The sequence below is a fragment of the Salmo salar genome, chromosome 01, assembly GCF_965601325.2.
Source record: "Salmo salar chromosome 01, fSalSal1, whole genome shotgun sequence".
Classification (NCBI taxonomy): domain Eukaryota; kingdom Metazoa; phylum Chordata; class Actinopteri; order Salmoniformes; family Salmonidae; genus Salmo; species Salmo salar.
The window spans coordinates 73,741,421-73,885,599 of NC_138291.1; the positions used below are offsets into that span (position 1 = coordinate 73,741,421).

Genomic DNA, 144,179 nt, shown 5'->3' on the forward strand with positions numbered 1-144,179 from the left:
CCTGCCTATCGGACTGTTTCTCCCTCCCTGGCTGTACCATCAACGCTACTCCTTCACTGAACTGAATCATCCAGCTGTAGAAGACCTTACTTTTCAGATAAGCTTACACATCGAATGTAATTTTTTTTATTGGAAATTACTGGTATTATAACCTGGAATCATTAAATCACCATTATGTGTATGTAAATATTGGCTGTTTTCAGCTATGTAGTCTTCTAAATTCCTTAAGCTTTCCAGATAGTGAGCCATGAGGTTTTTAGAGCTACATTATGGCACCATCTAATGGATGAATGGCTTAGTTTCACTAGTTGTTTTAGCTTTCCAAGCAAGTCGCAAACAAGCTACGACAGTGATGTCATTTTCCAGGAAGTAGCTTTCCAACTTTTGTCGGCTTTTTGAAGTCTTCAACAGACAAATACACAGCACAATGGTCTTCAGCGCAATAACTTAAAGTATCTGGCAGAAGTAAACTAATACACAAATATATTATATACATTCTTTTTTTCTTTTTTAAAACGGCTACATTTTCACAAATTAAGATATTGTCAAGTCCCATGAAAAAAATATATCTGGGAACGGACCCTGGAAGTATGACGTAACTTTCATACCCTTATTGGCATTGTAACGTGTTCTGCTTGTTAAATTCTGAAAGAAAGTTGGTGCATGCTGCGTGGTTTCTGGTAGTGTGTGGCTTGAAAAATTGGAGAAAAACAAAAGATCAGTTCTTCGAAATCCCAAGAGACATTTATTTAAACAATATAAATATTTACATAGCTCACATTTAAAATACTTACAAATATCCAACGAGGACAAGGACATTTCATTAAGAAAAATAAAAGTCCAGGAAAGATTCCCCTGCATCCAGTGGGATGTTCTTTTTTTGGGCTTCCAGTATGATTGTCGCTTTCCGACGACATTGTCAGACAACTGGAATCACTTGATTGACCCAGAATACAGTGTACTCTAATGCAGAGTATTCCAATAGCCGAGATACCTTTGGTCTTCGGCGGAGGCGGCAGAAAGGGCTATGAATAAAACAAATATTCCATAGAAATTTTAATTTTAAAAGGTGAGCGATTGGGTCTTATCCCAGGCTGCGTTCATCTCACAGGCGCCTGACGTTCCTCTTGCTGCGAGCGCTGCCAATGAGGATGGGGGTGGCTGTGGAGTTGCTAGGCCGCCATGTCAGCCGGGTGCAGCAGGCTGAGGAGCCGTGGAAGGGGCCCTGGCACTGGGTGCAGAAGTCAAAGGCACAACTAAAGCGGGTACAGGTGGCCCTCATTGCGTCTGCGTTGTGCTTGGCTGGAGAGCCGCAGCGCTTACAGGGCTTCAGCGACTCGTGCTGCTTCAGCGAACTGGCAGCCTAGAGAACACAACCAAACAATGTATAAGGCTACAGAGTATAACTCACAATATGTATCATTGGTAACATGAACATAATGTCATTACTTTTTTGGAACTGATTGGAAGGTGACCAACCCAATAAGTACACACACACACACTGAGCACCATCATGTCCTCTGAACCGTCACATGCAAAGTGAATAGAGGAACCCTCACCTCGTGGTATTCTCTGAAGCGAGATTGCTGGGAGCAGTATGGCGCCTGCGTGCATGCTCTCTGGGAGAGCATCCTCTTGGTAGACCTCTGGATAGGGGTTGAAGCTACTCTCTGCATACAGGACATTACAACCCTGGACAGGGTGGTGTCTCGCGTCAAAGAACCCACATTCTCCAGTCCTACAGGGATTCTTGAGTCCTATAACAAAAAAGGACATTGCTATTTAGCATACAATACTCTTGCAGTGGATTACACTATGGTTAGGCAATTAAGATTGAAGTACTGCAAAGGGCCTCTAAATAAATGTAAATATCGAACATATCAGCAAATTTGGGAGCCTCTGCAAGCTTAAACTAAACCGTCAATGTGAACTTACATTACATTTACATTTAAGTCATTTAGCAGACGCTCTTATCCAGAGCGACTTACAAATTGGTGCATTCACCTTATGATATCCAGTGGAACAACCACTTTACAATAGTGCATCTAAATCTTTTAAGGGGGGGGGGTTTAGAAGGATTACTTTATCCTATCCTAGGTATTCCTTAGAGGTGGGGTTTCAGGTGTCTCCGGAAGGTGGTGATTGACTCCGCCGTCCTGGCGTCGTGAGGGAGCTTGTTCCACCATTGGGGTGCCAGAGCAGCGAACAGTTTTGACTGGGCTGAGAATTGAAACCATTGATACCTGATATACATGACTAAAGGAAATCCATTTAAAATGTTAGCACTTACCTGTAGTCTCTGTTCAGCCTGGTCGCATTTACGTAGTGCAGACTTGTCTTGGCAGATTATTTTTCTCTAGCTCTTGCTCACTTTTCTACAGCTGTGAAGAAAACAAGAAAAACAACCATGAATATATGATAAGAGTACAAAACAATTTTCATGTTGAAAAACCTCTACAAAATCATAAGAGCAGTAAAGGTCAAATGTTTACCGTATCAAGTCAACATCAAGAAGACGCAGGATCCTGGTAAGGATGTGCTTCATGTCCCTCTCCAGCAGCGCTTTTAAAACATCCATACACTCAAGGCCCATGTTCCCACCAATAACCCTTTCAAGGCCAGAGTCCTCTGCTAGCCAGCTAATGACAGTCCAGTCATAGCTCTGGGTCCTCTTGAAGCCATTGGTGAGTTCTTGGCATATGGCATGTTGAAACTTCAGTATGGGGAGTTGAGGCAGAGTGCTTAGCCTTGTGATAATCAGCAACTGGGGTACATGGGGAGAATATCTCCAGTCCTAGAGACTCCCCTTGTTCCTTAACATCATAAAAGTCCTCCATCTGGCTGTTCTGTAAAGACAGGTAACCGCTGTCCTCGAATGCTTCACAGCCTAGGTTCACCTCGTCAAGGATACAGTCATATTGGTTGTTCTCCTTATTGTCAACACATTTCACATCATTGTTGAGTTGTTTGACTACTACATGGATGCATCCCATGAGTGGAGAGGTTGAGGCCTGACTCCTTGTAGGCGACATGTTTCTTCATGTTGCATGGAAACCGGAGTTAGTTGTTGGACTGACACTTCATTTTTCATAGACTCCCTGAGCCAGAAGATAAGATACAGTGCATTAGCCAGTTCCATCTCACAATCAAAACGCGCCAAACTGGCTAGCTATAGTACATAAGTTGTGTTTCAAACCAGAGTGGATCGCCCCACTCAGTTACTCGAGTTAATAATGTTATGTTTTAGAATTTAGTTAACGTTAAACCAATATAACACACACACGTAGTTATCAAAAAGTTGCTAACTAGCTGCAATATCTCCATAGTGCGCCTTCCTTGTTCCCCCCAAAATGTACTTTGTAGCATGGCTAGGTAGCCAACTAATTTGGCATTAAGGTCTTTGATATCACAATAGCTAACTAACGTTACATGCATAGTAATTTAGTACAAAATAAGCATTTAACGTACCATAACGTATTAAGTTATTTTAATAGTTATAACTTCAGTCGTTTCCACCATCACGTTAGCTATATTCATAGGATAGCCATTGGCAATGCTAAAATGTCTAATTTTGAGCAGCTAACTTAAGTGGATTTAAAACAAAAATCTATAACGACATTGAAAATATACATTTAGTTAGCCAACTATTGCAAAGTGTACAACTACCTAGTTAAGTTACCGACACAGTTAACTAACTACAGTGACATACCTAGGCCAGGTATGGCTAACTACCACTAGTTAGTCAAGTAGCTAACTAGCTATGTAGTCAAGTTGGTAAGCGAGTAGCGTTAGCTAGCTAACAATTGTAACAAAACTAGGGTCATCATGGCTAGAAGGATGTGCTTTCTCAAATTAATGTCAAAAGTTTTGCGTAACTAGCCTGAATCAAATGAAGTGAGATAGCTATTAGCCTAGCAAACAATATAACAACACGCTTTCTGATTGAGGTAAGAAAAATATTGCATACCTTTAAGGTAACTTCACCTATTTCTGGTCTGCCACACACATTAGCAGCTAGACTGGGTTCGGCAACTTTCTTGATACTCGAATGAGGAAAATATGGAAAAAGCGCCAGTTCGCTGCACCTTTGAAATCCGTATCCAAAATGTCACAAACCAATGAGGGAAGTTACCTTTAAACCGGGGAACCAATGGGAGAACAGAAAAGCGCAAACTAACGTCTAACGTCAGAGCTGAAACCGCATCAGGCCCACTACATTTCTGTACCAGTTATCTTTCTTTGCAAATACAATAGAAATACACCGATGTAGAGGTGATTCGTTCAAATATTGGGGCAATGTTTTTTCTTTTTTGTTAGAAATACACTATCGGTCAAAGGTTTTAGAACACCTACTCATGCTACATTGTAGAATAACAGTGAAGACATCAAAACAATTGAAAAACACATATGGAATCATGAAGTAACCAAAAAAGTATACAGAAGATATCCCTATTTGGTAAAAGACCAAGTCCAAGAACAGCTCAAATTAACAAAGATGAACGACAGTCCATCATTACTTTAAGACATGAAGGTCAGTCAATCTGGAAAATTTCAGGAACTTTTAAAGTTTCTTCAAGTGCAGTTGCAAAAACCATCAAACGCTATGATGAAACTGGCTCTCATGAGGACCACCACATGAATGGAAGACTCAGAGTTACCTCTCATTCTGCAAATGAACCTCTTCACAACATTATTCAAATCAAATCAAATTTATTTATATAGCCCTTCGTAAATCAGCTGATATCTCAAAGTGCTGTACAGAAACCCAGCCTAAAACCCCAAACAGCAAGCAAAGCATGTGAAAGAAGCACGGTGGCTAGGAAAAACTCCCTAGGAAAAACTCCCTAGAAAGGCCAAAAACCTAGGAAGAAACCTAGAGAGGAACCAGGCTATGAGGGGTGGCCAGTCCTCTTCTGGCTGTGCAGGGTGGATATTATAACAGAACATGGTCAAGATGTTAAAATGTTCATAAATGACCAGCATGGTCAAATAATAATAATCATAGTAGTTGTCGAGGGTGCGACAAGCACGTCCGGTGAACAGGTCAGGGTTCCATAGCCGCAGGCAGAACAGTTGAAACTGGAGCAGCAGCACGGCCAGGTGGACTGGGGACAGCAAGGAGTCATCATACCAGGTAGTCCTGAGACATGGTCCTAGGGCTCAGGTCCTCCGAGAGAAAGACAGAAAGAGAGAATTAGAGAGAGCATATTTAAATTCACACAGGACACCGGATAAGACAAGAGAAATACTCCAGATGTAACAGACTGACCCTAGCCCCCCGACACATAAACTACTGCAGCATAAATACTGGAGGCTGAGACAGGAGGGATCAGAAGACACTGTGGCCCCATCCGATGATACCCCCGGACAGGGCCAAACAGGCAGGATATAACCCCACCCACTTTGCCAAAGCACAGCCCCCACACCACTAGAGGGATGTCTCCAACCACCAACTTACCGTCCTAAGACAAGGCCGAGTATAGCCCACAACGATCTCCGCCATGGCACAACCCAAGGGGGGGGGCGCCAACCCAGACAGGAAGACCACGTCAGTGACTCAACCCACTCAAGTGACGCACCCCTCCCATGGACGGCATGGAAGAACACCAGTAAGCCAGTGACTCAGCCCCTGTAAAAGGGTTAGAGGCAGAGAATCCCAGTGGAAAGAGGGGAACCGGCAAGGCAGAGACAGCAAGGGCGGTTCGTTGCTCCAGCCTTTCCATTCACCTTCACACTCCTGGGCCAGACTATACTTAATCATAGGACCTATTGAAGAGATAAGTCTTCAGTAAAGACTTAAAGGTTGAGACTGAGTCTGCGTCTCTCACATTGGTAGGCAGACCATTCAATAAAAATGGAGCTCTATAGGAGAAAGCCCTACCTCCAGCCGTTTGCTTAGAAATTCTAGGGACAATTAGGAGGCCTGCGTCTTGTGACCGTAGCGTACGTGTAGGTATGTACGGCAGGACCAAATCGGAAAGATAGGTAGGAGCAAGCCCATGTAATGCTTTGTAGGTTAACAGTAAAACCTTGAAATCAGCCCTTACCTTAACAGGAAGCCAGTGTAGGGAGGCTAGCACTGGAGTAATATGATCAATTTTTTTGGTTCTAGTCAGGATTCTAGCAGTCGTATTTAGCACTAACTGAAGTTTGTTTAGTGCTTTATCCGGGTAGCCGGAAAGTAGAGCATTGCAGTAGTCCAGCCTAGAAGTAACAAAAGCATGGATTCATTTTTCTGCGTCATTTTTGGACAGAAAGTTTCTGATTTTTGCAATGTTACGTAGATGGAAAAAAGCTGTCCTTGAAACAGTCTTGATATGTTCTTCAAAAGAGAGATCAGGGTCCAGAGTAACGCCGAGGTCCTTCACAGTTTTATTTGAGACGACTGTACAACCATCCAGATTAATTGTCAGATTCAACAGAAGATCTCTTTGTTTCTTGGGACCTAGAACAAGCATCTCTGTTTTGTCCGAGTTTAAAAGTAGAAAGTTTGCAGCCATCCACTTCTTTATGTCTGAAACACAGACTTCTAGCGAGGGCAATTTTTGGGCTTCACCATGTTTCATTGAAATGTACAGCTGTGTGTCGTCCGCATAGCAGTGAAATTTAACATTATGTTTTCGAATGACATCCCCAAGAGGTAAAATATATAGTGAAAACAATAGTGGTCCTAAAACGGAACCTTGAGGAACACCGAAATGTACAATTGATTTGTCAGAGGACAAACCATTCAGAGACAAACTGATATCTTTCCAACAGATAAGATCTAAACCAGGCCAGAACTTGTCCATGTAGACCAATTTGGGTTTCCAATCTCTCCAAAAGAATGTGGTGATCGATGGTATCAAAAGCGGCACTAAGATCTAGGAGCACGAGGACAGATGCAGAGCCTCGGTCTGACGTCATTAAAAGGTAATTTACCACCTTCACAAGTGCAGTCTCAGTGCTATGATGGGGTCTAAAACCAGACTGAAGCGTTTCGTATACATTGTTTGTCTTCAGGAAGGCAGTGAGTTGCTGTGCAACAGCTTTTTCTAAAATTTTAGAGAGGAATGGAAGAGTCGATATAGGCTGATAGTTTTTTATAATTTCTGGATCAAGATTCGGCTTTTTCACGAGAGGCTTTATTACTGCCACTTTTAGTGAGCTTGGTACACATCCGGTGGATAGAGAGCCGTTTATTATGTTCAACATAGGGGGGCCAAGCACAGGAAGCAGCTCTTTCAGTAGTTTAGTTGGAATAGGGTCCAGTATGCAGCTTGAGGGTTTGGAGGCCATGATTATTTTCATCATTGTGTCAAGAGATATAGTACTAAAACACTTTAGTATCTCCCTTGATCCTAGGTCCTGGCAGAGTTGTGTAGACTCAGGACAATGGAGCTTTGGAGGAATACCCAGATTTAAAGAGGAGTCTGTAATTTGCTTTCTAATGATCATGATCTTTTCCTCAAAGAAGTTCATAAATTTATTACTGCTGAAGTGAAAGCCATCCTCCATTTGCGAAGGCTGCTTTTTAGTTAGCTTTGCGACAGTATCAAAAAGAAATTTAGGATTGTTCTTATTTTCCTCAATTAAGTTGGAAAAATAGGATGATCGAGCAGCAGTGAGGGCTCTTCGATACTGCACGGTACTGTCTTTCCAAGCTAGTCGGAAGACTTCCAGTTTGGTGTGGCGCCATTTCCGTTCCAATTTTCTGGAAGCTTGCTTCAGAGCTCGTGTATTTTCTGTATACCAGGGAGCTAGTTTCTTATGACAAATGTTTTTAGTTTTTAGGGGTGCAACTGCATCTAGGGTATTGCGCAAGGTTAAATTGAGTTCCTCGGTTAGGTGGTTAACTAATTTTTGTCCTCTGACGTCCTTGGGTAGGCAGAGGCAGTCTGGAAGGGCATCAAGGAATCTTTGGGTTGTCTGAGAATTTATAGCACGACTTTTAATGCTCCTTGGTTGGGGTCTGAGCAGATTATTTGTTGCGATTGCAAACGTAATAAAATGGTGGTCCGATAGTCCAGGATTATGAGGAAAAACATTAAGATCCACAACATTTATTCCATGGGACAAAACTAGGTCCAGAGTATGACTGTGGCAGTGAGTAGGTCCAGAGACATGTTGGACAAAACCCACTGAGTCGATGATGGCTCCGAAAGCCTTTTGGAGTGGGTCTGTGGACTTTTCCATGTGAATGTTAAAGTCACCAAAAATTAGAATATTATCTGCTATGACTACAAGATCCGATAGGAATTCAGGGAACTCAGTGAGGAACACTGCATATGGCCAAGGAGGCCTGTAAACAGTAGCTATAAAAAGTGAGTGAGTAGGCTGCATAGATTTCATGACTAGAAGCTCAAAAGACGAAAACGTTATTGAGATAAAACATGTTTTTTTTTATATATACAGTACAAGTCAAACCATTGGACACACCTACTCATTCAAGGGCCCAGCAGAAGACCCAGAGTTACTTCTGCTGCAGAGGATAAGTTCATTAGAGTTACCAGCCTCAGAAATTGCAGCCCAAATAAATGCTTCACAGAGTTCAAGTAACAGAAGAGAGTGTTTGAATCAGGCCTTTATGGTCGAATTACTGCAAAATAAACCACTACTAAGGGACACCAATAAGAAGAAGAGACTTGCTTTGGGCCAAGAAACATGGGAGCATTTGCGCAAAACTGAAAGCGCGAACCACCGCATTTAACCAGGGCAAGAAGACTGGGAATATGGAAGAATACAAACAGTGTAGTTATTCTCTCCGCAAAGCAATCAAGCATGCTAAATGTCAATATAGGAACAAAGTTGAGTCCCAGTTCAAAGGCTCAGACACAAGATGTATGTGGCAGGGTCTACAGACAATCACGGATTATAAAGGGAAAACCAGCCACGTCGAGGACACCAACATCTTGCTTCCGGACAGGCTAAACACCTTCTTCGCTCGCTTTGAGGATAATACAGTGCCACCACTATCAAGGACTGTGGGCTCCCCTTCTCCGTGGCCGATGTAAGTAAGACATTTAAGCGTGTTAACCCTCGCAAGGCTGCCAGCCCAGATGGTACACCTAGCCGTGTCCTCAGAGCATGCGCAGACCAGCTGGCTGGTGTGTTCACAGATATATTCAATCTCTCCCTATCCCAGTCTGTTGTCCCCACATTCTTCAAGATGGCCACCATTGTCCCTGTACCTAAGAAGGAAAATGTAACTGAACTAAATGACTATCGCCTCGTAGCATTCACCTCTGTCATCATGAAGTGCTTTGAGAGACTAGTCAAGGATCATATCAGCTCCACCTTACCTGCCACCCTACACCCTCTTCAATTTGCTTACGGCCCACTAGATCCAAAGACGATGCAATTACCACCACACTGCACACTGCCCTGTCCCATCTGAACAAGAGGCATAACTATGTAAGAATGCTGTTCATTTTTATTTATTTTTTGGTATTTTTCTCCCCTTTTTTCGCCCCAATTTCGTGGTATCCAATTGGTAGTAGTTACAGTCTTGTCTCATCACTGCAACTCCCGTGCGGACTCGGGAGAGGTGAAGGTCGAGAGCCATGCGTCCTCCGAAACACAACCCAAACAAGCCTCACTGCTTCTTGACACAATGCCCATCCAACCCGGAAGCCAGCCGCACCAATGTGTCGGAGGAAACACCGTGCACCTGGCGACTGTGTCAGCGTGCACTGCTCCCGGCCCGCCACAGGAGTTGCTAGTGTGCGATGAGACAAGGATGTCCCTGCCGGCCAAACCATCCCTAACCCGGACAACGCTGGGCCAATTGTGCGCCGCCCCATGGGCCTCCCGGTCGTGGCCGGCTGCGACAGAGCCTGGACTCAAACCCAAAATCTCTAGGGCACAGCTAGCACTGCAATGCAGTGCCTTAGACCACTGTGCCACACGGGAGGCCCGAATGCTGTTCATTGACTATAGCTAAGCATTCAACACCATAGTACCCTCCAAGCTCATCATCAAGCTCGAGGCCCTGGGCCTGAACCCCGTCCTGTGCAACTGGGTCCTGGACTTCCTGATGAGTTACCCCCAGGTGGGGAAGGTAGGAAACAATGCCTCCTATTCACTGATCCTCAACACTGGGGCTCCACAAGGGTGTGTGCTCAGCCCCCTCCTGTACTCCCTGTTCACCCATGACTGCGTGGCCAAGCACGCCTCCAACTCAATCATCAAGTTTGCAGACAACACAACAGAAGTAGGCTTGATTACCAACGATGAGACAGCCTACAGGGAGGAGGTGAGGGCTCTAGGAGTGTGGTCCCAGGAAAATAACTTCTCACTCAACATCAACAAACTAAGGAGATGATCGTGGACTTCAGGAAACAGCAGAGGGAGCACCCCCCCTATCCATATCGATGGGACCGCAGTGGAGAAGGTGGAAAGCTTCAAGTTCCTTGGCGTACACATCACTGACAAACTGAGATGGTCCACCCACACAGACAGTGTGGTGAAGAAGACGCAACAGAGCCTTTTCAACCTCAGGAGGCTAAAGAAATTTGACTTAAAACCTAAAACCCTCACAAACATTTACAGATGCACGATTGAGTGCATCCTGTCAGGCTGTATCGCCACCTGGTATGGCAACTGCACCGCCCACAACCGCAAAGCTCTCCAGAGGCTGGTGCGGTCTGCCCAACGCATTACCGGGGGCAATTTCCCGCCCTCCTGGACACCTACAGCCCCCAATGCCAAAGGAAGGCCAAAATGATCATCAAGGACATCAACCACCCGAGCCACTGCATGTTCCCCCCGCTATCATCGAGAAGGCGAGATCAGTACAGTTGCATAAAAGCTGGGACCGATAGAATTAAAAACAGCTTCTATCTCAAGACCATCAGACTGCTAAACAGCCATCACCAGCACATCAGGGGCAGCTGCCTATAGACATAGATTAGGAATCACTGGCCACTTTTAGAAATCACTAGCCACTGTAATAATGTTCCGTATCTAACATTACTCATCTCCTATGTATAAACTGCACTCCACACTATTCTATGGTATCTTAGTCAGTTTTAAATTGTGTTTACATATTGCATCACCCATTTCATATGTATATACTGTATTGTATTCTATAATACACCAATGACTGTTAAGCAGCCATCTCCAGCAAATCAGAGGCTGCTGCCTATGGACATATAGTTGAAGTGGGAAGTTTACATACACTTAGGTTGGAGTCATTAAAACTTGTTTTTCAACCACTCCACAAATTTGTTGTTAACAAACTATTGTTTTGGCAAGTCGGTTAGGACATCTACTTTGTGCATGACACAAGTCATTTTTCCAACAATTGTTTACAGACAGATTATTTCACTTATATTTCACTGTATCACAATTCCAGTGAGTCAGAAGTTTACATACACTGAGTTGACTGTGACTTTAAAAAGCTTGGAAAATTCCAGAAAATTATGTCATGGCTTTAGAAGCTTCTGATCAAATCAAATCAAATCAAAGTTTATTTGTCACGTGCACTGAATACAACAGGTATTACAGTGAAATTCTTACTTACAGGCTCTAACCAATAGTGCGAAAAAGGTATTAGGTGAACAATAGGTAGGTAAAGAAATAAAACAGTAAAAAGGCTATATACAGTAGCGAGGCTATATACAGACACCGGTTAGTCAGGCTAGTTGAGGTAGTATGTACATGTAGATATGGTTAAAGTGACTATGCATATATGAAGTACAGAGATTAGCAGTAGCGTAAAAGAGGGGTTGGCGGGTGGTGGGTGGGACACAATGCAGATAGCCCTGTTAGCCAATGTGCGGTAGCACTGGTTGGTCGGCCCAATTGAGCTAGTATGTACATGAATGTATAGTTAAAGTGACTATGCATATATGATAAACAGAGAGTAGCAGCAGTGTAAAAAAGAGGGGTTGGGGGGGGCACACAATGCAGATAGTCCGGATAGCCATTTGATAACCTGTTCAGGAGTCTTATGGCTTGGGGGTAAAAACTGTTTGTCCTAGACTTGGCACTCCGGTACTGCTTGCCATGCGGTAGTAGAGAGAGCAGTCTGTGGCTGGGGTCTTTGACAATTTTTAGGGCCTTCCTCTGACACCGCCTGGTGTAGAGGTCCTGGATGGCAGGCAGCTTAGCCCCAGTGATGTACTGGGCCGTACACACTACCCTCTGTAGTGCCTTGCGGTCAGAAGCCGAGCAGTTAACATACCAGGCAGTGATGCAACCAGTCAGGATGCTCTCGATGGTGCAGCTGTAGAACCTTTTGAGGATCTGAGGACCCATGCCAAATCTTTTCAGTCTCCTGAGGGGGAATAGGCTTTGTCGTACCCTCTTCATGACTGTCTTAGTGTGTTTGGACCATGATAGTTTCTTGGTAATGTGGACACCAAGGAACTTGAAGCTCTCAACCTGCTCCACTACAGCCCCGTCGATGAGAATGGGGGGGCGTGCTCGGGTCCTCCTTTTCCTTTTCCTGTATTCCACAATCATCTCCTTTGTCTTGATCACGTGGAGGGAGAGGTTGTTGTCCTGACACCACACGACCAGGTCTCCGACCTCATACATATAGGCTGTCTCATTGTTGTCGGTGATCAGGCCTACCACTGTTGTGTCATTAGCAAACTTGATGATGGTGTTGAGTCGTGCCTGGCCATGCAGTCATGAGTGAACAAGGAGTACAGGAGGGGACTGAACACACACCCCTGAGGGGTCCCCGTGTTGAGGATCAGCGTGGCGGATGTGTTGTTCCCTACCCTTACCATCTGGGGCGGCCCGTCAGGAAGTCCAGGATCTAGTTGCAGAGGGAGGTGTTTAGTCCCAGGGTCCTGAGCTTAGTGATGAGCTTTGAGGGCACTATGGTGTTGAACGCTGAGCTGAAATCACTGAATAGCATTCTCACATAGGTGTTCCTTTTGTCCAGGTAGGAAAGGGCAGTGTTCAGTGCAATAGAGATTGCATCATCTGTGGATCTGTTGGGGCGGTATGCAATTTGGAGTGCGTCTGGGGTTTCTTGGATAATGGTGTTGATGTGAGCCATGACCAGCCTTTCAAAGCACTTCATGACTACAGACGTGAGTGCTATGGGTCGGTAGTCACTTAGGCAGGTTACCTTAGTGTTCTTGGGCACAGGGACTATGGTGGTCTGCTTGAAACATGTTGAAATTACAGACTCAGTCAGGGACAGGTTGAAAATGTCAGTGAAGACACTTGCCAGTTGGTTAGCGCATGCTTAGAGTACGTCACCATCATGTCACCAGAATAAGACCCTTGATATTAAATAAGTTATTTATATCTCATATAATTTTATTCGTCACATGCTTAGTAAACAGGTGTGGAATAACAGTGAGATGCATACTTACGGGCCCTTCCCAACAATACAGAGAAAGAAAAAAAATAGACATTAATAAAAGTAATAATGGATAAACAATGAGTAACGACAACTTGGCTATATACAAAGGGGCACCAGTACCGTGCCAACGTGCAGGAGAACGAGGTAATTGTGGTAGATTCAGTGCATTCGGAAAGTATTCAGACCCCTGGACTTTTTCCACATTACAGCCTTACTCTAAAATGGATTACAATGTTTTTTTCCCTCATCAATCTACACACCATACCCCATAATGACAAAGAAAAAACAGGTTTTTAGAAATGTTTGCAAATGAAAAAATAAAACTGAAATATCACATTTACATAAGTATTCTGACCCTTTGCGCACAGCTATTTTCAGATCTCTCCAGAGATGTTCGATCAGGTTCAAGTCCGGGCTCTGGCTGGGCCACTCAAGGACATTCAGAGACTTGTCCAGAAGCCACTCCTGTGTTGTCTTGGCTGTGTGCTTAGGGTCATTGTCCTGTTGGAAGGTGAACCTTCGCCCCAGTCTGAGGTCCTGAGCGCTCTGGAGTGAGTCTTCATCAAGGATCTCTCTGTACTTTGCTCCGTTCTTCCTTCCCTCGATCCTCTCTAGTCTCCCAGTGCCACCACCATGCTACACCGTAGGGATGGTGCCAGGTTTCCTCCAGAAGTGCCGCTTGGCATTCAGGCCAAAAAGTTCAATCTTGGTTTCATCACACCAGAGAATCTTGTTTCTCATGGTCTGAGAGTCTTTTAGGCGCCTTTTGTCAAGGTCCAAACAGGCTGTAATGTGCCTTTTACTGAGGAGTAGCTTCCGTCTGGCTTCCGTCTGGCCTGATTGGTAGAGTGCGGCAGAAATGGTTGTCCTTCTGGAAAGTTCTCCCATCTCCACAGAGGAACTCTGGAGCTCTGTCTGAGTGTCCATCAAGTTCTTGGTCACCTACCTGCCAAGGCCCTTCTTCCCCGATTGCTCAGTTCGGCCAGGCTGCCAGATCTAGGAAGAGTCTTGGTGGTTCCAAACTTCTTCCATTAAGAATGATGGAGACCACTGTGTTCTTGGGGACCTTTTTTGGTACCCTGAAGACATTTTTTGGTACCCTTCCCCAGATCTGTCCCTCGACACAATCCTGCTTTGGAGCTCTACGGACATTTACTTCGACCTCATGGCTTGGTTTTTGCTCTGACATGCACTTTCAACTGTGGGACGTTATATAGACAGGTGTGTGCCTTTCCAAATTATGTCCAATCAATTGATTTTACCACGGGTGGACTCCAATCAAGTTGTAGAAAAAGCTCAAGGATGGTCAATGGAAACAGGATGCACCTGAACTCAATTTCGAGTCTAATAGCAAGGGGTCTGAATGCTTATGTAGATAAGGTATTTGTTTTTTATTTTTAATAAAGTTGCAAAAATGTCTAAAAACCTGTTTTCGCTTGGGGTTTTGTGGTTAGATTAATGAGGGGGAAAAATTATTTCATCCATTTTATTTTAAGGCTGTTAGGTAACAAAATGTGGAAAAAGTCAAGGGGTCTGAATTCTTTCCGAATCTACTGTACCTGTCATGTCACACACAAATGTAATTTCTTGGGCAAGACTTTCGGTTCTCAAATGAAAGGATTTGAGAAAAGTTCTATACTGACATATTTTGAAGTTTTACTGCAAAATGAGCAACAAAAGCAGTTTGTGGACTGGAATTTCACACTCGTGAGCGGAATGTGTTAAGTGGGCTCTAAGTATGTGAGTTGGGCAAACAAATACACTGGGCTATTATTGATCAGAGTCATTTTCTCCAAGAATGTCAATGACTCTCCTGCTTAGGGAGCTCCTGTAGTGCCAGATTAATTTCCTCAAGGAGCTCTCGGACATCATGCACCGTTTTTCCAATCCAATGATCTGTGATTCGGTTCCTGGGGAAAGTTGTCGTTCCTGATTTTCTCAGATCTACCTTTGGATAGATTAAAAAGGATAGATAAAAAAAGTCAATATACAAAATGTGCTACAGTATAGACCAACACTTAATATACAACTTTTGTATCCAACAGACAGCTGGCAACTATTTGGGTTCCCTCTTCCCCAACACACCCAAGCCCGTCTCACCTTCCACTTTCAAAGCAGTAAATAGCCCTCCAAGAGACAACCTTCTTACCTCTGTCAGTCATGCCTATTCTATTCTTTCAGTGCAAACCATATTAATTGTTGCCCATGGTTTAGGCCGTAATTGTAAATACGAATTTGTTCTTTACTGACTTGCCTAGTTAAATAAAGGTTAAATAAAAAAAAACATGTTTTTAAATTGCTGTCCATTGTCTTTATTCAACACTTTTTTTGGCACGCTCCATCCTAGGTTTTATATATGACTATGTAGGAAACATATGTTAAACTTTGAACTGGATTTTGATATCCATTCCTGACATAACAATTTTGAACAGCAACATTCTTGTATGTGTGTAGTTTTGATCCGTACCTGGACTTTCCGTGCAGTATATCACTTACTGGTCTCTTCTTCCAGCCTCATACTATAGAGTTTGGTATGTAGAACCTTCATGGCCTTTTTTTATTTTTCAGTTGGGACCTTTCCTCCTGGCATTCTGAGATCACACCTATGACCCACAACCAAGATAAGACACCAGTAAAGGTTATTACAAGCTTCACTCCGTTGAGCTACGTGCATGCACGTGGGTGGAGTGGGATTTTTAGAGTGGAGGACATCTTTGAGTAACATGATATCCTCACCGGTCCCACTCCCATTCACAAGAAGGCAATAGCAAAGTTTTTTATTTTTGTATTTTCATTTTGTAAAAGCAAGGGAGAGTCGCCATCCCTTTCTAATAGTAGCTATCTGGCTTTAGCTTGGCTAAAAACATAGCAAGCTAGCTAGCCTTTTTAGCTTCCCACATCTCCATGTGAAATAATCAGATTTATAATTTAAAAAAATATGCCCTGGCAAATAATATTATACTTGCCGGTGTAACCTAAAACATTATCCCAGTTTGATATGCTGCTTGTGTATCAATTCCCATTTTAGCTGAAAATGGAATGTCATCATGTTTTGTCACAGAGAAAAAAGCACATGGCTAGCTAGTTGGCTACAGCAGACTACCAATAGCATGTAATCACTACTTAGTACTTCTAAACAAAATACCTTTTTGGGTGGATTCTTGACGATGGTATGCTTGAACAGTCGCTGAGATTATTTGGTTATCAATGCAAAATAGGCTACTTTGATGAATAGCCTATATAGCCTATAGATATGATTAAGGAACAAAGTGACAAACAATGATTTATAAATACACTAGATGACTATAACAGACACCTTTATTCATACCTTTAAATTATATTATGTGAGCTAAACATTCAAATTAAAAATAAAAAAATATATAAAAAATGTTCCTTAAAGCTGCAATATTAAACTTTTTGGGCAACACGACCAAATCCACATTTGAATGTGAGTTATAGATCTGTCATTCTTAATTGAAGACAGGTCTAAGAAGCAGTAGATCTGCTCTATGTGCGCTATTTCTATTCTTTCCGGTCTTAAGTTAAGTTTTTGTGTGTATGGAAAAGATATTTCACAATGATTCTCTACAGTATCAGTTCTCTATGCCTGACATTTTTTTATGTAATCCATTTTAGAATGAGGCAGTAATGTAACAAAATGTGGAAAAAGGGAAGGGGTCTGAATTCTTTCCGAATCTACTGTACCTGTCATGTCACACACAAATGTAATTTCTTGGGCAAGACTTTCGGTTCTCAAATGAAAGGATTTGAGAAAAGTTCTATACTGACATATTTTGAAGTTTTACTGCAAAATGAGCAACAAAAGCAGTTTGTGGACTGGAATTTCACACTCGTGAGCGGAATGTGTTAAGTGGGCTCTAAGTATGTGAGTTGGGCAAACAAATACACTGGGCTATTATTGATCAGAGTCATTTTCTCCAAGAATGTCAATGACTCTCCTGCTTAGGGAGCTCCTGTAGTGCCAGATTAATTTCCTCAAGGAGCTCTCGGACATCATGCACCGTTTTTCCAATCCAATGATCTGTGATTCGGTTCCTGGGGAAAGTTGTCGTTCCTGATTTTCTCAGATCTACCTTTGGATAGATTAAAAAGGATAGATAAAAAAAGTCAATATACAAAATGTGCTACAGTATAGACCAACACTTAATATACAACTTTTGTATCCAACAGACAGCTGGCAACTATTTGGGTTCCCTCTTCCCCAACACACCCAAGCCCGTCTCACCTTCCACTTTCAAAGCAGTAAATAGCCCTCCAAGAGACAACCTTCTTACCTCTGTCAGTCATGCCTATTCTATTCTTTCAGTGCAAACCATATTAATTGTTGCCCATGGTTTAGGCCGTAATTGTAAATACGAATTTGTTCTTTACTGACTTGCCTAGTTAAATAAAGGTTAAATAAAAAAAAACATGTTTTTAAATTGCTGTCCATTGTCTTTATTCAACACTTTTTTTGGCACGCTCCATCCTAGGTTTTATATATGACTATGTAGGAAACATATGTTAAACTTTGAACTGGATTTTGATATCCATTCCTGACATAACAATTTTGAACAGCAACATTCTTGTATGTGTGTAGTTTTGATCCGTACCTGGACTTTCCGTGCAGTATATCACTTACTGGTCTCTTCTTCCAGCCTCATACTATAGAGTTTGGTATGTAGAACCTTCATGGCCTTTTTTTATTTTTCAGTTGGGACCTTTCCTCCTGGCATTCTGAGATCACACCTATGACCCACAACCAAGATAAGACACCAGTAAAGGTTATTACAAGCTTCACTCCGTTGAGCTACGTGCATGCACGTGGGTGGAGTGGGATTTTTAGAGTGGAGGACATCTTTGAGTAACATGATATCCTCACCGGTCCCACTCCCATTCACAAGAAGGCAATAGCAAAGTTTTTTATTTTTGTATTTTCATTTTGTAAAAGCAAGGGAGAGTCGCCATCCCTTTCTAATAGTAGCTATCTGGCTTTAGCTTGGCTAAAAACATAGCAAGCTAGCTAGCCTTTTTAGCTTCCCACATCTCCATGTGAAATAATCAGATTTATAATTTAAAAAAATATGCCCTGGCAAATAATATTATACTTGCCGGTGTAACCTAAAACATTATCCCAGTTTGATATGCTGCTTGTGTATCAATTCCCATTTTAGCTGAAAATGGAATGTCATCATGTTTTGTCACAGAGAAAAAAGCACATGGCTAGCTAGTTGGCTACAGCAGACTACCAATAGCATGTAATCACTACTTAGTACTTCTAAACAAAATACCTTTTTGGGTGGATTCTTGACGATGGTATGCTTGAACAGTCGCTGAGATTATTTGGTTATCAATGCAAAATAGGCTACTTTGATGAATAGCCTATATAGCCTATAGATATGATTAAGGAACAAAGTGACAAACAATGATTTATAAATACACTAGATGACTATAACAGACACCTTTATTCATACCTTTAAATTATATTATGTGAGCTAAACATTCAAATTAAAAATAAAAAAATATATAAAAAATGTTCCTTAAAGCTGCAATATTAAACTTTTTGGGCAACACGACCAAATCCACATTTGAATGTGAGTTATAGATCTGTCATTCTTAATTGAAGACAGGTCTAAGAAGCAGTAGATCTGCTCTATGTGCGCTATTTCTATTCTTTCCGGTCTTAAGTTAAGTTTTTGTGTGTATGGAAAAGATATTTCACAATGATTCTCTACAGTATCAGTTCTCTATGCCTGACATTTTTTTATGTAATCCATTTTAGAATGAGGCAGTAATGTAACAAAATGTGGAAAAAGGGAAGGGGTCTGAATTCTTTCCGAATCTACTGTACCTGTCATGTCACACACAAATGTAATTTCTTGGGCAAGACTTTCGGTTCTCAAATGAAAGGATTTGAGAAAAGTTCTATACTGACATATTTTGAAGTTTTACTGCAAAATGAGCAACAAAAGCAGTTTGTGGACTGGAATTTCACACTCGTGAGCGGAATGTGTTAAGTGGGCTCTAAGTATGTGAGTTGGGCAAACAAATACACTGGGCTATTATTGATCAGAGTCATTTTCTCCAAGAATGTCAATGACTCTCCTGCTTAGGGAGCTCCTGTAGTGCCAGATTAATTTCCTCAAGGAGCTCTCGGACATCATGCACCGTTTTTCCAATCCAATGATCTGTGATTCGGTTCCTGGGGAAAGTTGTCGTTCCTGATTTTCTCAGATCTACCTTTGGATAGATTAAAAAGGATAGATAAAAAAAGTCAATATACAAAATGTGCTACAGTATAGACCAACACTTAATATACAACTTTTGTATCCAACAGACAGCTGGCAACTATTTGGGTTCCCTCTTCCCCAACACACCCAAGCCCGTCTCACCTTCCACTTTCAAAGCAGTAAATAGCCCTCCAAGAGACAACCTTCTTACCTCTGTCAGTCATGCCTATTCTATTCTTTCAGTGCAAACCATATTAATTGTTGCCCATGGTTTAGGCCGTAATTGTAAATACGAATTTGTTCTTTACTGACTTGCCTAGTTAAATAAAGGTTAAATAAAAAAAAAACATGTTTTTAAATTGCTGTCCATTGTCTTTATTCAACACTTTTTTTGGCACGCTCCATCCTAGGTTTTATATATGACTATGTAGGAAACATATGTTAAACTTTGAACTGGATTTTGATATCCATTCCTGACATAACAATTTTGAACAGCAACATTCTTGTATGTGTGTAGTTTTGATCCGTACCTGGACTTTCCGTGCAGTATATCGCTTACTGGTCTCTTCTTCCAGCCTCATACTATAGAGTTTGGTATGTAGAACCTTCATGGCCTTTTTTTATTTTTCAGTTGGGACCTTTCCTCCTGGCATTCTGAGATCACACCTATGACCCACAACCAAGATAAGACACCAGTAAAGGTTATTACAAGCTTCACTCCGTTGAGCTACGTGCCTGCACGTGGGTGGAGTGGGATTTTTAGAGTGGAGGACATCTTTGAGTAACATGATATCCTCACCGGTCCCACTCCCATTCACAAGAAGGCAATAGCAAAGTTTTTTATTTTTGTATTTTCATTTTGTAAAAGCAAGGGAGAGTCGCCATCCCTTTCTAATAGTAGCTATCTGGCTTTAGCTTGGCTAAAAACATAGCAAGCTAGCTAGCCTTTTTAGCTTCCCACATCTCCATGTGAAATAATCAGATTTATAATTTAAAAAAATATGCCCTGGCAAATAATATTATACTTGCCGGAGTAACCTAAAACATTATCCCAGTTTGATATGCTGCTTGTGTATCAATTCCCATTTTAGCTGAAAATGGAATGTCATCATGTTTTGTCACAGAGAAAAAAGCACATGGCTAGCTAGTTGGCTACAGCAGACTACCAATAGCATGTAATCACTACTTAGTACTTCTAAACAAAATACCTTTTTGGGTGGATTCTTGACGATGGTATGCTTGAACAGTCGCTGAGATTATTTGGTTATCAATGCAAAATAGGCTACTTTGATGAATAGCCTATATAGCCTATAGATATGATTAAGGAACAAAGTGACAAACAATGATTTATAAATACACTAGATGACTATAACAGACACCTTTATTCATACCTTTAAATTATATTATGTGAGCTAAACATTCAAATTAAAAATAAAAAAATATATAAAACATTTTCCTTAAAGCTGCAATATTAAACTTTTTGGGCAACACGACCAAATCCACATTTGAATGTGAGTTATAGATCTGTCATTCTTAATTGAAGACAGGTCTAAGAAGCAGTAGATCTGCTCTATGTGCGCTATTTCTATTCTTTCCGGTCTTAAGTTAAGTTTTTGTGTGTATGGAAAAGATATTTCACAATGATTCTCTACAGTATCAGTTCTCTATGCCTGACATTTTTTTATTTAATCCATTTTAGAATGAGGCAGTAATGTAACAAAATGTGGAAAAAGGGAAGGGGTCTGAATACTTTCCGAATGGATTGTACAAGATGGGTAGTCACAAGATGCATTTCAGACAGTCACCGAATTAAGGAATGAGTTGTTTATGACATAAGCAAACTCTCAAGCTGCTAAGAACTAATGGCCATGAGATGCCCAATGTCCTTCTGCATCTGTTGATAAAATATCACACATTAGGTGTGGCCTCACCTTTCAGTAATGTTTCAGTTTCACCAAATTTCTGCTGTTTTGTCTGAAGCTCTCTGAAGTATTGGATCACTAGGGCTAGTACAGAAGGAGATGTTCTCTTCACTCTCAATTCCTCTTCACCATCCTGCTGTCTCTTTGTCTGTCAGACTATCACAGTACTCTGTCTACATCTTCTTCAAGTAGTCCTGTAGTGATCTTCTAGCAAAGATGTCGTCCACAGACAGTAACTTCGTAATCATCAACGGCTGAGTTGCATGCATAACTCTACTATTTGGGCAAAGCTTTGGGGACGGATTTCGGCATCTACTGCTCGGTAATCTCTTTGAAACATGACAGTAGACTACCTCTGGTAAGAGGACATCAAGGATCGGCCATACACGTTCTCTATGTGCATTTTGACAGCTTGTGTAAAAGCCACACTAAACAATGGTTTGCATTAAAGGCTCAATTCAACATTGGAAACATATTGCTATCATTTGTTGATTTGTTTTGCATTTTATCATGCTAGCTGTTAACGCTACACAACGACAGCTAATTGAAGTGGTATGACGTTCTGAAGCTTTTTGGATAGTACGTAGCTGCAGTTGTGTCGACCATAACGACTATTTTCCATTCACATTTATATCTGGATGTTCTAGCAAGATAAACATCACCAAAGACAGAGCGTTGTTTTTATTATAATATTTTGATGCTCAAGGGCACTGACATGTTGCTTTTCGCACGCACATGCGTAGTTTGTTTATGTGTAACTGTGTTGTTTGTGTTGCACTGCTTTGCTTTATCTTGGCCAGGTCGCAGTTGTAAATGAGAACTTGTTCTCAACTGGCCTACCCGGTTAAATAAAGGTTAAAACAAAAAAGTTGCAGACTATTTACATTCTCAAAACGTAGATTACCATAAGTAAACAAATACATGTAGCCAAAACATAAACATTTATCAGTAGTATAGTATTGCATTGTGTTAAAAAACATAATCTGTATAAAACTTCACCAAAGCATTAAAATATCAAAACATTAATGTGTCGCTGCACGGGACTGTCTTACTGACCACTTTGACTGTTGTGTTTACTGTTTATGTGTCAAACTCATTCAAAGGAGGGCTGAGTGTCTGCGGGTTTTCACTCCATTGTACCTAATTAATGAATTAAGGTCACTGATTAGTTAGGTACTCCCCTCACCTGGTTGTATAGGTCTTAATTGGACACAAATTGAAAGGTGAAATCAACACTCGGCCCTCCATGGAAACCCCTGGTTTATAGAAAGAAACCTGGGACCAATCCCCTGTTTGACCAGAAGATGGGAGGAAACATCCATTTAACTTTGCAGTTAATTGAATACACCTACTTACAGATTGAGTAATGTGCTACTAGTAACAGTTTCATACGGCATACAGTGCCTTCGGAATGTATTCAGATCCCTTGACTTTTTACACATTTTGTTTACTTTACAGCCTTATTCTAAAATGGATTAAATAAAAAAATATCCTCAGCAATCAAGACACAATACCCCATAATGACAAAGCAAAAACAGTTTTTTATACCTTATTTACATAAGTATTGAGACCCTTTGCTATGTGAGACTCACATTGAGCTCTTGTGCATCCTGTTTCCATTGATCATCCTTGAGATGATTCTACAACTTGATTGGAGTCCACCTGTGGTAAATTTAATTGATTGGACATGATTTGGAAAGGCACACCCCTGTCTATATATTGTCCCACAATTGACATTGCATGTCAGAGCAAACACTAAGCCATGAGGTCGAAGGAATTGTCTGTAGAGTGCCGAGACAGGATTGTGTCGAGGCACAGATCTAGGAAAGGGTACCAAAAAATGTCTGCAGCATTGAAGGTCCCCAAAAACACATTGGCCACCATCATTCTTAAATGGAAGAAGTTTGGAACCACCAAGGCTCTTCCTAGAGCTGACCCCCCGGCCAAACTGAGCAACCAGGAGATAAGGGCCTTGGTCAGGGAGGTGACCAAGAACCCGATGGTCACTCTGACAGAGCTCTAGAGTTTCTCTGTGGAGATGGGAGAAACTTCCAGAAAGACAACCATCTCTGCAGCACTCCACCAATCAGGTCTTTATGGTAGAGTGCCCAGATGGAAGCCATTGCTCAGTAAAAGGCACATGACAGCCCGCTTGGAGTTGCCAAAAGGCGCCAAAAGACTCAGACCATGAGAAACAAGATTCTCTGGTCTGATGAAACCAAGATTGAACTTCTTGGCCTGAATGCCAAGCGTCACGTCTGGAGGAAACCTGGCACCTTCCCTACAGTGAAGCATGGTGTTGGCAGCATCATGCTGTGGGGATGTTTTTCAGTGGCAGGGACTGGGAGCAGCATGAAACATATTATATTTCACCAGATTTGGCTGTTGCGCAAAGCTTTTGGTTCTTTGGACAATGAGGATTGGAATGCAAGGAACATAAGCAGTAGTAGTTTTCTTACAGAGGGATGATTCAAAGAATACAAAGTGCCAACTATAGGGCTTAACCTTGGTGCCCCTGCCAAAATAGGGAAACAACTATCTACCTTAGCTACAAAAATCACCCCAACGGCACAATTTACCACCCCTGTACACATGGAAATTAACTTGATTTAACAACACAGATCAGACACACTGGTTTAAAATCATATTTCACTGTCTGCCCCCCAGGTTGCTAAACTTCTTAACAAGACTAGGGTATTCCAGTGGATTAAATAACTTCTGGCTGCAGGACTTCCATCAGGCTTCCTGGGGTGGGCCGCCACACGTTTCAGAAAAAAAGTTAATCTCCTGCAAAGTTAAATTATGTGCTAATTATTCAAGAGAATTTGAAGGATTGTCTTTATATGGGTCAGGCCAGCGACTGTAATGTCACCATAGATTACCAGGATTTGGGGGGCTTTCAGAGAGGAGTTTGTCGCCTACACAAGTAGAGCCAAAAAACATTGGCCGTTTGGGCGTTCATGACACACCCGTGTTGTGGTATTTTTAGCGGTGAGAGAGGGAGACAGAGAAAGTAGACAGCTGCAAAACTTATCTGGAAACAGGACACAGAAGTACTGTTTCAAAAAAGTATTTAATTGAAACTTCCCAACCTCCCATACACAACAGAATGACTTGTTGAATGAGGCAGACATGAGGTCTGGATTATAGAATACATATTATAAATGTTGTCATTCCTCCCAGTCAGACTTCACCCCTCCCCTAGTCAAGTCTCAAACCTGCACTGGTCAAGTGTCACCCCTCCTCCTCAACCCTCACCCCTGCATTGGTCAGGTATCACCCATTTGCCTCACCTCGCTCACCTGTGCATCAGTCAATCTCACCAATAGGGTGAGGATTAAGGAGGAAGGTTGACGATTGACTAATGCAGGGTTGAGACATGACTAGGGAGTGGTGTTCTGAGGAGGAAGGTCTGACAAGGAGAAATGACCAAGTTCCTCATATGTGTTCTGGACTCGATTGACTCACTATCCAATTCTTATGTGAATTAAAAAAATATTTTTCAAAACCATAAAGTTATCAAAGAAATGGGATTTACTTGCAATCCACAATAAAACATTTATTTAAAGAGGATTTCACAAGTGCTTCTACATTCTTGTCATAATGTACAGTAGGGTAAGGTAGTTCAAAAACTTCAGTCCACATAGGTCTACTCAAACAAAACAACTAATGTTGCCTTGATGGAGAAGTTCATGTGGTATTTACACATCAGCTCAGTAGCAAGACAAAACTCATTATCTCCTCTGGAATTCCTTGCCTTTGACTGCATGAGCCTGCATTCATTTATAATGCATAAACACTACCATTAGAGGTCACACCTGCTACTCTAGATGTCACTACTGTTAGGGTTGGCTGAGTGACTGCTATTAAAAGCAGGACAACGTGACGCTGTTGCAGTGGCTTTGATATTCTTGGTGGACTAGCACAGTTGTATAGGAGAGGGAAATAAATAAGGCCCACCAAAATAGCCCCTCAAATGGATCTTTATGTCAGACTTTTGTGAGTCTCCCCCAGTGTCAGTGTGTTATGTGGCTTCCTATTTGGGAGGTGCTGAGTCATGTCAGTAATGGAGAGTGAAATGAACAAGGAGGAAAATTGAAACAATGAGTCCATTATGCTAAATAAAATGCAGTACCAGTCAAAAGTTTGGACACACCTACTCATTCATGGGTTTTTCTTTATTGTTACTATTTTATACATTGTAAAATAATAGTGAAGACATCAAAACTATGAAATAACACATATGGAATCATGTAGAAACCAAAAAGTGTTAAACAAATCAAAATAAATTGTATATTTGCAAACCTTCAAAGCAGCCACCCTTTGCCTTGATGGCAGCTTTGCACACACTTGGCATTCTCTCAACCAGCTTCACCTGGAATACTTTTCCAACAGTCTTGAAGGAGTTCCGACATATGCTTAGCACTTGTTGGCTGCTTTTCCTTCCCTCTGCGGTCCAACTCAACCCAAACCATCTCAATTTGGTTGAGGTCGGGTGATTGTGGAGGCCAGGTTATCTGATGAAACACTCCATCAGCCTGTTGTTCATGTAACCGATGTGAAATGGCTAGTTAGTTAGCGGTGGTGCGCGCTAATAGCGTTTCAATCGGGTGATGTCACTCGCTCTGAGACCTGAAGTAGTTTTTCCCCTTGCTCTGCATGGGCCATGGCTTTTGTGGCACGATGGGTAACGATGCTTCATGGGTGTCAGTTGTTGATGTGTGCAGAGGGTCCCTGGTTCAAGACCAGGTTGGGGCAAGGAGAGGGACGGAAGCTAAACTGTTACATACGCACTGCCAAATTCTCCAAAACGATGTTGGAGGCGGCTTATTGTAGAGAAATTAACATTCAATTCTCTGGCAACAGCTCTGGTGTACATTCCTGCAGTCAGCATGCCAATTGCATGCTCCCTCAAAACTTGAGACATGGCATTGTGTTGTGTGACAAAACTGCACATTTTAGAGTGGCCTTTTATTGTCCCCAGCACAAGGTGCACCTGTGTAATGATGATGCTGTTTAATCAACTTCTTGATATGCCACACCTGTCAGGTGGATGGATTATCTTGGCAAAGGAGAAATGCTCACTAACGGGGATATAAACAAATTTGTGCATTTTTTGGGGGAGAGAAATAAGCTTGTGCATATGGAACATTTCTGGGATATTTTATTTCAGCTCATCAAACATTGGACCAACACTTTACATGTTGCGTTTATATTTTTGTTCAGTATATATATTTATTCCATGGAATTACCGATATACCTTTTACATGGAAATGCCCTATTCACTTCTATACATTTTTCGGCCAGGTACCAGATTACGAGTCCCTTGACACTTGTGGGTTTTTTAGAGCAAAACAGAGAACATCATCGTGTTCGTGAGAGTGCTAATATGTGGGGAAAACAAAGCCAGAGCAAACTCAATGTTTGAAGCAAACGTCCCTGTGGACACTGGCGGATTTAGCATTAGACAGAATATGCAATTTCCTTAGGCCTCATCATCAAGGGGCGTCATGAGCTGGGCATAAAAAAAAACATTTAAATCATCACTTTTGTGTTTGTTTTACTAATTTCCCCGTTTGAGCCCCCCCCCTCCCATGCTCTGTTTAAGGCATATATATATATTTAAATCACAATCAAAATCGGTGTCTTTAAGATTGAGATCATTTCTGGGCTTTGTCTCAGTCCACTGCATCCGCCTTCGCATAGTTACAGCGGCGTTTCAGACCAGGAGACATCCCGAAAGTCCGGTATTCTCATGAAAACTTCTGTAGCATCCGAACGGTTTTGGCTACACACATGACCCCTTTCTGGAAAGATGACACTCTCAGGATGCTTATCATCAGAGTGGATAGTGTTCAATACCACATCTGTGTAGGCTAACGTTCCATTATAAGCCAATAAACTTCCGTACATGTTATGATGCCAATTCTTATAGTAGGTAGGCAAAATTATTTAAATCCTGGATTTGTAAAAATCCCTGTTTCTGGTGGAATTTGGAACAGCCGGGTCCGCTGCTTATTTGCATGTGCCCGCGCCGCCACCACCATACCGCTTTAGGAATGAATGCAGCCCCAGTTTGCAATTGTTTTGGACAAATGACTCGAGTCTACAACTGGAGCAAATCTGTTGGGTCAAAAGAATAACACCCACCAACTTTATGTGGCGAAAATTGAGCGCGTTTGAATGTGATAGCATCCCACCACATTCCATGTAAGTAAATCGTTTTACTCATATAACGAACTCTGAAACTGCACATGCCAAAAGCTCTTAAGAGTCTTATTGGGGAGAGGATATGAGTAGAATGCGAATGATGTAGCCAAGCGTTTGTCAGAGAACCGTCTAATAATTTGGATGCACAGTTTTTGGGATTAAATTATTTTAACAAACGAATTTACCAAACACCGTGCATGTAAACTGCGCGGAGTAGCCTAGGTCACAAATAGCAAATGTTTATAGCTGAAGTTCTAATGGTAACAATAATGCAATGCGCTACCTCGAAATGACATTCGAATGCACCGTTACCTTAGTAAGCATTAGTAAACCTATAATTTATGATTTCACATTTTGTGTGTGTACGTGAGAGATAGATGTTTGGTTAGCTGTAGGATATTGTATTATTTTAAACAAAACTTTGCATAGAGGCCAGTAGGCTACACAACCCAATGACCCATTCCCATACTCTGTGTGTGTGTGTGTGTGTGTGTGGGGGGGGGGGGGGGGGGGGGGGGGGTCTTTACAGGGGCAGCACGAGAGTTAACAAAATATCCCCTATAGAATACATGACATAGTAGCACGACCATAGAATGAGTATTATGTCTCTACTGCCATTAATTCCAATTAGACTGGTGCGGATTTCTCCCTGGCCAACATGGCTGCCATTTCCACCCCATTCTGGAACTTTGAGGGTTTATGACATGGCCTCTCTAGTAATTTAATAGGATCTCCATGAGCATGACTGTAGACACTTTCTATTGACTCAAACCTCTCCCTCTTTTATAATGTGCTTCTCTCTGATAAGCATTTGCTCAAAGTAATCTGTAGTGAGACAGCATTCTCAGCTGTATGCTATATCAGCAGTCCTGAGGATCAGGATGCTGCCATTTCAAAATGTTCAGTTGCAACATCCTAAATAACATGAAGTACCTCACTGCCTTTAATTTAATGTAACTATATGTAATCTAAAATGTAATCTACGTAATCCCAGAAAGAAACTATTTATTATGAGAGGACCATAAACAATAGCTAGTAATGCTGCATACTCTAGTTATAAACTGCTGAGGTGTAGTCACTTTTGAGGACACAAGCTCAAGTACACAGTAGAAAAATGATACAAATATTATATATTTTATATGACGTCCAGGGCTTTTGGAAAGTATTCTGACCCCCTGACTTTTTTCACATTTTGTTACGTTACAGCCTTATTCTGAAATTGATTAAATAAATACAAATATTCAGCAATCTACATACAATACCCCATAGTGACAAAGCGAAAAGAGTTTTTGTTGAAATTTTAGCAAATGTCTTCAAAATAATACACAGAAATGCCTTATTTACATAAGTATTCAGACCCTTTGCTATGAGACTCAGAATTGAGCTCAGATACATCCTGTTTCCAGTGATCATCCTTGAGATGTTTCTTCAACTTGATTGGAGTCCACCTGTGGTAAATTAATTGATTGGACATGATTTGGAAAGGCACACACCTGTTTATATAAGGTTGCAAAGTTGACAGTGCATGTCAGAGCAAAAACCAAGCCATGAGGTTGAAGGAATTTTCCATTGAGCTCTGAAACAGGATTGTGTCGAGGCACAGATCTGGGGAATGGTACCAAAATATTTCTGCAGCATTGAAAGTCCCCAAGAACATAATGGCTACAGGTTCACCTTCCAATAGGACAACAACCCTAAGCACAGATCCCAGACGTGAACCCGATCTAACATCTCTGGAGAGACCTGAAAATAGCTGCGCATCAATGCTCCCCATCCAACCTGACAGAGCTTGAGAGGATCTGCAGAGAAGAATGGGAGAAACTCCCCAAATACAGGTGAGCCAAGCTTGTAGCGTCATACCCAAGAAGACTCAATGTTCTAATCACTGCCAAAGGTGCTTCAACAAAGTACTGAGTAAAGGGTCTGAATACTTATGTAAATGTGATATACGTTTTCTATTTGTAATACACTTGCAAAAATGTAAAAAAAACTATTTTTACTTTGTAATTATGGGGTATTGTATGTAGATTGATGAAGGAAAAAAACTATAACGGCTGTAACGTAACAAAATGTGGAAAAAGTCAAGTGGTCTGAATACTTTCTGAAGGGACTGCATTTCCTATTCAACAAAACTGTATGAATAAGGCTTGAAATGACTTATATGCTTTCTAAATATAGTATGATCAAATTATAAAACCACTAACTATAATATTTCATATTCCTTATAACTGTAAAATACAGCCCAGCTTCAAAGGGACATCCCAGCTTCAAGTGGGCTATTACTCAATGCAAGCCATTTCGATCTACGGTGTCCACAGGTTGATTTATAAGCAAAAATGTCGGTCGGAACCGGTACCAGGACCACAGTACCCTAAACAGGGGACTTTACATTTAAGAGGTTTTAAGGTTGCTAGCTCTGTACCAATGGGAAGATAACTTTTCAGACCTCTCATGTGTAATAATATAATAACCTTGTTATTACATAATCATAACTCAGTTGTAATTCTAACATCATAGCATTACCATTTGATATTACATTATACAGTGTCATAACACACATTACATTTACATTTAACCATATTGTTTTGCAACCTCAGGTGGTTTTTTACTCAAATTAGATAATTGTGGCCAAAGGGCTATTACAGGTCCTAAAATGTCTAAGCTCCACTGCCAAAATCCCTGCCACAGACAGAATACTTATTGCTGGGAAACATCACATGTTTTGGGTTTGAAACTCTGCACGTATAAGGACTTCCCAAAAAGCCAATAGATATCCCTGAAACTCATGGCACATCAGCATCAGGGCACATTAAGCTAGAGTCCTACTAACTAACCCTTTTTATGTGCACCACAGCACAGCAGCAGACTAATGGCAAGGGTCTTAACAGTCAACATTGTGCCGGCTCTCATCCCCAGAGTCCATCCCAAACCCCCACAGCTCACAAACAAACAATAACCCACCAGCTCTGATCTGAGTGCTTTGAGCCAAGAGCTCTTTTTATAGAGGGCGTAACTTCCAAACAGAACAGCCAACAGGATATAACTTGCACAGTAATGTGATGCTGCACTAATGTTGGCTCATCGCTGTGTGGAGCCGTCTGAGTTTTTGGAGGGGAGCGCTCCAAGAATCAGCAGACACTTTCTGATGGATCAAGGATATGAAAATAAGCTTGAGGTTGTTTTTCATATAGAAAATGCACAGACTGCACTGGCTCAGCCTGGTTTTAATGTATGCCGATTATTACTATCTGATATTTATTGTCTTTGTAGGTTAGATTTTGTGATATTTAGATATTGAAAAATTGTAACCAATTGCAGTTATTTGTCATATTCCTTGAAAACGGAAAGAGATAGAATTGACTGAAAAACAATTGGTTCAATAAGCCCTCAGACGAGGGTAGGGGTGTCATAGGTTTTAATTAAGTGTGATATTTTCAGGTTTGAATTACAGTCTTGACCTCTCGCCTGCCAGATGCCTTTGGTATCAGCTTGTTATGGAGGCACATTCCATGGTCTAGCTGTGCAGTAGTCAGCTAAGGGACTACCCTACTGAGCAAGCTGCCAACTTCTGACTGCTTCACAAAATCATCCCTTTATTACAGCCACACTGCCAGGGAGGGTCTGCTGAGGTATTTGAGTGTTTGCCTAAGGGTGGTTAAAACTCACTATCCTCTTACGTATGCTGCAGTGGACAGCCAAGATATTCACGGTTGAGAGACAATGTTCTTTCAAAATTCCTGAGTAATGGCATTTTTTTCACCCTGCGTCCCACCAGGCACTGCACACCCTCTTACTCAGATAGTGGATGGAGAGCAAAGTCAGGAAATACAATGCATTTGGAAAGTATTCAGACCGCTTGACTTTTCCACATTTTGTAACGTTACAGCCTTATTATAAAATGTATTAAATTGTTTTTCCCATCAATCTACACACAATACCCCATAATGACAAAGCAAAAGCGGGTTTGTAATTTTTGTACATTTTAAAGTCATATTTATATAAGCATTCAGACTCTTTACTCAGTACTTTGTTGAAGCATCTTTGGCAGCAATTACAGCCTTGAGTGCTCTTGGGTATGACGCTACAAGCTTGGTACACCTGTATTTGGGGAGTTTATCCCATTCTTCTCTGCATATCTTCTCAAGCTCTGGTGGCCATTTGATTAATTGTTCAGCAGTCTTATGGCTTGAGGGTAGACGCTGTTAAGGAGCCTTTTGGGCGCTCCGGGTACCGCTTGCTGTGCGGTAGCAGAGAAAACAGTCTATGACTTGGGTGACTGGAGTCTGACAATATGATGGTCTTTCCTCTGACACCACCTATTATATAGGTCCTGGATGGCAGGAAGCTTGGCCTCAGTGATGTACTGGGCCGTACGCACTACCCTCTGTAGTGCCTTGCGGTTGGATGCTGAGCAGTTGCCATACCAGCCGGTGATGCAACCGGTCAGGATGTTCCCGAAGAATATTTTGGAGAACATTTTGAGGATCTGGGGACCCATGCCAAATCTTTTCAGTCTCCTGAGGGGGAAAAGGTTTTGTCGTGCCCTCTTCACGACTGTCTTGGTGTGTTTGGACCATGTTAGTTTGTTGGTGATGTGGACACCAAGGAACTTGAAGCTCTCAACCTGCTCCACTGCAGCCGCGTCGATGAGAATGGGGGCGTGCTCGCTCCTCTTTTTCCTGTAGTCCACAATCCTCTCCTTTGTTAGATATTGTTCAGATATTACTTGTTATGAATTTGCTGCACTGTCGGAACTGGAAGCGCAAGCATTTTGCTACACACGCAATAACATCTGCTAACCATGTGTATGTGACAAATAAAATTTGATTGGATTTGATGCTTACAAGACGAAGAACAGTTTCTAAAATGACATATCTAAGGCTCGGGTCTGTCCAAGAAGTGAGGGTAAACGGTAGTCATGTTCTCTGCTATCCACTTTATGTTAGAAATTATTATTTTGGGTTTAGGGGAGGGTCACTTGCTTTTTTTCAAGCGTTCAGGGAAGGTTTAGTTAAAAAGTATTTTGCTGAAGGGAGGGCCATCTGTGATGCAACATTTTATGTTGGTGCTTTTCTATTTACCAATTTCTGTGTTCATGCAAGTGACTGATTGAACGAATCCTCACTATCAGTGTCTGCAATGTGGCAGTACGCCCAGAAACTTGTTTAGAGAAAGTCATATCTCAGTTTCAAGGTCTCAGCTTAGAGAAGAACTCTCGTGAGGTATTGGTCTGTCACATGCATGATCCAGTATTGGTCAGTCACATGAATTAAGCAAATGTTAATGATTGATTAATTATGAATAAGCTAAATGATGTAATTATGACTTGTCTGCAGTATATAAGAGAACTGACAGATCTTCACTATGGTGCATCAAGTTTGTTGGAACCTCTCCAGCGTGCTGACAATAAACAATGATTCATTTAAGATTGACTTCGAGTGGCCCTGTGTAAAAATTTCCACAACACATCCATTTTAATTTCAGTGAAAAATCAGAAGGAAGAGAAACATTTTGGCAATGTAACATAATGTCACTCAAACACACCTGGTATCAATACAGAAAGCATCTGCTGAGTTTATATGACCATGCCAAGAATTTATTGCACAAACTCAAAACTTCTACATTCACTTGTTTTCCTGAAACTGGGTGAAACCACAAGGGTGGGGTCCAAATTAAGCAAAACATTGTGCTCAACTACATTGTGCTCAACTACACCACCCAAATGGAAACACAATAACTCTCCCTCAATGTGAGCAAGACACAGGAGCTGACCGTGGACTACAGGAAAAGCCGGGCCGAATAGACCCCCATTAACATTGACAAGGCTGTAGTGGAGCGGGTCGAGAGTTTCAAGTTCCTTGGTGTCCACATCACCAACGAACTATCATGATCCAAACACACCAAGACAGTTGTGAAGAAGGCACGACAAAACCTTTTCCCCCTCAGGAGACTGAAAAGATTTGGCATGGGTCCTCAGATCCTCAAAAGGTTCTACAGCTGTACCATCGAGAGCATCCTGACTGGTTGCATCACTGCCTAGTATGGCAACTGCTCAGCCTCCGACCGCAAGGTACTACAGAGGGTACAGAAATTGATTTGGGGTATAGTAGATTGACATAGGCTAGTGCTTTTTCTGTTTGTTAGGCCGACTCATCTTGTTGGCTGACGAAAAGTAAATGTGGACAGTTCTTCCAACATCTTCAATATGCACCTCGGAATTGGATAAGGAGGTGCGCAGTTGCATCCCTGATATGTCTGTCTTCACTTGTGGCTTCGTAGTGTGCAGCATTCAGGTAGAAGGGCACAAGGCAGCACTCCGTGCCAAGGGCACAACAGCCACTGGCCGCAAAAGGCATGGATTTTTTTAGGGTGCATTACGGCCACACAAGGGGATGCCACCGTGTAATTTGAGGCATTATCAAGTACTTGTAATATTGTGAATGAAAGACTGAAGTGTGTACAGCCTGCGCAAAAAAACTAATCAGAGCTCATGCCTTTCAAGCAACTTTTTTCAATTAATCATTAGAGTCGCATCATGTAGCCTTACAATGTATTAAACATCAAAACATATAGCCCAACGTTTGTAGAACAACTAAAGTTACATTAATAACTCTCAATTAAGCATGTAGGAGTACCTATTTCTTTGTTAACCGCTCAACACAGAATAGCCGCATGTGTGCACTCCCTCAAATCGTTTGGAGAAAATATCATTTTTATTTTATTCAGCTTAATTCAATTGTATTGGTCAGACTATAAAATAATGCCATGGAATTCTAAGCAAATCTTGTCTGCTAAATTAACTAGTGTAGCCCATAGCCATTTGGCATAGCTTTATTATTTGTAATTGTAAATAAGATTTTGTTCTTAACTGACTTGCCTAGTTAAATAAAGGCTAAATTAAAAATAAATAGCCAGATCAGGACCTAACATAAGGACAACTCAGAGGATGCTATTCTGTTCTTCTGAAACAGACTATATTTTCTTCATATCATGCTTCTTTAGACCTGTCTAAAATAAATAGATTTATATTATATGTATTTATTAGACTTTTTAAAATGTAGATGTTCCAAAGGTAACTGTTGGTGTGGAAGCCAGGAGATGCTAAATGTGTTTATGTTAATTCCGGTCAATTACTGTAAGACCAACAGTTATTTGCTTGACAATCACCTGCTGACAACATTTCATGACCACCACAGCCCTAGGCGTGGCAGCGACTAGAACAAAAAAATAACACAAAAATATAAATACATATTTAGATTCCAGTCAATGTCTCTATACCAGAGTCTCATCTTTCAGATGCATTTGGAAATGAGTTTATAGCCCATAGGTTTCCAATGTTAGAGCTAAAACTCTGATGGCACCTGCACAGTGTTAATTCCGCCAACAAAAACTGTGACAAAAATATTGGTCAAACACCTATTTTTCAGTGGCAATTGACGAGACTATAACTGACTAAATAAACTCAGAGGAATTATAACTAAACAAAAATTATTTTTCATTTCAGTTGACTAAAATGAGATTATCTCTGACTACTAAAGGGGCTGGACAAGAGTTTTTGGAGAGACTGAGGGCTTTTCAGTGATCAGCACAATTAATAGCCGTCTTTGCGGACGTAGTTTACATTCATATAGCGTTCTAAAACTAGGCTACTTGCGGACCGGACCGTTAACCATTTGTTTAGGCTACATCTTGTTCAGTCATGTTACCTCATTAGCTAGCTATAGTTAACAATCTGGGGGCGTGTTCATCAGGATGCAACATTTTGGAATGTTCAAATAGAAATATGCTATGTAGAACAAACATGCCTCTTTGACATGTTGAATAAGGAATAACGTTGGCTCTATTCATGCAATTTCTATCTGAATGTGTCCCTATTAACATTACCAGTAGCCAATATGCAAACATATGGCACAAAAATAAAGGAAAAGGGTTTTATTGACTAAGTTCCTCTTGCCTTCAGAAAGTATTCATACCCCTTGACTTATTTTGTTGTGTTACAGCCTGAATTCAAAATGGATTAAATATGTTTTTTTCTCTCACCCTCCTACACACAATATCCCATAATGACAAAGTGAAAACATGTTTAGACATTTCTTGAAAATTAAATACAGAAGTCTCTAAGAGCTTTGCACACCTGGATTGTACAATATTAGCAAATTATTATTTTTACAATTCTTCAAGCTCTGTCAAGGTGGTTGTTGATCATTGCTAGACAGCCATTTTCAAGTCTTGCCGTAGATGTTCAAGCCAATTTACAGTTGAAGTCGGAAGTTTACACACACCCTAGCCAAATACATTTAAACTCAGTTTTTCACAATTCCTGACATTTAATCCTAGTAAAAATTCCCTGTCTTAGGTCAGTTAAGATCACCACTTTATTTTAAGAATGTGAAATGTCAGAATAATAGTAGAGAGAATGATTTACTTCAGCTTTTATTGCTTTCATCACATTCCCAGTGGGTCAGAAGTTTACATACACTCAATTAGTATTTGGTAGCATTGCCTTTACATTGTTTAACTTGGGTCAAATGTTTTGGGTAGCCTTCCACAAGCTTCCCCAAATCAATTTGTGTAGAACTGAATAATCAGAAAAGGCTGGGGTTCTAGCGGATTCAAGTGGTCTGCGATGTTCAGAATGAGACTGATATGAGGTAATGATTAATAAGTGTCTGTTATCGATATATATATATATATATATATATATATATATATATATATATATACATACATATAAATATACATACACACATATATATATATATATATATATATATATATATATATATATATATCACACACATACATACATACATACATACATACATACATACATACATACATACATACATACATACATACATACATACATACACACACACATCTTTTAGAGTTGAATTCAGGAGATGGTAACTCTATAAACAACTTCTACCGTGGTGCCCTAAATCCTAATGACTTAATTGTTACATGATTAATTTAAATTGGGTAAACAATTAAACATAGTTAGTTGATTCGATAAATAACAGTCATCAGATTAATGTAAATCACATTAACAGTGATGAAACGACAGGTGGAAGTGCAGCAGGTAAGGAGTGAGCGTAACATCTTGTATGCAGAGGCAGTGAAGGTATTTAACGCAGAAACAAATCGGGGCACCTAGAAGAGCAGGTATTCCAGGGCAGATTGAGATGCAGGTTGGGTGTGATGGAGGGAGCAGATAGGTGGAGAACACAAGACTGGTAGAAGACATGAGGAAGGTTGTTACATTTGTGACAGCAGTAATCAATTGCACAGAAAAATTACAACCGAGGACTAAGAAGATAAAGACCATAGTGGAGCAGGCAGTGAGTTATCTTGGGCTCACAGGACTGACATGGAAAAATGTACAGGATGACCTCAATAAGACTGAGAATCAGTCCAGCCAGGAATCATGTATTGGTTCATTTGCATTTTTATGGTGTTAATCATTCAACGGAATGCCAGAAGTTTGATGGCTAATGGGCAAGAGTTCAAACAGTTTATTGAGGAGTTACCAGCCAAACCTGGTGTGATATGTCTCCAGGAGACATGGCTAAAACCTACTCTAGATTTTGTATTACAAGGTTATGTTGCAGTCCATAGACATAGGGTGGCAGGGGGAGGAGGAGGTGGTGCTACCTTTATAAAGTGGGGGATCCCATATAGGTGTGTGGGAGAGGGAGTTGAACAGGAGTATGTAGTGGTAGATGTGTGGTTGGGAGGGGGGAATATGGTAATAGTGAATTTTTACAACCCGTGTAAGAGAATGGAGTTGCTGCCCCTTGGGAATGTAGAAGGTCAAAATAGGAGACGGGTAATGTGGTGTGGGGATTTTAATCCTCATAGTACGCTCTGGGGAGGGTCATGGACTGATGTAAATGGAACTGTGTTGGAGGAACTACTGGATGAGAAAGGGCTTGTGAGTCTTAATGACGGCGGGGGGACCAGGATTGACCCAGTAACTGGAAAGGAATCTGCTCTGGATCTTATTTTGATCTCAATATCTCAAGTGCAAGGCAGGTGATTCATATGGGTACAGGGGGAAGAAAGAGTAATGCAGTCCACTGGTGGAGTGGAGAGTAGCAGTGAAGAATAAGAACAGCACTTTCAGAATGTTGAAAAGGTCCCATAATTACCAGCACCTTATTCAGAATAAACAAGCACAAGCAGTAGTAAGGAGGATCACAAGGACAGCTGAGTATTGGAGCCGGTTCTGTGGAAACATCGGCAGGACCACTGCTGTGGGAGAGGTATGGGGGATGATTAAGAGGATGAATGGGGTCAGAAGCGATTGGGATCTCCCTGTGCTGAAAAGTGGGGAGATTGTTGCAGTGAGAGATATGGAGAAGGCAGAGATGTTAGCCCAGGCATTTGTGAAGGTGCACAGCTCAAATAATCTGACAGAAGAGAGGCAGCTTGGGAGAGAGTGGGTCAGAGGAGAACATCCAGGAGTCCTTGATCAGAGAGTGATGGTGGGGGATACATTGAGATAAAAAGAGCATTAGCTAAAGCTGGTGTAACATCTCCTGGGAATGATGAGATATGTTACATCATGATGGCTCATCTCAGTGACACAGCAATGGGGAAAGTATTGGACCTTTACAATAAGGTGTGGCAGGAAGGGAAACTGCCTGGAAGTTGGAAGCAGGTGGTAGGGGTGCCATTACGGAAACCTGGGAAAGACCCTACTAGTCCTTCAAGCTATAGGCCTTGACATAGCGTTGACATCTCACGTATGTACATTTATGTAAAGAATGATAATGTAAAGGCTGACTTACTTTCTGGAGAGAAGAGGACTAATGTCACCAGATCAAAGTGGGTTCAGGAAAGGCAGGGGAACGATGGATCCTGTACTGTGCCTTGAGTCAGTCAAACGGAAGACACAAGCAAATAAGGAGGTGGTGGTAGCCGTTTTCTTTGATGTAGGCTTATGATATGATGTGGAAGGAAGGCCTGCTTATCAAGCTGGATAACATGGGGGTTGGAGGAAGGGTTTTTAACCAGATAAATAATTTTATTTTTGGGCGATCAATACAAGTGAGGGTGGGGAGCTCTATCAGAAAGCTATGAGGTGGATAATGGCACCCCCCAGGGAAGTGTCATTAGTCCTTAGTTGTTCTCCATTATGATTGACGATGTATTCTCTCAGGTGAGACCTGATATTGGGAGGTCATTGTTTGCGGATAATGGAGCGCTGTGGAAGAGAGGGAGAAATATTACCCATACAGTCAGAAGAGTTCAAGAAGCGATTAGTGAAGTAGAGCAGTGGTTCCTCAGGTGGGGCTTCAAGTTTTCAGTTTTCTAGAAGGAAGGTTGGGGAGGAAATATACTTGAAGTTGTATGGAAGGAATCTGGAGATAGTGGGAGGGTTTAGGTTCCTGGGGGTCTGGTTTGACACTTGAATGACATGGGCGGAGCATATTAACAGAGTAGTTGTCAAAGGAAAGAACGTTTTAAATGTGACGCGTTGCTTGTCAGGAATGGAGTGGTGGGCAGATAGAATGACGTTGAAATGATATATATAGCGCTGTTAAGGTCATCAATGGATTATGGAAGTATAGCAATGGATATGCATATGGATCAGAAGCTCAGACATCTTTAAAAAAGCTAGATATTATCCAAGCCCAAGCCCTAAGAATATGTTGCGGAGCACTATGGATCTCTCCGGGGGCAGCGATGCAGGTATAGTAGGGAGAGATACCGTTAAGATTAAGAAGACAACAGCTGGCCATTACATATTGGGTAAATCTACAAGGACATAAGGTTACACATCCTAAATAAAAGGTGCTCCTAGAGTGCTGGGAACATAAACAAAATCTGAATACAAGCTTTGGGTGGATAGGCAGTTGCATGGAGAGAGAGATGGGGTTGTTTGGGAGGGAGTTTAGCCCCTCTGTAGTTCTTCCTGCTATCCCACATTGGTTTCTCCCTCAACCAGTGATAGATCTAGGGTTGTTTGAGAGGGTAAGAGATGTTGAGGAAGGAGTAGATTCAGTTGTAAGTGAACATTTAAGAACACAATACTATGCTTTCTTGAATATATTAACAGATGGATCTAAGGACCCTAAAACAGGGAGGACAGGAGCAGCTTTTAGTGTTCCTGAGTTTAAGGTGGCAGTGACAAAAAGAGCAACGGATCATTTGCCTATTTACAGAATGGAGTTGTTGGCCATACTATTGGCTGCAGAGTGGGTGGAGGAGGTGAGGCCAGACAGGGTAGTCATCTGCTCCGACTCCTGTGCAGCACTGATGAGCTTAAATTCATATGTGTCTCAGAGCAGACAGGATATATTGTATGAGGTTTTGCAGTGTTTGTATAGGGTGAAACAGATGGGGGTATTTGTGATATTCCTCTGGGTACCAGTTCATGTGACAGTAGAGGGGAATGAGGAAGTGGATATTATTGCCAAGCAGGCTCTTAAACATCCTAATGTTGAAAATGGAATTGTCAATCAGTAAAGCAGAAGCCAAGGGATTAATAAAAACAGTGGTTAAAAATAAGTGGCAAGTGTTGTGGTACAGGGAGAGTAAAGGAAGACACTTGTATAAAATCCAGGAAAAGATGGGGGCAGGGAGGTCCTCAGGCCGAGAGAGAAGGGAGGAATGTGTAGTCACAAGGCTGAGACTGGGACACACAAGGCTAAATAGTACATTGAAAGTGGTGGGGAAACATTTAACTGGGAGGTGTGATCATTGTCAGGAGGAGATGGAGACAGTGGAACATGTTCTATTTCAGTGCCCCCATCTTTTCCTGGATCTTATACAAGTGTCTTCCTTTACTCTCTCTGTTTCACAACTCTTGCCACTTATTTTTAACCACTGTTCTTAGTTATTAGATTTGAGGAGTAATGGGGTTGAAGAGACATGATTAAGTGAACTGCTGGGGAAATCTTCATGGGATGTAGTATTTCATTATGTATTTCGTTTCCTTATGGAGATGAGATTATTGGGTAGGATTTATACCTTCACTGTCTCTGGTCCACACTCCAGTCCAGTTAGTGACAGTAATGCAAGCCGGGCTAATGGGTTTGTAGCACTGTGCTTGGAAACTCACTCTTGCTTTCTTTGGTACCGGTTTAGGTGATGATGGGGAGAGAACTGTCATGTAATGCAGTGGAGACTGGTGGGAGGAGCTATAGGAGGACGGGCACATTGTAATGGCTGGAATGGAATGAGTCAAACGTGGTTTCCATATAGCTCCTCCCACTAGCCTCCACTGATCTAATTACTTCTGGACAATGTAAGAGGATGAACAGCCCTTCGAGGGTTGAGAATGTTGTTCGAGTTATAGGGTTCAAAGTAACGACAGCCACAGTAGGGTTCAAGGGAGGGAAGAACGATATACAGTAAATATCCCCTCCATCTAGATACACTACCTACTGAGATTACATATATAGTTAAGATCTGTGTAAGACCAGAACAGAGATAGGGGCTGTTCAGGTTTATTAACCTAGCATATGGTGATGCAATTTCGGCAGTGTCTAGGGCGGCCCTAGTGATAACTTCTTCCCGAAGCTCCATTCCTGTGCCAGGTATGTCACGTAGAGACAGTGTTCATTTTGGCACTCTTTTTTTAGTCTTAGTCATTTTGGCAAAAATATCATTAAGTCTTAGTCACATTTTAGTCATTTAAATAATGATTTAGTCTAGTTATTGTCAAAATGACGAAAACAGTGGGCCATTTTAGTCAACTAAATGCCCTTTCATTTTAGTCACATCTGTACTGTATTGCCTCATTAACCTATAGCAAACAATCACTGACTTCCATGTCCTACCAACATATTTTTCTGCATAACATTCTATTCTTTTCCAAACAGCAGAAATATCAAACATCTAAGAAATATCTGGCCATGTAAATTCCTAATTCAGTCTACACAGATATTGCACATTACATTCAAAACAAACACACAAGCGCAGAGAGAGAGTAGCAGCACAATCACAAGTTGGTCCTGCAAAGTATTGGTTGCACCTCCATCACTCGGTCCTGTCATCTCCATTGTTATCAACATCCCACAGCCACATTGGTGTCCAAAAGTAGAACGGGGGTTAATGACTTTGAACAGGAGCTAATGACTGTTTTGCCCAGTGATGTAGTCGAGTCACAAAACCTCAAGTCCGTACTGAGTCCAAAGTCCCCTGTGCTCGAGTCCGAGTCAAGTCATGAGTCCCTATGGCTGAAGTCCTAGTCCCAGTGCTCGAGATCTGGTCCAAGTGGTCAAGTCTAAGTCACTGGGTCTACATTAACTCAAAATAAAGTTATTCACCCATTCAGATATAATGTAGTGGCAAGAGGAATTTTCAATCAATTGTTTGCTATCCTTCTTTGTTTCTGTGCCACCAAGTGTTTGCATATTGGCTACTGGTAATGTTACCAGGGCCATGTTCAGTTGCAAAACGTTGTTGAACATTGCAGATAGAAATTACATGAATAGAGCCAACGTTATTCCTTACTCAACATGTCAGAGAAGCATGTTTGTTCTACATAGCATGTTTCTATCTGAACAGTCCAAAGCGTTGCGTCCTGGTGAACACACCCAGGTTGTTAGCTATAGCTAGCTATAGGTAACATGACTGAACAAGGTGTAGCCTAAACAAATGTAAAATGCGGGCCACCAATGCACGATAGAAAGAAAAAAACGAAGTGCCAGTATTGTGGGTCATATATCTTTTGAACGGTGAGGGCCAGAATCAAGATGTTTTTTCAGAGGAAAAGAGGAAAACCTGGCTATGAAATGCAGTGGGGAAAGTGGGGCGGTAGTGCAAGACTAGAAATTCAAAGACAGCCTACTTTTCTATACTCAAGGGAGTATAGAAAAGTGCCCTGCAGCTCACCAGCTGATGTAGGCTGTGTGTGCCACATCCTTCCCACTGCTGAACAGAACTGCATTGCGCATCTGTGCTGCTAATATTGTTTGTGCTTATCACTGAAAAGCTCTCAATCTCTCAAAAAACTTGTCCAGCCCACTAAATCAGATTTTAGTCACAGAGATAAATTTGTCTTGTCTCATTAAACTGAAATAAAAAAATGTTTTTGTTAGGTTATAGTTTTTCCTGGGTCTATTTAGTCACTTATAGTTTCGTCAATTGCCACTGAAAAATAGGTGTTTGACGACTACTTTAGTCACTGTTTTTGTTGATGAAATTAAATCTGCATAGAGAGCACACTCACAGATATCAACATGCCTTCAAGCAGATGTGTAGTGGTCTGGAGAACTGGGTATACTCACCAGGCAAAGGAAAGGCACCCTGTGTGAAATATTCTATGAGAAACATTGATATACACTCTGAATGACCTAAAATGATAAATCCCATATTGGTCTTTCACAGTCAGGCCAACCCAAGCTGTACTGTGTAAGTAGGCTAATAGTAAGCCTACCATTAAACAGGTAAGTTTAAAAACAAATACAGGTTTCAGTCACACTTTTTAAATCAGAAAAACAACAAAATTGTATGTTCTAAGTGCATAACAATGCTTAAACCACATCAGGAGACCACTTTTGAGGTCTGTTACCCTTTATTGCAAGTGTGCAGGCACCTAGCACTGTTTGGTTAGCAGTGTTTCTGTAGCACATGAGTTGGAGTTTGCAAATTTATACCAAATTCAAAACAGAAATACCTTATTTGCATAAGTATTCAGACCCTTTGCTATGAGACTCGGAATTGAGCTCAGGTGCATCCTGTTTCCATTGATCATTCTTGATTGGAGTCCACCTGTGGTAAATTACATTGATTGGACATTATTTGGAAAGGCACACATCTGTCTATATAAGGTCCCACAGTTGACAGTGCATTCAGAGCAAAAACCAACCCATGAGGTCGAAAGAATTGTTGGTAGAGCCTCGAGACAGGATTGCGTCAAGGCGCAGATCTGGGGAAGAGTACCAAAAAATGTCTGCAGCATGAAGATCCCCAAGATCTTCAAGAAGAAGTTTAGAACCACCAAAACTCTTCCTAGAGCTGGATGCCCGGCCAAACTGAGCAATCGGGGGAGGAGGGCCTTGGTCAGGGAGGTGACCAAGAACCCGATGATCACTCCGACAGAGCTCCAGAGTTCCTCTGGGGAGATGGGAGAACCTTCCAGAAGAACAACCATCTCTGCAGCACTCCAACAATCAGCCCTTTATGGTAGAGTGGTCAGACGGAAGCCACTCCGCTGTAAAAGTCACATGACAGCCCTCTTGGACTTTGCCAAAAGGCACCTAAAGACTCTCAGACCATGAGGAACAATGGTCTGATGAAACCTAGATTGAACTCTTTGGCCTGAATGTCAAGCGTCACGTCTGGAGGAAACCTGGCACCATTCCTACGGTGAAGCATGGTGGTGGCAGCATGTGGGGATGTTTTTCAGCGGCAGGGACACGGAGTCAGGATCGAGGGAAAGATTAACGGAGCATCCAACCTGACAGAGCTTGAGAGCTTGAGAGGATCTGCAGAGAAGAATGGAAGAAACCCCCCAAATGTTGTATTTATTTGTATTTGTATTTATTATGGATTCCCATTAGCTGCTGCCAAAGCAGCAACTACTGTTCTTGGGGTCCAAACATATTACAACACTTACATTACAAAAGTGTTAAACAAATCAAAATATATTTAAATTTGAGATTCTTCAAAGTAGTCTCCCTTTGCCTTGATGACAGCTTTGCACACTCTTGGCATTCTATCAACAAGCTTCATGAGGTAGTCACTGGGAATGCATTTCAATTAACAGGTGTGCCTTCTTAAAAGTACATTTGTGGAATTTCTTACCTTAATGCATTTGAGCCAATCAGTTGTGTTGTGACAAGGTAGGGGTGTATACAGAAGATAGCCCTATTTGGTAAAAGACCAAGTCCATATTATGGCAAGAACAGCTTAAAAAAGCAAAGAGAAATGACAGTCCATCATTACTTTAAGACATGATGGTCAGTCAAAACAGAAAATGTCAAGAACTTTGAACGTTTCTTCAAGTGCAGTTGCAAAAACCATCAAGCGCTATGATGAAACTGGCTCTCATGAGGACCGCCACAGGAATGGAAGACCCAGAGTTACCTCTGCTGCAAAAATTGCAGTCCAAATAAATGCTTCACAGAGTGCAAATAACAGACACATCTCAACATCAACTGTTTAGAGGAGACTGTTTGAAATCAGTCCTTTGTGGTCGAATTGCTGCAAAGAAACCACTAGTAAAGGACACCAATTATAAGAAGAGACTTTCTTGGGCCAAGAAACACAAGCAATGGACATTAGACCGGTGGAAATTGGAGATTTTTGGTTCCAACCACTGTGTCTTTGTGAGACAAGGTGTGGGTGAACGGATGATCTCCGCATGTGTATTTTCCACTGTAAAGCACGGAGAAGGTTTTGGTTTTTGTGACATATATGCTTGCTTTGAAAATGGCTGTGTGATTATTTTTGGCAGGGTACTCTCCTGACATAATCTAATGTTTTGCTTTCGCTGTAAAGCCTTTTTGAAATCGGACAATGTGGTTAGATTAACGAGAGTCTTGTCTTTAAAATGGTGTAAAATAGTCATATGTTTGATAAATTGAAGTTCTAGCATTTTTGAGGTATTTGTATTTCGCGCCACGCGATTCCACTGCAAACGTCCTACCTTGCCCAGGGAGGTTAATCTAACCACATTGTCCGATTTCAAAAAGGCTTTACAGCAAAGGAAGCAAAACATTAGATTATGTTAGGAGAGTACATAGCCACAAATAATCACACAGCCATTTTCCAAGCAAGCATATATGTCACATAAACCCAAACCACAGCTAAATGCAGCACTAACCTTTGATGATCTTCATCAGATGACACTCCTAGGACATTATGTTATACAATACATGCATGTTTTGTTCAATCAAGTTCATATTTATATCAAAAAACAGATTTTTACATTAGCATGTGATGTTCAGAACTAGCATACCCACCGAAAACTTCCGGTGAATTTACTAAATTACTCATGATAAACGTTGACAAAATACATAACAATTATTTTAAGAATTATAGATACAGAACTTTATGCAATCGCTATGTCCGATTTTAAAATAGCTTTTCGGCGAAAGCACATTTTTCAATATTCTGAGTACATAGCTCGGCCATCACGGCTAGCTAATTTGACACCCACCAAGTTTGGGACAACCTAAACTCAGAATTACTATTAGAAAAGTTGGATTACCTTTGCTGTTCTTCGTCAGAATGCACTCCCAGGACTTCTACTTCAACAACAAATGTTGTTTTGGTTCCAAATAATCCATAGTTATATCCAAATACCTCCGTTTTGTTCGTGCGTTCAGGTCACTATCCGAAGGGTGACGCGCGAGCGCATTTCGTGACAAATAAATACAAAATATTCCATTACCGTACTTAGAAGCATGTCAAACGCTGTTTAAAATCAATTTTTATGTTATTTTTCTTATAAAATAGTGATAATATTCCAACCGGGCAACGTTGTATTCATTCAAAGGCTGAAAGAAAAAAATGGAGAAGTCTCGTGACCGCGCATCTCCAGTCTCACTGTCCCCAGGCTGACCACTCACAAACAGAGCTCCTATACTTTGCCCAGAGACAGCAGACACCCCATTCCACTTTCTGGCGGCTTTAGAGAGCCAATGGAAGCCTTAAAAAGTGTCACGTTACAGAACAGATGCTGTAATGTCGATAGAGATGCAACAGAAGGACAACAAATTGTCAGACAGGGCACTTCCTGTATGGAATCTTCTCAGGTTTTGGCCTGCCATATGAGTTCTGTTATATTCAAAGACACCATTCAAACAGTTTTAGAAACTTTAGAGTGTTTTCTATCCAAATCTACTAATTATATGCATATTCTTGTTTCTGGGCAGGAGTAGTAACCAGATTAAATCGGGTACGTTTTTTATCCGGCTGTGAAAATACTGCCCCCTATCCCAAAGAACTTAACAAACTATAGTTTTGGCAAGTTGGTTAGGACATCTACTTTGTGCATGACAAGTAATTTTTACAACAATTGTTTACAGACAGATTATTTCACTTATTATTCACTGTATCACAATTCCAGTGGGTCAGAAGTTTACATACACTAAGTTGACTGTGCCTTTAAACAGCTTGGAAATGTTCCGTAAATTATGTCATGGCTTTAGAAGCTTCTGATAGGCTAACTGACATCATTTGAGTCAATTGGAGGTGTACCTGTGGATGTATTTCAAGGCCTACCTTCAAACTCAGTGCCTCTTTGCTTGACATCATAGGAAAATCAAAAGAAATCAGCCAAGACCTCAGAAAAAAATTGTAGCCCTTCAGAAGTCTGGTTCATCCTTGGGAGCAATTTCCAAACACCTGAAGGTACCACGTTCATCTGTACAAACAATAGTACGCAAGTATAAACACCATGGGACCACGCAGCCGTCATACCGCTCAGGAAGGAGACGCGTTCTGTCTCCTAGAGATGAATGTACTTTGGTGCGAAAAGTGCAAATCAATCCCAGAACAACGGCAAAGGACCTTGTGAAGATGCTGGAAGAAACAGGTACAAAAGTATCTATATCCACAGTAAAACAAGTCCTATATCGACATAACCTATATCGACATAATCAGCAAGTAAGAAGCCACTGCTCCAAAATTGCCATAAAAAGGCCAGACTACGGTTTGCAACTGCATATGGGGACAAAGATCGTACTTTTTGTTGAAATATCCTCTGGTCTGATGAAAGAAAAATAGAACTGTTTGGCCATAATGACCATCATTATGTTTGGAGGAAAAAGGGGGAGGCTTGCAAGCTGAAGAAAACCATCTCAACCATGAAGCACGGGGGTGGCAGCATCATACTGTGGGGGTGCTTTGCTACAGGAGGGATTGGTGCACTTCACAAAATAGATGGCATCATGAGGAAGGAAAATTATGTGGATATATTGAAGCAATATCTCAAGACATCAGTCAGGAAGTTAAAGCTTGGTCGCAAATGGGTCTTCCAAATGGACAATGACCCCAAGCATACTCAAAATGGCTTAAGGACAACAAAGTGGTGGCCATCACAAAGCCCTGACCTGAATCCTATAGAAAATGTGTGGGCAGAATGGAAAAAGCGAGTACGAGCAAGGAGGCCTACAAACCTGGTTCAGTTACACCAGCTCTGTCAGGAGGAATGGGCCAAAATTGACCCAATTTATTGTGGGAAGCTTGTGGAAGGCTACCTGAAACGGTTGACCCAAGTTAAACAATTTTTAAAGGCAATGCTACCAAATACTAATTGAGTGTATGTAAACTTCTGACCCACAGGGAATGTGATGAAAGAAATAAAAGCTGAAATAAATAATTTGCTCTACTATTATTCTGACATTTCACATCCTTAAAATAAAAGTGGTGATCCTAACTGACCTTAGACAGGGAATTCTTACTAGGATTAAATGTCAGGAATTGTGAAAAACTGAATTTAAATGTACTTGGCTAAGGTGTATGTAAACTTCCTACTTCAACTGTATAAGACATGGTTACTTAATGCAAAATCTAAAAGTAGGATGGTTGGTCGGGACTGATGGGTGTGCGTATAATGCGAACGTCTAGCAACCCAAAGGTTGCGAGTTCAAATCTGTTCACAGACAACTTTAGCATTTCAGCAACTTACTACTTTTTAGCTACTTTGCAACAACTTAGAATGTTAGCTAACCCTTCCCCTAACCCTTACCCTAGCTACTGAGACCAGGTTGCCTAGTGCTGTCATTGTTTAAACTTCTTTAGCAGTTCATAGGTTAATCACAGTGTTGTTGACACTGATTATGTTTACATGCACAGTAATAATTTGATAATAAACTGATTATGGCAGTAGGCAGATTATGCAATAGGCATTTAAACACCTTACTCTCTTTATTTTAATCAGTGTAAGGTCAATATCGAAGTAAGCATACGCCAATTAAAACACCTTTTCTGAGCAATCTTTCAAATGATTAGGACTTGTAAACATCGTAATCAGCGTTCCATCTGTGTATTTGATCTGCACATGTAAGCGAGCCTCCCTCTTTAGCGTGAGTGAAGTAAATTCGGAACATATGAATGAGGTAGTTTTCATATACTGATTTTAGATGTGTCAGGATTTAAACAGGATTGTTAGGGAATTCATTCTTCTTGCAAAGCTTGTAAATGTTTTAAATAAAACGATTATATTAATCTGACTATCCACAATAATCACATTATTGTGAGCATGTATCCGTACTCTGTGCTTTGTTCCCCCCAAAGCCTCTAATCCTGCATGGGGTTCAGAGCTCTCTCAACTAAGAGTTAAAAAGGCTTTCCCCTGGAATTTGTTTCTGTTCTCAGTCTTAAATTTATATTTTTATATTTACATTTTAGTCACTTATCCAGAGCGACTTACAGTAGTGAGCACATACATTTTCATAATAAAAAATTATAATCTCAGTATGTGGTCAAAAACACCACTTCCACCCTTTTTTGTGAATGTGTTTTTTCTTTCTTTTTGTGCCACAAATTGAACAGTTATAGAACAGACATGTTTACGTTCGTATTTCCATATTATTGCCTGTCGTTACTAAAATGGTTTAGATGACATCAGCCAGAATTGAAACCAATTTTGTTAAACAAACATCTTGACACATCATAATTGAATATAAGCTGGGGTTACTAACCAGAATACAGTTTGTTGACTGGTCTAGTAGTGGAATAAATGGAAAGGGGGTGGCAGGACAAGCTGTACAAATGTAGACAACCACCACAGGTCTAACCATGCCACTCTTTCCTGTACTACGGACCTGGAAAAATACAGTCAGAGCTGTTCTGCTCTGTGTGCGGAGTGAGTTTCTGCTCCTGGAGCAAATCAAAAAAGCATGTGGCCGAGGTTGGCGTGACAGAGATAATTATTATATGATACAAACATCTTAGTTTTGTGCTTGTTTCATTAATGTAATCAGGTCTACTTCTATAAAGTGTAATATGGTGTTGGGCGACGACGTACCATTTAGAGGACTGGTTTTGGAGTATCCATTAGCCAACCCAACTCCTTCATGGGTTTGGGATCTGGGGTGTTTTGAGAGGAAGTTGCCAGACTACAACTCCTCCGATGGTCTCTGTCCAAACCCCAGCAGCCTTATTTTAGACTAGACAGGGTGTGGATGAATGCAGTTGGAACATAAGAACAAACAACAGTCTCACGCTCAGCATATTCAGATGTATACTGTCAAAGCCGAACATAAACAATGATTCAGCCAATTCCATTCAAACATACAAATTTAACATCCACAGAAGACAATCTAGAGAGTATTTGGAAAACAACACTTAGAGTAATGCTTTATAGTGTTTCCAAAGAAAAGGTCAATCAGAGTGCTACATTTAGACTCAAAGCTTCAGTTCATTTGGAAAGTATTCAGTCCTTCACCTTTTCCTCATTTTGTTACATTACAGCCTTATTCTGAAATGGATTCGATTCTTTTTTTCCCTCATCAATCTACACACAATACCCCATAATGACTGAGCGAAAAAAGGTTTAGACATGTTTGCAAATGTTTTAAAAATAAAAAACAGATACCTTATTTACATACGTATTCAGACCCTTTGCTATGAGACTCGAAAGTGAGCTCAGGTGCATCCTGTTTCCATTGATCATTCTTGAGATGTTTCTACAACTTGATTGGAGTCCACCTGTGGTCAATTCAAATGATTGGACATTATTTGGAAAGGCACACATCTGTCTATATAAGGTCCCACAGTTGACAGTGCATGTCAGAGCAAAAACCAAGCCATGAGGGCGAAAGAATTGTCCGAAGCGCTCCGAGACAGGATTGTGTCAAGGCACAGATCTGGGGAAGGGTACCACAACATTTCTGCAGCATTGACGGTCCCCAAGAACACAGTGGCCTCCATCATTCTTAAATGGAAGAAGTTTGGAACCACCGAGACTCTTTCTAGAGCTGGCCGCCCGGCCAAACTGAGCAAGCGGGGGAGAAGGGTCTTGGTCAGGGAGGTGACCAAGAACCCGATGGTCACTCTGACAGAGTTCCTCTGTGGAGATGGGAGAACCTTCCAGAAGGACAACCATCTCTGCAGCACCACCAATCAGGCCTTTATGGTAGAGTGCCCAGACGGAAGCCAGTCCTCAGTAAAAGGCACATGACAGCCCGCTTGCAGTTTGCCAAAAGGCACTTAAAGAGACTCTCAGACCATGAGAAGCAAGAGTCTCTGGTCTGATGAAACCAAGATTGAACTTTTTGGCCTGAATGCCAAGTGTCACGTCTGGAGGAAACCTGGCACCATCCCTACGGTGAAGCATGGTGGTGGCAGCATCATGCTGTGGGGATGTTTTTCAGTGGCAGGGACTGTGAGACTAGTCAGGATTGAGGGAAAGATGAACTGAGCAAAGTAAAGAGATCCTTGATGGAAACCTGCTCCAGAGCGCTCAGGAGTGAAGGTTAACCTGGGTTGAAAGTTAACCTTCCAACAGGACAATGACCCTAAGCCCAGCCAAGACAACACAAGTGTGGCTTCAGGGCAAGTCTCTGAATGTCCTTGAGTGGCCCAGCCAGAGCCTGGACTTGAACCCCATCGAACATCTCTGGAGAGACCTGAAAATAGCTGTGCAGCGACGCTCCCCATCCAACCTGACAGAGCTTGAGAGGATCTGCAGAGAAGAATGGGAAAAACTCCCCAAATACAGGTGTGCCAAGCTCGTAGCGTCATAAAGTGAGGGAAAAAAGCATTTGATCGCCTGCTGATTTTGTACGTTTACTTATTTCCCTCATTAAAATGTAAATCAATTTATAACATTTTTGACATGCGTTTTTCTGGATTTTTTTGTTGTTATTCTGTCTCTCACTGTTCAAATAAACCTACCATTAAAATTATAGACTGATCATTTCTTTGTCAGTGGGCAAACGTACAAAATCAGCAGGGGATCAAATACTTTTTTCCCTCACTGTACCTAAGACTCGAGGCTGTAATTGCTGCCAAAGGTGCTTCAACAAAGTACTGAATAAAGGGTCTGAATACTTATGTAAATGTCAAATTAAATCAAATCTAATGTATTTATATAGCCCTTCTTACATCAGCTGATATCTCAAAGTGCTGTACAGAAACACAGCCTAAAACCCCAAACAGCAAGCAATTCAGGTGTAGAAGCACGGTGGCTAGGAAAATCTCCCTAGAAAGGCTAAAACCTAGGAAGAAACCTAGAGAGGAACCAGGCTATGAGGGGTGGCCAGTCCTCTTCTGGCTGTGCCGGGTGGAGATTATAACAGCACATGGTCAAGATGTTCAAATGTTCATAAATGACCAGCATGGTCAAATAATAATAATCATAGTAGTTGTCGAGGGTGCAACAAGTCAGCAACTCAAGAGTAAGTGTCAGTTGGCTTTTTCATAGCCGATCTTTGAGAGTATCTCTACCGCTCCTGCTGTCTCTAGAAAGTTGAAAACAGCAGGTCTGGGACAGGTAGCACGTCCGGTGAACAGGTCAGGGTTCCATAGCCGCAGGCAGAACAGTTGAAACTGGAGCAGCAGCACGGCCAGGTGGACTGGGGACAGCAAGGTGTCATCATGCCAGGTAGTCCTGAGGCATGGTCCTAGGGCTCAGGTCCTCCGAGAGAGAGAAAGAAAGAAAGAGAGAAAGAGAGAATTAGAGAGAGCATATTTAAATTCACACAGGACACCGGATAAGAGAAGAGAAATACTCCAGATGTAACAAACTGACCCTAGCCCCCCGACACATGAACTACTGCAGCATAAATACTGGAGGCTGAGACAGAAGGGGTCAGGAGACACTGTGGCCCCATCCGATGAAACCCCCGGACAGGGCCAAACAACCCCACCCACTTTGCCAAAGCACAGCCCCCACACCACTGGATGGATATCTCCAACCACCAACCTACCATCCTGAGAAAAGGCCGAGTATAGCCCACAAAGATCTCCGCCACGGCACAACTGAAGGGGGGGTGCCAACCCAGACAGGAAGACCACGTCAGTGACTCAACCCACTCAAGTGACGCACCCCTCCTAGGGACGGCATGGAAGAACACCAGTAAGCCAGTGACTCAGCCCCTGTAATAGGGTTAGAGGCAGAGAATCCCAGTGGAGAGAGGGGAACCGGCCAGGCATAGACAGCAAGGGTGGTTCGTTGCTCCAGCCTTTCCGTTCACCTTCACACACAGTAACAAAAGCATGGATTAATTTTTCTGCATCATGTTTGGACAGAAAGTTTCTGATTTTTGCAATGTTACGTAGATGGAAAAAAGCTGTCCTTGAAACAGTCTTGATATGTTCTTCAAAAGAGAGATCAAGGTCCAGAGTAACGCCGAGGTCCTTCACAGTTTTATTTGAGACGACTGTACAACCATCCAGATTAATTGTCAGATTCAACAGAAGATCTCTTTGTTTCTTGGGACCTAGAACAAGCATCTCTGTTTTGTCCGAGTTGAAAAGTAGAACGTTTGCAGCCATCCACTTCCTTATGTCTGAAACACAGGCTTCTAGCGAGGGCAATTTTGGGGCTTCACCATGTTTTATTGAAATGTACAGCTGTGTGTCATCCAGGGTCGGAAATCCCGGGGGGGACGGGGGGGACACGACCCCCCCCATCCTGGGAAAAATATGATTTGTCCCCCCCAATATATCACTGAAACATAACTATGTAATTTAAATAATATTAATAATACGCAATGAAAGCAATTGTGGCAAGGTAACAGAGGGGTCGTGTCTACTGTCTGAAAGGCACTCAATGAACGTAACTGACGTGAGGTTAATCCAGTCATTCGCTCACACACACTAGCTGAATATGCAGAGCTAGCGCGCAAATATTAACTATTAAGCTAGCTAGTACCTATTCCATTTATGTGGCCTCGTCAAAGATGGAATCTTTGCTATCGTCAATTTATTCCAAGATCAGCATGCAGATGATGTAAATTAGTGCTTCAAAGTCCCTGTGATAAGGTTAGCAATAAACTGAAGTCCAAACTGAACAGAACTACACTCTCTTCTACCATTGTCTTAAATATATTTAATGGTCTCGGTACAAAAGCTAAATTGTCGCAAGGGAACTTTTATTTATTTATTTTATTTCACCTTTATTTAACCCGGGTAGCAAAGATTATAGCAAACACCACTGAAACAGAATTGGTGCTCGCTAGCTTTGCCAATTCAGCTATTGTTGGAAGCCAGCCAATATGAAACAAACTATTAAAATTACAAAAGGTTGCAGCATATGTTGTGTAAATGGTGAACTCATACAGCTGTCAACTCTTGTCATTTTAATCCGTTTCACATTTGCTAGCTACCTTTTAGATCGAAGCCCAAATAGAATGATAAAATATAAGATGATAGAAGCCCATCTCCTACTGTAAATAACCTACACACTGTGTGTGTGTGTGTGTAGCCAGCCAGCCAGGTAGAAAAATGGCAGAAAAACAAAAGACGGTCATCAGAGTATTTTTCAGTACACCAAAACGCAAAGTAAGAACCCTAGTAGCCTAATATCTCAAAGACTAGTTGATAAAATGTTCATAAGAAAGAAATGAAATTCTAATGGAAATGTTTCACAATGTTGTCATTAGGCAGAGCAGGCAACAGATGGCACACAGACAGCAGAGTTGGGGACAGATATGCAGGGACAGACTGGCAGAGACAGGGAGTCTCAGGTAAGTTTGTTGAGTCTTTGTTTGGCAACATTATGAAAGGTTCTCAATTTTTTTGACTTGTAAAATAGGAACATAATTGGAAAATGCCATGGATACCCCCACTCTCAACTTAAACTGGTGACTGAACTAAGATTTGTTAAAGGCAATGGTATTGCTGTTGTGATTAGTTGTGTAGTTTTGGGTACCGGTGGTTAGGAGTACGGCAAACACCTTATTTCTTTGGTTCCTTAATATACATTTACCATATTACAATGTAGGCTATGTGTTACAGCACTACTTTTGGTGTCCCCCTCACGAATTGCTCTTGAGAAAATGTAATTGTCCCCTCCAAAGTTGATATCAGATTTTCGCCCCTGGTGTCATCCGCATAGCAGTGAAATTTAACATTATGTTTTCGAATGACATCCCCAAGAGGTAAAATATATAGTGAAAACAATAGTGGTCCTAAAACGGAACCTTGAGGAACACCGAAATGTACAGTTGATTTGTCAGAGGACAAACCATTCACAGAGACAAACTGATATCTTTCCGACAGATAAGATCTAAACCAGGCCAGAACTTGTCCATGTAGACCAATTTGGGTTTCCAATCTCTCCAAAAGAATGTGGTGATCGATGGTATCAAAAGCGGCACTAAGATCTAGGAGCACGAGGACAGATGCAGAGCCTCGGTCTGACGTCATTAAAAGGTAATTTACCACCTTCACAAGTGCAGTCTCAGTGCTATGATGGGGTCTAAAACCAGACTGAAGCGTTTCGTATACATTGTTTGTCTTTAGGAAGGCAGTGAGTTGCTGCGCAACAGTTTATTCTAAAATTGTTGAGAGGAATGGAAGATTCGATATAGGCCGATAGTTTTTTATAATTTCTTGGTCAAGATTTGGCTTTTTCAAGAGAGGCTTTATTACTGCCACTTTTAGTGAGTTTGGTACACATCCGGTGGATAGAGAGCCGTTTATTATGTTTAACATAGGAGGGCCAAGCACAGGAAGCAGCTCTTTCAGTAGTTTAGTTGGAATAGGGTCCAGTATGCAGCTTGAAGGTTTAGAGGCCATGATTATATAGTACTAAAACACTTTAGTGTCTCCCTTGATCCTAGGTCCTGGCAGAGTTGTGCAGACTCAGGACAACGGAGCTTTGGAGGAATACGCAGATTTAAAGAGGAGTCCGTAATTTGCTTTCTAATGATCATGATCTTTTCCTCAAAGAAGTTCATGAATTCATTACTGCTGAAGTGAAAGCCATCCTCTCTTGGGGAATGCTGCTTTTTAGTTAGCTTTGCGACAGTATCAAAAATAAATTTCGGATTGTTCTTATTTTCCTCAATTAAGTTGGAAAAATAGGATGATCGAGCAGCAGTGTGGGCTCTTCGATACTGCACGGTACTGTCTTTCCAAGCTAGTCGGAAGACTTCCAGTTTGGTGTGGCACCATTTCCGTTCCAATTTTCTGGAAGCTTGCTTCAGAGCTCGTGTATTTTCTGTATACCAGGGAGCTAGTTTCTTATGACAAATATTTTTCGTTTTTTATAGTTAATACATTTGCAAAAATTTCCAAAATTCTGTTTTTTCTTTGTCATTATGGGATATTGTGTGTAGATTCATGAGGTAAAAAACGATTTGATCAATTTTAGAATAAGGCTGTAACGTAACAAAATGTGGAAAAAGTTTAGGGGTCTGAATACTCCGAATGCATTGAATGTCACTTCATTTCATGGTCTCGTGATCGACTGACACAAATGTACAGTTGAAGTCAGAAGTTTACATACACTTTGGTTGGAGTCATTAAAACTCGTTTTTCAACCACTCCACAAATTTCTTGTTAACAAACTATAGTTTTGGCAAGTCGGTTAGGACATCTACTTTGTGCGTGACACAAATAATTTTTACAACAATTGTTTACAGACAGATTATTTCAATTATAATTCACTGTATCACAATTCCAGTGGGTCAGAAGTTTACATGCACTACGTTGACTGTGCCTTTAAACAGCTTGGAAAATTGCCTGAAAATTATGTCATGGCTTTAGAAGCTTCTGATAGGCTAATTGACATCATTTGAGTCAATTGGAGGTGTACCTGTAGATGTATTTCAAGGCCTACCTTCAAACTCAGTGCCTCTTGGGAAAATCAAAAGAAATCAGCCAAGACCTCAGAAAATGAATTGTAGACCTCCACAAGTCAAGTGCAAATCAATCCCAGAACAACAGCAAAGGACCTTGTGAAGATGCTGGAGGAAACAGGTACAAAAATATCTATATCCACAGTAAAACAAGTCTTATATCGACATAACCCGAAAGGCCGCTCAACAGGGAAGAAGCCGCTGCTCCAAAACCGCCATAAAAAAAGCCAGACTACGGTTTGCAACTGCACATGGGGACAAAGATCGTACTTTTTTGAGAAATGTCCTCTGGTCTGTTGAAACCAAAATAGAACTGTTTAGCCATAATGACCATAGTTATGTTTGTAGGAAAAGGGGGGATGCTTGCAAGGCGAAGAACACCATCCCAACCGTGAAGCACGGGGGTGTTAGCATCATGTTTTGGGGGTGCTTTACTGCAGGAGGGACTGGTGAACGTCACAAAATAGATGGCGTCATGAGGAAGGAAAATGATGTGGCTATATTGATGCAACATCTCAAGACCTCAGTCAGGAAGTTAAATCTTGGTCGCAAATGGGTCTTCCAAATGGACAATGACCTCAAGCATACTTCCAAAGTTGTGGCAAAATGGCTTAAGGACAACAAAGTCAAGGTATTGGAGTGGCCATCACATAGCTCTGACCTCAATCCTATATAAAATTTGTGGGCAGAACTGAAAAAGCATGTGCGAGCAAGGTCTACACATCTGACTCAGTTACACCAGCTCTGTCAGGAAGAATGGGCCAAAATTCACCCAACTTATTGTGGGAAGCTTGTGGAAGGCTACCCAAAAGGTTTGACCCAAGTTAAACAATTTAAAGGCAACGCTACCAAATACTATTTGAGTGTATGTAAACTTCTGACCCACTGGGAATGTGATGAAAGAAATAAAAGCTGAAATAAATCACTCTACTATTATTCTGACATTTCACATTCTTAAAATAAGATGATCCTAACTGACCTAAGACAGGGAATTTTTACTAGGATTAAAATGTCAGGAATTGTGAAAAGCTGAGTTTATATGTATTTGGCTAAGGTGTATGTAAACTTCCGACTTCAACTGTATGTGGTGCTGCCAATAAAATCAATCAGACAGGAAATGTAGAATTTGTGACACACACAAACCCAACATAGTAATACGCATCAACCCAAGTCCACGCGATACTTGCTGCAACTGGAGAAAACATTTACAACCCCAAAAAATGTATGTAATGGAGGTAATTGTTACGCTCGTCGTAAAGATTGGACCAAGGTGCAGCGTGGTAGGCGAACAGTTTACTTTTAATTAAAAATGAACACTGACAAAACAACAAAATACAAACCGAACGCAAGGTTCTGCAGGCTACACAACAACTATACAAAAACAAGATCCCACAAACTAAGGTGGGAAAAAGGCTGCCTAAGTATGATCCCCAATCAGAGACAACGATAGACAGCTGCCTCTGATTGGGAACCATACCCGGCAAACAAAGAAATAGAAAACTAGAATGCCCACCCAAATCACACCCTGACCTAACCAAAAGAGAAATAAAAAGGCTCTCTAAGGTCAGGGCGTGACAGTAATGTTATTGGACATACCCTACACCAGGGGTACTCAATATTATTGTAATTTATTGGCGTAGTAACAAACCCCACCTCGCAACCCATGTGATGAGGTCACATGGGTTGCGAGGTGGGGGTTTGTTCACACCCCTCTTGTTGGCAGAGAGACATTTTTGCAGTTATAAAGTGAATTTCCTTCAATTCTACACATTTTGCCATGGGGCGTTTTATTTTATGTTTTAAAGCAAATTTTCTGCAATTGTACTAATGTTCCCATGTCCTGTGTGTGTTTATATGATCAGAGAGATTGAATTCCGACCGAGAATGTGGTCCACATTGACCCCTTCTGGGTTCGGATCCGGACCATGGTCCGCCAGTTGAGTATGGGGGCCCTATACTCTGCACTCCATGTAGTTTTGTGTAAACTGTCCCAATGGGAGGTCTCTCATCATTCATTCCTTGTTCAACTCGTTTGATTGCTGGATAATGGCCAATGATTAAACATCATCCACTATCAAGACATAAAATGGAGTGATTTAGTTAGTGTAGATCCTGTGCATGCTCAGTTAAGCTTGTATTATGGCAGTTCAACGCTGTCAGGTTTTTGTCGAGGACTCCATCGAAGCAGATGGTTTCACATATGCCATTTGTGATTGTGCCTTTCTTATTTGGATAAAGAGGAATGATAACAAGTCTGTTTGTTCAACCACAAATACTTTTGCTCGCTCTCTTGCATAAACATAGATGTGGACATAGTGAATAAATCAGCAGGGCCGTTGGTCCTCACCAAGGGTTTCACTGACCTCGACATCTCCCCAATGTGATGAAGGCTGATTTCAATTAGAACAGCTTACTTGAGCTTACTCATTTTACACATACTTCGGGGGCCGCTCATATGATAGCCTACAGGTTAACTATGTGGTGCCAAATGGACAACAGCACTATTCTTCTCATGTTCATTCAACAGTAGCCTAACCCTCAAAAAAAGACGGCATTTAGACCTACCTTAAAGGGCAACTTTACCAACTAATTTTCATTATCTACAGGACAACACCAGTGTCTACATATGAGAAAGTGGTGCATTACTAGGTTATGTAGTAAGAAATATAAAGTTAGAAAGTTCTACCTGATGACATCATCAAAAGTTAAAATTAAAAAAAAGTGATTTTCAACTTCATAAAATTCACAGTGACATGGGGAGCAAGAAAATACCCTCCCTCTGGCTAGAAACTGCAGATTTAGAAAATCACAGTATTTCTAACTTTTTAATCCTACACTATGGTGTCAAAGAGAAGCATTTTTTAGGACCTTTCTTCTTTTTAACTACAGATCATAAAAACGCCCGTTTTCACATATGTAGAACCTGGTATTGTGCTGGGGATAATGAATATGATGTTGAAAAGTGGGAGAATTGACCTTTAACTTGTAAATGAAGTACATTGCTTTACATTTTAGTCATTTAGCAGACGCTCTTATCCAGAGCAACTTACCGGAGCAATTAGGGTTAAGCGCTTCGCTCAAGGGCACATTCAGATATTTCACCTAGCCGACTCTGGGATTTGAACCTGCAACCTTTTGGTTACTAGCCGCTCTTAACCACTAACTTTAGGCTACCTACTGCCCATTCATCTGTCTTTCAGGGTGAATCTCTCAGTGACTGCATTGTAGAAGTCTTCTTTATTACTTTTAAGTTTGAAATGGCTGTGTCAATTGAGATAATATTGTGCAGTTTTAAAGCAAATTTCCTGTAATTCTACACATTTAGCCATGTCTTGTGTGTTCATGTGATATGAGTGACTCACACTTTACAACTAAATCAATGACCTAAAACACGTTAGCTGACATGGGCTAGTTAAACTGGACATTTCTGACAAGTTATAAATAGCACTCTTAGGTCTGCAATGACTGACACGACGAGAGGGAAACCTGACTGAGTTCCTTTTTAAAAAAAGTTTGGGAACCACTCTGTCGTCAATCAGCGCTGCTGCATGTCATGAGTTGGGGGGATGCATGTGCGGCTCCTCAATACATCCTGAATTTTGACCGGGTTGAGGACAGACTACTGCTACTCTTCTTCTCGCGCTAAGGTACTGTTCCAGTAGAAATAGCATTGAACTGTTTAACTTTTTGTTGAGAACTACTTATACATTCATAGCTCAGTTGTAGAATAGTTTACAAATGAGTAAAATATTGCATTAAATTGTATAGCGTCAGATTAGGCTACAGTTTATGATGGCACATTGTTTACGAATGAGTGATGGCAATTGTTAGCTGAAACATTCTCTTACAGTGTAATTTTGTTCGGGTTTTCATACCTTTTTCTGCGCCTTGGTGCTGACAAACGTTTATGGTTTGTTGGAGGAAACTCTGTCGTGATTTGGAATTAAATTTAGTGCCAATTTTTACGCTTTTAACACACCGAAAGTGTTATTGTGCTAAATAGTATGCAGCATCGTCTGGATATATGTATGTATGTATGTATGTGTGTGTGTGTGTGTGTGTGTGTGTGTGTAACAAAAGTTCAACATTCACCTTCTGCTACAATTTCTGTCAAGGCGTCTACCAACGAATGCAACACACCGAAGACACTGCAACTGCCTCTGCAACGCAAACGCAGCGTTTTATTGGAAATGAATGTAATTCTGGTGTACCAAAATGAAAAGAGGTAGTCGGTGTGTTCGAAGCGTTAAGCGCGGTAAGGAACGTTAATGTGACAAGAACAAGGCAATGGGGACTGTTGGTTCATGTGTCTGGCTAAACACCCGACCCATCTGTTAGCGAATTCAGCAAGCCAGCTGTCCAGTTATTGTTTACAATTGTTGTGAGTTTTTCTTTCTAAGGCTTCGAACACACCGACATCGTCCTTGCATTTTGGTACACCAGAATTACATTCATTTCCAATGAAACGCTGCCTCAGTGCGTTCGGTGTGGTGCATACCTTGGATTTATCGAATGTATGCGTCAAACTGTATGCGTAGATGACTTGACAGAAATGGTAGCAGAAAGTGAATGTTGAACTTTTGTTGCATACATATCCAGATGATGCTGCGTACTACTTTGCGCAAAACACTGTAGGTGTGTTCAAAGCATTAGGCCTAGTAGCGTATTAGTTGGCTAGCTTGCGCTATCCATTCATTTCCGACATGTCAGTTGGCTAACTAGCCAATGCTGAAACTTGTCAGCATGTCGTTTGATATACTTTAAGCAATAAGTCACAAGGGGGTGTGGTATATGGCCAATATACCACGGCTAAGGGCAGTTCTTAAGGACGACGCAGCTCTTAGCCGTGGTATATTGGCCATATACCACAAACCCCCAAAGTGCCTTATTGCTATTATGAACTTGTTAGTAATGTAATTGGAGCAGTAAAAATAAATGTTGTCATACCAGTGGTATACAGTCTGATATACCATGGCTGTCAGCCAATCAGCATTCAGGGCTCGAACCACCCAGTTTATAATTGTGTATCGAGCATGCAAAACATTACTTTAAATGATTCCCAGAAGATTTGTCTATAGACCATAGCCAAGTCTTCAATAGCAGCGTTTCCCAAACTCGGTCTTCATTCCCCCTCCCGTGCATGTTTTGGTTCATGCCCTAACACTACACAGCTGATTCAAATAACCAACTCATCAACCTTTGTTTGAGTCGGCTGTCTAGTGCTAAGGCAAAAACCGAAACGTGCCCCCAGGACCAAGTTTGGGGAAACCGTGTTCTAATAGCATGGCTAACTATAGAAGCATGGTTAGCCCAGTGGTTCCTCGCTTGTCGTTGTGCGTGCTGTCGTTCACATGTGCCAGTGCTATTTCTGTGTCATCTTGACAGTCCTGGCTGTGGAGCATGAGAATGGCTTCTTTGTTGTAGCAAGAACCGCCAATGAACAGCTGATGAACTGCAGCTAACTGAGTGAGCGAGAACAGACAGCAACAGCGTTTCACTCCTGTGTGAAATGGCCACACAGTTCATTTTTATTTAAACATTTAGCTAAATGCATAGTAGCTAATGTCCATCTTCAGAGAGTTGGAGTAGCTTTGTTCAATTAGTATATATATATATTTTTTTAGGGACAGGAAATAATTGGTAGCAATAAGGGAGGGTAATTGATAACAATGCCATAGGTGACACTGGTATTCCTTTTCTGTGAGCTGCTTTTCTTTTCAGTTCTCCCGTCTGTAGCCAAAGGAAAGGACATCTGCTTTGGTTTGGCACCACAGTGCACCTGCCTTCCACTCTTCAGAGGTAACTGCCACCAACCCTTGAAGTGTATAATAAACTAGTAGGTTTAATATGTTGGCAGTTTAGGTAATATACAAAGGATACATTTTATCAAAAGGGATTGCGCTTAAATAATGCATTTTTGAATGGTTATGAGTTGTTAAACGTTGAGTATCCTCCAGGTATAAAAATAATGCCATCAGGTTTCCTATCAGTCCTAAATGCTTATGAAAATAAAGTTGGATTTGAAGAGCTTCAGTACAGTAATGGCTTGTGTGTCCATAGTCCAGGTGGGAAAGAACACTGATACTATCACATGCTTCTGAATGATCTGCACAAAGCTGAATTTAACTGCACTATACACACATGCCAACTTTTAGTATTCCCTTTTTCTCACTGGCTTTCTAATAACATGTTCTCTGTTCTCTCAGCCAAAGGCCAAAGACTTGGGTTCATCTCCACGCCTTTGTCTGTCAAAGTATCTAACACTTCCAACTGTGTTACCTAGGCCTGCTGTGCTGATTAAATGCTATTTCAGTCATGTGGAAATGATGAACTGAATGTATTTTGCCCAGGCTTTTATTTCCAAAGTACCCCATCCGAAGCAGGAGAGAAACTAGCAATGGGGACTTTACTGAGAACTCGCCATCAATAGGATTTTTATGTTCACACCACTCCTAGCCAACTATCATAATAAAGGGGCTCTATGTTGGGATGTTTTGGAGGTGCTGCCTGTCAGGGTGACTGGCTGTGTGTTGGTTGCATGAGCAACCCACAGACACGCCACAGTACCGTATGTACCAGTCTCCTATTACAGGTGTTATAAACTGTTATAAACCAACCCTCACACCCATCCCTCAGGCTGTTCCAAGAACCCACATTGTTTTTGACATGGTGATCCACCCCATGTCAGATTCAGCAACCAGATCCCTGGAAAGGGAGAAGGAAATAGATTTTGGATGACAAATGTGAGTGTTCGCCTTTGGCTGTTTAAACAGGATTGTAAAGGATTGAAGTACATGCGTGCAGAGTGTGTTGGTGAGCGGGAGTGTGTCCTGTCACCAAAGTTGGGTAGTGGGGTGAAGGCTGGTTGGGTAGTGGGGTGAAGGCAGGGGAAGCTCTGATAGTTCCACCAGATTTATCCCCTGAGCGGAACTGCTCGCAAACTGCCCACATATCAGAGGGATGACTTGCACCATGTGGAAAAACATTGATACTGTTGCTACTCCTTTTTTATCCAATGGGGGGGGGGGGATTATTTAATATTCTTTGTGAAGGGGTATCTGTTGCTACTTAGCTGGAATGTTTTGCTAATTTTGGATAGGATAATTTCTCTTAGGAGTAGTATTGATTTTTTTTTTTCTTCCCCTTAAAGAGATTAACCGGTACTTTTGTATGCTTTCTAGGCAGTAGTTCTGAAAGTAGCGCTCACGAGCCAAAAGTGGTCCCCGAATGATGTGCACCACGTCATTGCTCTCTGGCTCTGCTGTGTGTGCATCTTGCTAGAGTTGCACACAAGTTCCTGAGCATGTCTTTTAAAATCTTGATGAAGTTATGACAGTTGCGTGGTGATAAGAGTGAAACTATATAAACTTCTGGGAAATGGTGAAGAGTGTGGTTCTTTTCATCTTGTCATATGACCCATACACTATAGCCAGAGAACACGGTTTGGGAATGTAAGTCAGAGCTATTCCAGTACAATGCCCTCATGTCCACCTCAATTTGGATTTGGTGGCGTAATCAAGATCATATAGACCCCATTCTATGCTAACGTAAAGGGTGAGCCCTGCACTACTTCAAAATGCTTTCTTACTACTGTCTGATCTCTTGTGAATGATGGTAATGGGACGGCTTTAGATTTATATGGTGACTACAAGGGCAACGCAACTTTTAATCACAACAGTTGTCAGTCAGTATTTTCCTTAGGGCCAGAAGTAGTTATGATTGGCTTATGTGTTTTACAACTTGACATAAGGGTATAATGTTGGTCATAAAGCCCAATTTCCACTACAATAGTAATGTTGTCCACCAGCCGGCTCTCTCTCTGTCGAACCATCTGGTTTCACAGAGCCTCAGAATGGAACTTGACTGGAAGTCTATGGCAGGAGCGAACGAAACAACCGCTGGTTTTAATTGGCTGATATCAGTCCATCACCATCTTGCATATCCCTTAGAACCTCCCCCTACATTGTGGACGTCAATGACCGAGCAGCGCAAGTGATTTTAAACAAGGTAGTGAGTACAAAAAAAATCGGAAAGTACGCATCTTAGAAATCATTTTCACATATAAACTTTAAATGCCCAAACTCAGAATCAATTGGGGAAAAAGTAATATGGTCAATGTGATTGAACATTTATTTTTAATGTTGATTTTCATAGCATGCTTGCTCCTCTCCTGCCATGATTTTAACCGCACTCCTTTCAAGTCCCATTTTGTTGTACAGTGTTACCGGGCTCTATGCGCCAGCAATTACATTACTGCAATAGTAATACTTATGATCAGTTTTTCTTTTGAGTGGCACCAATGAAGTGTCGTTGGCTCAGGACAAAGTGGATTTTTGTGTTGTGGCTCGGAGTTGATCAGGCACGGGGTCAGGCTTCGGTCCAGAGGGGCACGCCAGCCAGCTGGCACTCTTTCATAACTTGTTCAACCGAGTGAGACACAATGAACAGGAGCTGGGTACAACCAATCGGATTCCTGCTTTAACCATGTGACACAGTCTCAGTTGGTCTTATTAGATTGAATGCACAGAGATCCTGTGAGATCCCGCGGCCCATTGTCGTGCCATTCATCCGCTGCCATCATCTCGTGTTTCAGCATGATAATGCACGGCCCAATGTCGCAAAGATCTGTACACAATTCCTGGAAGCTGAAAATGTCCTAGTTCGTCCATGGCCTGCATACTCACCAGACATTTCAACATGATGGCACCGACAGAGATGGTCGCCTCGCTTCAGGTCCTTAGGAAACGATGCAGTTTTTTAAATGTTATTTCTTACATTGTTAGCCCAGAAAATCTCAAGTGTTATTACATACAGCCGGGAAGAAGTATTGGATATAAAAGGGATGTCAACTTACCATCATTACGACCAGGAATACGTCTTTCCTGAAGCGGATCCTTTGTCCGGACCTCCACCCTGGACATTGGATCTAACCGGAGGCCGACCCAAAACAACGCAGTCGCCGCACGAGAGGCAGACGGAGCGGCCTACTGGTCAGACTCAGAAGGCGAGCACACCATCCACCGCTCCCGAGCATATTACTCGCCAATGTCCAATCTCTAGATAACAAGGTGGACGAAATTAGGGCACGAGTTGCCTTCCAGAGAGACATCAGAGATTGTAACATTCTCTGTTTCACGGAAACATGGCTCACTCAGGATACGTTGCCGGAGTTGGTACAGCCACCTGGTTTCTTCATGCGTCACGCCAACAGAAACAAACATCTCTCTGGTAAGATGAAGGGCGGGGGTGTATGCCTTTATGATTAACGACTCATGGCGTAATCACAACATACAGGAACTCAAGTCTTTTTGTTCACCCGATCTAGAATTCCTTACAATCAAATGCCAACCGCATTATCTTCCAAGAGAATTCTCTTCGATTATAGTCACAGCCGTGTATATCCCTCCCCCCAAGCCGATACCTCGTCGGCCCTGAAAGAACTTCACTGGACTCTATGTAAACTGGAAACCATACGTCCTGAGGCTGCATTTATTGTAGCTGGGGATTTTAACAAGGCTAACCTGAGAACACGACTTCCTAAATTCTATCAGCATATCAAATGCGCGACACGGGCTGGTAGCTTTCTGGATCATTGCTACTCTAACTTCTGCGACGCATACAAAGCCCTCCCCCACCCTGCCTTCATCAAATCTGACCATGACTACATTTTGTTGCTCCCAGCCTACAGACAGAAACTAAAACAGGAAACGCCCGTGCTCAGGTCTGTCCAACGCTGGTCTGACCAATCGGATTCCACGCTTCAAGATTGCTTCGATCGTGTGGACTGGGATATGTTCCGGATAGCCTCAGACAACAACATTGATGTATACGCTGACTCTGTGAGCGAGTTTATTAGCAAGTGCATCGGAGACAATACAGTGCCACTGACACAGCCCGCTACCGATGCCTGTGGGCTCTCCTTCTCCGTGGCCAACGTGAGGAAAACATTTAAATGTGTTAACCCTCGCAAGGCTGCCAGCCCAGACGGTATCCCTAGCTGCGTCCTCAGAGCATGTGCAGACCAGCTGGCTGGTGTGTTTACCGGACATATTCAATCAATCCCTATCCCAGTCTGTTGTCCCCACATGCTTCAAGATGGCCACCCCTACAACTCATCCAGAACGCCGCAGCCCGTCTGGTTTTCAACCTTCCCAAGTTCTCTCACGTCACCCCGCTCCTCCGCTCTCTCCACTGGCTTCCAGTTGAAGCTCGCATCCGCTACAAAACCATGGTGATTGCCTACGGAGCTGTGAAGGGAACGGCACCTCCATACCTTCAGGCTCTGATCAGGCCCTACACCCAAACAAGGGCACTGCGTTCATCCACCTCTGGCCTGCTGGCCCCCCTACCTCTGAGGAAGCACAGTTCCCGCTCAGCCCAGTCAAAACTGTTCGCTGCTCTGGCACCCCAATGGTGGAACAAGCTCCCTCACGACGCCAGGACAGCGGAGTCAATCACCACCTTCCGGAGACACCTGAAACCCCACCTCTTTAAGGAATACCTAGGATAGGATAAAGTAATCCTTCTAACCCCCCCCCCCCCCCCCCCTTAAAAGATTTAGATGCACTATTGTAAAGTGGTTGTTCCACTGGATATCATAAGGTGAATGCACCAATTTGTAAGTCGCTCTGGATAAGAGTGTCTGCTAAATGACTTAAATGTAAATGTAATTGTTTCTGTTCCCAAGAAAGCTAAGGTAACTGAACTAAATGACTATCGCCCCGTAGCACTCACTTCTGTCATCATGAAGTGCTTTGAGAGACTAGTCAAGGATCATATCACCTCCACCCTACCTGATACCGTAGACCCACTCTAATTTGCTTACCGCCCTAATAGATCCACTGACGATGCAATCGCCATCACACTGCACACTGCCCTATCCCATCTGGACAAGAGAAATACCTATGTAAGAATGCTGTTCATTGACTACAGCTCAGAATTTAACACCAAGCAGATACCTCATCTGCACCTACAGCACCCGATGTCACAGGTAGGCCAAAAAGATCATCAAGGACAACAACCACCCGAGCCACTGCCTGTTCACCCCGCTATCATCCAGAAGGCGAGGTCAGTACAGGAGCATCAAAGCTGGGACTGAGAGACTGAAAAACAGCTTCTATCTCAAGGCCCTCAGACTGTTAAATAGCCATCACTAACACAGAGAGCCTGCTTCCTACATACAGACTCAAATCTCTGGCCACTTTAATAAATGGATTTAAAGGTATCACTAGTCACTTTTTAATGTATACATATCCTACATTACTCATCTCATATATGTATACTGTTCTATACCATCTACTGCATCTTGCCTATGCCGCACGGCGATCGCTCATCCATATATTTATAGGTACATATTCTTATTCTCATCCCTTACATTTGCGTGTGTCTAAGGTAGTTTTTGTGAATTTGTTAGACATTACTGCATTGTCGGAGCTAGAAGCACAAGCATTTCGCTACACTCGCATTAACATCTGCTAACCATGTGTATGCGACCAATAAAATTTGATTTGACCCATTGAGGATGCTTGAGGTGCTCTGGATCGATGTGTACGACAGCGTGTTCCAGTTCCCGCCAATATCCAGCAACTTCACACAGCCATTGAAGAGGAGTGGGACAACATTCCACAGACCGCAATCAACAACCTGATCAACTCTATGCGAAGGAGATGTGTCGCGCTGCATGAGGCAAATGGTGGTCACACCAGATACTGCTGTTTTTCTAATCCATGCCCCTACCTTTTTTTGTAAGGTATCTGTATTCCCAAGTCATGTGAAATCCAGAGATTAGGGCCTAATGAAATCATTTAAATTGACTGAATTTGATATGAACTGTAACTCAGTAAAGTCTTTGAAATTGTTGCATTTGAACAAAAATAGTGTTTTGTAGGCCAGACATTTGTAAGAAGACTGATTTTTCAGGATGTCTTATGGTCTTACAAACATCGCTGTAGCTCTGCCACCTTTCACCACAAGTGGGGATAGCTAACATCAGTGGATGTGGTGGATTAAGATGCAGACCATGCAACAAACATCTCTAGCTTAAACAGATGGATGTTTTTATTTTGCTAATTCAATTTTGACTCTAGGGGTTAAGCAAAAATAATGGAAAAATCTAGGGTGCACCGCTGTACCGTTCACAACCTTGGAGACAACATTCTGAGAACCAAGCACACGATGAGAATCCAGTTGGTAACATCATAATTAAACGCAGCAGCAGAGCCATTAGTGTTTGTCTTCTTCTACAATGGTCCCTAACAATAAGTATGCTCACATGTATAGCTTACATTACACACAGTCCACACTATTAGTGGATTGTCGGTTCCCATGTGATCCCAGTGACACATTCTAAAATGCTGCCCAGTGTAGAACACTCACAATGAGCTGCATTCAATACTCTTAACCAATACATTTCCTCATGACATCTCCATTATCTATTAGGCACATTTTCATGCTTAGTCTGTTCCTTAAAGGTATCCATAACTTATGGCAATGCTTATGAGATGCATTGTGAGATAGCCTAAACCTGTTTGGGATGCTTGGAGTTCTGCACAGCCATCTGTGTGTACAGTGAACTTGGGCTTTTTGTTTAAGAGGGACTCAAAGACGTCATAGAAGTATCTGTGTGTAGATGTCTTTTCTCAAAGAGTGGTTGACGAGTTGCTATGGGAGGAGTTAGGATGGGTGGGGCCAGTGAGATTATTGGGATAGGAAGGATGTTTGGATGTTATTTGGAGACCACCTCTTAACAAGGTTTTTCTTCAATGTATAAAATGAAATTCTGTTCCTAATCCCCCCTTTAAGTAAATAAAATATTGAATTTAGCCTAACCCTGCACTTCTCTAACCAAGTGTAATTCAAAATAAATGTTTCTCAGAAGAAAATGGTGCTGATTACAGTACACTGAATCTGTGGCTGGCTTGTATGATACATTTGAGTTATGTGCATATTTGGCTACAATGTTTTGGTTTGTTGATGACAGTATTGTGCTTGATAAGGTTTTGAAGGTCGTCTTCTGGCTTTTTGTGTCATATTATGAAATGCAGGAGCTGCATAGGCTACTTTGTGGTTTGGTGTAATGGCAGCAGTTATAACCACTGGTATTTCTATTGTTGCCTACATATGCTGCTTATCTTAAATTTAAGACCATTTTCCTGGTAAGCAAGAACTTGGTTTATATTTCGGTTACAAATGTAGTAGGTAGAAAATGGAAATAGATGTTTGTCTGAGATGTCATATTGGTGACATGCGCTTGTCTATTTGGTCATTAAACAACAAAAAAGTAGCCTAACCATAAAAGGATATTTGAGATCAAATACCTGCTGAATCTGTAGGGTTTTCCTTAGTATCACTTAGGCAAACAACAATAGTTAGACAGGAAATTGGATTGTAACTGGCTAGTGATGAACCTGTGGAATGAAATGTAAATCAATTATTGGAGATACGATGTTGAAAAGTTATGAACGTATAACAATGTTGCATTTTGTTAGATTTGATTTAAATATAGATCATCAGGGGAAAAAACAGGTCGATTTCATTCTCCTGAACTTTATCCCGTTTTGCTTGAATATCGTTGCTTTATGAAGGGGCCTCTAAAAATGCTAGGCTAATTTATGAAAATGTCTCAGTTTTCAGAATCCGTGCCACATTTTGACTAAAGAGTTGGTTCCTGCAGTACTTGATGAAAATGACGGCCGTCAACGCTCCACGGGACAAGTGAGTGCATTGACTTAGAACTTTTTGCTTCTGCCTGCAATCATTCAATGCTATGTGGATATGTATTTTATGGATACAACTGGTATACATATACTAACATTACTGATGTACATTTGTTTTTGTCAGGTATAATGCAGTGTGGATCATTTTTTTCATCCTTGGCTTGGGAACCCTCCTGCCATGGAATTTCTTCATGACTGCAACCATGGTAACTGTCCTTCATTCTCCTACAACTGCTTGGTTATGATAACCATGAGAAATCAGACTTGGAGCTGTAGTCTAGTAGAACAATATGCAGTTAAGGCACACAGACTGAGTTCCTATGTCTTTAAAGGGGTAATACAACTGGTCTTAAATAATACACCTACTCTAACCAAAGGGAGCTTCTGGAGCTGCCTCGAGGGGGGGGGGGACATGTTTGTAAACAGCTAGAAACCCCTGGTTCGTCGCAGGGGGAGTTCAAACTTTTGGCAATATCCTTAATCCCTGCACTGGCCCTGGACAGCAGGCTAGCGTTATGAAAACATTGACCCTCATTAGTTTTGTTCATGAGCTGACCCCCCCCCCCCCCCCCAAGTCTCTCCTTTACCCTGTTGCTTCTCTTTAGTACTTCACCAACCGACTGAAGGACCCGGCCGTTGAGGGCTCAGCTATTCTGACAGCCAACGCCACTGTGGTGGAGGGAGACACGAGGAGCGTCCTGGAGTCCAGGTTCAACAACGTGATGACCCTGTGTGCCATGGTGCCTCTGCTCATCTTCACCTGCCTCAACTCCTTCATCCACCAGAGGTATAGTTAGAACTAATGGTCACTATAACCTACTGTAACCTCTAAGAAACCCAGGACTCACTTCAAACCACACCTCATTCCTCTTAAAAGTACCTTGAATTGATACCCCACTCTTATCCTCAATCCCTGCCTGTTTACATGTCCCCTTATCCTCACTCAATGCATTTTCCTCACAGTCCCCTAAACAACCATAGTTCTCACCCTAACCATGAATGGTGTCTCATGTAAACTTATGTCTGCTAATCAAGGTTTTTTTCTGCATGAAAAGTCTTGTGTGGGCCGCCAAAGTATTTTTCACGGCCGCCTATGTCCAAACAGTATCATTTTTGGGATGTATATGGTTTTCAGTGTTATCTTAAAATCACTAAAACCAGATATAGTACGTGGAAAATATAATGGACCTATATACAGTACCAGTCAAAAGTTTGGACACACCTACTCTTTCAAGGGTTTTTCTTTATTTCACTATTTTCTACATTGTAGAATAATAGTGATGACATCAAAACTATGAAATAACACATGGAATCATGAAGTAACCAAAAAAGTGTTAAACAAATCAAAATATATTTGAGATTCTTCAAATTAGCCACCGTTTGCTTTGATGACAGCTTTGCACACTCTTGGCATTCTCTCAACCAGCTTCACCTGGAATGCTTTTCCAACAGTCTTGAAGGAGTTCCCACATATTCTGAGCACTTGGTGGCTGCTTTTCCTTCACTCTGCGGTCCAACTCATCCCAAACCATTTCAATTGGGTTGAGGTCGGGTGATTGTGGATTCCAGGTCATCTGATGCATCACTCAATCACTCTCCTTCTTGGTCAAATAGCCCTTACACAGCATGGAGGTGTGTTGGGTCATTGTCTTGTGGAAAAACAAATGATAGTCCCATTAAGTGCAAACCAGATGGGTTGGCGTATAGTTGCAGAATGCTGTGGTAGCCATGCTGGTTAAGTATGCCTCAAATTCTAAATAAATCAGTGTCATCAGCAAAGCACCATCACTCCTCCATGCTTCACGGTGGGAACCACACATGCAGGGATCATCTGTTCACCTACTCTGTGTCTCACAAAGACATGGCGGTTGGTACCAAAAATCACAGATTTCCATCAGTTTAATGTCCATTGCCCGTGTTTCTTGGCCCAAGCAAGTCTCTTCTTCTTATTGGTGTCCTTTTAGTAGTGGTTTCTTTGCAGCAATTCGATCATGAAGGCTTGAACCATGCAGTCTCCTCTGAAATGTTGATGTGTCTGTTACTTGAACTCTGAAGCATTTATCTGCAATTTCTGAGGCTGGTAACTCTAATGAACTTATCCTCTGCAGCAGAGGTAACTCTGGGTCTTCCTTCCCTGTGGCGGTCCTCATGAGAGCCAATTTTCATCATAGTGCTTGATGGTTTTTGCGACTGCACTTGAAGAAACTTTCAAAGTTCTTGAAATGTTACGGATTGACTGACCTTCATGTCTTAAAGTAATGGACGTTTGTTTCTCTTTACTTATTTGAGCTGTTCTTGCCATAATATGGACTTGGTCTTATATCAAATAGGGCTATCTTCTGTATACCACCCCTACCTTGTCACAACACAACGAATTGGCTCAAACACATGAAGAAGGAAAGAAATTCCACAAATGTACTTTTAACAAGGCACACCTGTTAATTGAAATGCATTGCCGGTGAATACCTCATGAAGCTGGTTGAGAGAGTGCCAAGAGAGTGCAAAGCTGTCATCAAGGCAAAGGGAGGCTACTTTGAAGAATCTCAAATTTAAATATATTTGGATTTAACACTTTTGGTTACTACATGATTCTATATGGGTTATTTCATAGTTTTGATGTCTTCACTATTATTATACAATGTAGAAAATAGTAAAAATAAAGAAAAACCCTGGACTGACTAGGTGTCTGAACTTTTGGCTGGTACTGTTTTTATCATCACTCCTGTGTTCCAGTGTCACGTTGTGTTAGTTAATCTAAGTTTATCATTTTAAAAGGCTAATTGATCATTAGAAAACCCTTTTGCAATTATGTTAGCACAGTTGCAAACTGGCTTTCTTTGGACTAGTTGTGTATCTGGAGCATCAGCATTTGTGGGTTCGATTACAGGCTCAAAATGGCAAGAAACAAATAACTTTCTTCTGAAACTCATCAGTCTATTCTTGTTCTGAGAAATGAAGGCTATTCCATGCGAGAAATGGCCAAGAAACTGAAGATCTGGTACAACGCTGTGTACTACTCCCTTCACAGAACAGAGCAAACTGGCTCTAACAAGAATAGAAAGAGGAGTGGGAGGCCCGGTGCACAACTGAGCAAGAGGACAAGTACATTAGTGTCTGGTTTGAGAAACAGACGCCTCACAAGTCCTCAACTGGCAGCTTCATTAAATAGTACCCGCAAAACACCAGCCTCAACGTCAACAGTGAAGAGGCGACTCCAGGATGCTGGCCTTCTAGGCAGAGTTGCAAAGAAAAAGCCATATCTCAGACTGGCCAATAAAAATAAAAGATTAAGATGGGCAACAGAACAGACACTAGATAGAGGAAGATTAGAAAAAAGTGTTATAGACAGACAAATCTAAGTTTGAGGTGTTCAGATCACAAAGAAGAATATTCGTAAGATGCTGGAGGAGTGCTTGAAGCCATCTGTCAAGCATGGTGGAGGGAATGTGATGGTCCGGGGGTGCTTTGGTGGTGGTAAAGTGGAAGATTTGTACAGGGTAAAAGGGATCTTGAAGATGGAAGGCTATCACTCCATTTTGCCATGCCATACCCTGTGGATGCCGCTTAATTGGAGCCAATTTCCTCCGACAACAGGACAATGACCCAAAACACAGCTCCAAACTATGCAAGAACTGTTTAGAGAAGAAGCAGTCAACTGGAATTCAGTCTATTGTGGAGTGGCCAGCACAGTCACCGGGTCTCAACCCTATTGAGCAGTTGTGGGAGCAGCTTGACCGTATGGTACGTAAGAAATGCCCGTCAAGCCAATCCAACTTGTGGGAGGTGCTTCAGGAAGCATGGGGTAAAATCTCTTCAGATTACCTCAACAAATTGACAACTAGAATGCCAAAGGTCTGCAAGGCTGTAATTGCTGCAAATGGAGGATTCTTTGACGAAAGTAAAGTTTGACAATAATGAGCAAGGTAGAACAAACATTAGCAATATAGAAAAAACAAACGAGTAGTTTTAAAAAACCTTACAGTTGAGCAAAGCTTAGTGTAAAAGAAATGATGCTTGCATCCATCCTCCTTGCTGCGACTCAAAAGACAAATCATACCAATTTAAAATATTTTGTCAGAAGCATGAAGACAAGTTGAAGTTATGAGTGTTTCCCAAATTCGCTGTTCTAATAGTGTTTATTGTCCTAAAGTTGCAGTTTTCAAATGGGAGCAATTGTGAAAGTCAGTCTATAGGCGATTCTCCATCAGCTTTATTTTGAATTACAAATTTTGTCGAACAATATCACAGATTGAGCAAACAATATCAAGATGGGAAAAGTCTAAAGAGAACTTACAGCTGAGCAAAGCTTATGAAAGAAACGGTGTACAGTAGGCCTATTTCCATAGCCTATTATTAGCAATGTATAGAACCTACATGCAACGTATAAAAGCCTAGGTCTAAAAAGAGAGTAAGATTAGGCAAAAATGCTAATCAATGAATAATTATAAAGTTCTTGGGACAGCAGAGTTGCATGCTCTGCAACTGGGGCCTTCATGATTTACAACCCATCACACGGAGTACAGCCAGAGAGGCTTTCTGGCGCGTCGGACAAACGCACCACATACACACACACACACTGATTTTGTGCCACAGCTCCAACAAGCTCATGCTAGCGGTCCTTTTTTAACTGTCTTGTTTTTTTATTCATATTTTTTGAGGTTGGGGGTTTGCCAATAGGGGGCGCCAACCCTAGCCCCATGGCAAGATGTGTAGAATTGCAGAAAATGTGCTTTTAAACGGCATCATTTTGTCATTGCGGCCAACAGAAGGGCCTCAATATGTTGGGTCTGCGGACTGCAACATTGGCCACGCCGCTCCACGCCCACCACCTAATCCCCATTTTGATCCAGAAAAAGACCTGTAATCCTCACCCCTCGCTCTCATTTCAACCCGGAATAATGTATCGTTTTGACAATATCGCAATATTATTTTTGCGCTAGTTGGCTGTGCCTGCACCAAAACTCCACTATTTTTCCTTCATAGCTTGTTCTCCATCTTTTTAAATAGGGAGCCAATTTATTTTCAGCACTTATTTCCATGACTGATCAAAACTTGTTTTCTCATGGCTCTCTTGTCCCTCTGCAGCAGACATATGGTGAGCAATATGTTTGGAACATTGAATAGCAATAAAATCAGTATCGAATCGCAATACATAGAATTGTGAGAATCGCAATACATATCATATTGTGTGGTCCCTGGGGATTCCCAGCCCTAGTCGTCCATCGGTGACCCCCACTTCTGTCTAAATAGTCATAGGAATGTCATCTGTTTTTATCCTCCTTTCTCACTCTTCCCCTCACCTCTCCCCCAGGATTCCTCAGAATTGGCGTATCGCTGGCTGCCTGTCTGTGATCCTGGTGGTGTTTCTGTTGACGGCGGTGCTGGTCAAAGTGGACATGGGCCCTCTCCCCTTCTTCTCTCTCACCATCATCAAAATCATCTGCATCAATTGTAAGTGGGCCCCACCTACCTCATACCTAACACACCAAGCTCACACACTTCAACTCATTCACCACTCACACCATCTGCTACGGAGTTGGCTTGTTTAAAATGGGACGTAAAACAGGATACGCTCACCCCCATTTTGCTCTCCTGTTGGTTTGATCCTGATGCCTGATGAGGAGCAGCTTCTCCAACGGTTTAGGTTCCACCAGAGGAGAGGACTGGGTGACCCAATTGGAACGCTTTGATGTTGATATGCGCACTCCCCCTGTGAAAACTGTGTATACTAGGAAGGGGGGTGAATGAAATAATGTTTTATGTAAAACAACCCTTGTGATGTTCTCATTTGTTTTTGCTCTATGTCTCTGTGATGTGCCAACCCTACCTCTCTTGATCTTCCTCTTTTGAGTATATCATGACCTTCGAATGTCTTCCAATAAAGTGTTTTCCCTCTCTTGCCTTAAAATGTATTACTCCCTCTACCCAACACCTACAATCACTCATTCTCTCTCTACTTTGACTTAATTTTCTCCCCTCTCTCTCTCTCTACCCAGCGTTTGGGGCAGTGCTGCAAGGCAGTCTGTTTGGCCTGGCTGCAATGCTGCCGGCCTCCTACACCACACCTATCATGAGTGGACAGGGTCTCGCTGGAACCTTCGCTGCCTTCTCCATGATCTGTGCCCTGGCCAGTATGTCTAACACTCGCAACAGGTCCATAACTTCTATTCCAGGATGAGGATAGTAAGCACTTCCTGGTCATGACCCTGTGTTCTGTGTGTAGGTGGCTCAGCCCTGCAGGACAGTGCCTTTGGCTATTTCATCACTGCGTGCGTGGCCATCTTCCTGGCCATCCTGTCCTACCTCGCTCTGCCTAGTATGGTAAAACCTCCAACTAACACACTCTAATCCAGTGGCTCTCAGCTGGTTTTGCCTCGGGACCCAAATTGAACCAAGTTGTCTGTCCCAATCCAATATTCACATCTTGATTTAAAAAAAAAAAAATGTTTTGCAATCTGGAAAACTGTGGTTAATGCTAGTAAATGTACCAATTATATGACAAGGGAACAACACTCTCACCTTTCATTTTCAGTCACTCAATTTTGCCCATGTTCTTGATGAAGAATGTTAAGCTCACTGGTTTGAGACCACAATAAATATAGTTGAGGTTAAATTATTTTAAAAAAATAAAAAAATCTTAATTTCTACACACTTTCTACCTTGTTTTGGTCGTTTAAGTTCAGGTTGGAGTATTTTTCAATAAAAGAAACTTGCGACCCATTCAAAACCATTTGGGTTGCGACCCACCAGTTTAGAATAGCTGCTCGAATCTACACAGAACATTGGCCCCTTTTTTTTAATTTTTGTTTTTATTTATTTTACCTTTATTTAACCAGGTAGGCAAGTTGAGAACAAGTTCTCATTTACAACTGCGACCTGGCCAAGATAAAGCAAAGCAGTTCGACACATACAACAACACAGAGTTACACATGGAATAAAACAAACATACAGTTAATAATACAGTACAAAAATAAGTCTATATACAATGTGAGCAAATGAGGTGAGATAAGGAGGTAAAGGCAATAAAAAGGCCACGGTGGCGAAGTAAATACAATATAGCAATTAAAAAACACTGGAATTGTAGATTTGCAGTAGGTGAATGTGCAAAGTAGAAATACTGGGGTGCAAGGGAGCAAAATAAATAAATACAGTAGGGGATGAGGTAATTGTTTGGGCTATTTATAGATGGGCTATGTACAGGTGCAGTGATCTGTGAGCTGCTCTAACAGCTGGTGCTTAAAGCTGGTGAGGGAGATAAGTGTTTCCAGTTTCAGAGATTTTTGTAGTTCGTTCCAGTCATTGGCAGCAGAGAACTTGAAGGAGAGGCGGCCAAAGGAGGAATTGGCCCTGGGGGTGACCAGTGAAATACACCTGCTGGAGCGCGTGCTACGGGTGGGTGCTGCTATGGTGACCAGCGAGCTGAGATAAGGCGGGACTTTACCTAGCAGGGTCTTGTAGATGACCTGGAACCAGTGGGTTTGGTCGACGAGTATGAAGCGAGGGCCAGCCAACGAGAGAGTACAGGTCGCAGTGGTGGGTAGTGTATATGGGGCTTTGGTGACAAAACGGATGGCACTGTGATAGACTGCATCCAATTTATTGAGTGGGGTGTTGGAGGCTATTTTGTAAATGACATCACCGAAGTCGAGGATCGGTAGGATGGTCAGTTTTACGAGGGCATGTTTGGCAGCATGAGTGAAGGAGGCTTTGTTGCGAAATAGGAAGCCAATTCTAGATTTAACTTTGGATTGGAGATGTTTGATGTGAGTCTGGAAGGAGAGTTTACAGTCTAACCAGACACCTAGGTAGTTGTCCACATATTCTAAGTCAGAACCGTCCAGAGTAGTGATGGTGGGGGGGCGGGCGGGTGTAGGCAGTGATTGGTTGAAGAGCGTGCATTTAGTTTTACTTGTATTTAAGAGCAGTTGGAGGCTACGGAAGGAGAGTTGTATGGCATTGAAGCTCGTCTGGAGGTTAGTTAACACAGTGTCCAAAGAGGGGCCAGAAGTATACAGAATGGTGTCGTCTGTGTAGAGGTGGATCAGAGAATCACCAGCAGCAAGAGCGACATCATTGATGTATACAGAGAAAATAGTTGGCCCAAGAATTGATCTACTGATCTGGTCTCCCTAATTGGATGCTTTGACCTCAAAATACTGGTTCACTCTGTCAGGGAAGTCATCATTGGCTCTACAAGGTTATGTGAGGGAAGTCGTTAGCAGGGTGTAGCACTATAAAGCTCCATATCCATAATGTGTCCTCCTACTCAGCTATATGGACAGATTCAGTAACCTGATAATATGTAGGGGTGTTAACCCCGGTGTCCTGGTTACATTTCCAATCTGGCACTCATACCATCATAGCCACCTGGCTTCCAATTGGCTCATTTCATCCCCTCTCCTCCCCCTGTAACTCTTCCCCAGGTTGTTGCTGTAAAAAACTATGTTATCAGTCAACTTACCTGGTATAATAAGGGTAAATAAATAATGTAGGTTGGCAAATGTGCTGAATTGTCATAAAGTCTCTCCCTACCTCGCAGGAGTTTTTCCAGTACTTCCTGGAAAGTAATGGATCCAAGCCTGCCGGCGGAGATGAGGAGAACAAGATGAACCTATTGAAAAAAGGTACAGTCAGCAGCTGGAATGACATGTAATAAGACGCTGCTTATAAAACCTGAAGCCATTGAAAAATGTGTTTCTCCTTTTGTGTGTAGTAGTGTACTCAGCCCAGGGCTCACTGGATTATAGTATAACTATAATTTGCTTGTTTATGTATGTTCCTTGATTTAATTCTCAGTTCTTCTTTAAATGAGCTTCTTTTGCGTATCTATTTGTGTAAAGCTAACAACAAAAGAGGATGTGAGGACTCATACAGACTTTTGCGTTGTGTGACAGACAGCCCAACAGAGAAGAGTCCAGTGGTCAGTCTGACAGAGGAGGAAGCCAAGCCCACGATATCTGTGTTTGCCATCTTTAAACAGGCAAGGGACCTGCACAAAGACAATATCAATTAAGTGGTCCTCCCAAGTGAGGAAATTTGTGCTGGGGCCTAAAACCACCCACTTCTGTTGTACTTATTTTGTCCTGTGTTTGTAGATCTGGGTAATGGCCCTCTCTGTGTGCTTCGTGTTCACCATCACCATCGGAACTTTTCCTGCAGTCACAGTTGATGTCAGATCCACCATGGCCGATGGAGGTGCCTGGGGTGAGTGTGCTGAGGGAACGTTTATGTTGTAAATGATTACACAAGTCTTTATTCACCTGTGTTTTGCTGTGTGAATGGCGTGTGCAGAGAGCGACCAGCATACAGGCTCATAGCATTCATCATCTATATTTAAAAAAATAGCAAGGACAATGCCCTTGCGATTATGCTCAAATAGGTTCCAGTATTGATTTTAAGTCTGTGGACTTGTTATTCACCATGCGGTTTATTGTCCCTCTTGTCGCCACAGATACATACTTCATCCCTGTGTCGTGTTTCCTGCTCTTCAACGTGATGGACTGGGCAGGAAGGAGTCTGACGGCCGTGTGTATGTGGGTGAGTCTTGAGGCCCTGAGCACTAGTTCCACTGACACTGTCTCAGACAGACAAAGGCTTGTTGGTGTAGATTCCTACTTAACATCTGTGCTCCCTTAAAATGGTTCCCCCTGGCCTGACCAATTGTTCCCCTTGGCCAACTTCTTTGACGTTTCACTGGACCATAGATCAGAATGTCTTGGCGTCTCATCAATCTAAAAGGGAGAGGAGAAGGATAGGCTAATGATTCCCATGACAACAGTATAACATACAATGACACAACACTTTTGTTTAAAAATACCTTAACTTCTCAAAAATGTTAATCCAAATCTGATCCAGATTACTGCCTGGTGATTACATGACGTTATAGGGGTTGTAAACCCCTCCTCCACACACCATCAGTGAATGGAATTATAGTTGGAAACCTTGTTGGGGAGTATGAGTGAAATCATGCTGAGACATCCGTCCAGTCGGATTTACAGCGCTAGACACAGCACCGAGACTGCCCTGGTAAGGGTCATCAATAAACTCCTCATGAATAGTGACTCTGGGGCTGCCAGCATCCTCACACTGCTGGACCTGTGTAGTATTCAACAGGGTCAGCCACGCCATCCTGCTGGACCGCATGGAGAAGCTCTTGGGGCCTGTCGGACACTGTCCTGGACTGGTTCAGGTCCTATCTCACTGATCGCTACCAGTTTGTAGCCATCCTAGTAGGTCAGACAGTTGTGGTCTGACAGGGGGTAAAGAAATAAAACAACAGTAAAAAGACAGGCTATATACAGTAGCGAGGCTAAAAAAGTAGCGAGGCTACATACAGACACCAGTTAGTCAGGCTGATTGAGGTAGTATGCACATGTAGATATGGTTAAAGTCACTATGCATTTTTTATTTTAATTTTACCTTTATTTAACTAGGCAAGTCAGTTAAGAACAAATTCTTATATTCAATGACGGCCTAGGAACAGTGGGTTAACTGCCTTGTTCAGGGGCAGAACGACATATTTGTACCTTGTCAGCTCGGGGATTTGAACTTGCAACCTTTCGGTTACTAGCCCAACACTCTAACCACTAGGCTACCCTGCCACCCCAATATATGATGAACAGAGAGTAGCAGTAGCGTAAAAGAGGGGTTGGCGGGTGGTGGGACACAATGTGCTAGCCAATGTGCAGGAGCACTGGTTGGTCGGGCCAATTGAGGTAGTATGTACATGAATGTATAGTTAAAGTAACTATGCATATAAGATAAACAGAGAGTAGCAGCAGGGTTGGGGGGGCACACAATGCAAATAGTCCGGGTAACCATTTGGTTACCTGTTCAGGAGTCTTATGGCTTGGGGGGTAAAAACTGTTGAGAAGCCTTTTTGTCCTAGACTTGGCACTCCGGTACCGCTTGCCATGCGGTACTAGAGAGAACAGTCTATGACTGGGGTGGCTGGGGTCTATACATTTACATTTTAGTCATTTAGCAGACGCTCTTATCCAGAGCGACTTACAGTAGTGAATACATACATTTCATGACTGGGGTGGCTGGGGTCTGACTAGGGTGGCTCTCGTTTGAGGCTGATATCAAGAGTGTGACCAAAGTCAAATTTTTTCCATCTACGGAACATTGCCAGGTTACGACCTATGGGATCACATCCTGCAGCTGAGCGACTCATCCACGCCTTTATTTAATCCCGTCTGGACTATTGTAACGCCCTGTTTGTTGGCGCATCTGCCAAGTGCTTAAACAGGATACAATATTTCCAGAACTGTGGTGCACGTGTCCTCACCCACACCTCCCCCCACGAGCACATCACTCCGGTGCTGTCCAAACTCCACTGGCTTTCCATATGCTCACGCACCGACTACACTCCTACCAAGGTATCCACAACTCTGGAACCAAGTACCTGTCTGACCTCATTCTACCCTTTTTCTCCACACACACCCTTTGCTCCTCCATCTAACTTCAGCAGCCTCGTAGCAAAATGATGGGTGACAGGGCTATCCGTTGCGCTGTTCCGCAGCTGTGGAATGCACTTCCAGACACTAGTAGGGCTGTCCTCCTTTTATGGCACAGCTCAAGACCGTGCAGTTGCTAATTCTGCTAATTCTGTTCTCATGTCCTCCGGATCTGATGTCACCTGGTATATATTTGTTTGTTGTCTGTTTTGGATTATTTTATATTTGCGCCTTGTGTGTGAGAAGCGTTTTACAAATGAAATGTATTATCAATCGTTCAGAATTCTGTGAAAAATCTGGTTTGGAACAGAACACTTGATGTGTAGGCCAGTGGTTTGTATTGGAAAAAAGCCCTTGTGTTTTTAGGATGAAGAGGTTGTGTGACTGCTGAAGGAAGTCGGTTTTGGTGGGTGGTTGAGGAGTGGTGAAATTAAAGACTAAAGATTATTGATTTGGAGTAGCTTCCTGTTTTTAACTAGATCTCATGACTGGGGCTGTAACAGCTCCCAGCCTAATTCACTGGCTGAGAGGTTTCCCCATAGAGATCTAGATGGTGTTCTGTTTCTATTTAATTCTACCTCCGCTCCCTCCCTTCCACATCATGACCCCTATGATTACTTTAGAATAGTTCCGTCCTCCCCAATTAAGGTGCCACCAACCTCCTGTGATTCTGACTAATTTACATTAAAGGAAATTGCTTTGACTACAATTTGGCTGCCCTTATACCGTGATTCAACATATTTTGGCCAGACAATCTAAACCATTAGATTGAGATACAGCCTTGATAACACATTGCTGACCCTAGAACATCCCTTAGCCAGCTGTGAGTACCTCATTAATCTAATCTCCAGCCCATCTGAAAACCTGCCCTGAACCCTAGTCAGCCTCACACCACTCAATGCTCTGTGGTGATCTATTCTCCAGGCCCTACTGCTATCCAATCCAATTGTTATAATCAAATGCAATGCAATTAAGCTTGGCCACGGGTGGAATAGTTAAACTATTTCACAGAGAAAATGTTTCGCTATCCCTTTTTACAGCGCTGTGTTTTATTAGCCTCGCTTTGTGCTGAAGCATATAGTAGGCCTCATTATAATGTAACTAATTGAGTTTATATTGTGAGTTGAGTCGCTTACTTCTCCTGCCTGCTCTGAATTCTGTAACTCAAGGTTTCATTTGGAGGCCATTGCTGAATTCCCTGAGTTCACAGGCTCCTTGTCTAAGCTTTTCATTTGAATGTGTGTGGGTTTCAAACCCCGTCTTATCCAGGGCGTGGCTCTGTCTCAGGCTACATAACCTTGCACTACTGTCTCCCACTCAGTTTACATTACTGAAGCTACACAGGAAGTGTGTATAACCCTCAGCAACCTGACATTTCAGCACACCTGACCAGCAACTTTCTTGTTGACAAAATCCAGTATGAAGAGATGTGATTGCGATCAGGGTTCACATTAATAAGTGATCTGTTTTTAAACAGGGTATACAGTATAAGAGTGGAGTGGACCTGTACTATGTGTTGATACGTACTGAGATGTCCTCTTTTGTCCTGTCAGCCCGGTAAGGACAGCGTCATCCTGCCCGTCATGGTGGGTCTCCGTGTGGTCTTTGTGCCTCTCTTTATGCTGTGTAACGTCCAGCCCAGGAACAACCTGCCCGTGCTGTTCACCCACGACGCCTGGTACATCCTCTTCATTATCCTCTTCTCCTTCAGCAATGGATACCTGGCCAGCCTTTGCATGTGCTTCGGACCAAAGTAAGACCATCACCAGTGACAACTACAGCAGAGTTCTCAACCCTCTGTACCAGGGACCGGCACTGCTGACTGGTTCCACAGCTGGAAAGTTGACTAATTATAGTCCGTTTTCAAGAGGTACTCTATAGAAGGGAACCGTAGCTTGCCGGTTCCTGTAACACAGGTTGAGAAACACTGTACTTCCACAGTCTTCTCATGACGTTGCACTGGTTCATCATTTGTACTGTCCAGCTTTTTGTAACCACTGGTTTCTGTAGCATATTATTTTATTAACTGTAATTGAATTTTACCTTAACCATTGTCAACGTACAGTTCCAAGACTGTATGTTTAGCATTGGTATTGCTATCATTTTATTATACGGATTTAAATTGAAAATAAGTGATACAAAATTGTATCACATTACATTTTTTGTCATCTTTGAATATGTTTTAGTTTGATCATGTGTTTTGTCCCTCCTATTTCCATACAGGAAAGTGTCACAATGCGAAGCGGAGACGGCTGGGACCATCATGGCGTTCTTCCTGTCTCTGGGTTTGGCTCTTGGAGCTGCCCTGTCCTTTGTTTTCAGAATCATTATCTAGACCTGGAGTCCCCACAACACCACCTCACCCCTCAGAACACCGTCTGCTCCTCTACCCGCCGTGCAGGACGAGGGGTGGAGGAGGTGGTGAACTTTGCTGTGTTGACTGTCACACGGCAGCAACACTACAACACTCGGATGCTGCCAGCCTCAGAGCTTGAGTGTTTGTGCTTCCACTCTTCCCACTGAATTATAATACTCTCCATTTTGAAAGAACGCAAAGTTAATCTAGTTCAGCTGCCTATGTAACTGCTCTCATCTCGTGCTCTAGTTGCCAACATGTCTCTCATCCTGCAGGGAACATGGTGGAAGACTGGAGAAGCGCTCTCAGCTCAAGGGAGTATTTCAGCTCTTAGGCCAAAATGCCTCTATGAGCCCTAAATGGTGCAGGACATGTATTTATATGGATTGCGAAATGATTGTGAAACTGTTCAACTTCTAATGTCTTAGTATGTGTTATCATTGAGTTGTATGGGCCCTCTAGTTTAGAATAGGTTTTAAATTTCAATTAAGTTGTTTTACCAGCCTACGTCCGTGTGTAAATGCTCATTATGGTAGCGCTTTGCCCTGACATGTAAAGGTATTTTAAGCACAGCTACTAATTACATGCGTTGTGCTAGTGAACGTGAGGGGAGGAGAGTTTTTGTAAACTCACCCGTTCATTTGCTCTGTCAGTTTGTGCCATTTTTCGGGTTTATCATCCAAACATTTTGTATCAGAGCTACAATGAACAAAAATATCAACGCAACATGCAAATATTTCAAAGATTTTACTGAGTCAGGTCATGTAAGGAAATCAGTCAATTTAAATAAATTCATTAGGCCCTAATCTATGGATTTCACATGACTGGGAATACAGACCGCGCCATCGTATAGAGTTGATCAGTGGTAAAATGTTGGGTTTTATTTGTCTTATTTACAGTGAGTGTCTAAGGTCTACTTTTTTTTATTATTAGTTGCATGAAATACTTAAACTAGAGATGGTTTCTACAGTTCGTGCAGAAATTCTTCAGTTGTGCAAACCCACAGTTTGATCAGCTGTCCGGGTAGCTGGTCAGACAATCCCGCAGGTGAAAAACTGATGTGGTGGGCCTGCGGTTGAGAGGCAGGTTGGATGTACTGCCAAATTCTCTAATCCGCCTCTGTCGAGAAATTAACATTCAACTCTCAGGCCACAGCTCTGGTGGACATTCCTGCAGTCAGCATGCCAATTGCATTCTCCCTCAACTTGAGACATCTGTGGCATGATGTTGTGTGACAACTGCACACTTTTTAGTGGCCTTTTGTCCCCAACACAAGGTACACCTGTGTAATGATTATTCTGTATAGTCAGCTTCTTGATATGCCACACCTGTCAGCTGGATGATTTATCTTGGCAAAGGAGAAATGCTCACTAACAGGGATGTAAACAAAAGTGTGCTGAAAATTGGAGAGAAATAAGCTTTTTGTGCATATGGAACATTTCTTGCATCTTTTTATTTCAGCTCAAGACCAACACACTTTTTACATGTTGCGTTTTATATTTTCCTTCACAGTGATGGAAAAAGTACACCATTTTCATACTTGAGTAATTTTCTATTAAAGGCTCTTTACTTTAACTCATGTAAAAGTCACCCAGTAAAATACTATTTTAGTAAAATTAAGTATTTGGTGTTTAAATATATTCACATATTAAAAGTACATCTTTTCGAATTCTTTATATTAAGAAACCAGATGGTACCATTTTTTTTGTATGCATTTACAGATAGCCAGGGGCACACTCAAACAATTCACAAACGAAACATCTGTGTTTAGTGAGTCCGCCAGATTAGAGGCAATAGGGATGACTAGGGATGCTCTCTTGATAAATGCGTGAATTGAGCAATTTTCCTGTCCTGCTATGCATTAGAAATGTAACGAGTACTTTTTGGGTGTTAGGGAAAATGTATGGAGCAAAAAGTACATTTTTCTTTAGAAAGGTAGTAAAGTACAGATAGCCCAAAAAATACTTTAGTACTTTAAAGTATTTTTACTGTAGTACTTTACGCCACTGTTCTATCCTCTAAGCAACTTTTTATCATGTGTAATGCCAATTTATCTTAACATTTCTACCGATCTGCGTGCCAGTTATGGTTTTCATATGCATATTTTCTTGAATAATTTATATTATAGGAACGTCTTCATATTTCAAAATCCTGAAACGTATCAACTATTAATTTGGGTCAGGCCCGAAGCTTGCGCTAGCGAACTTGCAACATTGTATAGAATATTTTGGGCCCTCAGTTTCCGGTGCCAGTGAGATCGGGACACAGCTGGCTATTTGCGCAAGGGATAAGAAGTGGTGCTTAAGTTTTGGCGGGCGCCCACCGGAGCTGAGTACAGGCACCTCAAATGTTTTACTGCTTGAGTTCCTTTTCCAATTATAGAATATAAACAGTACCAGCACACAAAATGATTACCGGAACCTAAATCAGTCTAGCGCTGATAAAATGGGCCTACCTGATTACTTGTGTTTCCACTGGATCGGACGGAGCATGGCATTTAACCTCATGCTGAGTGGTTAACGAACGAAGAGGGCAGGAACAACTTTTTAAATACATCCAGGAACTATTGTAGTTCGCAATGGATGTTAAAACAGACAGCATTAACGTGCTGTTTTGAGGTGAAGAAAACATTACTTTAAGAAGCTCCACATGTCAGTAGTGGTGGTGTGTTAAGCCAATCAGAAATACTGTCAAATCCCCAAATGGGCACATTTCACATTTGCACGCAGGCCAGTTAGCCTATAGGCCTACTATACTTGCACGTCCTTAACACTGGCAGGAGCGTCCCAAACAAAAACAATGGCTAAATTGACGAAACTCGTAAATAAAATAAACGTGTTTCTCACAAGTGTAGCATAAGTTGTGCACTCTGCAAACAATTAATCCACTCAGACAATAACGGAAAGACTTCGCAATTGCGTCAAACCCTCCGACCACATTACAGATCAAGCATCAATTGTCTTTTGTGTAGGCCTCCGCAATGGATTAGTTCACAGAGATGGGCGCAAATATATTTGTTACTGCTCAACTAAAACAATCTCGGTCGACCAAACAGTGGACTAATTGGGGTAAGCCCTAGTTTGTTCTGTGTAGTTCTTTTCAGAACGTGTTGGTACAAGTTGAATTTGCCTGGATCGTATGTCAGGTTGTTTTTATGAATAAAAAAATGTAATGTGCCTGTCAGTGTTTATTTTGAGTTTCACGTGGTAAATTAAGTTCTCATGCTTTAAGAAGCCTTTTCTCCAATATGAATTATATTAACAGGTGTGTGCATCCAAACAGCACCATTTCAAAAGCACAATGTGGTCGGTCTTCTCATCTGGAGTGAAAGTCAACCAGATAGTTGACATGAAGCAGTCCCGTAATTGTTTTTACATACGACGTGGTCTGCCTCTCTTGGCCCCAATAGGTATTGCATACCCACACTGACATGGAAAGGGATTGAAGTTTAAACAATGTCGAATATAGTCCATGCCAGAACATTGCTTCGTGTTTTTGGACCTCCTTAATTGTCGTCTGTAGACAAACTAACATTGTAGAGCCAAGTGCGTCATTCATTTGTTAGACCACAACTATCCTGGCATTAAGGGCAGACATTTCCCAGTGCAGCAGTGTCACTAACATATCTGCTCTGTCCCAGCCAATTGTCAGCCTGGACAAGGACAGCTCTTCTTGTGACAATGCCCTCTGGCTACATATACACACACCCCGTTTTATACAAAGAGGTCTGTTGTGGTAGTTTGAGAATCAAACACTAAAAGGGACAGTGGATTGAATTGTGGGGTCTATCGCCAACCAAAAGACAAACCATAACTTTGGGTTCCAAGGCACTGCATCTGTGCTAGAGGCATCACTACTGCCTGGAATCAAACCAGGGTCTATCACAACCGGCCGTGAGTGGAGTTCCATAGGGTGGCGCACAATTATCCCAGCGTCATCCGGGTTAGGGTTTGGCTGGGCTAGGCCTTCATTGTAAATAAGAATTTGTTAACTGATTTGCCTAGTTTACTTATCAATGAAACCAGTGTAAACTGGGTGGAAGGTAGGTCAAAAACAAAGCTCTACGATAGCAAACCTCACTTTGGTGTTGAACTTCCTTGGCTTTCTACTTACTGTATTGACATCAACTGGAATGCTGTGAATTTAGCCTTTGTTCCAATAAACAAAAAGGAGTCATGAACAGTAAATTATTGATTTTAATCATTAAGGTCAATGTACTCATTATTGAAAAATAAATTACAGTAAAATTAAAATGCAAAAAGACATTCGGCCCACTCAAATTCCTGAAAGCGTTGTCCAAGGTGGAATTGAAGTGCTCTAGCCTCGAGTTTGTTTACATACTGGTATAGTAGAAAGAAAATGCGCAATTTTACATGTAAGACCAATCACAAAACATTCCATAACAAATCACTTAGGCCAATCCCCCCAAAAAAGCCATAACACTATAAAATGTATACAAAGTTTCAATGTGTCATATACATCATGCCTTATTTGTAAAACAAGACTGCACTGGCACGTTCCTAGGCGAGACAGTTGTGGATGGAATTGGTACTAAGGTGTTGGCATAAATGATCAGTGCTGTATTAAGAGAAAAACATGCTAGATTTGCAATACCTTTGATCACTCCCACTATACTTGTGGGTTTAAGAAAAACAAGTTAAATGGTCTGAATATTTCCCCACTAACCAATAGCTTTAACTCTAGGACCTATTCTAGCGCTATGCTATGTTGACCTAATACCATGCAGTGGTTAATACTGGTAGGTAGACGCTAAAGCAAGTTCAGTACCTTAAACAATGAGGCTCAAATGCTTCCTAAATCCACCACAGTTAAAAACCAAAAAATAACAGAAGATGGGGAGGAACAGACTGGCTACAGTATATGACCATGCAGATAGTTCAGCTTGCTTCCAAAGGCACAGCGTCAGAGCTGCATTTCCCTGAATTTCCCTTGAAACCCAAGCAACTGCAATCTGTTTAATGACAGTATTAGAAACTAAAACCGGGCCAGCAAAACTGACAACTCTTCATCATTTAAAATCCTGGGTGTGGGTGGGGTTGCATCTACAAAATGGCACATTCGAGAAATGGGTCCAATTTTGGTAAAGGCAGGAGAAGACTGGCAACTCCACTTAACTCACTGATTGTCCACCTCCCAACAGAAGGGATCTGATAGAGAAGCCAGCAGTAACAGGACACTACAGCAGACGGGGGTGGGTATACTTTGGTTTGCACAGTTCTAGGGCTTAGCACACTGAGTGGGTGAGCGGATGGCGGGGGGGGTCAGTGTGACTTGGCGTGCTGCGTGACCTGTTCTGTCAGACTGGCTCTGATGGAGTTGACCACAGTCTGTCTAACGTTATCCTCCATATATTGCTCACTCAGAGGCTTCAACACCTGGAGAGGAGAGAGCACAGGGGGACATGACTGAATCAAAATCAATAGAAAAGAACATGACAATAAGGACAAAGGGATCGAAAGAAAGGAGTGAAAAAATATTTACTGTCCAACATGCAGACCGAAAACAATGATCGTTTAAAACAAGAATTCAATGTAACTCAGATCATGGCAACTGAAAAAATATCTATGAAGTGTCAAGATGATTTATGCTGTATTTACAATCAGAAGAGTAGGTAGAGTGCCAACCTGCGCTCTACATGTAGGGTGAACCAGGCAGACAGCATCCCTATAATTAAGACCAGCCCCATAGGCCACAAGGAATGACAAGAGCAGAATGCAGATGCATTTGGAAATAAAGAGCCAAGCAGCTAGCCAGAAAGGCTAGTTAGTCAGTCTTGTCATTGTTGTTTGAGGATAGTCTCTTTCTCTGTGATGCTGGTAGGAAAAAGCTCCATGTGATTCGACTCTTGGCCGACTCGAAGAGTTTGGAAAGCACCTGGAGACGGGAGGTGAGGAATTAGCAGAGAAGAGCAACGTCAGCAGAGAGACACCCAAACAACCAAAGACAAAGAGTACACTGAACTGCACCAGGAACATGGGCAGGAAGGTAAACCTCCACCTCTCACCTTTCTGGAAGTCCTCTGTGAGGCAGAGAGGAGAGGGAGAGCAAGATCAGATTAAAGACAAACAGATCACCAGCTGATTGGACAGAGAAAGGGCAGGCTGAAGGCTGATTGGATAGTAAAGAAAGACAGTTAACGTCACATTCACAAGTATACTTAAATGCCTTTCTTGCAAGCTCTAAACCCAACAATGCAGTAACCAAAGGTAAAAAAATAAAATAAGTTAATAAAAACTAGTAAGCCATAAAGTATATTGACCCCATTTTTTCACAGATTTTGTTACGATATAGCCTTATTCTAAAATTGATTAAATTGTCCCCCCCACAATCTACACACGGTACCCCATAATGACAAGGCAAAAACAGGTTTAGAATTTTTAGCAAATGTATTAAAAAAATTAGAATCACATTTACTTAAGTACTTTGTTGAAGCACTGTTGGCAGCAATTACAGCCTTGAGTCTTCTTGGGTATGATGCTTCAAGCTTAGTACACCTGTATTTGGAGAGTGTCTCCCCTTCTCTGCAGATCCTATCAAGCTCTGTCAGGTTGGATGGGTGCACAGCTGCTTTCAGTTCCTTCCAGAGATGTTAGATCAGATTCAAGTCCGGTTCTGGCTGGGCCACTCAAGGACATTCAGAAACTTGCCCTGAAGCCACTCCTGCGTTGGCTGTGTGCTTAGGTTCATTGTCCTGTTGGAAGGTGAACCGTCGCTCCAGTCTGAGGTCCTGAGCAGGTTTTCATCAAGGAACTTGCTGTACTTTGCTCTGTTCATTTTTCCCTTGATCCTGACTAGTCTCCCAGTCCCTGCCGCTGAAAAACATCCCCACAGCATGATGCTGCCACCACAGTTCCCTGTAGGGATGGTATTGGCCATGTGATGAGCAGTGCCTGGTTTCCTTGAGACGTGACGCTTAGCATTAAGGGCAAAGAGTTCAATCTTGGTTTCATCAGACCAGAGAATCTTGTTTCTCATGGTCAAAGTCCTTTAGGTGCCTTTTGGCAAACTCCAAGCAGGCTGTCATGTGCCTTTTACTCAGGAGTGGCTTCCGTCTGGCCACTCTAAAAGGCCTGATTGTTGGAGTGCTGCAGAGACAGGAAAAACTTCCAGAAGAACAACCGTCTCCACATAGGAACTCTTGAGCTCTGTCAGAGTGACCATTGTGTTCTTGGTCACTTCCCTGACCAAGGCCCTTCTCCCCCGATTGCTCAGTTTGGCTGGGCGGCCAGCTCTAAGAAGAGTCTTGGTGGTTCCAAACTTCTTCCATTTAAGAATGATGGAGGCCACTGTGTTCTTAGGGACCTTCAATGCTGCAATGTTTTAGATCTGTGCCTCGACACAATCCTGTCTCAGAGCTCTATGGACAATTTCACCAACCTTATGGCTTGGTTTTTGCGCTGACATGCACTGTCAACTGTGGGACCTTATATAGACAGGTGTGCCCCTTTCCAAATCATGTCCAATCAATTGAATTTACCACAAGTGGACTCCAATCAAGTTGTAGAAACATCAAGGATGATCAATAGAAACAGGATTCACCTGAGCTCAATTTCAAGTCTCATAGCAAAGGGTCTGAATACTTATGTTTAATACATTTGCAAAAACTTCTAAACCCATTTTTGCTTTGTCATTATGGGGGTATTGTTTGTAATTGATGAGGATTTTTTAATTTATCTTAATCGATTTTATAATTAGGCTGTATTGTAACAAAATCTGGAAAAAGTGAAGGGGTCTGAATACTTTCCGACTGCACACAGGGTCAGTTCCAATTCTATATTTACGATGTGCAGGGATACTGGACAGATAGAGGTAGATATGTATAGGGGTAAGGTGACAAGGCTAAACAGATAGCGATGCAGTAGCATATATGATTGTATGGGTGTGTGTGTGCGTGCGTAGAGTCCTGAATGTGTGAATAGAGACAGGGCAACAAAAAAATATAAGGGTCAACTCAGATAGTCCATGTAGCCATTTTGTTAGCTAGATAGAGTTCGGGGCTAATGAGGAACTAGAGGGCCCCTAGAAATCTGGAATCTGAGGGAAGGGAATCAATGTCACAGACAGGGGAGACAACGAGGAATTCTGGAAAGTCACTCATCTTAAACAAAAACACTTACAGTACTCTAATTCACTTATCCATACTTCTATCTTTAACATGAAAACACCCACCTGTTCCCAGAGTGTCTCTGCCAACAGGTCTATGATGGTGCCCACATCTCTGAACTCCCCTGAGTATTTTACATAGGCCCACATGCAGAGCATCATGAGGGCCACGCCCATGACCAGGTCGGCCAGCATGGCAATAGTGTTCATTCCGATGAAGCCGGTCAGCCCTGAGACGATGTAGGTGGCGAACATGACGACGAACAGCGTTGCGGGCGTGCGTGCGGCGTAGAAGATGTTCTTGCCCTCGTTGTGCTTGTGGAAGTTGGAGTACGCCTCATCCAGCTCACCCTCTAGCTGCTCCTGGTATTTCTTGCAGAAGTCCTCTCCGCCCATCTTCTTCACGGAGCGGAACTGACGCAACGAGCACTCCTTGACCTCCTCGTGGCAACGTTCCAGGTCTGCAGGGGCGATGTAGGGCTTGTCCCCTCCACACACCTACCAGCGAAACACCACAGTTCAGAAACCAAACAAAATTACACTGACAAACTAGGGATGAACAAACCTACCATTTCCATGCTTTTGCTGTACATGTCTTTTGCTCCAGCAACCGCTGTAAGGTTGTTGGCTTCAGCCGTTGCCTAGGTAACATGGAAGAAAATATGAGCACAGTCAAACTCGGGAGGGTTTGAGCGGAATAAGAGACTCCACAGGCTTGCTCAAAACTATTAACATCAATGTTGAGCAAACCAATACAGACCTGTAACATTGACTTGGGATGAGGAAGCTCCTCCCCTTGATAGATCTTTATATAGGCCTGGGAAGTAAATGTAGAGAAATTAATTTCCGTTGTAAAGAGAAGACATTTTTAGAACACTTTCAGGCATTTCCAGTATTCGGGTTGCCATGGGAGAGGCAGAGCGCTTACTCGCCTTAAAATACTCCACTAGATCTCTGCAGGTCACTTTCGCCCCTCCAATCTCTTTCTCCACCAGGTTCTCAGGAGCCAGCAGTAAAGGCACCAGATTGCCCAGCGCCTCCTTGAAGTCACCATCAATGTCTACACAAACAGTCAGAAGCATTGTAAAGCCCAGAGCTGTCTCCATCCCGGGGTTAACTAAGCTTCCTCTCCACTTCAGTATTTCAGAAAAGGGTCAGGGAGTCACTGAGGATGGGATAATGTCGGGTGGATGGGGTTAGTGTCATATGGACGGGGGTCAGGGGGTGGAAAGGATAATTCTCCGTAGTGCAAGGCCTCACCTTTTAATCTTCCGTCAAACATGGGGTTAGTGGCCACCTTGAGGCCAGGGTGGGGCAGTAGGAAGCAACCGATGTTGGAGAAGCAGGAGTGGATATGTTTCCTCACGGTCTGCAGCTCCTCGTGCTGGTTCTGTTTCACCTGCAGAAACAAAGCGACACAGCTGTTACATAATATCCAAGAAAGACACTGGTCTTTTGTCCAATGTTACCCCACAAGCGGCCGTTGGCCCAATTGGAACATGATACCCAACATAACACAAGTCAACGCTTCCATACACGCGGCTCAGCTGTTACATGCAACCCAGTAAGACGGCGCAGCTGTTACATGCTACCCAACACATGGCATACAGTGAGTGGTATGATATCTACACTTCCAGATCCTCCTCTAAGAAGTGATACTGCAAGTCTCCTTCCATTCAGAGCTAAACTGAACAAAATTACTCATTACAATTCATCCAAGATTTTGAATTCAAACTAATTTTGTTCAGAACTGTAGTGGAAATTCCTCTCCTGAAAAGCCACACTGGACTAGACACCATGTTTAAATTTGGAGAAGCCCATTTTAGAATTACCCTTCACGGGCCTCATTCTCTCCTCCAGACCTACCTGCAGCCTCTTCTCTAGAAAGCGGTTCCCTCCCTCCAGTCCATAGTTGTGTTCGTATGGATAGCTCCAGTCTCTGATCAGGAACATGAGTGACTGGAACACAGGGTTACTGAGAATCAGTGCTCAGAATGGACAAATGTGCTCGTCAAAACTGTTGAGTATATTGAAGAAAGAATATCAATTTTCAGAACAGTAACATACCTGAAAGGGTTTTAGATAGATTTCCTCCAAAGCAAGCCGGCCGTATTCTGTGAAGAGCTAAACATACGGAGTAAAGACAATGGATGTTAGTCATCATAGCCCCAAGATTGTTTTCAAACACTAAAATGTGTAACGTTCTTATTAAGGTGAGGAGGACTGACGAACATACCTGGAGATGCTGAAGGTCATCCTCCTGAATATTCTGAGACAGGTTATACACCTGAAAACACACAATAATACCGTGAAATATCCTTTGTACGTAAGCCAGTTCTTGACAACATACAATTTCAAATCAGCAACGAACTAGGAACTCAACTGGCACAATATGTATGCACTCTGTGTACATGATCAGTAAAATACTAATAACTCAGTCACAGGCAGGTCCAACCCATAGACTCACCTGTAGAGAGCTGGTCATGGTGCTCAGGGCAAAAACTGTTGCACAGTCCTTTATGGTGGACTGGCTGTCAAAGGCTCCCTGTGTGTCCACTAACAGAACAGCAACCTGTCGAGGGTTAGGATACTGCAAGTCACCTTTAGTTGATCAAGACATGATGGAAATCCACTTAACGAAAGTACAGCCAATATGAGTTGCAGAGATGGACATAAGATCATAAACATATTAAGACAGTTCCTCTCAATTTCAATGGTTGTGTGTCAGAGTAAGGTTCACCTTGCTCCCATCTGGCTTGTTGACCACAAACACCTGACTCCAGACCTGGATCCCTGTGGTCTCCCTCTCACAGCCTCCTCTCCAGCTGAACCCTGTCAGAGGATCATCATCACCCCCCACCCACGAGTCTGACTGCTCCTGCTGCTGTGAGAGGACAAGAAAACAGAGTCATAGGTATAGAAAACCTAAACTAAGTTATTGATTTCTGTGGGCAAGTGTGTGTGTGTGTGTGTCTCATGTAGGTAATGTGGTAAAAGCCCTACAGTTATAAAATAAAAATAAAAATTTAGTACATGCATTTGCAAATTACCACCACCGGAGATCACTGTAGTATCATCCTTAGTACTAGTCCGCCTGAGATATCGGGCTAATTTTACAGAACAGCCTGTGCCAAATGCAACATGTCAAACTCCGTTCAGTCTAGGCCACATGTCAAACCCATTCCACGGAGGACTGAGTGTGATGGTTCACACTCATCCCTTGTAATTGACTTATGAATTAAGGTGACTAATTATCAAAGAACTCCCCTCACCTTCTCTTTAATAACTACCTACATGTACATTACCTCGACACCTGTGCCCACGCACATTGACTCTGTACCGGTACCCCCGTGAATATAGACCCGCTATTGTCATTTAATGCTGCTCTTTATTTGTTATTCTTACTTAAGGTATTTTCTTAAAAAAATGCATTGCTGGTTAAGGGCTGGTATGTAAGCATTTCACAGTATGGTCTACACCGATTGTATTTGGCGCATGTGATAACATTTGTTTTGACCTGGTTGTCTAGGTCTTCATTTTAAAAAATTACGACACTAGGCCTTCCATGGAATTAATTTGAACCCCCTGGTCCAAAAAAATAAAGCTTAAGTCTGAAGGCTGTTATGAAAACAAGGCCATTAGAAGTGTGCGAGTTACTCTACAAGTGCCGACAAATCCCTGTAGAAAATGGAAGAGTAATGCAATGTTGCAGGTGTAGTAGCCTACAATGTGATTTGACTGAAAGTAACTAATTATGCAAAACTGTAGCTCCTTGGTACGACAAGAGTATGCGGCCCAGTGTTTCCCCTTCTAAGCTAACTAATGGAATTGTTAAGATGGTCATACCAAGGAACATTTAGACAAACGGTTTGGAATTTTAGGACCCCTTTAAGTAGATAGAAAATGCATACAATTATTTGATTAAACATTTGGCCTCACTGCTATTAGCACATAAAAACGCACTGAATAAACAGATTCATGCACAAAAAAAACATAAGTAAAAATGTATATTCTAAAGGAAGTTTGTTTTGAAGTGTCTGTACTATATCTGAGATGTATACCATAGACAGAAGGGGTAACCCAGCCATGTCACAGGGCTATAATGCTAAAGCATCCGTTTGAAATCTACAGTTGCTTGCGAAAGTATTCACCCCCCTCGGCATTTTTCCTATTTTGTTGCCTTACAACCTGGAATTAAAATAGATTTTTTGGGGGGGTTTGTATCATTTGATTTACGCAAATTATTTTTTGGGGGTGACAAACAAGAAATAAGAGGAACAGAAAACTTGAGCGTGTATAACTATTCACCCCCCCCCCAAAGTCAATACTTTGTAGAGCCAACTTTTGCAGCAATTACAGCTGCAAGTCTCTTGGGGGTATGTCTCTATAAGCTTCGTACATCTAGCCACTGGGATTTTTGCCCATTCAAGGCAAAAATGCTCCAGCTCCTTCAAGTTGGATGGGTTCCGCTGGTGTACAGCAATCTTTGTATCATACCACAGATTCTCAAATTGGATTGAGGTCTGGGCTTTGACTAGACCATTCCTAGACATTTAAATGTTTTCCCTTAAACCACTCGAGTGATGCTTTAGCACTATGCTTAGGGTCATTGTCCTGCTGGAAGGTGAACCTCCGTCCCAGTCTCAGGAAAACTGAAACAGGTTTCCCTCAAGAATTTCCCTGTATTTAGTGCCATCCATAATTCCTTACCAGATTCCCAGTCCCTGCCGATGAAAAACATCCCCACAGCATGATGCTGCCACCACCCGTCACTGTGGGGATGGTGCTCTCGGGGTGATGAGAGGTGTTGGGTTTGTGCCAGAGTGTTTTCCTTGATGGCCAAAAAGCTAAATTTTAGTCTCATCTGACCCCGAGTACCTTCTTCCATGTGTTTGGGGAGTCTCCCACATGCCGTTTAGCAAACACCAAACATGTTTGCTTATTTTTTTCTTCTTTAAGCAATGTTTTTTTTTCTGGCCACTCTTCCGTAAAGCCCAGCTATGTGGCGTGTGCGGCTTAAAGTGGACAGATACTTCAATCTCCGCTGTGGAGCTTTGCAGCTCCTTCAGGGTTATCTTTGGTTATCTCCGTGGGCTGTTCAAAGTTTCAGATATATTTTAATAACCCAACCCTGATCTGTACTTCTCCACAACTTGGTCCCTGACCTGTTTGGAGAGCTCCTTGGTCTTCATGGTGCTGCTTGCTTGGTGATGCGCCTTGCTTAGTGGTGTTGCAGACTCTGGGGCCTTTCAGAACAGAGATATATACACATGAACTCAAAAAAGAAAACATCCTCACTGCCAACTGTGTTTATTTTCAAACTTAACATGTGTAAATATTTGTATGAACATAAGATTCAACAGACAAACTGAACAAGTTCCACAGACATGTGACTAACAGAAATGGAATAATGTGTCCCTGAACAAGGGGGGGGGGGGGGTCAATCGGTTTCTGGTGTGGCCACGAGCTGCATTAAGTACTGCAGTGCATCTCCTCATGGACTGCACCAGATTTGCCAGTTCTTGCTGTGAGATGTTACCCCACTCTTCCACCAAGGAACCTGCAAGTTCCCGGACATTTCTGGGGGGGAAATGGCTCTAGCCCTCACCCTTCGATTCAAACAGGTCCCAGAGGTGCTCAATGGGATTGAGATCCGGGCTCTTCGCTGGCCATGGCAGAACATTGACATTCCTTTCTTGCAGGAAATCAGCCATACTGCTCGTTCTGTGCGTGGTGGCATTGTCATGCTGGAGGGTCATGTCAGGATCAGCCTGCAGGAAGGGTACCACATTTATTTTGGTGTTTGGTCAGAGTCAGTAGAAAGGCCTCTTCAGTGTCCTAAGTTTTCATAACTGACCTTAATTGCCTACCGTCTGTAAGCTGTTAGGGTCTTAATGACCGTTCCACAGGTGCATGTTCATTAATTGTTTATGGTTCATTGAACAAGCATGGGCAGTGTTTAAACCCTTTACAATGAAGATATTTAGATTTTTACAAATTATTTTAAAGACAGGGTCGTTTCTTTTTTTGCTGAGAGAGAGAGCATGTGACCGACCATGTGACCCGTGTGCAATCTAACTAATTATGTGACTGCTGAAGGTAATTGGTTGCACCAGATCTTATTTAACAATCTCCTCACCTTTAAAACAATTTTATTGCATTTCACCAATTTGGACTATTGTGTATGTCCATTACATAAAATCCTACCATAAAATTACAGGTTGTAATGCAACAAAATACGAAAAAAAGCCAAGGGGAATGAATAGATGGAAGGCACTGTATTCTCGCCACCAAATATGGTAATAAGAGGAAAATCCAGTCACAGGTATTGGGAGAGAATGGAACTACGTGAAAGGCCGACATTCTGCTAATTTTCTCATCTGATCAATACATTTTTATGTTCCCAAAAATGCAATGCACTAAGTTTTATAGACTTGACGCGTCGCCAAAGTTAAACAAATTATTTTTAAAAAAATTTTAAAACCTGTTTAGGAGTGCAAGGTCAAATTGAATTTGTGCACACGCACACTTCAGAAGTGGAGTTCCTTAACGGAAATACATACAATGCGCCAATAGGATTTCGCTAGCTCGTGCTCGGCCCACCTTGCTTGTTCTGCCCACTATGTTTAATTTGCTCCCACTGTAAACACAGATTAACCATCTTGGTTTAGTTATAAATATCGTCAGATATGAAAGATCAGGAAAACACACACGCTTCCATATTTTTTTTTATAACTGGTACTAGGCTACTTTCAGACAAGTTGTGCAGCTTGTGGGCACCCATGCAATTTAAAAAAAAAACTAGGTTCAACTTATTTTTGTATTATGCTAATTAGAAGCTCATCACTAAGCTAAGGATCATGGGACTAAACACCTCCCTCTGCAACAGGATCCTGGACTTCCTGACGGGCCACCCCCAGGTGGTGAGGGTAGGTAGCAACACAGCTGCCACGCTGATCCTCAACACTGGAGCCCCACAGGGGTGCGTGCTCAGTCCCCTCCTGTACTCCCTGTTCACCCCACGACTGCATGGCCAGGCACCGCTCCAACACCATCAAGTTTGCAGACGACACAGTGGTAGGCCTGATCACAGACAATGACGAGACTATAGGGAGGAGGTCAGAGACCTGGCCGTGTGGTACCAGAATAACAACCTATCCCTCAACGTAACCAAGACTAAGGAGATGACTGTGGACTACAGGAAAAGGAGGACCGAGCACAGCCCCAGTCTCATCGACAGGGCTGTAGTGGAGCAGGTTGAGAGCTTAAAGTTCCTCGGTGTCCACATCAACAAACTAGAATGGTCCAAACACACCAACACAGTCGTGAAGAGGGCACGACAAAACCTATTCCCCCTCAGGAGACTGAAAAGATTTGGCATGGGTCCTGAGATCCTCAAAAGGTCCTACAGCTGCAACATCGAGAGCATCCTGACTGGTTGCATCACTGCCTGGTAAGGCAATTGCTCGGCCTCTGACCGCAAGGCACTACAGAGGGTAGTGCGTACGGCCCAGTACATCACTGGCTAAGCTGCCTGCCATCCAGGACCTCCACACCAGGCTGTGTCAGAGGAAGGGCCTAGAAATTGTCAAAGACCGCAGCCACCCCAGTCAGACTGTTCTCTACTACCGCATGGCAAGCGGTACCGCAGTGCCAAGTCAAGGACAAAAAGGCTTCTCAACAGTTTCCACCCCCAAGCCATAAGACTCCTGAACAGGTAATCAAATGGCAACCAGACTATTTGCATTGTGTGCCCCCCCGTGATTTCCACAGGACCACAGAAATTGACGAGGGTTAAAAAGAAATCCGACAGTGCAATTAAACAAGAATATTAGTGCGTGCAAGAGCAGACTTTAGATAACAAGCTTTAGTTCTATTGTCTCTCGGTCTCCTCCCTCTGTGGATGTCAACCAGTCCAGTCAGTCAATCTAACTGCCACACACACGGAAGAGCAGACTCTCTCCAGCAGGCAACGTGACTGGAATGGAGTGTTCAAATTCTAGGCCATAAAAAGAGCACAGATGTGCAGACACCAGGAGGAAATTAAATGATTAATCTACAGGTTATAACCTGCTGGAGAATAACATGGCGGATACTCAACGATCTCTGCAGTTCTTTCGGTTCATTCTGGACTGGAACTAGTGCAACACAGAGCAATCCTGAAAACCTGACCCTGGATGAGATTGAGTGCATCGTCGTCTCAAAGAAACAATAAGCAATCACTGCGAGCCATTTTGTCAGACTTTACTTCTGTCCTCAGCTCATTCAGTGTCTCAGACTTGAGATTAACAGACCCAGGTAGGCAGGGAATCTAGCAGCAGTCTACAGTGACATTGAGTGTGAGGCAGGTTCAAATCAAATCATTGACCGATACCGCGTCAATGTGCGGGGGTACTGGTTAGTCAAGATCATTTGTACATGTTGGTAGGTGTAAATTGAGAGCTAATAAACAGTGATTAGCAGCAGCGTAAAAACAGGGGGGGGGGAGAAAATCTATTAAAAATAGTCCATTTTATTCATTTTTCAGTAGGCTTAGGGGTAGAAGCTGATAAGGAGCATTTTGGACCTAGACTTGGTGAGAACAGTCTGACTTGGTGACTGGAGTCTGAAAAAAAACTATTTAAAAGAGCAGAATATAATGATATCCCTTTCCCAAGTTTCCTGACATACACTACATGACCAAAAGTATGTGGACACCTGCTTATCAAACATCTCATTCCAAAATCATGGGCATTAATATGGAGTTGGTCCTCCCTTTGCTGCAATAACAGCCTCCACTTTTCTGGGAAGGCTTTCCACTAGATGTTGGAACATTGCTACGGAGACTTTCATTCAGCCACAAGAGCATTAGTGAGGTCGGGCACAGATACTGGGCGATTAAGCTTGGCTTGTAGTCAGCGTTCCAATTCATCCAAAAGGTGTTCGATGGGGTTTGTGCACAGGGGCATTGTCATGCTGCAAGAGGGAAGTGCCTTCCCAAATGGTTGCCATAAAGTTGGAAGCACGGAATAATCTAGAATGGCATTGTATTCTGTAGTGTTAAGATATCCCTTCACTGAAACTAAGGGGCCTAGCCCAAACCATCCATATATTGTGGCAAACCTCTTCAAAGTTAGGAGCGTTTGTCACAAATTAAGTGGGAAACTGTCACCAAAGTCAGCCCAGAATGAAAGTTATTTCGAACATGACAGTACCTGTGTGTTTGTTTCGCTGTCCTGGTCCACCCAGGCCGCAGGTAAGGTCAAGGATAGCAGGGTTCGGTACACAAATCTGGTTCTCGGTAGGTCCAGGTCTAAACGCCAACAGGTAAATCCAAAACAGTCCAGCTCGTACACGGTAAAACCAGCCAATGTAGATTGTCTCTTTCTCTATGGTTCATAGATCCTTCCCGCCCTCTCTCCCTTCCTGGTTTTTCTTGACCCTTTATCTGTGGGTCGGCTCCACCTTCTGAGGGTTCCCCTTGCTCCTGGGAATTGTAGTTTTGGCCGTCGGCCATTTTGTGATCTGTAGTTCTGATCGGGGTGGCCATTTTAGTGATCGGGCAGAGCCCGTTTATTAGTTCTGCCCTCACATATCCACCATTTATCACTCGACCCCCTTCTTTGCCACAATATATACACATACATTTTTTTTTTTTTTTAAACAGCCCCGGACCATTATTCCTCCTCCAAACTTTACAGTTGGCACTACGCAGTCAGGCAGCATTCTCCTGGCATCCGCCAAACCCAGATTTGTCCGTCGGACTGCCAGATGAAGAGTGATTCATCAAACCAGAGAAGGCGCTTCCACTGCTACAGAGTCCACTGGCAGGGAGCGTTACACCACTCCAGCTGGAGCTTGGCATTGTGCATGGTGATTTTAAACTTGTGTGCGGCTGCTCGGCCATGGAATCCCCATTTCATGAAGCTCCCGACAAAGTTATTGTGCTGAAGTTGCTTCCAGAGGCAGTTTGGAACTCTGTAGTCAGTGCTGCAACCGAGGACAACCGATTTTTACGGGCTATGCACTTCAGCAGTCGGTGGTCTGCCACTTTGCGGCTGAGCCGTTGTTGCTCCTAAATGTTTCCACTTCACAATAACAGCACTTCCAGTTGACCGGGGCAACTCTAGCAGTGCCGTGGCGGAGATCTTTGGGCTATACTTGGCCTTGTCTTAGGACGGTAAGTTGGTGGTTGGAGACATCCCTCTAGTGGTGTGGGGGCTGTGCTTTGGCAAAGTGGGTGGGGTTATATCCTGCCTGTTTGGCCCTGTCCGGGGGTATCATCGGATGGGGCCACAGTGTCTTCTGATCCCTCCTGTCTCAGCCTCCAGTATTTATGCTGCAGTAGTTTATGTGTCGGGGGGCTAGGGTCAGTCTGTTACATCTGGAGTATTTCTCTTGTCTTATCCGGTGTCCTGTGTGAATTTAAATATGCTCTCTCTAATTCTCTCTCGGAGGACCTGAGCCCTAGGACCATGCCTCAGGACTACCTGGCTTGATGACTCCATGCTGTCCCCAGTTCACCTGGCCGTGCTGCTGCTCCAGTTCCAACTGTTCTGCCTGCAGCTATGGAACCCTGACCTGTTCACCGGACGTGCTACCTGTCCCAGACCTGCTTTTTTCAACTCTCTAGAGACAGCAGGAGCGGTAGAGATACTCTCAAAGATCGGCTGTGGAAAAAGCCAACTGACACTTACTCTTGTGTTACTGACTTGTTGCACCCTTGACAACTACTATGATTATTATTTGACCATGCTGGTCATTTATGAACATCTTGGCCATGTGCTGTTATAATCTCCACCAGGCACAGCCAGAAGAGGACTGGCCACCCCTCATAACCTGGTTCCGCTCTAGGTTTCTTCCTAGGTTTTGGCCTTTCTAGGGAGTTTTTCCTAGCCACCGTGCTTCTACACCTGCATTGCTTGCTGTTTGGGGTTTTAGGCTGGGTTTCTGTACAGCACTTTGAGATATCAGCTGATGTAAGAAGGGGTATATAAATACATTTGATAGCAACGCATGTGGCTGAAATAGCCGAACCAACTAATTTAAAAAGAGGTGTCCACACACACTATATATATATATATATAAAAATGTGTGTGAAATGACATGAAGATAGCGATAATCTAGCAGTCTAGGAATGGAAGATGTATTTTGGGGGAAGTAAAGAGCCTGAAGGAATTTCACACCACTAAATGTATCCCAATGGAACATTTTTTGAATAATATCTATGTAGAGCCATTAGCTGACTTCCTGTTACAGCGGTTTTATAAACCCCTAGATGGACATTATGTGCAGCAGACAATAAGGTGTGTAAGTGTCTCATTAATCTGGGAATACAGGACTCTAATAAAGGGTTAATTCAGGATCTCCAAACTTCTTTACAAATGTTGGTATTGAACCGACAACCCAAGAGATGACCCTGAAAAAGGTTGCAGCGTTACATAACACCTTTTAATTCACACTACCCTCAGGGTTATGTTAATGACTTGAAAATAGATTGTCTTTTTGCTGTGAACTGTGGTTAAAAGCACTTGCTGGCAGCATCGACAAAGTTGTTAAATTGGTTCTTGCTTAACAAAATCTTCAACCGGATCTGCGTGATGAACGACTCCATTTAGGGCCCTGAGTTTATTTAGCCTAATCTAGAAGTAGGGCCAGAGTTTTTTTTCCAGGTCAGGTCACAGTCAGAGAAATATCAGTATTCTATATAACACAGTGAATTGTATGTACTGTAGGTATAAGTGTGAACCTGGTTTTACCTGGTTGAGCATGTATCGGAGCATGAAGTCCAGCAGGAAGGACTTGCCCTTGCGGAAGGCCCCGGCGACAGACACCACCACCACATTGAGGTCTCTGACATCCTCCTGCAGTAGGAGCTTCTCCAGGGCCTCCGTGTCCAGCTCAAATTTGTGGTCGTCCTCGTGGGCCAGGACTATCTGGATGGGCCGAGCCTTCTCCTCCAACCCCACCACAGGCTCCTCTTCAATTGGCTGCTCCCTAACATGACTCAGCTCTGGGGCCTGTTCCCACTCATCTGTCTCGCTGTCAGCCTCTACCCGAGGCGCTATCCTGGGACGAGGCCTCCGATCTGGCAGGGACAGAGGAACATCCTCCACCACACCTGCACCTGACAGAACAGGACACACAGGTTTCATGCTGTTAAGAGCAGGGAGAGGGCAACAGTGCACATGGTGTAGTTTAAACATCACAAGGAAAGGTTTTAGAGAGAACTGTAGTCGGTGTCCTCTCAAAACAAATTAGTCGTTAGTCTTATCTTAGAGGATTCCAGCATCTGAACTTCAATCACCCTAAGACATTTTCCACATTATTGAACATTCCATGACAATTCCTGGCCATGGTATTTGTTGCATGCTGCCAGTACATTGCCACAGGCCTGCACTGCACACACTTGGGTATTAGGAAACGTATTGGCGAAAGGGGGACAAAAGCCAGTGGTATTGTGAGATGAATGTACTAGGCCTTAATATGGTCATACTTGGCCCAGTGTCTATAGCACCTACACTACGCAGTATATTTTATGTATCAAGGCTATAACCTCAGGGAGATCAATGTCACAAAAGGAAAGCATTTCAAACAACTTTCAGTTTTACTTTTTAATATTTCCCAGAAAGGGTGTCTAATGAAGGCATTCCCTTTCTAGAAACGTGTGAGAATCGCTCTACATCAGACGTCACTTTATCACAGTAGACAAACGCCTAAACCAACACCCTGGGAACTGGTATGACTGCTAGTGCTCATGCAAACAAGCATCCTACAACTGCCATCGCAATTAGACAACAACAAAAAACTGGTTGTGTTTCAAGGAGACCTTTGGAAAGTATGGTTCACAACATACCAGAAACACCAAGCAAGACTCCAAGGAAAACGGCAATCTGCCCATTGACATTTTCCTCAGAGCTGACAGTCTTACAAGACGTGTGTGATTTGAACACGTCGAAGAACAGCCATCATACCTAATAACAACCCCATCCAAAGCTCAGAGTGAGGATTTGGTGTAAGGCAGGTTTGAACGCTGGGTGCTGGGCTGTTCTTTGCCGAACAGCAGTGGGCTGACTGGGAACTATGGCTGATGCCAGGAGAGGGGTTGCCGAACAGAAGGTATGAGAGAACAGGACAGCATTCTGCGGAGCAGAGCTTACACCGAAGAGGCATCCTGCTGATTCTGGTGTACTGACTGTCTCGTCTGCCAACAGACAGCATTCACTGTAGGTTTGAGACCGCTAGATAAACAACGCTGTACAAAAAAAAAAAAGAGGACAAGTCAAACACTAAAATCACACCAAACAGTAAGCCAGAGACTAACAGTGGTTTATGAATGTATTCTACAGCTAGACAGACATCCATCACAGAGTTGGTTTTTTAGCCTCAGTGACAGTAAAGCTGAATTTATATACAAACAAGTCAGGACAAAAGCCCCAGCTCCTGACACCTCAGTATTTCCACACATGGGCAGACAAGCAATTTACACCAGTCTGATTAATAATCACCTGCAACATGTGCGGAGTAGCATGATAGAGGGTCAGGATGAGAAATGGAAGGGTCGCTGGGAGAATCAGGTAAAGCCATTTAACTTGTTGCCAGACTGCTCTGAACTTTATTCACATATAAAATGACGGTACTTAACGTCCCGCGTCAGTCCAGCATAAAAGGATAACCCAAACATACACCCCTCTTAGCCCAATATTGGACTAAAGGCCCCTAACGTTACTCCTTAGTCCAAGGACCTTACATATTCTGTTTAAAAGGTGAATTGGCTATGGAAGACAAAACAGCCAAATACACCATCTAAAACGTCAAGGTTCTAGAAACAAATCTCTACACTCATACCACAACAAAATTATTTCACAAATTAAAAGTAGTTTTAGCAGATGCAGCCAAAAGTATTTTTCAGTGACCACACGTCTGTGGTGTCCGTCTTCCGTTTACACACAGGTGTTCAGAAAAGCAGATAGAAGGAAAATCGGTGGACTACCTGGCTGTTTTCCCTAAACAAGCACTGTAACATGGAAATATGGCCATGTGGGTACGCTAACCCTATAAAGTTATCAATTTAACCTTAACATTATTTCTCACCGATATGAAAGATGGTTATTATGCTTCCAAAACCGTACCAAGTGATGTGTGTTAATGTTTAGACCGAGCGGCGCAGCTCTTAACAAAAACTCCCCCCCCCCTAAAGAAGACGCCTTCGTCCAATGACTCGAGTAATGTAACCGAGTCATGACCAAGGACTAGGGCCCTCTACGCGTCCATTAAGGCAGTGGAATAAGTAGCTGTAGTCAGCAGAATTAAGTGCCAATGCTGTTATAGGAGCCAAACGAGAGACAAAACATACACTACAGGGACTGGGCTGCTGAGCATTCCTATAGGGCTGATGGGAAGAAACCATTTACTGCGAGTGCTGCTGAGGGAAGCTAGAGGTTAGGCTAATACACAGTCCAATCCCTCTAGCTTTGAGCAAACTGAGACGTATCCAAAAATGTGCAGGCTTATCATTACTTTTATCTTTCCACAGTTTTCTCCTGTTGCATCACATCAGCCCTGATCAGGGTCTATTGGCAGGCCATGTATGGAGGTCTACATTTCAGCTCAGTATCTGAAACAGCTCTCCCGCTCCCCTTTACTACATCTGAAGCCTTGAGAAGCCACGACAACACTTAGCCACGTGTCTATGTGGGAATTTTCATCAGAGGAAAGGAACATTTCATACAAAGCAAAACCCCAGTCCCACTATCCTTTTTGGAGACACTGCGGACTGGTGCCAACTCCCTCTCTGGACCGGAGTCAAAGAGGGTAAATGCTCATCTGCATTCTTGTTTGATTTTTTTAATGAATAATCTATCATATCCCCCATTTGCACAAAATACTTACTTTCCAACACGCAATACAATATTTCAACCACTAGCAGATGTGCATACGCATGGTCTAAAGTTTGCGGTGAGGTGAGCACATTCTTACGTCAAGTTAAATTGTTATAAATGCCAACTTTTGCGTGAAAACTGGCGCACACACATTTTGGGGTATATTTTATACGTACGCACAGCTTATAAAATGAAGCTCCTGTAACCCAAGGACGAAGTGCATCCCCAGTGAGTTAACTATTGCCACAAACAAAGCCAGCTGTATTTTGCACTTATACAAGTGGCATGTCACAAAGCTAAAGGATTTAAGAGACACATATTACTGAAATGTCAAAAATAACCTGTGTTATCTTCAGAATCTTCAATTTTCCTGCTGACTGATTTCTGTACACATCAACATTGGTACACAAATAATTGTGCCAGATTGTGACTGCTGTTCTGTGAGAAAGATGTTAGCTAAGGTTGAAAGGAATTTTGCCCATGTGTAACCAATAGATTAGAACAGCTGAGAAAATGTAGCTAAGGCTACACATCTATCACGTTACAATAGAGTTGATGACAGCCGTTACACCTGAGGGGGAGAGAAAACGCATCTGGTGTTTTCTCCTTGCTTCAATCAAGGAATCTGACGCAAGGACACAGAATAGCAATGCAAAACCAGAGGAGCAAAGATTTTCCTTTTCTATATATTAAGCCTACTTTGGTGACCAGTTAACATTAGGCCTAGTTGAACTAGGTTTCAGTTACACTGCAAGAAGACTAAAGTCGCCACTGGCTATTTCAAGAGGGGAACATTAGATTCAAAGAAAAAGCCAGAGGGTCCCTAACTTTACACAAATAACTTATGGCCTGGTTGTCTAAATCAAAAACGAGTTCAAACTAATAACACCCCACTTTTAATATCCCAAACAGCAGGGTTAACAAGAGAATGTTAGCTAGCAAGAAAAGAAAGCTTGTTGTGCCAAGCTAGCTTGAAGAGGGATGTAATTGTTTTCAATTAGAGTAAACAGTAAACGTCGTTGAGGCTGGCAGTAAATGCAGTCAGACGCCACGGTAGTTGGGACTTGCCGCCAGAGTTAAAATATTTCAACTTTTGCAGTAGCGTTGTTTTCTACTGGATGTTTACTGAAATCACTATAGCAGCGCATAGCGTCGTGCTGTCTTGCCATCACCATCTTTCTTGTCCTGTTATGTCGACTGGTAGGACGTTTTTGCGGCCCTCGTCTAAAAGCAGCATTATGCTCTCTCAGATCTCAATTCTTATTAGCCAATGCCAGTCACGTGATCGGGTCATTCTCACAGGCATCACAGCTTTGAAGTAGGCTAATAGTAAAGACCGACAAATATTCCAAACAGACTCTGGGACAGTTGCGGGAGGATAGATCCCAAATTAATACAACCACAGTATACAAAAAATATATATTTTTAAAAGCAATGAGGCTGATGCAACAGATCAGAACATTTTGCTGATTTTTTATTTATTTTTGTACATTATAAGGGCAGCAATGCACACGGCTGGCTAAACGTGAAGGTTCCAAAATGCAACTGCCTGGAAAACATCGTTCTCCAATGCGCACCACAACTGCATGCTGTTTCATGAGAGATGAAAATATCCTTTCTAAATGTAAAAAAATGGGAAGATCTAAAGATGCAACTACCATATGACTAGGAGTGTGTCTTTGGCTGCTGGACAATGAAAGAAAGTTGAGAACATGAGAAATACTGGTGTCAATGGTATGAGGAAGTGTTCAAATAATCATATTAACATGCCTGTGGTCGGAACACAGTACGACATACCTCAATAAAAACATCCAGGTTTTAAACAATTACATTTAAATAGTGTAAACATTTTGACTCTAGGGCGAGGTGGGCGATGTTGCGGTGCGCAACAGGCACTACCCTTCCTCTCCTATCTGAACAAACAGTGCCTCGAGTATGACATAAACAAGCCTTCAGACAAGTGGTCACCAACCTGTGTAAAGAGGACTTTTGCAGTCATAAAGCAAATAGAGATCTACCATTCCCCCAAAAATATTTATATATTTTTTTGAAAACAGGTCTTCAATTTTAACATTAATCTAATTAAAACAGCTCAGTTATGTGCAGTATGCAGGCCTAATACGTTACCACAGCATATTGGCTATATGCCTGGCCTGACAATATCGTTCTTCTCAGATCATATTTCAAAACTCAAGCTATGATCACAAAATCGATCCGTTTGTGCTTTTTTATTATACTAGACTGATGGTACCTGCATCGGATGGTCATGGTGATTTTCAAGAAAAACAACTTGGTAAAAAATAAATAAAAGTCAGTGATGTTCAGGTCGGAAAGTCGGGGCTTGTGTAAGCGTAACAGGGGAAGAAGTGCAGGTCATCAACTGGAGGCACACGGGGTATGGATCTGCTACATGAATTGTATATTTTTTATCCTACTGATATGAAAAATAAGGGTAGGTTATTTTGACAACCGCTTTGCAAGTGATGATTGACGTTAACAAAACGTTGAAACCCAGCGAAACTAACCGCTGAAAACCCTATGGAGAAACTGGTTTCGAGAGGGCTTACTGCAAGGAAACTGTTAGTGACAGCTGGTTCGATAACGTTACATTACTTAGCCAACACATGTTCCTACAACCATAGATGCATGTCAATTACAACTCTCGTATGAAATGCAAAAAGTACCCCACTGTCTGGGGCTGAACCACGGAACAGCGGGCAACACGAGTAGTCTGAAATGACGGACCAGGTGAGGTGAGTGACGGCTGGTCTGCACAAGTGGGGACGAATTAACTAGCATAGCTAATAGCTAAGCTACACAATACAATACACCTTTCACTGGCCGGGTCCTGTAAAAGTAAAAACATAGCTTGGCTACTGGAGGTTTCGACACTCAGGAGAAACAACTCCAAACGAGGTACATTTCAGTTCGTCAGTCTCAAGCACATATCCAACTCCATATTTTCTTGCTATATAAAACGTTACCTTCGTCAAAGACGTGTCTTTTGTGGTTTTGTTCGAAATGATTCCTCTTACTCAGCCCGCTCAATCTCACCTCCGCCATCTTGTCCTGTTTAAATTAAAATAGTCACACGTAGCTGACGTCAAAGAACCCAGTTTCGCTGCTTTCTTTTTGGAAGTTCACGTTGCCTGATGGTTATCTGCTGGGTCCTAAGAAAGATCTTGTACAGTACACCATCAGTGGCTGATGTCCAATCAGTGTTTTAAAGTAACTAAGTAAAAATACTTTGAAGTACTACTTAAGTCGTTTTGGGGGGTATCTGTACTTGACTTTACTATTTATATTTTGACTAGGCATACTTTTACTCCACTACATCCCTAAAGAAGGGGAACCGTGGTATATTGCTATTTACTACAAACCCTGAGTTGCCTTAGTGCTATTATAAACTGGTTACCAATGCAATTAGAGCAGTAAAAATAAATGTTTCGTCATACTGGTGGTATACGGTCTGATATACCACGGCTTTCAGCCAATCAGCATTCAGGACTCGAACCACCCAGATTTTAAGGAGCTATACAGAGCCCTCCTCTTTGTTACAAAATACAGGAGGCGCACGGCGACGCGGTAGGGAGCTCAATTTGGCCTCTGCATGCCTCCACAATTGTAAACTCTGACCACATTTTCAGATCACGCAGAAATTGGCTTTTATGCACTAATGCCATATAGCCTAAAATAACGAAAGAAAAACTTAAATGCACGGACCAGGAGGATGCCACCCGGCCGCCTCCCACCTTCCCTTCGTCCACACAATATTTAATGATCCTAAACCCGCCCGCCCTGCGGCAGGTTGAGTCAACCCGCGCATCACTAATGCTATCAATATATCAGTATACTGCCTCTTGTGGACTCTAAACACAAAATCCTGTGAGTGTTGGAGTGTGCCCCTGGCTGTCCGTAAAATAAAAACAATACAATTGTGAGGGTAGCAGACGGATAGGAGTAATAACAAACAAAATATAACTACTGTAAAATAGATTGTGTCCATAATATGTGCAGTACCAGTCAAAAGTTTTGACACGCCTACTCATTCCAGGGTTTTTCTTTATATTGTAGAATAATAGTGAAGACATCAAAACGATGAAATAACACATATTTGTATTTATTATAGATCCATCCCCATTAGCTGCTGCTCTTCCTGGAATCATGAAATAACCAAAAAAGTGTTAAACACATCAAAATATATTCCATGTGTTATTTAATCATTTTGATGTCTTCACTATTATTCTACAATGTGGAAAATAATAAAAAATAAAGAAAATCCCTTGAATGAGTAGGTGTGTCCAAACTTTTGACTGGTACAAAACTCAGCAAAAAAAAGAAACGTCCTCTCACTGTCAACTGCGTTTATTTTCAGCAAACTTAACATGTGTAAATATTTGTATGAACATAACAAGATTCAACAACTGACCGCTGAAACATAAACTGAACAAGTTCCACAGACATGTGACTAACAGAAATGGAATAATGTGTCCCTGAACAAAGGGGGGGGTCAAAATCAAAAGTAACAGTCAGAATCTGGTGTGGCCACCAGCTGCATTAAGTACTGCAGTGCATCTCCTCCTCACGAACTGCACCAGATTTGCCCGTTCTTGCTGTGAGATGTTACCCCACTCTTCCAACAAGATGTAACAGTGTAGGTTCCGTCCCTCTCTTCGCCCCAACCTGGGCTCGAACCAGGGACCCTTGCACACATCAACAACTGACACCCCACGAAGCATCGTTACCCATCGCGCCACAAAAGCCGCGGCCCTTGCAACGCAAGGGGCAACCCTACTTCAAGTCTCAGAGCGAGTGACGTCACCGATTGAAACGCTATTAGCGGGGTCACTTAGAAATATCCTTGTTTTTGAAAGAAAAGCACATTTTTTGTCCATTAAAATAACATCAAATTGATCAGAAATACAGTGTAGACATTGTTAATGTTGTAAATGACTATTGTAGCTGGAAACGGAAGATGTTCTATGGAATATCTACGTATGCGTACAGAGGCACATTATTAGCAACCATCACTCCTGTGTTCCAATGGCACATTGTGTTAGCTAATCCAAGTTTATCATTTTAAAAGGCTACTTGATCATTAGAAAATCCTTTTGCAATTGTGTTAGCACAGCTGAAAACTGTTATTCTGATTAAAGAAGCAATAAAACTGGTTGAGTATCTGGAACAATTGTTGCTGATAATGGGCCTCTGTATGCCTATGTAGATATTCAATAAAAAAATCTGCCGTTTCCAGCTACAATAGTCATTTACAACATTAACAATGTCTACACAACATGTCTACACTTGCTGATCAATTTTATGTTATTTTCATGGACAAAAAATTAGCTTTTCTTTCAAAAACAAGGACATTTCTAAGTGACCCCAAATTTCTGAACGGTAGTGTGTGTATTTATATATATATATATATATATATATATATATATATATATATATATATATATATATATATATATATATATATATATATATACAGTGAGGGAAAAAAGTATTTGATACCCTGCTGATTTTGTACGTTTGCCCACTGACAAAGAAATGATCAGTCTATCATTTTAATGGTAGGTTTATTTGAACAGTGAGACAGAATAACAACAGAAAAATCCAGAAAAACGCATGTCAAAAATGTTATAAATTGATTTGCATTTTAATGAGGGAAATAAGTGTTTGACCCCCTCTCAATCAGAAAGATTTCTGGCTCCCAGGTGTCTTTTATACAGCTAACTAGCTGAGATTAGGAGCACACTCTTAAAGGGAGTGCTCCTAATCTCAGCTTGTTACCTGTATAAAATACACCTGTCCACAGAAGCAGTCAATCAATCAGATTCCAAACTCTCCACCATGGCCAAGACCAAAGAGCTCTCCAAGGATGTCAGGGACAAGATTGTAGACCTACACAAGGCTGGAATGGGCTACAAGACCATCGCCAAGCAGCTTGGTGAGAAGGTGACAACAGTTGGTGCGATTATTCGCAAATGGAAGAAACACAAAAGAACTGTCAATCTCCCTCGGCCTGGGGCTCCATGCAAGATCTCACCTTATGGAGTTGTAAAGATCATGAGAACAGTGAGGAATCAGCCCAGAACTACGCGGGAGGATCTTGTCAATGATCTCAAGGCAGCTGGGACCATAGTCACCAAGAAAACAATTGGTAACACACTACGCCATGAAGGACTGAAATCCTGCAGCGCCCGCAAGGTCCCCCTGCTCAAGAAAGCACATATACATGCCCGTCTGAAGTTTGCCAATGAACATCTGAATGATTCAGAGGACAACTGGGTGAAAGTGTTGTGGTCAGATGAGACCAAAATGGAGCTCTTTGGCATCAACTCAACTCGCCGTGTTTGGAGGAGGAGGAATGCTGCCGATGACCCCAAGAACACCATTCCCACCGTCAAACATGGAGGTGGAAACATTATGCTTTGGGGTTGTTTTTCTGCTAAGGGGACAGGGCAACTTCACCGCATCAACGGGACCATGGACGGGGCCATGTACCGTCAAATCTTGGGTGAGAACCTCCTTCCCTCAGCCAGGGCATTGAAAATGGGTCGTGGATGGGTATTCCAGCATGACAATGACCCAAAAACACACGGCCAAGGCAACAAAGGAGTGGCTCAAGAAGAAGCACATTAAGGTCCTGGAGTGGCCAAGGCAGTCTCCAGACCTTAATCCCATAGAGCATCTGTGGAGGGAGCTGAAGGTTCGAGTTGCCAAACGTCAGCCTCGAAACCTTAATGACTTGGAGAAGATCTGCAAAGAGGAGTGGGACAAAATCCCTCCTGAGATGTGTGCAAACCTGGTGGCCAACTACAAGAAACATCTGACCTCTGTGATTGCCAACAAGGGTTTTGCCACCAAGTACTAAGTCATGTTTTGCAGAGGGGTCAAATACTTATTTCCCTCATTAAAATGCAAATCATTTTATAACACTTTTGACATGCGTTTTTCTGGATTTTTTTGTTGTTATTCTGTCTCTCACTGTTCAAATAAACCTACCATTAAAATTATAGACTGATCATTTCTTTGTCAGTGGGCAAACATACAAAATCAGCAGGGGATCAAATACTTTTTTATATATATATGAAAAACAAATGATAGTCCCATTAAGTGCAAACCAGATGGGATGACGTATTGATGCAGAATGCTGTGGTAGCCATGCTGGTTAAGTGTACCTTGAATTCTAAATAAATCACAGACAGTGTCACCAACAATGCACCCCCACACCATCACACCTCCTCTGCCATGCTTCACGGTGGGAACCACACATGCAGAGATAATCCGCTCACCTACTCTGCGTCTCACAAAGACAGCGGTTGGAACCAAAAATCGCAAATTTGTGCTCATCAGACCAAAGGAGAGATTTCCACTGGTCTAATGTCCATTGCTCATGTTTCTTGGCTCAAGCAAGTCTCTTCTTATTATTGGTGTCCTTTAGTAGTGGTTTCTTTGCAGAAAATCGATGATGAATGCCTAATTCATGCAGTCTCCTCGGAACAGTTGATGTTGACATGTGTCTGTTACTTGAACTCGACATGTGTCTGTTACTTGAACTCTGTGAAGCATTTATTTAGGCTGCAATCTGAGATGCAGTTAACTCAAATGAACTTAACACTTTTTTGGTTCCTATATGATTCCATATGTGTTATTTCATAGTTTTGATGTCTTCACTATTATTCTACAATGTAGGAGAAAAAAAAACCTGGAATGAGTAGGTGTGTCCAAACTTTTGACTGGTACTGTGTATATATATATACAGTGCATTTGGAATGTATTCAGACCCCTTGACTTCTTCCACATTTTGTTATATTACAGCCTTATTCTAAAATTGATTCAATATTTTTTTTCCCTCATCAATCTACAAACAATACCCCATAGTGACAAAGTGAAAACAGGTTTTTAGAAATATCTCATTCACATAAGTATTCAGACCCTTTGCTATGAGACTTGAAATTGAGCTCAGGTGCATCATGTTTCCATTGATCATCCTTGAGATGTTTCTACAACTTGATTGGAGTCCACCTGTGGTAAATTCAATTGATTGGACATGATTTGGTAAGGAATACACCTGTCTATATAAGGTCCATGAGGTCAAAGGAATTGTCCGTAGAGCTCAGAGTCAGGATTGTTTCGAGGCACAGATCTGGGGAAGGGTACCAAAACATGTCTGCAGCATTGAAGGTCCCCAAGAACACAGTGGCCTCCATCATTCTTAAATGGAAGAAGTTTGGAACCATCAAAACACCAACCTGGAGCTGTCCGCCCTGCCAAACTGAGCAATCGGGGGAGAAAGGCCTTGGTCAGGGAGGTGACCAAGAACCTGATGGTCACTATGACAGAGCTCCAGCGTTTCTCTGTGGAGATGGGAGAACCTTCCAGAAGGACAAACATCTCTGCAGCACTCTACCAATCAGGCCTTTAGTATAGTGGCCAGACGGAAGCCATTCCTCAGTAAAAGGCACATGACAGCCCACTTGGAGTTTGCCAAAAGGCACCTAAAGAACTCAGACCATGAGAAACAAGATTCTATGGTCTGATGAAACCAAAATTGAACTCTTTGGCCTGAATGCCAGGCGTCACATCTGGAGGAAACCTGGCACCATCCTTACGGTGAAGCATGGTAGTGGCAGAATCATGCTGTGGGGATGTTTTTCAGTGACAGGGACTGGGAGACTAGTCAGGATCGAGGGAAAGATGAACGGAGTAACGTACAGAGAGATCCTTGATGAAAACCTGCTCCGGAGCGCCCAGGACCTCAGACTGGGGCGAAGGTTCACCTTCCAACAGGACAGTGACCCTAAGCACACAGCCATGACAACGCAGGAGTGGCTTCGGGACAAGTCTCTGAATGTCCTTGAGTGGCCCAGCCAGAGCCCAGACTTAAACCCGATCCAACATCTCTGGAGAGACCTGAAAATAGCTGTGCAGCAACGCTCCCCATCCAACCTGACAGAGCTTGAGAGGATCTGCAGAGAAGAATGGGAGAAACTCCCCAAATACAGGTGTTCCAAGCTTGTAGTGTCATACCCAAGAAGTCTCAAGGCTGTAAACGCTGCCAATGGTGCTTCAGCAAAGTACTGTGTAAAGGGTCTGAATACTTATGTAAATGTAATACTTTGCAACAATTTCTAAAAACCTGTTTTTGCTTTGTCATTATGGGGTATTGTGTGTAGATTGATGAAGGAAAAAAAACAATTGAATCCATTTTAGAATAAGTCTGTAATGTGAAAGAAGTCAAGGGGTCTGAATACATTCTGAAGGCACTGTATGTGTATCTGTATTTTCCAAAACATATATGGGGCATTGGAAATTATGCAGACAATTACATTGATGGAGGCTTCAATCTATCTGAAATATTAAAGCTGATCTACCCCCTAAAAAAATGTATAATAATACTTGTGCTGACTGGTTTGCTTCTTATAAGGAATTTGATGTAGGGTATAGCATTTGCTTTTGACAATTGAACTTTATTTGTTTATTTTGATTAGCTTTAATTTTAGATACCTCATTTCTAATATAGGCTAATATCTATGTCAATAGTAGAGTCTCCTAAAAAAATACAAATTATTTAGACTCTACACAGCGATAGTTTTAGTTATTTAAGTTTCCAAGTGCCTTTCTCGCATTCATAAATATCAGATGTGGAGGTGATTCTCAAATGAGAAGTTGCAGAGGAGAGTGGGTCATTCAAACTAGGCCACACAGAAATTAAGTCTCAGTTTGGTTGAATAATGCTTCAGGCTTAGCAGAACATTTTTAGAGGCAGAGGAGAGAATGAAAGGAGTGCACTGTAGGCTACAAGTGTGGGATCTTAATTTGATCACTCTTTTGTTGCTGACACGGTTATATTAACAGTATTGCACTCTTCATGTAGTCTAATTTTGGCCAGCTAATAGCATAACCACCCCAGTATGTAGGTGTTCCTTCTGTATATACACCCAGAGAAGACTTGAAAGCTGAAGTTGTCTCTAAATGTACCCATATCTTTTACTTGGCACATTGATTCTAGCAGCAGTGGCAGGTGGGGTTTGTGGTGAGGGGGAGAGAGAAAGAAACCCTTTTGTATTCTTCAGAGAAGAGTAGACCAAGGATTGCTAGTACCCACAGTGCACTTGAGAGAAACTGCTAGATCTACTTACATCACTGTCCTCTGCTCACACTGATCTCTAGACAATTTGAGGAGAAAATGAGGTCAGAGAGGATGAGGTGGGAACTTGAGAGCTCTGTAGACCTACCATAGACCTACCATAGAGGGACTAAGGAAATCACATAGTCTACTGAAAAATGTGTATACTGTATATAGCCTATGGAGCTGAGTGGATTCTGTATTGGTTTATCTTTGTCTAGCCATTATGGTTAGTAGTAGTACATATTGAAGCACTTTAAAAACCAATACAACTCTTTGGTTGAGAGGTGCATTCTGCTATTTTCCTCACTTCATATAATCTGCTTCCTGCTATCACTATTTGGATAAGAGCAGTAAACATCTAGTAACGTTGATTGAGGAAATGGTCTCCTTGTGGAACAGAACAAACACAATAAAACAGGAGCTGGCCCTCAAGATTGTTCAGGTCTTCACCTAATTTTGCTTTGTTTGTTTGAAAGTCAACAAAGTCATGGCATGGCAAAATAAATAAAATGTGTGGAATGATGTCTATTGTTAAAGTATATATATGTTAAGTTTGAATTAAAACAACAATACAATACAAAAACAATACGAATGGCTGCTCCCATCCGTGGATGCTCTGCTCAGTGGGTGAGCTCGGGCCACCCACCCAGTGATGCCAGCAGCGCGAAGCCCCTGGCCAAAGTGATTTTCCAAGGACGGGAAGGACCAAGCCTTGCCCGACACCCGGGCGGACATGGAAGCAAGGGCACCCATAACCACCAGGACCAGCACACACACCGCTCACAGCGTGAAACCAAAACACAAAACATAAATAACTAAACGCAAAACATACAATAATCACAGCCCCACCCTCACCCCTGATTGGAGGACCTCAAACATTTGTTTGCAAAGCTGTCAACAACGCAAAAGGTGGCTATTTGAAGAATATAAAATATATTTTGATTTGTTTAACACTTTTTTTGGTTACTACATGATTCCATATGTGTTATTTCATAGTTTTGATGTCTTCACTATTATTCTACAATGTAGAAAATAGTCACAAATAAAGATAAACCATTGAATGAGTAGGTGTTCTAAAACCTTTGACTTGTAGTGTATGTGTAGGCTATGTATTTATCCCAACACTCATTAATTCTAACCTTCAGACAGCCACAGATAAATACCATCTTTCCCAGTAAATCATCATTCTAATATTTCCTCTTGCAATCCATCCCTCCATTCTACCATGGTGTCTCGCTAAGGACTTGAATCTCCCCATCTGCAACATTTCTGCCGAAAATGCCCTGAAAAGAAACATTTTACCCAAGATCACAATATTTCCTATTGACTGACTATGGTCCTTCAAATCCCCCAACAATACAGTTTTCAGGTCCTGATGTGATGACATAACAACCATTCTTGGACCTGACTCCCCAAAAAAGCAACCGATGCTTTTGGTAGGCTATAGAGCCTACCAAAAGAGAGGCTCTATTGATTCTGTTTCCACGTGGCACCGAGTCTGCACCGGTCTGACTGTTTAATGCCCCACATACTGAGCGTTTATTTTGTAGCGATAATTTCATATAATAGCTTATGTTGAAAAGAACAAATTGATCCATCAATTGTTGTTTTGTTTATCAGTTCATAGACCAAATGCCATGGTATTGGGACATTGAAAATCTGTTCCCAACTATGTTGAATTTTATGCGGCATAGTTGTGGCTATTGTTCGTGTTCACGCTCGATTTCTTCTCTTGTGGAAAAAAACAAGGGCAAGGACAAACCTCCGTCATAAATTCATTCTGAATAGGAGAGGTGGCACAGAAGGGCATGCTAAATGTGATGATCAGTCACTGTACATTAAGTGGTAGGTGTGGAGGTCCATAATGTAATGAATAGCTGTGAGTGTTTTGCAAAATGTGAGACATATGCATTATAATCCTTCAACACTGACACAATAAAAAGAACAAGCACAAGATAACCCTCTATTTGATTAATTTGAGCTAGTCAGACTTCCACAAACTTGCTTTCGTAGCCTAATTTGTCAGATAGTGTGTTTGTATTGGCAGGGCTTGAACTTGGCTCTCTCCCCAGGGTTCATGGGAGTTATATAAATGAGTTCATTAAAAGTTAGGCAGAGGGTTATTAGGAAGTGAATATTTCTCCTTAAAGCTGTATCAACACATTCACTTACCTACAGTAGTCCTCTTTGACACTAGGGCCCAGCTTGACCCTGTCCATACAAAGTCTGCATTGCCGCACACACTGTAACGCTGCGTGCACACAGGATGCATCACTACATTGGCGTACGGTACATTTTGCGGCAATGTAATCATCGCAATCCTTGTGCCGCATTACAACAAAAAGGATCACGCTACACATTAGCACCTACTGCAGTGGCTTATCTACTTTGTTTCTGATACCGCACTGCAAAGCAACGCTCAAGTTGGAAAAATCCAACACCTGCGACATACTGCACACACCGCAACCTGGCAGATGAGTCGCAGCTGTGCGGATTGCCTCTGAAATGAATGAACTTCTGCCGAAACGCATACAGTTTACCGTAGTTGCAGTGCACAGGCTTAAGACCTACAGTATGTGACAAGGTCATGACCAGACCTCACTGGTTAGTGATGCTGGACTGGCGAGGTATGACTGTCCCCCGGATGGCTCAAGGTGGGATTCACAGCTGCCCTCAGATAACCCCTCACAGTGCTATAAAAGATTTACTCAACCCAAGATAAAGACTGCGGTCGGGTATCCGGGCAGGTGGCACTGGACCAACACACACTTTCAGGATACAGTAAACACACACACACGTGATAAACACACACATATGCCTACGCACACCCAAAGGCCAGGACAACTGAGCCTATCCCAGGATTAAATGTGGCATTTTGGTTCTCCTGAAGGACTTCTCCCATATGTAACATGCTCCTCTGCAGTTATAAAATGTCATGTGTGGTTTTCAGGTACAGAGAACTAGTGCTAGCTGTCAGCTTACAGGAGAGCCATCAAGCCTTGCACATGAGGCTAGAATCACAATGGTTTGGTTACTGGGAATCTACTGTATGAAGAGACAAGGATCTCTTTGTGTATCTCTGGGCTCAACGGCACCTGTTTACGTAGATAGGTCTGGCTCCCCTATAAAACTGGGCCACATAGAGCTGAAAGACATCTGTGCCAATTTTGACTTCCTCATTGGAGTCCCTCTCTGTGCTCTAGTGAAGTCTGTGTAAGTTCATAGCTAATATCTTGCTCCTAAATCCTTATTTATATCACTCATAATACTTTAAGTGCTGACCATAAGACCCAGTGATGATAAAAACATGCATACAGCCTTAATATGCTAATGAGTCTTTGACCTGCACTGCGTTCCAAAGAGAAATGATGAGTGGGTCAGTGGCTAAATAAAGAAAATCAGGGAACTAGAAAAGGCCTCAGCAGAGAGAGGCTCAGCCTGGACTAATCTGTTCTACTTCTATTCTGAGAGTGTCACAGCAGGCTAGAGAAATATGAGAGACCCACACAGGGACAGCAACAGTCGCTGTTCATTTAGAGGGTCACTCGAGAGAGACCAGCACCCCCCAACGAGTTACTGGGTACCAGGGGTGATTTCAATCATTTCAATAATAATAATAATAATAAAATAAAATGAGTGTGCAGCAAAACTACCCAGCTAACATCATTTTTGTAATATAACACATAATGTTCCCCTAATGTTTGAGTGTCCAGTTTTTCATTACAGTAATTTCCGGACTATTAAGCGCACCTGAATATAACCGAATTTAAAAAAAATATTATTTTGAACATAAATAAGCCGCACATGTCTATAAGCCGCAGGTGCTTACCGTTACATTGAAACAAATGAACTTTACACAGGCTTTAACGAAACACGGCTTGTAACAAAAATAAATAGGCTTTAACGAAACACGGCTTGTAACAAAAAATAAAAAAATAGCAGTAAGCTTTAGTTGTCTTTGCACTGAGTCAATTCCTCATGCTGCTGTTTCCAACGTCTTATCATCGACTCATTAAGACCAAGCTCCCGTGCAGCAGCTCTAGAGCATGAGGTTGGTGGCACCATAATTGGGGGGGGGGGGGGCAGGCTTGTGGTAACAGCTGGAGCGGAATCAGTGGAATGGTATCAAATACATCAGTTTTCTGGGGGTTAGGAGAGCATTACATCAACGTCACATCAAACATACTCAGAATATGGTTGCCATGTTCTCAGAATATAAGATATTAATGTTTCTGACATGTTTCATGGGGTGTTGCAAGAGCGTTCATGTGTCCAGTTTTCTGAGGGTTAGGAGAATATTCCATCAACATCCAGCTAAACATACACAGGACATGGTTGCCATGTTTTCACAATATAAGATATTAATGTTCTAGACACGTTTCATAAAAACATTTCTTTGTATCAATCCCAAATAAATATTATTTCCCCCAAATCTTGTTACTGTTGTCAAGGCCATGATTGGTGAACTACTGATCCATTCACAGCTCTTTGTCTTTTGGCAAGATTAAGAATATTCACACAGTGTTTAACTTGACATATTTGACACATGATTACATTCTGCAAGTTCATTTATACAATCACTATTCTTCAACATGTCCTCATCTGGGATTTGAACTCATATCCTCCTTGTCCACGCTATTCAGATTTTTCTGCTATGCCACCATGTCTGTGTCAGTTACCAGTTAATTTCACTACTCTCTCATCATTGATTTGATTGTATTATTTAAACAATTTAAGGGCTTTCTGTATAGTTGTCTAATTTTGGTGGGGCATATTAACCCGTTTTAATGATACTTTTGAATCACTATCATCAATAAGAATTTTTCTTGTGTACTTTTAACAGAGCTGATATTTACTTCAAAGTGCATTCACCTTATTGCTTACACCTATCAAGTTGTTTCAGATCTACACAAGTGCCTAGGGAGAAGGGGTTAGGGTTTCTTCGAGACAGTACCTAACTATACTGGCCCAATAAGCACATGCCCTAAAGATAGCTCTTATTAGGACAGTGGTTAGGGTGTTTGGTGCTGATGGCCTGGGTTTGAGACCTGCTAGGGGAGTCACCCTACTCTCACATTCTTACCAATATATACTGCTCAAAAAAAATAAAGGGAACACTTAAACAACACATCCTTGATCTGAATGAAATAAATAATCTTATTAAAAACGTTTTTCTTTAGATAGTTGAATGTGCTGACAACAAAATCACACAAAAATAATCAATGGAAATCCAATTTATCAACCCATGGAGGTCTGGATTTGGAGTCACACTCAAAATTAAAGTGGAAAACCACACTACAGGCTGATCCAACTTTGATGTAATGTCCTTAAAACAAGTCAAAATGAGGCTCAGTAGTGTGTGTGGCCTCCACGTGCCTGTATGACCTCCCTACAACGCCTGGGCATGCTCCTGATGAGGTGGCGGATGGTCTCCTGAGGGATCTCCTCCCAGACCTGGACTAAAGCATCCGCCAACTCCTGGACAGTCTGTGGTGCAACGTGGCGTTGGTGGATGGAGCGAGACATGATGTCCCAGATGTGCTCAATTGGATTCAGGTCTGGGGAACGGGCGGGCCAGTCCATAGCATCAATGCCTTCCTCTTGCAGGAACTGCTGACACACTCCAGCCACATGAGGTCTAGCATTGTCTTGCATTAGGAGCAACCCAGGGCCAACCGCACCAGCATATGGTCTCACAAGGGGTCTGAGGATCTCATCTCGGTACCTAATGGCAGTCAGGCTACCACTGGCGAGCACATGGAGGGCTGTGCGGCCCCCCAAAGAAATGCCACCCCACACCATGACTGACCCACCGCCAAACCGGTCATGCTGGAGGATGTTGCAGGCAGCAGAACGTTCTCCACGGCGTCTCCAGACTGTGTCACGTCTGTCACGTGCTCAGTGTGAACCTGCTTTCATCTGTGAAGAGCACAGGGCGCCAGTGGCAAATTTGCCAATCTTGGTGTTCTCTGGCAAATGCCAAACGTCCTGCACGGTGTTGGGCTGTAAGCACAACCCCCACCTGTGGACGTCGGGCCCTCATACCACCCTCATGGAGTCTGTTTCTGACCGTTTGAGCAGACACATGCACATTTGTGGCCTGCTGGAGGTCATTTTGCAGGGCTCTGGCAGTGCTTCTCCTGCTCCTCCTTGCACAAAGGCGGAGGTAGCGGTCCTGCTGCTTGGTTGTTGCCCTCCTACGGCCTCCTCCACATCTCCTGATGTACTGGCCTGTCTCCTGGTAGCGCCTCCATGCTCTGGACACTACGCTGACAGACACAGCAAACCTTCTTGCCACAGCTCGCATTGATGTGCCATCCTGGATGAGCTGCACTACCTGAGCCACTTGTGTTGGTTGTAGACTCCGTCTCATGCTACCACTAGAGTGAAAGCACCGCCAGCATTCAAAAGTGACCAAAACATCAGCCAGGAAGCAAAGGAACTGAGAAGTGGTCTGTGGTCCCCACCTGCAGAACCACTCCTTTATTGGGGGTGTCTTGCTAATTGCCTATAATTTCCACCTGTTGTCTATTCCATTTGCACAACAGCATGTGAAATGTATTGTCAATCAGTGTTGCTTCCTAAGTGGACAGTTTGATTTCACAGAAGTGTGATTGACTTGGAGTTACATTGTGTTGTTTAAGTGTTCCCTTTATTTTTTTGAGCAGTGTATGTTTATATCATTATTTGGCAACACTTACAACCTACCTGATCTAGAAAGATGGAGATCAGCAGTGGCGTGCATTCATGGATGCCAAAGGAAGCCAGGCTTCCCCAAAAAATGTACCAATAAAAATATATATATTTTTTCTTTTGTCTCTCTGTGTTTCATATTTTTCCTACAATTCACAAGAGATTGAATGCATCTCACATGAGAAAGCATCCGGGCGAGCAAAACACCGCCTCTCTGTCTTTCTATGTGTAAGCCATCTATTGGATGCTGTCAGGTCCAAACGAGTATGACCAAACAAGTTTCCGCCCATAGGATTGAAGGCAAGGGAAGCTGGCAAGCATCTGGTCTCGATTGACAAAGGTATAAAAATGTGCCAATCAGCTTTGAGCTCAACTGTGAATAGTCCTGGCACACCAAAAGCAATTGTCAAGGGAAGCCAGCTTGGATTTGGCATCACTCCTATCAAATCCCATTGAGAGCATACATCATTGACAGATAAACTTGAATTGTTGCATCTCTGTTGTTGTCCTCCAGTGGCTAGCTAGCCAGCTAGCTAAAATAGTCCTTTTTCTATAATAAAATCAAATTTGATTTGTCACATATACGTGTTTAGCAGATGATATTGTGGGTGTAGTGAAATGCTTGTGTTTCTAGCTCTAACAGTGCAGTAATTTCGAAGAAGTAATATCTAACAATTTCACAACAATACACACAATACACACACATCTAAAGTAAAGGAATGGAATTAAGAAAAATAAATATTTGGGCAAGCAATGTCAGAGCGGCATAGACTAAGATACTGTAGAATGGGATAGAATACAGTATATATTGGAGTCAGCTCCTGCTCGGGTGGTTGATGTCCTTGATGAGCTTTTTGGCCTTCCTGTGACATCTGGTGTTGTATGTGTCCTAGAGGGCAGGCAGTTTGCCCCCGGTGATGCGTTGGGCAGACCACACCACCCTCTGGAGATCCCTGTGGTTGCGGGCGGTGCAGTTGATGTACCAGGCGGTGATACAGCCTGACAAGATGCTCTCAACTGTGCATCTGTAAAAGTTTGTGAGAGTTTTAGGTGACAAGCCACATTTCTTTAGCATCCTGAGGTTGAAGAGGCGCTGTTGACCCTTCTTCACCACACTGTCTGTGTGGGTGGACCATTTCAGTTTGTCAGTGATGTGTACACCGAGGAACCTGAAGCTTTCCACCTTCTCCACTGCGGTCCTGTCGATGTGGATAGGGAGGTGCTCCCTCTGCTGTTTGCTGAAGTCCACGATCAGCTCCTTTGTTTTGTTGACGTTGGATGAGAGGTTATTTTCCTGGAACCACACTCCCTAGGCCCTCACCTCCTCCCTGTAGGCTGTCTCATCATTGTTGGTAATCAGGCCTACTACTGTTGTGTCATCTGCAAACTTCATGATTGAGTTGGAATCGTGCTTGGCCACGCAGTCATGGGTGAACAGGGAGGACAGGAGAGGGCTGAGCATGCGTCCTTGTGGGGCCCCAGTGGAGGTGTTGTTTCCTACCTTCACCACCTGGGGGCAGCCCATCAGGAAGTCCAGGACCCAGTTACACAGGACGGGATTCAGACCCAGGGCCATGGATGGAGACAGGGATTTGGACTGGTGGTTTTACTTAATTCTCCGTACTGGCCAATGATTATAACAGCGATTCTGATCCAACCATTAATTCATACATTGTTGTGCCCCTGGCCTGAGAGGATGGAAGTTCAATATGTAGCTAGATGTAGAAGGCTAATGTTAACTAGCTAACATTGCCCATGAATGGAAGTTAGGCTAGCGAGCAAGCAATTTAGCCAGGTAGCCTTGGACAACAAAAAATAAAACCGTGTACTGTATGACAGAGGGATAGACCGTTTCGTCAACCTGAAAGAGAAGAGGATGGCTTTGACATTTCTCTACAAGTAGGGTCACCATGTTTTTCTACTCACACACACACACACACACACACACACACACACACACACACACACACACACACACACACACCACACACACACACACACACACACACACACACACACACACACACACACACACAGAAATCAGAACCATGGACAGCCACATCATATTTAACTTAGGTGGATTGGACTAAATCATTGTTGGTATCTTTTAGTTTTCACTGTAATAGACTAGGTGATTTGATTATGTTGAAATGTTGAAGTTGAAATGGTGCTGGAATAGTGGAGGCAGCTCCTGTTTTCTTTGCGACTTACGGTAACTCTCTGTGGTTCTAAATCAATAGTTGTTTAGTGGTCCAAAAATGGCAGAAACATGAACTTGCTTGACCATGCTGTAGGTCAGCATGTTACCCTACATGCAATATGCCTTGTGGACTTCCCTTGACAGAGGTTGCTATCCGGTTTTGTGATAAAACAAAGGTGTGGTTGAATTTATTCTGCCACTGTGTCTTACTGTTTCGGTCTTTAGGCCTATATATCACGGTCGCAAGGCATATGAATTAACAGGTTATAGAGCAAGCAATGCAATTATCCATTTCCAAGTGATTTTACCCACGCACCGCTCCTGAGAATCAGTAGTATTCCAGATAGCTGAGCATCTAAAAGAGAACTCTCAATCGTCTTTTTGAAATCCACATCACATATACCATCTAGAACAAACACGTCTATGATAAGGAATGACATCCGCTCTCATCATAGTGTTGCTTCTGACAGAAACATACCCAGAATACGGTTGCCATATTCTCAGAATATCAGAAATGTATTTATTTACAGTAGCACAATAGCATGTCTGAACTTTCTCACATTTGCCATTAATAAAGCAATGATGATGCCAGTTATACCAAAACAATACACAACACAGAGTTCCATCTCCAAGTTTTAATGTAGAAAAATAGACAAATTGCAACAGAATCACTTGGGACCAATGTTGGGGGCAATATATTACTTACAGTTTTATTATTTTTATGAGTAACTGAGTATTTTAAAATATAACCATTTACTGTCTTCAAATATTGTACTATTATTACAGTTAGTTTTTCAAGTAAATAGTGTATTACTTTCAGAAACATATCTCTACATGCGAGTTATATATACATTATTTATTAAAGCCTTGTCTCATGCTAACGAAATTGGTGCTGTAGTCTAACTAATTTCCAATATGCTATCTGTTTGGTGGTTGGTGACGTAACAGTGACTGTAACTCATTTCCTTTTCTATTTCCTGCATTTTGGGGGGGTATTTTTTTCCACTTATGGTCTCATAATAGGTCAATGAATAGACGTTTTTAGAGCTGGGATGCTTGGAGGAAAACATACACAGTGGCATGTTACATCAACATAACATCTAGCAGTCGCTAGGCCCTGCAGTTGCGGCTGAACAATTTGTTTGTGTGTTTAACTCTGCCTGTAAACACGCTGGATGATTCAGAATCCATTGAAGAGCTTGAACGTTTCATTGACGAGAGATACTTCCGAACTCTTAGAAACATGTCGCTGGCTTCGGAGGACTCAAGCATTGTTAAAGACAACCAATCCTATCAACAAAACAAACCAAAACCAGGTTGGCCAATAGGTATCAACGATGGAACCAAACCATCCCCTAGCAAGGTGGAGGTGGTACAAAGGGAGAACAAACAACTTAAAGAAACCTTGCTTGATGTACAGTGTCGATCAATGCGGGACAATCTAATATTTTCAGGGATACCGGAGAATGACAACAGCAGAGGCTGTGAGGACACAGTCCGAGACTTTATGTCAACTCAACTAAAACTGCCCACTGATGTTGTGCGTAATGTCACTTTCTCCAGTCTCCATAGAATAGGTAAGGCCTCTGGAAATAGGCCACGGGCTATTATTGCATGTTTTGACAAATTTAAGCAAAAGGAAATGACGAAGAACATGGGCAGAGAACTCAGAAACACTGATTTTGGAATGAATGATCACTTCCCCACCGAGATCAATGAAAGGAGAAAAAAACTATATCCCATCATGAAGGAAAAACGTTGCCTGAATCAACGAGTCTCCATGGTGATGGATAAACTTTATATCAATGGGCAATTGTATCGGGACTCTAGAGTAACTCCCTGGCTATTTTAATTGAATGTTCAAATTTGAGTTTGTGTGTTGTAGTGTATCATGACAACTTCAACTATAATGAATACATGCTCTATTGATCTCCACTTGATAAGGAAAGGGTTGCATATAGCTCAGGTTAATGTATGTAGCCTTCCTAACAAAATACATGAGGTTTTTAACTTGGTCAACATAAATAATATTCCTATTTTGGCTTTGACCGAAACGCATTTAGATGCATCTGTAAATGATGGGCAAATTAACATTCATGGATATAGTCTACTTAGAAGGGACAGGAATAGGAATGGTGGGGGTGTAGCACTGTATATTCAGAATCAGATACCTTTTAAGAGGAGGGATGACCTTAATGTATGTCAAGTAGAGGCACTATGGGCTCATGTACATCTGCCTCACCAGGCAGCCATATTGGTGTGATGTGTGTATAGACCTCCTAGCTCTAAGGTGTCCTATTTGGATGACTTATGTACTTGGTTTGACCAAGCCACAGATAGTAACAGATGTATTTATCTTGGGTGATTTTATATAAATTGGAAGGATCACAATAATTCAAATAGAACAAAATTGATGAGATATGCCGAGAACTGTGGTTTGAGACAAATGGTTAATGATACTACTAGATCATCAATTAAGATGGGTCATCGTTCAGACACATGCATTGATCTGATTTTCTGTAATATACCATTGCAATGCTTAAAAGCCAGATCAATGCCAGTGGGCTGGACAGACCATAATACTGTGACCATAACCATCAACACCAAGGTTCCAAAGAAACCCCCTAGGATTGTGGTCAAGAGAAATGTTAAAACATTTAATCATGCGCTACTTCAAAATGATTTGCCTGCTGTACCCTGGGAGCTGATTTATCTAGAGAATGATTTAAATCATGCTACAGAATGTTTTATTGATTTGCTCACTGAGGTAATGGACCATCATGCCCCAGTAAGAAAGAGTACAGTTGGTGCTCGTCCATCTCCATGGATTGATGATGAATTGGGTGAGGCTTTTTCTCAAAGAAATATGTCAAAAGTCTTAGCAGCCAGGTCAAAATTAGAAATTGATGAACAGAATTATAGAACATTGCGTAATTATGCAGTTAAATTGAATCGAAAGAAAAAAAAGTTATTTTACAACAATGCTTTTATTGATTGTAAAAATGATTCTAAAAAGGTATGGAACACAGTTAAGGGCTTACTTAGTACATCTATCTCATCATGCCCATCTAGTGTGGAGGTTGACGGGAGAATAATAACAAAACCAGTTGATATTGCCAATCATTTTGCAGATTTTTTTCCAAAGAAAATGAATTTACTGAGCAACAATGTAAACATACATTCTTCCAAACAAGCTATTGTCCAATGGATTGATGATCATATTATGAGCAACAAGATCTGCTCTTTTAGTCTGCAAACGGTGTCAGTGGAGGAGGTGTTAAACCTATTGAAGTCATTACCTGATGGGAAATCTACAGGTTATGATCTTATGGACAATTTTTTGCTTCGCTGTGCTGCTCCCCAGATTGCAGTTCCACTGAGATACATATTTAATTGGTCACTGGAAAAGGGGATGTTTGCAAATGTATGAAAGCATGCGAAACTGTGTCCTATTCCGAAAGACTGCAAAGAACCCATTACTCCTGCCAATAGTCGACCAATTAGTCTGCTCCCTACACTCAGTAAGATATTGGAGGGTATTGTGAGTAGACAAATATGGGAGTACATTGAAAATAATGATCTGATTACAGCCAATCAGCATGCTTATCGCAAAAACCATTCCACTACCACTGCATTGGTTGACATGACTGACCAGTGGCTCAATGCTATGGATAATGGCAAGTTTGTGGGTGTACTATTTTTAGATTTCAGTGCAGCATTTGATTTAGTGGATCATTAAATAATTTTGACAAAATTAATGCATTATGGTTTTAAGGAGACAGCATTGAATTGGGTACAGTCATATCTAACTGACAGGAAACAGTCCACCTATATCAATGGTTCATTCTCTTCCCCTCATGTGTTAAACTGTGGAATACCGCAGGGCAGCTGCCTTGGGCCACTTCTTTATTTAATATATACCAACGCCCTATGCCTTACCTGAAACTCAAGCTACAATATTTGCAGATGATACTACAATTTATGCAGCAGGACAATCGGTTCAACAGGTACAGCAAGCTTTACAAGGAGATTTGGAGAATATCAGGGAGTGGGTTTGCCAGAACAAACTTGTTTTAAACACCAAGAAAACCAAAGTTATGTTGGTCTGTTCCACTAGGAAAAGGCCAAAACAGCATGGGATACAATTAAGTATGGGAGGAGTACAAATTGAAGAAGTGGCAGAAACCAAACTATTAGGAGTGCAGCTAGACAACTGCTTATCATGGTCGTCTCAAATAACTCATCTATGTAAAAAAAATATTAAAACAGCATGCATAATCAGAAGGCTAGCTAAATATTTACCAGGAAAAACTGCTCCGCGGGTCGGTGAACTACTGTTCTGTGGTCTGGGGAAATGCATCATCAAGTGAAGTTAGAAGGCTGCAGATTGCACAGAACAAAGCAGCAAGGATTGTTTTACGGTGGAGATATGGTTCTTCTGTTGGTTCTTCTGTTATAATACACAGAAATGTTGTGGGATTACAGTAGATGAAGAGTCATGCACAATGTTCTTGGTTGGTCATCAATCGACAAGATAATTGAAAAAAACATGCTTATTTTATTTCATAATATACATCATTTAAAACGGCCAAGTTCTATTCACAACGGTAATCAGTTGGTAAGAGACAGACATTCCGTAAATACTAGGAATAGATTGTCCACCATCTATGTGTTATCCAGACAGAAAAGAGAAAGAGGCAAAATAACATTTCGATATAGAGGAATAAAGAAATTGAATAATTTAACTGAGCAAACCAGAAACCTTTCAATATATACATTTAAATATAATACACAGAAATGTTGTGGGATTACAGTAGATGAAGAATCAATATTTTTTAGATTGAGTATTTATTGGTTCATTTATTAGTATATTATGTATGTTTGTAAGAGTGTGTTATGTGAAAATGTGTTCGTATATAAATTGTATTTTAATGTTTAAGGACTCTTGGAAGATTAGTCCAAATAGGGACTAAAAGAGATCCAAATCAAATCAAATCAAGCTGAAAAAATCTAAGAAAGATGGCAGCTGTATTACTGTCCCGTGTGCTCCCTCTCCGGCCTCTAGGTCGCCAGGCTGCTCGTTTATGGCGCACACCTGTCACCAGCGTTGCGTGCATTTGCTCGTAATGACACTCACCTGGACTCCACACCTCCGTGATTACCTGCCCTTTATATGTCACTCCCTTTGGTTTCTTTCCCTGTCGTCATTGTTTCTGTTTCTTGTCGGTGCGCTGTTTGTGTTTATTGTTTTGTTTGTTCATTTATTTATTAAACATATTCACTCCCTGAACTTGCATCCCGACTCTCAACGTACAACGTTACAATTACCTCTCTTAACCTTTTCCTTGTGTAAATGCTCCCATTACTTTGAGTTAATCGAGGAGAAAGAGAACAACATTTTAGTCAAATGCAAAACTCCGCAAAGACAGCGTTGATTTCTTCGTCCAGAAACACATCAAACCTGATCAAGCTTCGGGAGGTTGTGCACAAAGGCCCAAAGCTGGTAGCCAAAGTTCCATAAATGTGTGAAAGAGGAGAAATCTATAAACAAAGATGCATAAATAATATTTCCAATTTCTAATGAAATTTCCATATAAACAATCAAAATATCTGATAAATGCAATTCAAAACATCAATAATGACATTAACATATTCTGAACAAAAATATAAACGCAACATGAAACAATTTCCAAGATTTTACTGAGTTACAGTTCATAGAAGGAAATCAGTCAATTGAAATACATTCATTAGGACCTAATCTATGGATTTCACGACTGGGCAGGGGCGGGTGGGCCTGGTAGGGCATAGGCCCACCCACTGGAGAGCCAAACCCAACCAGTCAGAATACGTTTTTTTTCTTCCCCACAAAAAGGGCTTTATTACAGACATAAATACTCCTCAGTGCCGCGGTTGTGAGGCCAGTTGGATGTACTGCCAAATTCTTTAAAACAACTTATTGTTGTAGAGAAATTAACATTAATTTATCTGGCAACAGCTCTGTTGGACATTCCTGCAGTCAGCATGCCAATTGCACACTCCCTCAAAACTTGAGACATCTGTGGCATTGTGTTGTGTGACAAAAGTGCAAATTTTAGTGTGGCCTTTTATTGCCCCCAGCACAAGGTGCACCTGTGTAATGATACTGCTGTTTAATCAGCTTCTTGATATGCCACACCTGTCAGGTGAATGGATTATCTTGGCAAAGGAGAAATGCTCACTAACAGTGATAGAAACTAATTTGTGCACAACATTTGAGAGAAATAAGCTTTTTGTGCATATGGAACATTTTATGGATCTTCTATTTCAGCTCATGACAAATGAGACCCACACTTTACATGATGCGTTTATATTTTTGTTCAGTATGTATTGCTAAGAATGTGAGAGTAGGGTGACTCCCCTAGCAGGTCTCAAACCCAGGCCACCAATACCAAACACCCTAACCACTGTCCTAATAAGGATATCTGTAGGGAATGTGCTCATTGGGACAGTGTAGTTAGGCCCTGTCTAGAAGAAAACCTAACCCAATATTTCCCAAACTCGGTTCTAGGTACCCCAAGGGCTGCACGTGTTGGTTTTTGCCCAGGCATTACACAGCTGATTCAAATGATCAAAGCTTGATAATTCGATGATTATTTGAATCAGCTGTGTAGTGCTAGGGCAAAAACCAAAACGTGCAGCCCTTGGGGTACCTAGGACCGAGTTTGGGAAACACTGCCCTAACCCCTCCTTCCTACAGTAGGCACTTGTGTAGATCTGAAACAACTTGATAGGTGTAAGCAATAGGGTGAATACACTTTGAAGTACATCTCAGCTCTGTTAGAAGTACACTCAAGAAAATAGTTTATTGATCATAGTGATTCAGGAGTATCATTAAAACAGGTTGATATGCCCCACCAAAATTACACAACTATACGGAAAGCCCTTAAATTGTTGAAATAAGTTAATCAAATCAATGATGAGAGAATAGCCAGACTAACTGATACCTGACATGGACATGGTGGCGTAGCAGAAGGATCAGAATACCATGAACCAAGAGGTTGTGACTTTAAATCATAGGTGAGGACATGTTGAAGAATAATTACTGTATAAATGAACATGCACAATGCAATCGTGTGTCAAATGCGTAAGTTTAAAAGACTGTATGTTAAAAACTATCCCTCGCCAACAGACAAAGAGCTATGAACGGATCAGTGGTTCATCAATCAGGGCATTGATTGGCTCGGCAACAGTGATGTGTAAAGACATTTTGTTTGGGACACATACATGCTTTTGCAACGTTCCTGTGAAACTTGTCTAGAACATGAATATCTTATGTTTTGAGAACATGACAACCATGTTCTGTGTAATGTATGTTTGGTGGGACATTGAAGGAATATTTTCTTAACCCTCAGAAAACTGGACAAAGGATTGTTCTTGCAATATTCTCATGAAACATGTCTAGAACATTCATATTTCTTATTCTGAGAACATGGCAACCCTGTTACGTGTATGTTTGGTGGGATGTTGATGGAATATTCTTCTAACCGACAGAACTGGAAACACAAATGTTATTGCAACGTTCCCATCAAACGTGTCTAGAACATTAATATCTTATGTTCTGAGAACATGGCATCTATGTTCTGTGTATGTTTGGGGGGACGTTGATGGAATATTCTCCTAACCCTCAGAAAACTGGACACATGAATGTTCTTGCAACGTTCCCATGAAATGTATCTGTAACAATATCTTAAGTTCTGTGAACATGGTAACCATCTTCTGAGAAAATTCTATTTGACATTAAGGGAATGGTCTCTTGGAAACTTTCCTTGCACATCACGGGAACATTTCTATGAAAACCTTAGTTAATGACCTAATGAGACTGAAGGGAACATTCTCCAAAGTTGTGGGTAGAGACCAGGCTGGAGTGTGAAAGAGAGAGATTGTGTGGGGGTGGAGAGAGGTGTTTGTGAGTTGTTGCCCACTTGGGTTTGTATAAGTTTATGTTTTTCTTGGTTTTTCAGTTAAGAGAGCAAGACATGTTTGTTATTTCAGTACATGTCACTAGCTGTGTACAGTATCTCATCTGAAAGGAAAAATAACTAGCATGAATAATGTTACTGTGTCTGTATGCCTCCGTTTCCATCCTTCCATTTCCTCTTCTTTTGTCCCATCCTCCCAACCAGCTCTCTCCACATTTAAATGTACATCTATGTTTTCTCAAGTCATGAAAAGTAAAGCTTTCGCTGTGTGAACCCGTTTTCCTTTTTTGACAATGGGGCTCTTGAAAGCCAAAAGGCTGCAGTATTCTATTTTTACAAGTTATGCCCTCAGAGATACATTTGTGGGCAGAGGGATCCTCTGAAGTTTGTTTAAGAGGATTCGTGGGAGTGTGTTCTCAAAGCTCATAGGGCTGGAGACTACACAATCAGTAGTGTTCATGAAGATTTTATTCTGGTGTCACTCCAATGACTATCACTGGCACAGATTACCAAACTCAAACACAAAATCCACCACAAAGACACAGACACAACGCCATTTAATGACCAGTCAGACATGGACATCATGGGTACTACCTATCTGAACATGCGTGTAGTGAGAATTTAAGACCCTCCTTCCGTTTGATGATACCATTAAATGAAGCACAAGACTGCTGTTTATGGTAACTCAAGCCTTTTGAAATGTAACTCACCATGTGGAACAATTATGGAATCGTAAAGATGTAAGAGGATCTGAAGACTGCTGAATGTTTAATGAGTGTCACGCTCACAGCATGCATCCAGATCCAACCTACCCCTGATCCTGACGCCTGGATAACCCTTCACTGTAGTGGCAAATACTACAATCTGCTACTTGCAGAAAGGTTTGAATAACACCTATGTATTTGCTCACGTTATACAGTACAATATACAGAGTAGACCCATGGAATATGGTGTTAACATGTCATTTCCTTATTTTGCAAGTCAAATGAAATTCCACAATTCTTGTACAAAGCATTTGTACGATCATATTATTTGTTACCCTCTTTGGCAGGGCTGTTCCCAAATAACCTTAGGTATTTGAGGGATTAAAAATAAAACATATCTATAACATTGTTGCTATATTTGCTAATTGATCAGGAAAAGAGCTAGGGATGATGCACAATGATTCTGGATACAGCCATTTGTGAACATAAGACATATCGGCGTGCCACTACACACCTAAAACAATCTGAATGTGCAAAACTACTGACACTGAACCAGTGCCGGCGAGCCATGATACGAACACAGTACTAACACTCAAACAGAGTGCCCCAAAACACTGACATACTACACAGACCATGGGCTCTTCGTGTGTAAACATCATACAAACGCGTCATCAAACAGTCCACTCCAAAGCAAAACACCTGCTGACACAATGTCTTCAAATAAGATTGATATTACACCTTCCCCCGTCCCACCCCTCCATAACACAACTTCCATTTCAATTCTATACACCTTTACATATTACAGTGTGATTTAAAATTCATATTGACACATTGTTCCACTGAAGTACCGACTGAGTTTTTGCTGCTCAACTGAATGTGCTGAGCATAAAAGCAGTGCTGTCAACCCATAAATATGGCGACCATGTTGGATAGTCTTCACCAGCATAGGCATAATAGATGTCCTCTATCCAGTCTTCAAACACAACGCAAAAATGAACAAGTCATCTCATTCTGTCCACAACAAGTCTTTTCAGGGGTCACCTGTTAAGGTACCATGCTCAGCCCCAATGGATGCCGGGAAGAGACAGGGCGTCATCTCTCAGTTCTTAGTTCTGATTGGCTCTCTCTATACAGAGAAAACAAAAAACGAAGAGAACAAAAAATACTCCAAAATAAGAGTTGTAAGATAAAAAAACCTCTTCAGCGATCTCCAGTGTTTCACACGTCTGTGTTTCAGTAGTCTTCTCCACTTCAAGAGGAGCCACCAGTCAGTCTGGATGAGGGCCCTCTTTATCAGTCTTGTCAGCTTAGTAGTCTGTCCCTCCCAGTCCCATCGCTTCTCTTTCTCTCGCCTTCTCTCCATCTCCATCTCACCCTCTCCTGCTGGTGCACTGGTCCTGTGGTCTTTAGAGGTGAGAGGACGTGGAGAAGCACAGCTTCAGGGTGTAGGGGTTAGAGCCATCTGGAAAAGGTCAGACACACGAGGTTACACACCTACTATACACACACTCACACATATCTCTACACATAAACAAACACACATGATCATATGGCATGCCCACACACGTGCACACTCTGCTGGGGACATTGGCAGGGAGAATTCTGAAGACGGGAGCGTTAAGTCCGGTCTGGGAAGAGAAAAGGTGTGCAGCAGATGGTGCAGACTCCTGTCCTAGTGTGCTCCCTTCTATCTCACTTCAAGCACACACACGCACACACACACATCTAATCTCCCTCTGTGATAGCGACTGATTCCACAGGGCCAGGCTGAAACACCTGTGGTGCAAACCAACACATACAGGAGAAATACTGTAGAAAACAACCCCTGCTGCTAGAACAGACAGCATTGACAGCTTTCTCCCCTTTGGATTTCACAACATGTCCTTCATGCTATTTCACCCAGGAAAAATATATTTATTCTCTTCAGGTCTTCATGTAAGTTTGGTCTGAATCCAATTTTATGTGCATTTCTCCGACTGTATGTGGCACTATCCGTTATCCTGCTGAGAGCGACTACTAACGGTGGAGGCCATCTGGTCACTTACTTGGTATTCTGATCTGGTAGTGGTTTAGGACGGTCAAGACCTCGACAGCGTGTGTCTTGGAGTCAAACTCTAACAAGCCAGAAATGGTTTTGGAGGAGGCTGACAAGAAGAGAGGAGAAAAGGACAACTTAAGTATGACGGTACACTTAACTCCTTCAACAGCCGAACACACACAAATGGAAAAAGTAAAAAAAAAGCCCAAACTTACGCTTTGCATCAAACATCTTGAACTTGGTGAAACCTGGCACATCATGCTCTGAGCATAACTGGAAAAAAAAAAAAAAGGACAGCTGAGATAAAGGTTGTTGCGAGACAATACTTCTGTTCTAACCACAACCACAAAGTGGATCTCTTTAGTCTCGGTCAAACCACAAAAATCTTTGACAGTGAGTGACAGGCAGAACCATCAGCGGTGGTCTTCTTCTATGCAAGCTATTTTAATTGTGCAGCAAAAGAGTAGCGGGCTAATTTCACCTCTTAGCCCTATTGACAAAATATTAGATATGCACCCTCATTCCAACCACATACCCAAGATCCAGCTGGGCCTCTGAAATGTAGGGGGAGGGGCTTGTAATAGTTCAGCACACAGGATGAGTCCATGCTAAACGTTACCCCATACGGACCTCAGAAACCCTTCCCAATACCCTACCCTGCCATCCCAGCCATACCCTCAGCAGCTGGTACGTTCAGATGCCAGGAGGGATTTGCAGTAGTGCAGTACAAAGGATGGACTTCTGGGAGTTAATCATTACCTTACTCCCTACATCCCGTCCCCTAGCCTTGACCTTCAACCCCTCTGTTCAGGCCTCTGCTCACAGCCTCTCCACCATAGACCTTATCACAGCCCTACCCTCAGTAGCTGGTCCTCTGAGATGCAGGGGGGGACGTTGTAGTAGTGCAACACACAGGAGGGTGGCTGGATGATGTTCTTGGAGGCCTGGCCTTGGCTGGTGAAGCGGTTGTTCCTGGTCATGGCAAAGTCCTTATAGCTGCTGCTGCCGTCCTCCAGCTCAAACACCTGGCTGGGGATGACCGCATGCTGCTTGGACACACTGGAGAGGGGGAGATGAGAGAGGGAGAGGAGAGGGGGAGAGGAGAGGGGGAGAGGAGAGGAGAGGGGGAGAGAGAGAGAAAGAAAAAGGAGGAAGAGAGAAAAGGGAGGAAGAGAGAAATGGAGAGGGAGGGAGTTGAAGTCCAGGTCTAAAAGGCTCCTTAACAACTTCTACCCCCAAGCCATAAGACTACTGAACAATTCATCAAATGGTCACGCAGACTATTTTACAATGCTGCTACTCGCTGTTTATTATCTATGTATAGTCACTTGACCCCTACCTACATGTACAAATTACCTCCACTAACCTGTACACCCGCACATTGATTCTGTACCGGTAATTGGATTTGATAACAGAGAAAGAGTAATAAGATACTAGTAGACAATAATATTAATTACGTGGTTGAATACTGCAGGTCCTAAGCTTCCCTCTAATGTACTAACAAGGACACTCACCAGACGTTGAGCCTCTTGCCAAACACCTTGATGCTGTTGAGGTGAGTGATGGCCCTGTCCACTGCATACTCATCCCCCATCTCTACTAGGGCAGTGCCTGGGACACTCTTCATGAACTTCACCTGCCACACACACAGTTTCAGACATTATGTGCATAGCAATCCTCAAATAGATTCACGCACCTTCAGCTACACCTACTTCAAACAGAAATACTTCAAACAGAATAACACACACTGCCCCCCCCCCCCTCTCCCCCTCAAAAAGATAAAAGAAATGTTCATTCACAGACAAACTACCACAACACACACATGGATGCCCTTAAGTTCCTCCTCAGGTGGGCCCCCCTGCCGACCTTTTCAATGTTGCCATAGAGACAGAAGAGGTTGAAGATGCGGGTGCAGTTCATCTTGGCGGGGTGCAGGCCGCTCACCATGGCGACAGAGCTGGAGCCGTGGTTGTAGGAGGAACTCTGGGGCAGGGGGTAGGCCACCACCTCTGGGATGTCGTGGGAGCTCAGCTTGTACCTGCTGTTCCCTGGGAGAGGCAGCAGGGGGCAGTGTGACCCTGGAATACATAACACAAGGGGAAAGGAGGAGCTGGGGTTACAACTTTCACTTCCACCTGGGTTGTGCTCAGTAGGCACAAAACGGGGGAAACATTTTGAAACCAAGGAGATCAGCTACTACTTTCTTGTCCCGTTCGGTCCTCATGAACACAACCCTGATGGTGAAAGGAGTGTGGATGTGGGTTTTATTTTTCTCTACTAGCCTCTTGGGAGGTCTTTACTCCTCTCACCTTCAGATAGGATTGAGAATCTACACCCTCCAGCTGAGCAGTAGGGGTGTGTGGGAAGTGTGGATAGAGTGTGGATAATGTAGAACTCTGTGTGGATAATATGGAAGTCTGTGTGGATAATGTAGCAGTCTGTGTGGATAGTGTGGATAATGAAGCAGTATGTGTGGATAGTGTGGATAATGTAGCAGTATGTGTGGATAGTGTGGATAATGTAGCAGTATGTGTGGATAGTGTGGATAATGAAGCAGTATGTGTGGATAGTGTGGATAATGTAGTAGTATGTGTGGATAGTGTGGATAATGTAGCAGTATGTGTGGATAGTGTGGATAATGTAGCAGTATGTGTGGATAGTGTGGATAATGTAGCAGTATGTGTGGATAGTGTGGATAATGTAGCAGTATGTGTGGATAATGTAGCAGTATGTGTGGATAGTGTGGATAATGAAGCAGTATGTGTGGATAGTGTGGATAATGTAGCAGTATGTGTGGATAGTGTGGATAATGTAGCAGTATGTGTGGATAGTGTGGATAATGTAGCAGTATGTGTGGATAGTGTGGATAATGTAGCAGTATGTGTGGATAGTGTGGATAATGTAGCAGTATGTGTGGATAGTGTGGATAATGAAGCAGTATGTGTGGATAGTGTGGATAATGTAGCAGTATGTGTGGATAGTGTGGATAATGTAGCAGTATGTGTGGATAGTGTGGATAATGTAGCAGTATGTGTGGATAATGTAGCAGTATGTGTGGATAATGTAGCAGTATGTGTGACATAGAGACAAAGGAGGCCGATATTTCTTTATTTAACCTTCATTTTTATCAGAGAGTCATACTGAGACCAAGGTCTATGTTACAGATGAACCCTGAATTACATAAACTACAGAAAATAGACGCACCAAATATAAATACAAAATGCAAGCAGAAAGAAAGAAAAACACATTCATCAGAAATAAGTTCCTCAATCAGCCTTCTGAATTACACTACGGGGGACCAGTACGTGGGAAAAAAATTATGAAATGTATGTATTCACTACTGTAAGTCGCTCTGGATAAGAGCGTCTGCTAAATGACTAAAATGTAAAATGTAAATGAATTTAAGAACATTTAGAAAATCTTTCCACAAACAAGGTGCATGAAAACTAAAAGCTGTACTCAGTAGAGACCAAAGGAGTTCCAGAGTTAACCATCCCTGAGACCGGGGGTGGGAACTCATGTCTAAAGTTCAGTAATGATATTAGGTACAGTGGGACTTTTTGTAAAAGGGCTTTTTAAATGAAAACATAGCTATGTATCAACCTGCGTGACATCAAAGAGGGATATGGTTGGCACACTGAGTAATAGGTAGTGTTTTGGTGCTGGGGTTAGGAGGGGGGATCTTACCGTATCCGTTGTCTCCGTAAGAGGACGGGTGCTCCCCTAGTATGGCCTGTCTCTGCCTGCCCTTCCCACGCTCTGAAACATCAACACATTGACAGCATAGGGAGAGAGTATGAGGAAAATGGCTCTGGGCTACACATTCAAATAGGAGCTATTCAAATAGACATGCTGATAAAAAGGTCATTGGAGGTCAATAAGCATAATATAATTAGAGAAGCGACAGAAGACCTGTGACATTACAGGTGAGTCTGAATACACTGGTGATACCCCAAGTCTGTCGACATTTAACATTCATTTACAAGTTCACATAGTAACAGTACTAGTAACAGTACTAGTAACAGTACTAGTAACAGTACTAGTAACAGTACTAGTCATTAGGCAACATATGGAACAAATGCTATTGATTAACACACATTAGAATATAAATCCTGGTAATATTGTGCATTAGAAGGACTTCAATGCATCCAGAGTTGTACCTTTACCATGCATTAGTACTATGTTGTACTATTTGAACAATAGTACTATGTTGTACTATTACATACAGAGAGGAGACACCAATACATGTAGGCCTAAAGTAGGTCTACTGTTAATCACGACGCCAATTTACTTTACTAAATACAATTTACATCCTTCAGCAATCTATACACAAGGAACAGTGGAGAGAAGATTCCAAAACAGAAAGAAAAAACAAAGGGCATATTTTAAACAGGGGAAACATTGTTACATTTCTATACAAAGATTGGTGGAGGAGAAGTACCTGAATTACATCACTAGGGTGAACAGTCAGCAACCCTCTCACTGAGGTCTTGGCTTTACTGGCACAGGTTGTCTCTTTCAGCACAAGTGAAACAACATCAACCTGTGTTGCATCATCAGATAGTCAGTTCACAACTGGCACAGAATCACAGAGAGATACATGGAGAGATACATGGAGAGATACATGGAGAGATACATGGAGAGATACATGGAGAGATACATGGAGGCACATGATGGACAAAGAGCAGCTGCAGTTCCCATCTCCCACAAGAGCAGTCCCAACTGAGCCCTAAGTAGAAGACTAACAATACAGTTGAAAAGATAAGAAGAAACCTACTGGGCACAGAGGTCAATTCAGCATCTATTCCACGTTGGTTGAAATGACGTTAGTTCAACCAGTGTGTCCCCAGTGGGAACCTTCCATGTTCCATGAATCAGAGCTCCTGTTTTTCTACATGGAAACCCAGATAATATCACTCCAATTATTCAGTTCAATAAGTTTACCTCTACAGCTGAAAAGCCCCTCTATAACTTACAAGTAACACGATCTCCTTTATTAGTCAGTAATGCTCCACTACAGCTTACAGGAACCGATCTATGTAACTATTGCAGTCAGGTCAGCTCTGTGCTTGGGGGGGGGGGGGGGTTGGGTGATGCCGTGTGGTATCCACAACAGTCCCCCCAGGCCAAGTCACAGTCACACACACACTCTACTGAAATGCTGCATGGGTGTAAAATGATAAGGGGGATTATTAGAGAGAGAGCTTTCATCAGATAGTCAAAGTGACCTTCAGTCACAGATTAGGGGCGTACAGCAGGGTTCACCGCCCTGTTTGCTGTGCCAGCGGAAGCCATCATTACCCCCCCATCTCACCCTATGCCTCCCTCCACAATCAGGCCTCAAACAGCATCTATTATTATACCCTGAGATCCACCCCCACCCCCCATGCCTCACAAAAACCCTCTCCTCTGCTCGTCCTCTGGGGGGGAGAAGAAGGGAAACTATCCATCATTAACAACACCCTCGGAGAGACTGCAGACCCATGCTGTGCACTCAACCTTTATTTATCCAGGTAAAGTTACCAGAGAACAGATTTGCTTTGGCAACCATAATTCCCAGGCCAACTGGTGCACTGAGCATGATTAGAGAATGAAAGCGCTGCTTCTCTTCTTGGCTGACTTTCTCCCGTTTTTTATGGAATGGTCCGTTAGAATTTCAGTTTAAATTGCTAGTTATTTACCCAACCCAAGCTGAATGCTATTTCCTCCAAAGGAGCCAGGGGATGAGAGTCATAGCAAAGTCTCCTTGCGGAGGACTACTAGCTAAAAAGGCAGCTAATCTTCGCTGTGGGCAACAGCAATATGAACCCTGCTTTGGCTAAGGCAACTCACAGGGGACGTGATGTCACAGACAGCCTCTCTGGCTGGTCCCCATGGGATGTGAACCAGACACCATGTTGTTGCACGTAGAGCATGGCGCTCTAACGTGTTGTAACACCATGTTGACACCTGTTCCTAAATGCCAGGGATATAGGTTCTCTATAAGGAAAGGTGCTACAGACCGGATCGCACAGTATATACTGCTGGTGTGGGATACTTCATTACACAGCAGCTGATAGAACCATGACTTATACTTATGCTGATATACAATCCAATACCCAGTATAATAAAAGTGTGAGGGAGATTTAAAGTGAATCAAATATATGTTCCTCTTAGGTAAGCGGAGAGCGGCATGGTACTGAAGCAGTCAGTCCCGAGGCGAGGTGAGAGACGTCGACAGAGGACGCTGGAGGAATACATTTGAGTGTCCTAAGAATGACGCCACAGCAGGAGGCTAGCTCCCTCTCACTGGGCTTTCAAATGAGTTAGCATCTCGCCTGACTTCTCATTCAGCAGTCGACTATGTCCCCTGGTTCATTTGAGTAGATGGATGCACTAGGAGAAAAGGGGCTGACTTTCACAGGGCAATGCCTTTCAGATAGAGATATACAGTTTGGGTCTCTGATAGAGGGCCTCTAAGGAACTGTGACTCTCTTCATCCACACGATGTACCCCCATTAACAGTGCATTCAAGAATAGACACTCAATGTTCAGGATTTCATCTAAACAGTTCTCTCTGCTACAGTAGGCATTTCAACACATTGACACTGACAGAAATGCTATAATATAAAGTCGTTTACAGTAGAAGATAGTGTCACCTTGGTGTTTAAGTAGATTACAGAGCAGAGATTTCTTGCTTATTGTCTGACTTAAGACAAAGACTAGAAGACAAAGAGAGAAATACACTCATGTTCGCATGTCCAGACTAGGGATAGTATAGACTAATACATCGATATTTCTACTACTGATTATTTGGTGAGAGAATATAAAGGGTTTTAACCAGTCAGATAACTGACTGAATACGATCAGGACGCAAGCAAGAGAAGAAAATTGGTCCAGTCTATAAAGTCTAAAAGCAGCCAGTCCTCCAGCCATGAGGTGGCACTGGCGCGTTGTCCTGGGCGTGTTGATGTTGAGGTTGCATGAGGTCAGGATGAATGAGTAGTCTCTCTCCCTCTCTCTTGAGGTTTGGGTGAAGATGGATGCATGTTGCTGTGCAGGGTCAGCCTGTCGTCCATCCCTCTCTCACTCTATTCCCATGGGCGGCAGGTGCAGGCTTGTGAGAGACGGATGTGAGAGTGTGTTGCTTGGAGAAGGATGCGCAGTGGGTCGGTCTTGTGTTGGCTTGGTTGACTGCAGGTCTGTGGTCCATACTGGTCCTTAACCACCTCACAATAGGGGGCGCTACAGTCACAATGATGACTTCACATAGACGGGGTGGGATGGGGGGAGGGTAGTAAAGAGTAGTAGCCAACAACAGGCCATTTCTCTCCTCTTTTTTCAAACAGCATCTTTGCTACTATAACATTCCTCATGCAATGATATAACCACAGTGCTCTCCTCAGCCTCTGACTCAGTATCTGTCTGTCTCAAGTTAGCATATTTAGCACAGGATAATGAGAAGTATCACAATTTCTCTGTCTCATTTCAGCTGACGCAGACTAAACTCAAGACAAACAGTCCAGCTCTCTCTCTCTCTCTCTCGGTCTCTCTCTCAGCTCAGA

General features: G+C 42.3%; 3 protein-coding genes and 1 pseudogene across 13 annotated transcripts in view; 1 reads left to right on the forward strand and 3 right to left on the reverse strand.

The window, feature by feature from the left end:
• Positions 1-718: 718 nt before the first annotated feature.
• LOC106605708 (F-box only protein 5-like) lies at positions 719-4,126 on the reverse strand (annotated as a pseudogene). Its single transcript, XR_014382148.1, has 5 exons — positions 3,968-4,126; positions 2,493-3,098; positions 2,291-2,381; positions 1,560-1,757; positions 719-1,363 (listed from the first exon to the last, which is right to left on the reverse strand). The product of XR_014382148.1 is annotated as an F-box only protein 5-like (transcript).
• Positions 4,127-27,303: 23,177 nt separating this feature from the next.
• LOC100196543 (equilibrative nucleoside transporter 1) lies at positions 27,304-87,092 on the forward strand. Of its 5 annotated transcripts, none has more exons than XM_045721891.2 (14): positions 27,304-27,668; positions 54,185-54,268; positions 70,012-70,099; positions 70,226-70,307; positions 70,707-70,888; positions 75,413-75,552; positions 76,098-76,232; positions 76,325-76,422; positions 78,641-78,725; positions 78,996-79,081; positions 79,197-79,305; positions 79,553-79,638; positions 83,114-83,313; positions 83,784-87,092. In XM_045721891.2, exons 3-14 carry the CDS (start codon positions 70,065-70,067, stop codon positions 83,893-83,895), a joined length of 1,350 nt encoding a protein of 449 aa, XP_045577847.2. In that variant the 5' UTR covers positions 27,304-27,668; positions 54,185-54,268; positions 70,012-70,064; the 3' UTR covers positions 83,896-87,092. The 5 variants fall into 5 exon arrangements, with proteins under 5 accessions (XP_045577847.2, XP_014061407.2, XP_014061401.2 ...); XM_014205926.3 differs by lacking the exon at positions 54,185-54,268 and adding an exon at positions 62,108-62,185 and having other exon boundaries at positions 27,305-27,668; XM_014205917.3 differs by lacking the exons at positions 27,304-27,668; positions 54,185-54,268 and adding exons at positions 59,899-60,033; positions 62,108-62,185.
• Positions 87,093-88,094: 1,002 nt separating this feature from the next.
• On the reverse strand, positions 88,095-110,050 carry LOC100380671 (atlastin-2). 5 transcript variants are annotated; one of them, XM_014205955.3, is made up of 15 exons: positions 109,886-110,050; positions 103,779-104,146; positions 94,781-94,924; positions 94,508-94,612; positions 94,277-94,327; positions 94,108-94,164; positions 93,907-93,999; positions 93,301-93,439; positions 92,973-93,100; positions 92,801-92,857; positions 92,610-92,681; positions 92,107-92,538; positions 89,942-89,956; positions 89,562-89,811; positions 88,095-89,312 (listed from the first exon to the last, which is right to left on the reverse strand). In XM_014205955.3, the coding sequence occupies exons 1-14, from the start codon at positions 109,962-109,964 to the stop codon at positions 89,701-89,703; spliced, it is 1,851 nt and encodes a 616-aa protein (XP_014061430.3). In that variant the 5' UTR covers positions 109,965-110,050; the 3' UTR covers positions 88,095-89,312; positions 89,562-89,700. The 5 variants fall into 5 exon arrangements, with proteins under 5 accessions (XP_014061430.3, XP_082832642.1, XP_082832639.1 ...); XM_082976516.1 differs by lacking the exons at positions 89,562-89,811; positions 89,942-89,956 and adding an exon at positions 105,180-105,274 and having other exon boundaries at positions 109,886-109,995; XM_082976513.1 differs by lacking the exons at positions 89,562-89,811; positions 89,942-89,956 and having other exon boundaries at positions 103,779-104,140; positions 109,886-110,045.
• A 24,293-nt stretch (positions 110,051-134,343) lies between these two features.
• The window catches only part of hnrll (Heterogeneous nuclear ribonucleoprotein L-like), a 59,333-nt gene continuing 49,497 nt past the window's right edge, over positions 134,344-144,179 (reverse strand). Inside the window, exons 7-13 of one of the 2 annotated variants that reach the window (XM_082960050.1) lie at positions 140,323-140,394; positions 138,502-138,713; positions 138,150-138,271; positions 137,493-137,694; positions 136,851-136,908; positions 136,643-136,741; positions 134,344-136,059 (exon numbers count right to left, since the gene is read on the reverse strand). In XM_082960050.1, the coding sequence (XP_082816176.1) occupies positions 136,004-136,059; positions 136,643-136,741; positions 136,851-136,908; positions 137,493-137,694; positions 138,150-138,271; positions 138,502-138,713; positions 140,323-140,394 (821 nt within the window). In that variant the 3' untranslated portion in view covers positions 134,344-136,003. Of the gene's footprint in view, positions 136,060-136,642; positions 136,742-136,850; positions 136,909-137,492; positions 137,695-138,149; positions 138,272-138,501; positions 138,714-140,322; positions 140,404-144,179 lie in introns of both variants that reach the window. The other variant, NM_001140019.1, reaches the window with a different exon arrangement.

What these genes read in the sequence shown, in the direction of transcription:
- LOC100196543 (XM_045721891.2), top strand. Translation starts at nt 70,065, where the DNA reads ATGAAAATGACGGCCGTCAACGCTCCACGGGACAA. An exon ending in GGCCGATGGAGGTGCCTGGG is followed by an intron (nt 79,306 to 79,552) that starts GTGAGTGTGCTG and finishes TTGTCGCCACAG; the next exon opens with ATACATACTTCATCCCTGTG. An exon ending in TGACGGCCGTGTGTATGTGG is followed by an intron (nt 79,639 to 83,113) that starts GTGAGTCTTGAG and finishes TTGTCCTGTCAG; the next exon opens with CCCGGTAAGGACAGCGTCAT.
- LOC100380671 (XM_014205955.3), bottom strand. Translation starts at nt 109,964, where the DNA reads ATGGCGGAGGTGAGATTGAGCGGGCTGAGTAAGAGGAATCATTTCGAA. An exon ending in ACAAGCCAGATGGGAGCAAG is followed by an intron (nt 94,613 to 94,780) that starts GTGAACCTTACT and finishes AACCCTCGACAG; the next exon opens with GTTGCTGTTCTGTTAGTGGA. An exon ending in ATCTAGTGGAGTATTTTAAG is followed by an intron (nt 92,858 to 92,972) that starts GCGAGTAAGCGC and finishes TTTACTTCCCAG; the next exon opens with GCCTATATAAAGATCTATCA.